Consider the following 144,179-nt stretch of genomic DNA (forward strand, 5'->3'; position numbering starts at 1 on the left):
GCATGGGGAGTGGTCTCTCTTTCGCATGTGTTGGACTCCCAAGGTGTCATGTTGTCCTATCAGGCACTACAAACGCAGTTTGGGCTTTCTCCCACGACTTTTTTGCGTACCTCCAGCAGTGCCATTATATATCCTCGCTGCAGAATCTCAATCTTACTGATGCCTTTGTAGAGCACCTTGAGGAGTTTTTTTTTAAAGTGGACAAGCATATGTGGTTATGGATATCACACCTTCATAAATCTCTAGTTAGACTTAAACCCAAGGGTTCTTGCACTTTGCTCCATTTGAAGTGGAAGGCAGAACTGCCAAATCTAATTGATGTCCCTTTTCCACATTCCTTTAAATGCATACTCATAGCCTCTTCTCCCTCCAAGACCCTCAAGAAACACCCACAAGCCTCCCTAAACTCATTTGAGACTACTGCTCCTTCCGAAATAGACTCTCTTCTAAAGAAAATGAAACCCTCATCTCACTCATTTGACACCATCCCCACCAAACACCTCCTCTCCATCCCTAACACTATTTCACAACCCTTAACTCACATTATAAATCGATCAATTACCCTGGGACATAAGAACATAAGACATGTCCCCACCTCACTAAAACAAGCCTTGGTCAAACCTATTATAAAGAAGAGGGGGTTGCTCTCACTGGTGGGGAAAAATGCTTGAAAATGTGATAGCTCAGCTGACTGTACCATGTTTTTGATGTTTGGCATACTTCAGAGTCATGTATGTCAACTTGAATTGTTGTTTTAAATAGTTTTAAATAGTTTTGTTTGTTTTAAATAGTTTTAAATAGTTTTAAATATAAATATCACAAATACCAACAGAGGACACTACATTTTCTTGTGTACACAAATGTTCGGTATAACTAAATAGGTTATCCCATATATTAGTGATAACTTTATGTTTATTGATACCGTTTTTAATTTTCTCAATTTTCTAAGTTTTTCAATTTTTTGAATTTTTCATTGCATTTTAATTCATTTCCATTTTAATGCAGTATACTCTTTTTAAATCTCATTAATAATGCTTGTCCAAAGCATTGTAAAAAGCTCTCTCTTACACGGTCTCCATCTCTAAGGTTATCGTTTACTTAGCTTAAGTTTCAGAGATCTTCTTCTCTTATATGAGCCTTCTGCTCCAGTCTCATTAAAATAGAAGGTATTTGTGATATTATTAAGCGAGGACCATTTGGGCTTTGTTAGTTTTTGGTGTGACCTTAAATATAAATATACCTGACTAATGATTGTTAAAGGACCTGTCCTCCAGAACCTTTTCCAAACCTTTTTTTTTTTTTTTTTTTTTTAAATAGTTACTACTAGCTGTGACCATATCCTCTGGCAATAAATTCCGCTGCTTAATTGTCTGTTGACTAAAGAAATGCTTTCTTACATTTGTTTTAACTCTGCTACCAGCCAGTTTCATGATGTGTTTCCCAGTCCTAGTATTATCTGAAAGGGTAAATAAATGTATCCTATTAACCTATTCTACACCATTCATTATTTTATAAACCTTTATCATATCCCCCCTCTCAGTTGCCTCTTCTCCATGCCAAACATCTCTAAACTATTTAGCCTTTTTTTCTTTTAGGGAGCTGCTCCATTTCCTTTACCATTTTTGTTGCCCTTCCCTGTACCATTTCTAGTCCAGCTATATCTGAGATGTGAGGACCAAACTTGCAGACATTACTTACTTATGTGTTCTCACCATGGATCTATGTGGAAGTAGTATATTTGCTAGGTTTTGGGTTTTTTTCTGAATAATTCTTATTTTCTACCATTCTATTTGCTTTATTAACTGCTGCCACACGCTGAGCTGAGGATTTCAACATATTGTCCACAATGACTCCTTTTCCCGGGTAGTGACTCCTAAAATGAAACCCAGCATTTTGTACCTAGAGCAGGGTTTCTTGGCCTTATTCATTTCGTGGCATATTTTCGTTTGCTCAATCCTTATGCTGCACCAAACCAAATTTTGCACAATTCTCATTCCCTCCCTCGTTTCACCACCATACCAGCAGGAGGAGAGTAGAACATTTTACCTGTGTGTTAGGTGGATGATAGAATACTCCCAGGCCATGCATGGTATTTCTTTTGTAAATTTGAATTGTTAAAAATGTTTTGATAAAACTATAGCAGATACTATTCCAAAAGATATTTGAACCATATGTTTTGGGCAACAGGAAGTACTGGAAAATTATGCCTACACAGGAAGGACAATATAGATGGTATTTGAACCAGTGTCTCTAAATGTTATCAAGTCAACTGAATTTAGGGTTAAACCCAAACAACATTTACTAAATATTGTTTAAAACTTCTAAATATATTTAAAACTAATAACATGAAAATACAAGTCACGGTGAACTTTAAATTGTGGGGTTGATTTTCAAAGCCACTTCTATGCATAAAATCTTGTTTTATGTGCGTAAATTGTGCTTTGAAAATCAACTGGGGGTTTTGAAGGTAAAACTAAGCACAAAACCTGATTTTGCACATACTTTTTCCACACTTGCAAGAGGTATTCTGGTGGGCAAGGCAGGGCTGGAACAGGGTCAGAATGTGCCCACATTCTTTTGATTTTCAAAAATACGCACATATGTACATATAGAAAGTTAAACCTGCTTCAGACAGGATGTAACTTTCTTGCATGTATGTCTACATGTGCATAAGTCTGCTTTGAAAATTTGGGCTAAAGTCTGTGGGTACTTTAGCTCTACAAGAAATGTTTGAAAATTACCCTCTATCAGGGCAATTATCAAAAGCTATTTGCCCAGATAAGTACTGATTTACCTGGATAAAAAGGGCCGTTTGGAATTGCCCACCCTTAACCCAACTAAAAGTACATGCTGAGTTCCACAATCCATGTAATTTTAGCTGTATTAGGAGGAAACATTCCCAGGAACGTTTAGATGGAGGAAGAAAATAATGTGCATAAATTGCATTTTCAAATCTATGTGTGCTATTTTCCATTGAAAAAGTACCTGCAAAAAAGCAGGTGCAAATGTCCAGAGGTTTCAAAGTGAAAGTAAGCAGGTAATTCCACTCTGAAAACTGGTGCAAAGATACTGTAGGTACAAAGTATCCGTGGACTTTGCAGCTATGCAGATAGTTTGAAAACCACCCCATAAACATCAATTTGCACTCTCATGCATTGTTTTAACAGAAAGATAAAACCCTATATAGCAATCAGTTCAGCCAGGAGCTTTTGTTTACACTGAATTTCTTTGCATCAGATTTTACCCAATCTTGCAAAAATAAAGTTCAAAAGTTAAATGGACTATTACTAGTGTATCTTTTCCATGTTGTAAATTATCCATATTCTCTACAAGAGTCACTACTGAACTACATTATATTTTATACTACACTTTATTCTATTTGTAGTCAATTCTCACCCTATTACAACAGCGCGTCTTAAAATGTTAAGCCCAGGAAGTGATACTGGTCTTTAATTCTATGTTAAATGCATGTGGCTGTGGCTAAATATATCCCAGAAACTGTAATCAATTGCAGCTTCATCGTCGTCGTCAGCAGTTACATTCATCCAGTTGTTTGATCCAGTTTATCCCCTCTTACACAAATACCTTGTTCTTGCGTCACTGGGCCTTCTTGTGTTATTTAATTTGTTATCCTTTAAATGTGTCTTTCTGATGGATGTGGGTAGAGGAGGCTGGAAAAGACAGCAGCTGTCGCACTAAAAATACTTAAAGCACTGAATGAAATGTAAGTGTACTGTGTGTCCGTGCCACCACCTCTCAATGTCTCATCCCAGTGATGCACGCTGAATATTAACCATCTGGTTTAGGGTCTCATTTCGACTGGTTTTATGGGATCAGGTGGAGGCCACACAAGATCTGAAATAAAGAGATGAAAAATAAATGAAAGAAAAGGTGTCATTGCAATAAGTAAGTTAAAATATTAGTTGGTCTACTTGATCAATCAGGGTTTTGTTTTTTTTAATGCTGTGCTATTTATATAGACCACGTTAGTCCTGGTTTGCTGTAGATGACCATGCAAACGTGGTTTTAAACCACTGCAAAATAAAGAGAGTGCCCCCATAGTGGTCCCTGCTATTCTTTTAAAAAAAAAAAAGGTGATACAAGGTAATTTAATTTGTATTTATTTGACAAGCTCTCTGCTTGTAGATCTGTGCTCAGGAGTGCAATAACTGAGGCATATGGGGCAGGCTCCGTCAGTCCTGATTTTGTCCTGTTGCATTTGGTCATGCAATCCTGTTTTTGTTAGGCAAATTAGAACTGCAAGTCCATACTTGCTATGGGACTCCCTCAGCCTGTTTCTTATGATATGGACCCACCTGGAAAACCTAGCATGTTGTGGAATCATCATTCCATAACGCACAGAGACAAACGCTACCTCCATCATCGCTCTCCAACTGGCAAATTGGGCAGTTCAGAAAAAGCAAAATTTATATTTAAACCTTTTTTGCCTCAGGCATAAAATTATCCTAATGCTAAAGAGTTCTTTCTACAAAATTCCTCATCTCTTATCAGTAAACAGATCCAACCATTGTAATACTCCCAGAATTTTTCCTGATTTCAAATTACATGAAATACTGAGAGAAAGAGGTAATAATTGGTTTGCTGGGTCTAGCTATGAGTCCTTCCATCCTTTCATTTGAAAGGACTGGATTAGACACATTCCATTTTATTATTTCTTGTGAATTTACGAAAAAGGATCAGGGCATGCACTGCAAAACACCAAGAAAGTGCACTAAAATCAGTACATGCAAAGTAAGTACTTTTGTATGATTGGTATGGGAATTCCACTGTTTAACTGGACAGATATCAATAACTACTTTTGTATGCATAGATTATTCTGAATATGCTGGTATTCCCTCAAAACATATATTGGAAATATCTGTTATGCAATACTCTCTTTCCACGAGCCTGGAATCTAAATTTGACTGTTTCCTACTTTCAGTTAAAAATATTGTGCTTCCTTCCATCCTAGTGCCAACACTTCTCATGTTGATTGTAAACAGTTGGTTTCTTTGTGTGTCTAGTAATACCCTCTCTTCCATGTACCAACTGCCATATTCCCACTTGACAAACACAAGGCAAGCTCTGCAGGACCCAGTTCATGCACATGCATATAAACTAACATAATCAGCAGTCATAATAATCGTATTACATTCCTTTAATATTTAGAGTGGTGGCTCCCAATCTTATCCTCAGAGACCCATAACTAGTTGGGTTTTCTAGCTATCCACAATGAATAGGCATGATGTATATGTGCATGCACTGCCTCCATTGTATGCAAATTTATCTCACTATGGATAGCCAGAAAACCTGATTGGCTGTGGGGTCTCTGCGGACTTGTTCTCTGAGAAACAGGAGTTCTTTGTATCAGATGCACATGTTCAACTTCTCACCGGCAGGTAAAAAATTATACACGTGACACTCGATGCAAAAGTCTGGGAGGCCTCTCTCTTGCAGCTGGACTACTGCCTTTATCTCAAATTTGTTCAGTTCCTAGTTAAGTTTTAGGTTGCTATGGGAGTTGGAATGTGTCTAATTAGCGTCCTTTAAATGTATTAGTGTATTCACTATATGTCTGATAGTGGCCTACAGGGGAATGATCAAACTCTCAATAAGGTGTGGGAAATTCGTGAAGTGAAGTTAAAAGGCTGTTTTTTGGTTTTTTTTGTGTGTGTGAAAATGGAACCTGCCTAGAAATTAAAAGATGAGCTAGGGGTGGTTGGGATAGGGGTGGGATGGTTGCCTTACTGACTGACTATTTAAAAATAAACTTCTGCTTATTAGCTGCCTTACTATTTAAAAATAAACATACTAACTTCTGTTTATTAGCTGCCTTACTAACTATTAAAAGCACAAACACACTAAATAACATACCCCAATAGTTTACTTCTCACCAATACTTAAAAAAAAAATTTCCCAAGCAAAGGCAATCCTCTCCTCTCAGTGCTCCCACTGGATTGTGGTACATCGCTCCTAGCAATATCCCCTGTGACAGGGCCCAGAACCACACCTGCACTGTCTCGTGACAGAGGAGTAACGATCCTGTGCCTCCTTGTTTGTTGATATACCACATTGCGACTTGGTTGTCTGTCCGAATCAGGTCCTCCTCGTGTGACAACCGGTCTCGGAAGGCCCAGAGGGTGTAATGGATCGCCTAAAGCTCTAAAACGTTTATCTGATAGTGGGCTTCTTCAGCAGTCCAGAAATCCTGCGTGTGGAGGCCATTCACTTGGGCTCCCCAGCTCTGAGGAGAGGCATCGGTGTGAAAACCACTTGAGACGAGGCAGCCTGGAAGGGAATTCCCCACTCCAAATTAGAGGGGTTTTCCCACCAGGACAAAAATGCCCTCAGAGATTCCATTACAGAGAGACAGGTCTCAAGGTCCTGGGAGGTCTATTGCCACTGCGACCACAAGTTCCACTGTGCCCTTCGCATGCACAAGCAGGCGAGTGGGATATCATGGACTGAAGCCGCCATGTGGCCCAACAAATGGAGAAGAAGGCTGGCACTCACATGCTGGATGCTGCGCATGAAGGTTGCCAACAAGGCAAATGCAAGAGCCCGATCGCGGGGCAGAAATGCTTTTGCCTGTGCCATGTCCAGCCTGGCTCCTATAAAGTCCAACTGGAGAGACTGGCAGAGGTGAGCCTTTGGGTAGTTCATAACAAACCCCAAGGGTTGCAGTGTCTGTATGATCAGGGCTAAAGCGTTCAGCGCCCCTATGCATGAGTCGCTCTTGATCAAACAGTTGTCCAGGTATGGGAAGACATGCACCTCATATGGTGCTGAGGTACACAGCCACCACCGCTAGGCATTTGGTGAAAACGCAAGGGGCAGAGGCCAACCCAAAAGCCAGCACTTTATACTGGTAGTGAGCCTTCCCTCCATGAAGCAGAGGTATTTTCTGTGGCCGGGGAAGATAGCTATATGAGCATAAGCTTCCTTGAGATCAAGGGAGCAGAGACAGTCTCCTCTTTTGAGGAGGGGAATCAGATTGCCCAGAGAAACCATCTTGAACATTTCTTTTAAGAGAAATGTGTTCAATGCCCTGAGGTCAAGAATGGACCGCAAACCTCCATTTCTCTTCGGTATGAGGAAATACCTCAAATAGAGCCCTCAGCCCTGCTGAGGGCAAGGAACAAGCTCTACAGCTCCTGCTGTGAGAAGGGCCGAGAGTTCTGTCCGAAGTATGACCAGCTGGGCGGTAAAACCCCATGATGGACATGGGAGAGAGTTCTGTGGAAGCCGTCTGAAATTGAGCCAGTACACCTAGCGGACTATGGTAAGGACCCATTGGTCCAAAGTGATGGTTCTCCAGTGCTGGGCGAAGCCAATAAGCCTGCCTCCTACTGGGGGATCCGGTGCCAGGGATACATTTTGCTGACTCGTGGTACCTTGTTGCCAATCAAAAACCCGTAGCCGGGTCTTGCTGGGGCAGTTGCTAGGGCCTAGGTGTCTGCTGTTGACGGGAGCAGCCTCAGAAGCTAGTTTGTGGCATGCAAGTCCGAGAGGCAGGGGAATAATATTTCCGCTGCCTGTAAAAGGATTCCTGGAGCTTGGCCTGGAAGATTTCCTGGCAGAGGAAGGAGGGTCTGAAGCGCTGGCGGAGAGCTGTTGGAGGGTTTCATGGTGGTCCTTCACTTGGACCTTGTCCTCCAAAAGGTTGCCACTTGTGCATGGCAGGTCGGCCAGCTTCTCCTGCACCTCTGGACAGAGGACGGATGCCTGGAGCCAGGCCATTCTATGGGCACGATGCCCTCGGCGGCTTCTCAGGCCGCTGTCTCAAACACATCGAAGGTGGATCTCAACTCGTGTTGCCAGCCTCTAGTCCCGGCAGGACAATGGCAGAGAGCAACTCCTATTGCAAGCTCTCTGCAAGATCCTGGACCTGCTTCCACAGATTTCAGTTGTATTGGGTCATATACAACTGGTAGGCGGCGATACGGGTGATGAGCATAGCACCCTGAAAGACCTTTCTACCCAGAGCATCTAGCTCCCTATGTTCTCGCCTCAGAGGGGCAGAAGCATGGGTGCGGGAGTGTTTGGCCTTCTTAAGGGCAGACTCCATGACCACCGACTGATGAGGGAGGTGACGCCTCTCGAATCCCAAGGCCTGATGTATCAAATAGGTGGCGTCCGCCTTCCTATTGACTGGAGATATGGAGATCAGATGTTCCCACATCTGAAGGAAAACATCCTTAAAGATGTCATGGATGGGAACTGCCATGATTTCCTTAGGAGCGTTGACAAATTAGAGTACTTCCAACATCTTATATCAAACCATCCTCCTCCGTCAGGAGTTGGAAGGGAATAGCTTCGGTCATTGTCCTGACAAACCCCACAAAGGAGAGGTCCTCTGGAGGGGACCGACAATTTTCCTCCAGTGGGGAAGGCTCGGAGGGGGGGTCGTCCGAGAATTCAGACGAAGATTCTGAGGAATCATCCCCCTATGGGTCATAAGGGCCTTCTTCTTCATTAAGGCCATCGCGGGGCTTGCGCGGGTGAGGCCTGTGGAGACCCTAGCCCTGGGCTCTGAAGGTTTCGAAGGCACCAAGGGCACCGCGGGAATCGACGGTCCCCCCCCCATACACATGCAGCAGGATCTAGCCAGAAGAAGGGCCATCGACCCCCTATACTCATCCCTACTCTACTGAGAAGAACAATTTGCCCCTAAGAGTTCCCGGCTGCAGGATTAAATCCTCTACCAACTGCTGGAGACAGACATTTTTGGTTGCTGATCCCATTCTTTGGAATGCTTTGCCTCAGGAGCTACCGCTGATGGATTGCATTACGACATTTAAGAGCATGGCAAAGACATTTTTATTTAGGCAAGCATTCCCATGTTCAGAATAGGCAGATGTACTTCACTATAACGGTGGTCTTTCGTTTGTTGTCCTCATTTATGCTTGTATGGTCTAATAATTGATTTAAAATTGTATTGACCTGTATGCTGCCTAGAGCTTTGGCATAGGTGCATATAAATAAGTAAATAAAACAAATAAATAAATAAATAAAAGACTAGAATGCTGCAGGGGAACTCCTGCATGTGCAGGAGTTCCCATGCATTGCCCAATAAGGGGTGGCAGCCTGGGAACTCCTGCACATGCTCAGAAAGACTGCTCTGTCTTTCTGAGCTTTGAGAAAGCTTTTATGCACTGGCAGCACTGACGTTATCCACTTAGGTGGCTGTTTGTTCCTGCTTATCCATGGAGAATTTAATTTCCTGCCCCATCAACTGGCAAAATTTTGCCTTGATAGAGAGGGCAGGATATGTTCCAGGAACATGGCCTAAATTTATCTGATTAGCACTGAAAACCAGCATTATCCAGACAAATTTAGCTGGGGAAATCTAGTCAGAGAAATCACTGCCCTAAAGTTACCCAAGGAAGTCCCACTGAATATTCTGGCTAAAGTAAACTGGGCAACTTTAGCCGGGAAACTTCCCAGTCACTGAACCACTCAAAATTGACCTCCAAGAGTGTTGCCACTGCATGTTATCATAGTAAGCGATGCCCATCTTGCCATGCTGCAAATGAAGGTTGCTCCAGTGTAATCCAACATTGAGAGATTGCATTGAAAGTACAATACACAGTAATTACTGTGTAATATGGATCTTTCTAAGCAGGCAAGTCTACGCTAATTATAAAATGCATCTCATTGTTTTAGTTGATTAACTGCTACAGTCTAACATTAGTCAGAGTCTTGGTGATGTCATACTATGCATGCACAGATGATGGTGGATGAGGGTGAAGGTCATGCAGGAGTCAGCATGCACATCACAAGAAACATTTTACTGTACCTTTGTTCCCCAAAAGAAACTTACACACTTGATGTGTTGTCACTCCCAAACACATGTCCTTTAAGTAAAATACACCAAATGTAATACATTCATTTCTCAGTTCTTTCTCTTTTCAAACTATTCCTTCTCATTTCTCTGTCCTTCCTCATGTTATCGTCAGTTCTGTTTGCTGAGAGCTAGTCTACTTTTAACACCACAGTAAGCTTCCTACAAGTCCTACTTTCACCAATAATGCATCCATAGTAGAGCTGTTCAGCTTTCTACTCCATATGCCAACACTTTTTAAATATACTTTTAATGAATTTAATGTTTCTGAAAGTGTCAGATCGACAGCGTTACAAAATGAAGTCCTCCATCTATTTACAGAGTAAGAGCAATGGACAGAAGCCCAGCCCCACCCCTTCACATATCTCAGCTTCTGTTCTAGAGAACCCATTTCCAGGTGTGAGAGGGGAGTTCAGTTCCCAAGGTCATTCAATCCATGGCCTCCCTGCTGAGACTATAGACTAGGATTCAGATTGTAATTGGATTAGGGGATCTGGATGTCTATGCACCAGCAAAAGGACTGAGAACAGCAACCCATTTCACACAGCTCAGTGACCATCTGGCAATTCATGACAATAATTTTCAGTCACCACTGACCCTTGCTCCTCACCACAATCCATGTCAGATTCATGACTCCCTGATACCTGTGAAAGCAGACATCTCCATTCCCCCTCCAAACAATTTTGGACTGTCCATCTCTTCAACTGCTAGACCATTTAACCTACTACAGCTATTGGTCTGGTAGTGCAATCAAAGTTTTGTTAGTCTGTACTGTGTGGTCTCTACAACTTCTGTAGATGATAAATTCAGTTTTAATAATACTTGGAATGGATCAAGAACACTTAAAATAAGTATTCAATGATTGCCCTTCAAAAGGCTCTGTATGCATCTGTCCAACATCTAGGAGCTGAAAGGGAAGAAAAGATCTGAATACCTTGAATAAAATCTTGAGGAATGACAGCAGGCATGAGAGATAACAAAGGGGCCGATGCAATATATTGCGCTCAGCCTAACACACAGCTCAACGCGCGTTTGGACAAACGTTTTGAACACACAGAAACATAGAAATGACAGCAGAACAAGACCAATTGGTCCATCTAGTCTGCCTATCAAGTTTATGGTAGTATCTGCCCTGCCATGCAGATTACCCCCATTCTTATCAATTTCCCAAACTGTAAATGTCAGGGCCCTCGTTGGTTACTTTCTGAATCCAATTCCCTATTACCTCCTGCTGTTGAAGCAGAGAGCAAATGTTGAAGTTGCATCAAACGTATCAGGCTTATTGGTTAAGGGTAGTAACTGCTGCACAAACAAGTTACCCCCATGCTTATTTGTTTCCCCACACTGTAAAAGTCGGGGCCCTCAGTTGCTAGCTGAATCCCATTCCCCTTTTCCCCTGCCATTGAAACAGAGCAATGATGGAGTTGCATTAACAGTATATAGGTTTATTGGTTAAGGGTAGTAACCGCTGCACCAGCAAGTTATCCCCATGCACTCTTTTCTTCATTTCCATCTTCTAGTTTTTAGGGATCCACAGTATTTATCCCATGCCCCTTTGAATTCTTTCACTATTTACGTCTTCACCGCCTCCTCCAAAAGGGCATGCCAGGCATTCACCATCCTCTCTGTGAAGAAATATTTCCTGATATTGGTTCTGAGTTGTCCTCCGTGAAGTTTCATTTTGTTATCCCTAGTTCTACTGGTTTCTTTCCAATGGAAAAGGTTTGACGATTGTGCACCACCACCAGCCTAACAACAAAAGAACCTAAAAAAAAATTTGGACAAACAAAATGGAACACATTCGATCCAGTATCTAAACATGAAATAAACCAAATCATAACAAAAATCAAACCTGCAACCCATCCACTGGACCCAATCCCTGCAAGTACCCTAAAAACAGTACACAGCGCAATCACTCAGAGAATAAAACAATAATAAACCAATCGCTATCAGAAGGCTGGGTCCCTGCAAAGGCTAAGCAAGTTGTGATAAAACCAAACATAAAAGATAAAACTGGTAAAATTGATGATTGTGAAAATTATCGATCAATATCCAACCTGCCCTTCATTGCTAAAATCCTAGAAAAAGCAGTATTATCACAATTAGAGAACCATCTAGAAGACAATAACATACTATACCCAAACCAATTTGGTTTCAGAAAAAAAATCGCTCAACAGAGACCCTACTCATTTCACTATCAGACCCTGTTCTGCAGGGGTTTGACAAAAATGTATCCTATATACTGGTACTAATTGATCTAACAGCAGCTTTCTACACAGTTGACCATACCCTACTGTGCCACCAACAGAAAAATCGGAATCGGTTCTCCTCTTTCCTAGAAGATAGAACATTCCAAGTCAAAATGGGAAATCACATTTTTGACACCATCACAATAGATACGGTGTCCCCTAGGGTTCAGCACTCTCAGCCACACTATTCAACATTTATTTGCTACCCTTATGTACACTGCTAGCAAATCTTCGACTCAACGTCTTCCTTTATGCAGATGACATACAATTCTATATCTCTTTTGACAAAACACTGGAAAAAACTGTGTCAACCCTGTCAATCATCATGAAGACAATACATCAAAAACTCTCAACTAAAATTAACGCTTAATCCAAAAAAAACCAAAATTGTGTGGCTATGAAGAGATAGCAGAGTTGCTTACCTGTAACAGGTGTTCTCCCAGGACAGCAGGATGTTAGTCCTCACATATGGATGACATCATCAGGATGCAGCCCAATCATGGAACACTTCTTGTCAAAGTTTCTAGAACTTTGACTGGCACACTGAGCATGCCAGCATGCCACTAACCCTGCATCCAAGTAGGGGTCCCCCCTCAGTCTGGTTTGTAGTAAAACATACGAGCGAAAAAAAACAATAATAAAATGTAAGTGAACCTAACTCCTCGGGGTGGTGGATGGGTTTCGTGTGGACTAACATCCTGCTGTCCTGGGAGAACACCTGTTACAGGTAAGCAACTCTGCTTTCTCCCAGGACAAGCAGAATGGTAGTCCTCACATATGGGTGAATAGCGAGCTACAGGATGCCCGAGTAAATATACCAAAAGCACCCAACGACGTGCAACAAGCACAACAACAGGGGTGGTTTTGGGTAGTAGGGCATCCTGAGTTTCACAGTGGGTTGCAGGAAGGAAGTTGGGTTGTTAAACTGGAAACAAATTATGCAGGACAGACTGGCCAAAGATGGAATCCTGTCTGCCAGCCTTGTTGAGACAATAATGAGCTGCAAAAGTGTGGAGGGAACTCCATTTGGCAGGTCTGCAGATGTCAGCAAGAGGTACAGAACGGAGGTGCGCTACTGACATTGCCATGGCTCTTACTGAATGCACTTTTACCCGTTCCTGTAGTGGAAGACCTGCTTGTTGGTAGCAGAAAGAAATGCAGTCCGCCAGCCAGGTGGACAGGGTCTGTTTGCCCACCGGAGCTCCCAATCTGGTTTTATCGAAGGAGACAAACAGTTGGGTGGACTTCTTATGGGCTGCAATTGGGTCCAAATATAAGGTGAGCGCACGTTTACAGTCCAAGGAATGCAAAGCCCGCTCACCTGGTTGTGAGTGAGGCCTTGGAAAAAAGGTAGGAAGTATTATGGACTGATTTAAGTGGAAATCAGAAACTACCATGGACAAACAAAATGGAACACATTCGATCCAGTATCTAAACATGAAATAAACAAAATCATAACAAAAATCAAACCTGCAACCCATCCACTGGACTCACTGGACCCAATCCCTGCAAGTACCCTAAAAACAGTTCACAGCACAGGGAGGAGGAATAGCCTAGTGGTTAGACCAGTGGGCTATGAACCAGGAGACCAGGGTTTGGGTCCCACTGTCACTCCTTGTGACTTTGAGCAAGTCACTTTACCCTCTATTTCCTCAGGTACAAAAACTTAGATTGTAAGCCCTCTGGGGATAGGGAAAATACTTTCAGTACCTGAATGTAAACCAATGTGAATTGTCATTTCAAATGTCGGTGTATAAAAAAAAAAAAACCTTTGGTAGAAATTTAGGGTGAGTGCGGAGTACCACACGATCCTGAAGAAATTTGGTATCCGGTGGGTATATTACCAGTGCTTATAGCTCACTGACTCTGCGAGCTGATGTTATAGCAACTAGAAAGATCACTTTCCAATGAGATGTCACAGCTCACAGGAGTGCAGGGGCTAGAACTGAGGTCTGATGAGCAGTGCTAGCACAACATTAAGGGCTGATGCTGGAACCGGAGGGATGCAATGGAGGCTTCAGTTGTAGCAAATCTCTCATAAAGCACCCAGCAAAGGGTTGTGTTGACATTGGAGCCTCTGTGCCTTTGTGGTAAGCGGCTATGGTGCTGATATGCACTCGGATGAAGTTTGCAGACAGGACTCCGAAAGATGCCAGAGGTAGTCCAGGAACCTTGTTGTGGGACAGGAAAAGGATCTAATTCCTTCATTTGTACCTCAAGGAAAATATCTTCCTTTTGGAATGATAAGATTTCCTAGTAGAAGGCTTTTGTGAAGCTACAACAGACAGAGAGTGGAGGGTCGGATGACGCAATGATCCGTTGTTCTGTGTTATCAGAGTTGGATCTGCGCCCAGGCGAATTGGTTGTCAGATTGAGAGGTCGCGTATTTATTTATTGCTTTTATATACTGAAGTTCATCAGGGATAGCACATCAGTTCACAAAAACCGAGAAACTGTGCCAGATGGTGCGTTTGACAATTAACAGTTAACAGAGTAACGATACACTGCGGTTAGGATGCAGTTGACAAGTAACTTAATAAAACTGGTGCATATAAAACTGCTGAGATAATAAATGTCTCTTTGCCTATAACGTAGATATGAAAGAGAACGAAGAAATTGTCTTTTGGGTAAATTATGTACATAGGCTATTGGGTCTTTTGGGTAAATTATGTACATAGGCTATTGGGCATAGGCGTAGGATGGGAAACCAAACCTGTTGTGGCCAGTGAGGGGCTATGAGGATTATTAAGCCCCGGTCCTGCCATAACTTCACGAGAGTCTTGCTGATGAGCAGAAGAGGAGGGTAGGCATTTAGAAGACCCGTTGACCATGAGTGGGCGAAGGCATCCCGTGGTGGTGTCTTGTGGCTGCGGAATAGAGAGTAGGAATTGTCTACTTTGCAATTGTGAATCGACACAAAGAGGTCTATGTGCGGTCTTCCCCACTGGTGGAATATCTCTTCTGCTACAGTGGGATTTAGGGACCATTCGTGGGGATGAAAGGTCCGGCTGAGATTGTCCGCCATCACATTGTCCACCCCTGCCAGGTAGGTTGCTCTCAGTAGCATGAAGTGGGAGAAAGCCCAGGCCCAGATCTGCGCTGCCTCTTGGCATAGCAGGTAAGAGCCTATGCCCCCTTGTTTGTTGAGGTACCACATCGCTACTTGGTTGTCCGTTTGAATCAGGATTGCTTTGTTGGATAGACAGTCCTGGAAAGCAAATAGGGTGTATTGGATTGCTCTGAGCTCCAGAAAGTTTATCTGGTGCTTTGATTCTGCTGCGGTCCAGGTTCCCTGGGTTTGCATGTTGTTTACATGGGCTCCCCAACCGAGGTGGTTAGTGTAATCTGAGGTTCTGGAGATTGAAAGGGTAGTCCTATTAGAAGATTGGACTCCTGGATCCACCATGCTAGTGAGAGATGAAGTTCCTTGGTGATGTGGACAATGTGGGACATATGTTGAGATGACTGGGATCACTAGGTTTTTAAGGCCACTCTCATGGCTAAACGAGCCATTGGGGTGACGTGAACTGTGGACACCATGTGACCTAGCAAGGTTAATAGATGACGAGCTGTTGTGGTTATTTATTTATTTATTTTTAATTTTTATATACCGATGTTCCTGTAAAGAATACATATCGCACCGGTTTACAAGGAACTGAACAGTCGCCTCCAGGGCGGAAATACATTAAAACAGTCGCCTCAAGGCAGAATACATTAACACAAGTATACAGGAAAACTATTAAAAGAGAACTTTCATAAACTCAATTAAATGTAACTGTGAACCATAAATCAGGAACCATAAATCAGGAACATATGTACAGATGTAGGTATATCGTCTGTCGCTTCACCAGATTTTAGCTCTCAGGGAAAGCTTGAGTGAATAGCCAAGTCTTTAGCTTCTTTTTGAATGTCGGAAGGCATGGTTCTTGGCGGAGGTCCGGTGGGAGCAGGTTCCAAAGATGGGGACCTGCAGTGGACAGAGCTCGTTTCCTCAATGAGGTTTTTGTTGGCTGGGTGTGAAGCATGTTCTGGTATGCACTTCTGATCGGTCTATTGGAGACGTGTTGCTGTAGTTGGAAGGATAGGTTGAGGGGGGAGATGTTGTGAAGAGCCTTGTGAATCATCATGAGGGATTTAAATTGTATCCTAAATTTTATGGGCAGCCAGTGAAGATTTTGGAGGATAGGGGTGATGTGATCCCATTTTTTGGTGTTAGTGAGAATTCTGGCTGTCGCGTTCTGGACCATCTGAAGTGGTTTGATGGTGTTGGCTGGCAGGCCCAGGAGGAGTGAGTTGCAATAGTCCAGTTTAGGGAGGATGATAGATTGTAGTACCAAGCGGAAGTCTTGGAAGTGTAGAAGAGGTTTTAATTTTTTTAAGACTTGCAATTTGAAGAAGCAGTCTTTGGTAGTATTGTTTATGAACTTGGTGAAATTGAGTTGGTTGTCCAGCGAGTTTGTATTGTCTTGGCCAAGGTGGATAATGTGTGTGCTCAATCCCTTGAGAGAAACGCTTTGGTCTGCCTGGTGTCTAAATCTGCCCCGATAAAGGGGGTGAGATTGGACTTGGGATAGTTTATTAGAAACCCCAAGGATTGTAGTAGCTGAAGAGTGAGATGAAAGAAGTGGAGAATTACTTCCTTGGATGGACCTTTGAGTAACCAATCATCTAGATAGGGGTAGACGTGGATGCTTTGTTGTCGTAGGTAAGTGGCTACTACTGCTAGGCATTTTGTGAACACAAATGGTGCTGATGCTAGGCCGAAAGGCAGCACTCGGTATTGGTAATGTCGGTGACCGACTGAGAATCTTAGGTACTTTCGATGTGGAGGGATAATTGCTATATGAGCATATGCCTCCTGAAGATATAGAGAGCAAAGCCAATCTCCCCTTTGGAGGAGAGGGAGCATAAAGCCTAGGGTTACCATCCTGAACTTTTCCTTGAGTAGATATTTGTTTAGGGCACGTAGATCCAATATAGGTTGATTGCCGCCTGACATTTTTGGAATTAGAAAATAACGGGAGTAGAACCCCTTCCCTCGCTGAACCGTGGGAACCGGTTCTACAGCATTGGAGCGGAGGAGGGTTAGAAGTTCCTCCTCGAGAATGGGAGAGTGGTTGGTTGTTCTCCACGCAGGATGAGGTGGGGAGTCTGGTGGAAGCGTAAGGAAGTTTAGATGGTAACCTTTGGTTACTACAGAAAGGACCCACTGGTCTGTTGTGATTGTGTGCCATATGTTTGCAAAGTGGGACAAGCGGTCTCCTACAGGAAAATTTGTTTGAGGTTGGCTGTTGCTCTCTAGAAGGGAGTCAAAAACCTGACGCAGGACCCGTCTGCGGAGCTGGTTGGGTCTTGGGAGGTCTGTGTTGGCAAGGTTGTTGCGTTTGTGCCTATTCTCGCCCTCGCTTCACCCTCTCTACCTTGTTGGCGACTCCCTTCGGCTCTGATGGACAGATGCAGCCGTGGCTTCTCCCTGCCTCTTGGTCCCAGTGTCCATGGGCTGGCTTGACGCTACGGATCCACCATGTTCCTGATGATGTAAGGGCGTGCGCATGCGCTCCAGACTTTGTACCAGCAAGGGCGTGAACCTCGGGGGCGTCCCCTCATAGTGACATCATCCATTTTCACTTTAAAAGGTCTTTGTTTGCTAACCTCAAACGAGTTAGCAAGGAACTCCAACCGGACTTGCTTCGGCAGTCCACGCTACTTGCAACAATGATCCGAGTCAGCAAGGGGAAACCTTTCTCCACTGCTCGGCCTTTTCAAACTTACCAGGAGTACCTGCTCCTCGGGAGCTCTGCTCTCTTTATTCTTGTTTTCAGATTGTTGGACGGGATCCGGTACTCGCTCCTCGAGGGCCTACGTTCCTGAAGTCTCAGAAGACTCCTATTGCCTGGAGGCAATCGCAGATGTGAACACGGTGAGTCCTATTACAGACAGGAACCGGTACTCGCTCCACGAGGGCCATTGTTCCTGATCGCTAAGGCTCCCTTCAGTCTAAGACATTATCGCAGGCACGGAGATCGTGAGTTACCATTTGCAGACTGCAGATAGGAATCGGTACTTGCTCCACGAGGGCCTATGTTCCTAATTCCTTTCTCATACTCTCTTCTTCCTCAGAAGATATCCCATACCTATATCTTATGGATTGTTATTACAGATTCACAGACAGGAACCGGTACTCGCTCCACGAGGGCCTATGTTCCTAAATCTCTTCTAACCTCTCTTCTATCCAGAAGCCATTCCATACACAGTTATTGTGAGTTTTATTTCAGACTGCTTACAGAAACCAGCATTCACCTGCGGCTCCTGTTCCTGAATACTGAGGACTCTCTGTTACATATAGAAGACACTACAGAGATCTTCAATTGTGAGTGTATCATCTACCACTGGTTATGCTCTGCATACCCTGTCTACTCACTACCTATAGTCTCTCCTTACAGCTCAGCAACTCAGAGATCATTATTCCAGTATCAGAGGGACTTCAGCCCTGCCGGGCATATCAACTCGCTACTGCCACCTCTGGTGGTTCTACTTCCAGTCTAATAAAGAGCTATCTGTGTTTGTCTCAATACTCCAGCCTAGCCGGTGGGCCCTCTCAGGATCTCCACTTGAGGGCGCTGTCATCTGCCATCGGCCCAGAGATTCACTATTCTACTAAGTGTTATTCCTACACTAAAAAGAGCAGTATTATAATCTGCCACTCTATAGGAACCAACCCACATCAGACCATTACTCCTCTCTCTGCGGAAGCTGATCCATATCACATAGCTATCTCCCCGTGGCGATCATACAGGTTGCTCGTTCATCTTTCTACAGGAATAAGCATAACAGTTGCTACTCCTTCCCTCTGGAAGAGTAGAGCACTAACAGATTGCTACTCCTTAGCAAGAACCGTAACAGTGTGCTACTTTGCCCCCTGGTGGGGGATCGCTAACAGATTAACTCCTTCTTCAATGGGAGTATCCAGCATCCAGAGTCATTGCAGATTACTAACTCCTCCCCCTTGGGGAACTGGTCTTCATCAGATTGCTAACTCCGCCCTCCTGGCAGGGTGAGCGTCAACAGATTGCTAACTCCTCCCCTCTGGGGAGCCGGTCTACAACTAACGTTGACCTTTCTGATAGGGTCTGGCTGGACGAGATCAAGGTGGGGGAGGATAATACCTATGGGTTTTGTAGGTTAGCCTCCTGGGATCCCTTCTGCTTTTTTGTGGTGGATAAAAAATCAGAAGGAACAGTAGAAAGTTGCCGCAAAGTCTCATGATGGTCCTTGAGTTGCACAACTGTTTCTTATATTTTCTCCCCAAATAAGTTGTTCGCTGTGCAAGGGAGGTCTGACAATCTTTCTTGGACTTCTTGGCGCAAGTCTGATGCTTTTAACCAAGCCCAACATCTGGCACTTATGCCTGCTGCTGAAACTCTTGAGGCGGTGTCAAAGATGTTGTAGGCAGCTCTCACCTCATGTTTCCCAGCGTCAAGGCCTTTCTGGAGTATGGAAGTTAGACCCTCTTGAAATTCTTCTGGTAGAGTGTCTGAGAAATCTTGTACTTGTTTCCACAGGTTTCTAATGTACTGGGTCATGTTTAGCTGGTAGGCTGCTATATGTGTCATCAACATAGACCCTTGAAATACTTTTCGTCCAAAGGCGTCCAGGGATTTCTCTATCTGCTTTCTTCTGAGCAGATTCTACCACTACAGAGTGGTGGGGAAGCTGGTTTTTCTGGAAACCTGGAGCTGATTGGACTAGGAAAGTAGCATCAGTTTTTCTATTTACCAGTGGAACTGTAGCTGGGTGTTCCCAGATACGATGCATTAAGTCAAGGAGGACATGAACCAGGATTGCTATGACTTCTTTTGGGGCATCCACGAACTGGAGAACCTCCAACATCCTGTGTCTGGCATTCTCTTCAGTTTGCAGCTTAAAGGGAATGGTTTCAGATATTTCCTTTATAAAGCTTGCAAATGAAAGATCTTCTGGAGGGGAGCGCCGTCTCTCCTCAGGAGGTGAAGGTTCTGATGGGATGTCCTAAGAATCCTGGGAGTCAGAGGAATCATCAGTCCAAGGATCATAAGGCTGGACTCCTGCACCTTACAGTCCTTCTGATGGTGGAAGAAGTCCTAATCCAGCCAGTTCCAGAGGTGGCACCGAAGGAACCGATGGAGGAGGCACCGAGGTCAGTGGAGGACCGATGGTATTGGTGCTTTGGATGGATGTCTGGGTGGTAAAACACCAGACAGACCCAGGATCTGGTTCGCCATCAACGGGGCCCGGTCTTCATCGTCCGATGAGAGAGGAATCGGTGTCAAAGGCAGAGGAGGAACCGGTGGCATCGAGGGAATCGAGGGCCTAGAAGGCACGGGCACCGGTTCAGTAATGGAGCCAGCATAGTAGGCATCAGGTCGAACCTCGGCATGGGCGTCAGTGGTGACTAGAATCCTTTGATTGCTTGGAGAACTGCCTCTTGAACCATCTGGTTCAATTCTTCCTGGAAAGCTGGTGTAGGTAACACCGTTTCCGGGGTTGGAAGCTCCAGAGGCATCGCTGGAGGGTCCACAGTATGTGGAATCTCGGCTCCCGGCATCATTGTTGGTGGGGATCACCTCGGTGTCCCAGTTCCAGAGGAGGATGGGGGCTCCTCTCCCCAGGACTTCTTTGTCGGTGGTTCCATTGACACCGATGCCGAGTCGCTGCGAGCACCGGAGGAAGTATCTTTCTGATGCTGATGCTTCTCTCGGTGCTCGGCATGGTCTTTTTCCAGTGCCAAAGATGAAGAAGTTGATGCTTTTGAACGGGAAGAACCTGGCGATTGGAGGTCGCCGGTACCTCGATGGTGCTGAGAGGTGGAAGGAGACAAAGTCGATGACAAGGACGTCTTCCAAGCCAGTGTAATTTTAGCTGGAGTTGATGGGGTGGAACGCTTAGATTGGAACAGTTCCATTTTTTCTAAGCAGGCCCGGCGGCCCTTCGGTGTCATTTGGGCGCAGCTGGTACATATTTGAATGTCATGGGAAGGCCCCAAACATAAAATGCATACATCATGCGGGTCCATAATGGACATGGTCCTCGGACATTCGGGGCACTTCCTGAAGCCAGTCGCCATTTTTTGAAAAATAAACCCGGCGCGCGGTCGGTGGACGTCGGGCACCGGTGAGGATACCAACTGATATCGACCGCAAACAAGCGGGTAAAAACTTACCGACACTAACAAAAGTCGATGTTCGACGAGGGGGAACCCCTGATAGGGTAATTTTTTAGGAAAAGTTTGAAAAGTTCTGTGAGGAAAGTTGTGAGGAAAAATCTCACAGGGCTCCTGATAACCACGAGGCAACTGCTGAGCGGAAAAAAAGAGACTGAGGGGGGACCACTACTGGATGCAGGGTTGGTGGCATGCTGGGCATGCTCAGTGTGCCAGTCAAAGTTCTAGAAACTTTGACAAGAAGTGTTCCACGACTGGGTTCCATCCTGATGATGTCACCCATATGTGAGGACTACCATCCTGCTTGTCCTGGGAGAAACAATGATAATCAAACCGCCAACAATAGACCTGGGAATTCTTAACATCACTCCCTCAGACCAAGTTAGAGACCTAGGAATACAAATCGATGAGAACTTCACAATAAAAAAACATATAAATAAATTAATGAAAACAGGATACTCCAAGCTAAGAATATTACATCGGCTGAAACCACTACTAACAATTCAGAAATTCTGCACTGTATTACAAACACTAATATTTTCAAACTTAGATTACTGCAACTCACTTTTACTAGGACTTCCTGCCAGATTACTAAAACCAGTACCACTATAATTACTACAAAATGCTTGTGCGAGACTCTTACTAGGAACAAGAAAATTTGATCACATCACCCTTTCACTAATAGCACTGCACTGGCTTCCTGTACAATCCAGAATTCGTTACAAAGTATTAACTCTAATCTTTAATTTCATCATCAACATTAATCGAAGCTTATTAGGAGTGACACTTCAACCATACACGCCAAAGAGAGCACTAAGATTACAAAATAAAGGATTGCTAATGGTATCCACAACACGGAACACACACCTAACACAAATAAGAGACTGAATGTTTTCCATAGCAGGCCTTAAATTGTGAAACTCCCTTCCAGAGTCATTACGTCTGATAACAGAAAGAAAGAGTTTCAAAAGTGAACTGAAAACATAGCTCTTTACAAATGCTTATGACTTAACATAAAACACCAATAAGCTGATAAATTCACTGTCAGGACCAGAGATATTATTAGTATAACGAGCAATTAATAGAGTATAGCGCTATATAAAGCATAAAGTAAGGAGAATTAGAATTTGTACACAATGTTATGTTGACCTATGAAACGAATGAATGAATATGACCTAGAATCCATTAACTGATATATTTTGGCCCAATATGTGAATGCTAACCAAAATTGTGAAAACTGAACAAAGATATGATTATTGATGTGTAAACCCTTGTGATCTTCTTTTGGAATGACGGTATATAAAACACCTAAATAAATAAATAAATAAATAAATATCAGAAGGTTTGTATATCTTCCCTGCACCTCCTCCTTATCCATAACTATGACCATATGAAGAACATCTCATCTACTTCAATACCAACATAAAAGGACTTATCATAGAAGGAAACGCTAGAATAACTCCCGATGCAATAATGGGATTAGCATGTCCAAAACGCAAGTCCAAACAAGTGCATAGCTGATAGTGCTGATCACATGTAAAATGCCATGTAGATGAGGCTATTAGCTATTATCTCTGATGCAGTAAATCTCCGCTCGGCTAACACTCCCTTTTTAACGCGGCATATTTAACGTCAGCCCGGAACTGGCATTAAGTCTTACAGCAATTCAAGGATGCATTATTTTTAATTGTGTTTTGTTTCTGGCCAGCCTTGTTGTATTGGCCAATTGTCTGGCTCAATTTAAATGCTCCTGCATATTCTCAATACCATGCAGCAATGCTGGCCCATATTTTTTTTTTTTTGTCGCGATGATATGACTGCCACGTGGAGAAATGAAAGAGGAATGAACTGGAAGCGTACGCAAGACCACACGATCATGAAAACAGAACTCCAGATGTGTTTTGCTTATTGCGGAATGAGGAAACAGTCATATAGCAACAGCTCCCCTGGGCACCCACGCTAGCAATGCACAATTTCTCTAGTGCGTCCTTTTTAGCATGGCAGCTCATCTACATATTGCATCGGGCGCCCAGGGGCTTTGGATGAGTGGACATTAGGGAAATGGGCGCTCAACACAAGCCCCCGTTTTACCGCATGCTTTTATTGCATGGGCCCCAAAGTGAACAGGCTGGGGGTACTGCAAATCTCAATCAGAGGAAAAGGCACAAGATCATCAGTAACAGGAAAGAAGCAGAAAACAGCATGTGAAAATGCAACCTCATCATTTTAAACATTAGACAACAGTTCCCTCTAGCGATGGCTCTCCAGAAAGCAGTTTGGCTGTTTTTAATGGTTACAGCATTTACATAATAAACAGTGCCACCAGAAAGAAGTAACGCAAACTGGATTTCCTTATCCATGACCAAATGAAGAACATCTCATCTACTTCAATACCAACATAAAAGGACTTAACATAGACTTGGGGTTTTTAACTCACTACCTGGTGCGAAGGTGGCGGACCTCACGCGTCACCTAGATAGGATTTTAGACAGTGCTGGGGAGGAGCCGGCTGTCGTGGTACACGTGGGCACCAACAACATAGGAAAATGTGGGAGGGAGGTTCTGGAAGCCAAATTTAGGCTCTTAGGTAGAAAGATTAAATCCAGAACCTCCAGGGTAGCATTCTCTGAAATGCTCCCTGTTCCACGCGCAGGTCACCAGAGGCAGGCAGAGCTCCGGAGTCTCAATGCGTGGATGAGACGATGGTGCAAGGAAGAGGGATTCAGTTTTGTTAGGAACTGGGGAACCTTTTGGGGAAGGGGGAGTCTCTTCCGAAGGGATGGGCTCCACCTTAACCAGGGTGGAACCAGACTGCTGGCGCTAACCTTTAAAAAGGAGATAGAACAGCTTTTAAACTAGAACAAAGGGGAAAGCCGACAGTCGCTCAGCAGCGCATGGTTCGGAGAGAGGTATCTTTAAAGGATACTAATGATGCATTAGAATTAGGGCATCCCGACAGTGAGGTTCCAATAATTAGAAAAGTAGTCCAAGTGCCTGTAACTAAAAACTCACCTGAGCTAAAAAATTCTAACTTATCCCTATCAATTAAAAAGCAGAATAAAAATACAAACAAAAAACAAACTTTGAAATGTTTGTATGCTAATGCCAGAAGTCTAAGACGTAAGATGGGAGAATTAGAATGTATAGCAGTAAATGATGACATAGACTTAATTGGCATCTCAGAGACATGGTGGAAAGAGGATAACCAATGGGACAGTGCTATACCAGGGTACAAATTATATCGCAATGACAGAGAGGAGCACTCGGGAGGAGGTGTGGTGCTTTATGTCCGGGATGGCATAGAGTCCAACAGGATAAACATCCTGCATGAGACTAAATACAAAATTGAATCTTTATGGGTAGAAATCCCTTGTGTGTCAGGGAAGACTACAGTGATAGGGGTATACTACCGTCCACCTGGTCAAGATGGTGAGATGGACAGTGAAATGCTAAGAGAAATTAGGGAAGCTAACCAAATTGGTAGTGCAGTAATAATGGGAGACTTCAATTACCCCAAATGTAGAAGGAGCGAACCCTTGCACATAAGCAAGTATCACGCAACAACACTGGTGCAAGATCAAGATTTAATCACCACAATTTCTATGGTGGTTATTAACAATTCCAATAATGGAAAGACTCAATTTTTATAGTGGCAACTCCATGCGTTCAACGAAACAGAATTTGAACAGGTCCCCCGACACGGTCCCGTGTTTCGCTGGGCTGCTTCGGGAGGGACCAGGGGTATATTTTAATCTAAGACATAAAACAAATATCAGTGAGTATAAACAATGGTGAAGAAAGGCTACACAGTACCGACCTTTACAAATGTACATACCTTTATGAAAATACCCGGAGCGCGCAAGCTCACACAGGTGTAGGGCATTTAAACACAGAAAAGGCGCGAACGTGACAGCTCTCGCGAGAGCTGTCAACTTACAGCTGGTCTCTGCGGATCCGCACAGTGGATACCCATCTAATAAAACAGGTACCACTCAATTTCTTTATTGAGGCCAGAGGGGGCTACCGTGTCTAGAATAAAGATCCATCTCTGCTCCCTCCTGCCTAGGATCTCGGGGTAGTTGCCTCCCCGGGGAGGGCGGCGCACAACCTCGATCACCAGGAAGGAGAGATCAGAGATGGTATGTTCGCATTCAAGCCAGTGGGACACCAGGGGTTCATCAAGTCTGTGTAAACGAATGTTAGAACAATGTTCGATTATTCGAGTTTTTAACATGCGTGTGGTTTTTCCCACGTAGAGCAACGGGCATGGGCACTTCACAAAGTATATCACCCCTTTAGTGAGACAGTCCGAGGAAGAGCGAAGTTTGAACACCCGCCCCGTAAGTGGATGTATGAATTCTGACATATTGGCTGTGTGGCTGCACATAGTGCAATGACCACAAGGACCATGTATTCCTAAATTGTCAGATGTGTCAATGAATGGGTAAGTATGCACTAGCCTGTCTCGTAGATTTCTGCCACGCTTAAAAGTAAAACGAAGCGGGCCACGTAACACGTGTCGGGGGACCTGTTCAAATTCTGTTTCGTTGAACGCATGGAGTTGCCACTATAAAAATTGAGTCTTTCCATTATTGGAATTGTTAATAACCACCATAGAAATTGTGGTGATTAAATCTTGATCTTGCACCAGTGTTGTTGCGTGAGACTTCAATTACCCCAATATAGACTGGGTAAATGTATCATCGGGTCACACTAGAGAGATAACGTTCCTGGATGGAATAAATGATAGCTTTATGGAGCAATTGGTTCAGGAACCGACGAGAGAGGGAGCAATTTTAGATCTAATTCTCAGTGGAGCACAGGACTTGGTGAGAGAGGTAACGGTGGTGGGGCCGCTTGGCAATAGTGACCATAATATGATCAAATTTGATTTAATGACTGGAAAAGGAACAGTGTGCAAATCCAAGGCTCTCGTGCTAAACTTTCAAAAGGGAAACTTTGATAAAATGAGAAAAATTGTTAGAAAAAAACTGAAAGGAGCAGCTACAAAAGTAAAAAATGTCCAAGAGGCGTGGTCATTGTTAAAAAATACCATTCTAGAAGCACAGTCCAGATGTATTCCACACATTAAGAAAGGTGGAAAGAAGGCAAAACGATTACCGGCATGGTTAAAAGGGGAGGTGAAAGAAGCTATTTTAGCCAAAAGATCTTCATTCAAAAATTGGAAGAAGGATCCAACAGAAGAAAATAGGATAAAGCATAAACATTGGCAAGTTAAATGTAAGACATTGATAAGACAGGCTAAGAGAGAATTTGAAAAGAAGTTGGCTGTAGAGGCAAAAACTCACAGTAAAAACTTTTTTAAATATATCCGAAGCAGAAAGCCTGTGAGGGAGTCAGTTGGACCGTTAGATGATCGAGGGGTTAAAGGGGCACTTAGAGAAGATAAGGCCATCGCGGAAAGATTAAATGATTTCTTTGCTTCGGTGTTTACTGAAGAGGATGTTGGGGAGGTACCCGTAATGGAGAAGGTTTTCATGGGTAATGATTCAGATGGACTGAATCAAATCACGGTGAACCTAGAAGATGTGGTAGGCCTGATTGACAAACTGAAGAGTAGTAAATCACCTGGACCGGATGGTATACACCCCAGAGTTCTGAAGGAACAAAAAAATGAAATTTCAGACCTATTAGTAAAAATTTGTAAATTATCATTAAAATCATCCATTGTACCTGAAGACTGGAGGATAGCAAATGTAACCCCAATATTTAAAAAGGGCTCCAGGGGCAATCCGGGAAACTACAGACCGGTTATCCTGCCTTCGGTGCCAGGAAAAATAGTGGAAAGTGTTCTAAACATCAAAATCACAGAACATATAGAAAGACATGGTTTAATGGAACAAAGTCAGCATGGCTTTACCCAGGGCAAGTCTTGCCTCACAAATCTGCTTCACTTTTTTGAAGGAGTTAATAAACATGTGGATAAAGGTGAACCGGTAGATATAGTATACTTGGATTTTCAGAAGGCGTTTGACAAAGTTCCTCATGAGAGGCTTCTAGGAAAAGTAAAAAGTCATGGGATAGGTGGCGATGTCCTTTCGTGGATTGCAAACTGGCTGAAAGACAGGAAACAGAGAGTAGGATTAAATGGGCAATTTTCTCAGTGGAAAGGAGTGGACAGTGGAGTGCCTCAGGGATCTGTATTGGGACCCTTACTGTTCAATATATTTATAAATGATCTGGAAAGAAATACGACGAGTGAGATAATCAAATTTGCAGATGACACAAAATTGTTCAGAGTAGTTAAATCACAAGCAGATTGTGATAAATTGCAGGAAGACCTTGTGAGACTGGAAAATTGGGCATCCAAATGGCAGATGAAATTTAATGTGGATAAGTGCAAGGTGATACATATAGGGAAAAATAACCCATGCTATAATTTCACAATGTTGGGTTCCATATTAGGTGCTACAACCCAAGAAAGAGATCTAGGTGTCATAGTGGATAACACATTGAAATCGTCGGTGCAGTGTGCTGCGGCAGTCAAAAAAGCAAACAGAATGTTGGGAATTATTAGAAAAGGAATGATGAATAAAACGAAAAATGTCATAATGCCTCTGTATCGCTCCATGGTGAGACCGCACCTTGAATACTGTGTACAATTCTGGTCGCCGCATCTCAAAAAAGATATAATTGCGATGGAGAAGGTACAGAGAAGGGCTACCAAAATGATAAGGGGAATGGAAAAACTCCCCTATGAGGAAAGACTAAAGAGGTTAGGACTTTTCAGCTTGGAGAAGAGACGACTGAGGGGGGATATGATAGAGGTGTTTAAAATCATGAGAGGTCTAGAACGGGTAGATGTGAATCGGTTATTTACTCTTTCAGATAGTAGAAAGACTAGGGGGCACTCCATGAAGTTAGCATGGGCACATTTAAAACTAATCGGAGAAATTTGTTTTTTACTCAACGCACAATTAAACTCTGGAATTTGTTGCCAGAGAATGTGGTTAGTGCAGTTAGTATAGCTGTGTTTAAAAAAGGATTGGATAAGTTCTTGGAGGAGAAGTCCATTAGCTGCTATTAAGTTCACTTAGAGAATAGCCACTGCCATTAGCAATGGTTACATGGAATAGACTTAGTTTTTGGGTACTTGCCAGGTTCTTATGGCCTGGATTGGTCACTGTTGGAAACAGGATGCTGGGCTTGATGGACCCTTGGTCTGACCCAGTATGGCATATTCTTATGTTCTTATGTTCTTACCACACATAACTTTGTGCCTCTCACTCTGCTAACACATCAACCTCTTCATTTCCCCCTTTCTATTCACACCAACATTCGGGCTGATACAGTAAGGACGCGTAAGAAACAGTGCGACAGTACCAGGCGCCCGCTCATTTGCCGCGCGCACAATTTGGTTCACAAGCCGCTCGATTCAGTATTCAAATGAGACGCAAATGCAAGCGGCGTCCAAAGTGCATCCATGAAGCGGTAGGCGTGCGCAATCCATTTTACTGTATAGAGCGGTATACAGCGCCTATACAGTATCCCGGGTGCGCTGGTACCTGTCATTGCAAAAGTCATTTGAAATGTCATTCCACCAGGTAAGTGGATGGTTCTTTTCTCGCTGCTTGGACGCCATTCGTGGACCTTCCCGCTGCCTTTGGACGTCCAGCCGGGTGCTCAAGGCAGCAGGAAGGTTCACGAACGGACGCCGCAACCTCGGACGTTCATGGACCTTGAGCACCCGGCTGGACATCCAAAGTCACGGCTTGGACATCCAGCCGGGTGCTCAAGGCAGCGGGAAGGTTCACGAACGGACGCCGCAACCTTGGACGTTCATGGACCTTGAGCACCCGGCTGGACATCTAAAGTTACGGCTTGGACATCCAGCCGGGTGCTCAAGGCAGCGGGAAGGTCCACAAATGGACGCCGCGACCTCGGACGTCCGAGCCTGATCTCTGCTCTAACAATCCCTGTTCCATGCACAGGTGTTCCTGACCTCTGCTCTAACAATCCCTGTTCTGCTCTAACTCCTAGCTTATATCCAGCTGTGTCTGACCCCTGCTCTAACAATCCCTGTTCTGCTCTAACTCCTAGCTTATATCCAGCAGTGTCTTACCCCTGCTCTAACAATCCCTGTTCTGCTCTAACTCCTAGCTTATATCCAGCTGTGTCTGACCCCTGCTCTAACAATCCCTGTTCTGCTCTAACTCCTAGCTTATATCCAGCTATGTCTGACCCCTGCTCTATGGCGCTGTCCGGTACGAAGCTGACCGAACACCACACTAACGCCAGGGTCAGGGAAGGTGGTAAATTTGCAGGTTAAAGACGCGGCAAATAAGCTGGTTAAAAAGGTGATAATCGGAGATCACGTGATGTGATGAGCGAAGGAGGTCGGGTTTAGGAGAGCTCCGGGTGCTTCGCTCTGAATTTGTACTTACCTCAACAATTCAGCTGCACAAAATTCCTCAAAATGAATCGGGGACCATAAAGGTACATGTCCATCACGAATTATATGAACCGTTCCTCACCCGGCATGCCAATAAGAGCTGGAAGGAAGGAGAGAGAACAAACGAAAACGGGAGAACCTAAAATGGCGGCGAGTGAAGCTCCGTCGGATCCTCTGGCCCTAACATCAACGGCAGCAGAGAATTTCAAGGCGATTTTAATGGAAACCTTAGACCTCAAATTAGCATCCATATCAACACAAATATCGGACGTACGTATGGCATTAGACGACATAAACCCGAGATTTGAAAGGCTGGAAGGGAGAGTCGGCCTATTGGAAGACGACAATTTATCCCTCACGAATAAAATACTGACATTGGAGAAACAAGTTGAGTCACACGCTAACAAAATTGACGACCTAGAAAACAGGGCGAGGCGGTCCAACATCCGGCTGATGGGACTACCAGAATCGCTATCCGAAACTAATCTAGGCAGCTTTCTTGAATCCTGGCTCCCCGATGCATTGCATGTGCCAGAAATCTCCCCAGCCTTCCACGTGGAAAGAGCGCACAGGCTGGGACAACGTAAGGAAGGAGACAGTCGTCCGAGACTCGTCATCGCAAAAATCTTAAACTTCTCTCACAAGCAAACACTTCTGCAGGCATATCGGAAAATACCAGATCTTGCTTATGAGGGAAAAAAAATAAGAATTTTTCAAGACTATTCGGCTAAGGTATCCAGCCTAAGGAGAAGCTTCTCCCCCATCTGTTCCGAATTATTTGATAAACAAGTCCGTTTTACCCTTCAATTCCCGGCGCGGCTAAAAATTTGGCACGACAATCAAACCTCTGTCTTCGACGAGCCAGAAGCAGCAAGGAAATTTTTGGCCTCGAATGTGCGGTAACTGGGTAAAGGAGACAGAAATCGCCGGCCATCTTGTTTGTCTTTTGGATATGTGAATGGCGCAGCAATTTCTCGTCGATACTTCTTTCCCCCGTCTAAACAGTGGAGAGTCAGCGGTAAAGAACATGCATATAAGGTTTACTTCTTGTTTACTTTACTATTATATGTTATGGTGATATTCTATCGTAGACAATGTGATTATATTTCATAGCTGGAGGACAGTTAATGTTTTGGACAGTCTCAGGACGCAGCAGTTAATTCGACCACCAACAACACCAAGCACGGCAGAATCTTCGAAGTAGAAGGAAGACACAAGTCATTATCATTTTAGAACTCTTGGAAAGTTATTTCTGGCTGTGCGGCTTCTGCCTATCGTGCATAGACTATGATACATATTGTTATTTTATACGGCATGGTGTCCTTTTTTTTTAGGGGTTTTTTTTTCCTTTCTTTCTTTATTCTATCTGTTTAGTAACTACCCTCTCCGTTTATTTGTCTGGTTAACTTTTGAGTTCTCCAGCAGAGTAAGTCCCATATAACTGCCCAGAAATGCGAGAGGGGAAACAGAACAGAAGGTTAAACGGAAAGACATAGAACCCTCATCCAGTGGTAATAAATCTATCATTATTTAGATGGCTAAGAAAGTAGGGGTTTAACACAGGGAGAGAGGACGGTATTATGCCATTGGGTTTCTAGGAGAATAATTAATGTTGGCAGTATTAAACAATATAATTAGGGACCATGCCCTGATATAGCTGTCTTATATAGTATTATCCTTTGATTATTTAACAATTTAATTATGCACTTGTTGATATTGCTGTCTATTTTATCTGTTGGTAAAATTCTTTATGTAATGTTAGTCTCCGCTGTGCGGCATGTTGAGAAGACACGAATGCTTGACTCATAGCTGCATAAGGAAGGGAGAGCGAAGCACCTGAACACATTATAACGTGATCTCTACCCCAGACTAGGGGAGTAAAACGTAAAGGTTTTTCCTCTTTAGGGAGGCTAAGAGGAGGGTGGGAAGGGATGGGGGGACAGGGAAAGAGGGAGGGGGAACTAAAGAGGGTTAGGGGATGTACGGGAGGGATCAGATGGGAGGGGGAGGGGGAAACGGATGAAAGATGTATGTGTGTGATGCAAAACTGTCAAAAAAGGGTATTTAGGTGTCAGGCAAATTATGGACAGAACAGGAGAAAAGAGATAATAACATCTGAGTTAGACTGTGGCATAGGGCTTATGGAAATGTTTCAGATAACAGAAAATATATCTAAGCGGTTTGGGTTGGGAGGCGATGCTTCCGGGACAACATGGTCCACCCCAAGGTTGCGGTTTGAATATGTAACTCGGTACCTAAGTACTTTTTTCTGCACCTCATATATGGTTTTTAATGTAAATGGCAAGTGACCTTAGGATTCTCTCGTGGAATGTGAATGGGCTGAGGTCACCAGTTAAGAGATATAAAGTCCTGAAGCAACTTAAAGCTTGTCACCCTACGATTGCCTGTATACAGGAGACTCATTTGAATGCGCTGGAAAGCCAAAAATTAAAACGGGATTGGATTGGATCTTGCCACTACACTCCAGCAGCAGGGAAAAAAGGGGGGGTAGCCATATTAGTCCACAAGGACGCCTCCTTTTCCACATCTAATATCTTGCATGACCTCGAAGGACGTATGGTAATGGTAGTGGGTACTCTTAACGGCAGGGAAATTACAATATGTTGTTTATACGCGCCTAATGCATATTCACATGCTTTTTACACATACATCCTCTCACAATTAGTAGCTCACGTTAAGGGATATGTAGTGGTTGCGGGAGATTTCAACTTTCCTGCTGACCCAATGGTAGACAAAGCTCCTCCGGGACCAGCTGCTGTGAATCGGGAAGGGAAGGGGGTCCCTTTTCTATGTTCTGAGTTCTCCCTATTAGATTCCTGGCGCACTCTGCATCCGACAGAGAAAGACTTTACCCACATATCTAGAGCACATGTCTCCTTATCCAGAATAGATTATATATTAATCCCCAGAGATGGGTTTCATGCACTCACTAAAGCAGTCATAGGTACTCAAGGTATTTCAGATCATACCATCATATGGGTAGAGCTAAGATTCCAAAAATGGGAGCCGGAAGAAAGGTTTTGGCGTTTCCCAAGTTATTTACGCACAGATAAGACTTTTCAGGCATTTCTCCGGAAGAAATGGGAGGAATATGATACTTATAACTCTCAACATTCTTCTGATCCTCAATTATATTGGGAGGCTGCTAAGACAGTACTCAGAGGGAAAATTATATCGTATGTAGCTTCCCGTAAGAAGAGACTAAATCTCCAGATATTAACTTTGGAAGAAAAGCTGGGAAAGCTCAAGCAAGAACTTGCAGCACATCCCTCACCACATCACCAAAAAGAATACTTTAGCGTTCTAAGAGATCTGAACTGTGTTCTACATCAGAGGGCCCATAAAGCTTTTCAAGTGGCAGATAGGAATTTCTTTAAGTATGGGAACAAAGCGGGGAAACATATGGCCAATCTAATACGAGTACATAAAGGAAAAACTTTTATCTCCTCAATGAGAGCCACTTCGGGGCAGATAGTCTCTTCAAGGAAAGAGATTTGTGAGGTCTTTCACATTTTTTATGAAGAACTATATACGGATGATGTAACAGGGGGAGCAAAAGAGGAGGAAGATTTCTTTAAGAACCTAGCTATTCCTACTCTATCCACTACCCAACTTTCCTTTTTGAACAGACCTATCATTCCTCTAGAAGTTCTTACGGCTATTTCTACTAGCAAAGTAGGGAAGGCTCCCAGACCCGATGGTTTCTCATTTGACTTTTATAAAATATTACAAAATCAGCTGATCCCCAACTTAACGAACTTTTTCAATGAGGCAGTCCAAAAGCAATCGCTCCCTACTCAATTTAATTTGGCATACATTACAGTCCTTCCCAAGCCAGGGAAAGATCCTTTGGCGCCTAGCTCATACAGGCCCATATCACTGCTTAATTGCGATCTCAAACTTTTAGCCAAAGTATTAGCAGATAGACTCAGCACTATAGTACCACAGCTCATTTCAGAGCACCAGGTGGGATTTGTCAGGAACAGGCCGGCATGTGCTAATATTATTAAACTTATATCGGCAATGTCTCTGTCTCTATCACAAAATACTAGTGCGCTGGCGATAGGATTTGACTCGGAGAAGGCGTTCGATAGAGTCTCCTGGCCTTATCTATTTTCAGTTCTACAAAGGTATGGGATGGAAGGTAACTTTCTGAGATATATTCATATGCTTTACACACATCCCATTTCCCATATAGTAGCGAATGGTTTCAAATCAGAGGGTTTACATATCAATAGAGGGGTGCGTCAAGGTTGCCCTCTTTCCCCACTACTATACATTTTGGCCATTGATCCCCTCCTTCGGAAAATAGCCAGTTCGCCAGAAATCAAAGGTTATGGTGAGGAACCTCATACATTTAAAATCGCGGCCTTTGCAGATGATATTCTAATCTATCTCACGAATCCCCAAAAATCGTTAAAACCCTTGTTAGCTCTCCAAGAGGAGTATGGAAGATTTGCAGGATTGCGCATAAACAAAGATAAATCCAAGGCCCTAGATGTAGGGGGGCGGGTAAAACTGACTTGGCAGGGACCATTCCCCTTGAAGTGGGTGTCTACTGCAATGAAGTATCTAGGTGTCAAGATACCCCCAGATACCATTGACTTCTACAAAATCAATATAGACCCCCTATTACAGGATACAGCGCACAAACTTCAGAAATGGCAGGGTTTGCCGCTTTCTATAACAGGCAGAATACATATACTTAAAATGTTAATCCTGCCAAGATGGCTATACATATTGCAGATGTCATTCTTATGGGTTAATAGAAAGGACTGCAGGGCGGTACATGCCATATTTAGGAAATTCATTTGGAATGGACGCGGGGCTCGCATCTCGCTTCAGGTATTAATGCAATCTCAGGCAAAAGGAGGATTGGGTTGTCCAAACATCCGCTGGTATAATCTGACATGTCTTCTGAGACATATCACGGACATAGTGGGTAACCTCTCTTATTATACACCCCAGAATCTTCTAAAGGTCTGGTGGGGGTTAAGGTCCTTAAATCCTTTGCTCCAGGTTTCGAGAGCTTCCCTTTCACCTCTAGTTGGATCGCAACCCCTGATACAGGCCTGTCGGAAGGCATGGGCTTTTCTTTGTTCGCGGGTGCAGCTGCCTATCCAACCCAATGCATTTCTGTCAATCTGCAATCATGATCTCTTTCCACCAGCGGCTTCGAAGTCAGTATTTCACAGATGGAAAAGCAAAGGGCTGGTATGGATATACCAGTGTTTCTCTAAAGAGACGGGGGATCCTTATACATTTTCTGAATTACAACAATTATATATGCTTTCCTCCACGGACCATTTTGCTTATACACAGCTGTGGAATTTTCTGCAAGTACATGGAAAATATATGAATATCAGCCAATCATTTTGGTCATTACACAGTATAGTGCTAGCTAGTAATTTTAGAAAACCCATGATCGCTACATATAGTAAAGTATTACATAATACTATTGCGCAAGACCCAACTGAGAAGGTATTCTCAAAGTGGCAACAATGGGCGGTCTTTCAACTGACGGATCAGGAATATAGACGCTGCTTTGTAGAGTTACCTGAGTGGTCTGAAAACATATTATATAGAGAACTACAATTCAAGTTTTTAAGGCAGTTCTACTTGGCAGCAGATGTGGCACACAAAGCTGGCATAACAGTCTCATCAGAGTGTCTTAAATGTAAAGGCGATGTAGGATCACAACTTTTGGACATGTGATCACAACTTTTGGACATGTGAAGTGATCAAAAGCTTTTGGGAACAACTTATCACTATGTGTAATAAGTTACTATTAGCACAATTACCTATGGACCCTATGTTGTGGCTCTTTGGTATAAGTAAGACACCTGCTAGCAATATAAATAAATATGGTTTAAAGTTTATACAAAAGATGAGCATGACGGGGAAAAAATCCATACTAGCGTGTTGGGTGTCCACAGAGGGTCCAAGATATGAGCTCTGGTTTAAATTGTTGATCCGATTATATACATTGGAATACACAAGCAGTCAAGAGTCTTCAGAAAAAAGAAGGATGGAGATGAATAAAACTTGGAAACCCTTGGCTGAATATTTGACACCCAAGACATTCTAGAGGGTGTTGACGCAGATAGATTGGCGTAGTACTATATTTCACTGTATTTCACTGTGTTTTTACTGAGTAACTTGGTATAGGAGCTATTAACTCTCACTGTAGCTTCTCTTTTCTATTATTCTACCACTCTATTACTCTATTACTCATGAGTATGTAGAGCTCTACAATGCCGACCTTTATACCTGCTTATAAGTCATCAATGACACACACAAAAGAATATTAGCGCACCTAGGGGTAGTGGGAAAGGGGGGGGGGGAAGTGGGTAAGAGATGGGGAATTAGGGAAGAATGGGGGGCATATATAAATCATTTTTGCATACAATGATATAGTTAGGTCAGTTGTAAAGTTAACGAATGATATGATATAGTTCAACAAGCTGTTACAAATTGGTTCTGGTGTATTTCAATGCTTATATATTAGCTTTGTCTGTTAGTAACTGATCATAGTTTTAACACATGTTAGCGTCAATCTTCGGTATTGGCTAAACAATATCTATTTTGCTATTTGAGATTGTGTATATGCATATCTGGTACTCGCAAATATCTGAATATTGCCACTCTTAAAAACAATAAATATAATTTAAAAAAAAAAAAAGGCGATAATCTGGGCGCACGTTACTGTATCGGAGGAATAGCTAAATCGATCATTAACATATCATATACATGCGGCGGGCGGAGACGGATACGCGTCCATTTCGGCAAGCGGTAAGGACGCATAAAACCGGATACTGATTCGCGGGTTAGCCTTACGCATCCAAAATGTGCGTCCAAAGTGGGTTAAAAACAGGGTAACCGCGGCCGCGCTTTACTGTATCGGCCCGATTGTAATGTAATCTATAATTCAGTCGTATGTTCAGGCAACCTTACCTTTTGCTCAGACCTAATCATTCTGTTTTGATCTGAGGAAGGGGGGATGTTAGCTCCCAAAAGCTATAAAGAAATGTATTAAGGTAGTCTAATTTAAAAAAGCTATCACCTTACTTTTTTTTTGTTTATTGATTTTTGTTTCAGAGCAGTTAATTAACAAAAGCAGTGAGCTAAACTTAATATAGTAATGCTCATAACAAAAATGCAAGCAGCTGTAGTTACATAGAAGATACTACAAAATTCAATGCAGAAATTACTGTTGGTATTACTGCAAATGAGTATGCAATGGAAAGTAGAAACTAATTAAGTATCATACAGCGGCTTCTGCTAATCAGTTTATCCTGAGCCATATTCCAACATCTCAGAAAGCGAAGATATGGTTAGAATATCCAGACCAGGATTCTGTACTTCTTTAGCCAAAGTAGAAACTAATTAAGTATCATACAGCGGCTTCTGCTAATCAGTTTATCCTGAGCCATATTCCAACATCTCAGAAAGCGAAGATATGGTTAGAATATCCAGACCAGGATTCTGTACTTCTTTAGCCAAAGTATAGGTCATGAAGGCTAAGAAAATCACCAGAGCTCTTAGCTAGCTAAAGAAGGCATGCAAGAAAGCTGGAGCTTTTTTGTTTGTTTCCCTCATCTGGCCTGCTATTACAGCAGATCAAAAAAATACAAATACTGGATACAGTATCATCTTTCCTCTCAATAAGATAAAGGTAAAGGGTTCTGTTCACAACCCTGGCGTATCAGAACCAGTTCCAGGTATGAGGAGCCTAGACTAGAAACTAGAATAGATCTGACTGTATAAGAAATAAAAAAGTACATGAGAGGTCAAAATATATAAGAATGTGACCAAAAAGCCAAAAAAGATCAATAAATTCAAAACATTTCCAAAAAATCTTTCAAATAATACACTATTCATATAAAAAAATACTAGGGATTGTGCCCCTGCTCGCTTCACTCGCCAACTCTGCTGGGGAGATCTCCACTCTAGACCCCAAGTTCCTGCCAATGCATAAAATGCAAGAAATGGCTGGCTGGGGCTACTGACTAATAATGTATTGGTGACCCTAATGAAACGAAGGGCAAAGAGAGAGCTACTGAGTTTGACCCTGACCCCCTCTGTTTTTTTTCTGACTGAGCATGCCTGTAAGTTAAGGGAAACCCCCATAAAAAGAGGAGTTTAGAATTGATTCCCAAGTTCAAAGAGCAAATTTTATGACCAAGACGTGCATATTTGTTATAGAACATATAAGTGTATGGGTGATCTGTATTTGTAAGGGACTCAGTGGGGATAGTATGGTGGGGTGTGGGTTGATAGACCTATGGGGGGAAGTGGGTGTGTGTGGGGATAAGTGAGGGGTATGTGTGGTGCAGGGATGGGGGCACTGTTTCACCCTTGCCCGCTCTACTTTGTCCTGCTCCCCCCCCCTCCCTCACCTCGTGTGGGGTGGTAGTGTTAGTGAAGTGAAAGTATGATGGGGATAGGAGTGGTGTGGAGGATGTGTATGTTAGGGGTGGGGGATGGAGGGGTTGTATTGGGGGTGTGGGGGCTGGGATTTGTGCATCAACACTTCCCCCTTCCTTTCCCTCCCTATATATGTGTGAGGGAGGATAGTGATAGGGAGGAGTGGTGTAGGATGTGCATTAGAGAGTATAAAGGAGAGAGGCGGTAGGTGTGCATGTGGTAGAGGGTATTCTGGGGCTAGGGTATGTGTGTGCACGCTTTGCTCCAGTGCTTTCCACTTTGTGCACCCTCCCCCTCTCTACTTCCTCCCCTCTCCTCCTATTGTGTGTGTGTGTGTGTGTATGTGTATGGAGTTGGTGACTGAATGGCGGTGATGTAGATAGGGGGATACAGAGAGTAGTGGAACTTATGTGCGGAACAGGTGGGTGTGGGAGGATGTGTGTATGTAGAGGATGAGTTTGTGAGTGTGTGTGTGGGGGCAATGGTGGTGTCGGGGATGTGAAGAGAGGGATGAAAGGCTGTGTGTGTGTGTGTGTGTGTATGTGTATGGAGTTGATGACTGAATGGCGGCGGTGATGTAGATAGGGGATAGAGAGAGTAGTGGAACTTATGTGCGGAACTGGTGGGTGTGGGAGGATGTGTGTATGTAGAGGATGAGTTTGTGAGTGTGTGTGTGGAGGCAATGGTGGTGTCGGGGATGTGAAGAGAGGGATGAAAGGCTGTGTGTGTGTGGTGTGTGTGTGTGTGTGTGTGTGTGTATATATGTGTCCTATTTCCCCGTTGCACTCTTCAACTGTGCCTCTCCATGTTCTCTCCTCTCCCCTCTCACTCCTTTAATCACCTCTTTTCAGAACTTCCTATCCTCTCCTGTGAAACTCCTCTAACTCATGCCCATCCCCTTCCTACCTTCACCTCTGGCCTCACCTTTCTGCTGCTGCTGGGGCCTGGTAAACCCCAGCAGCCTTTCAGCTGCTGGCTTCCCAACTGCTGCCACCGCCGTGCTGATTCCACTGGCTCTGTCCCCATGCTGCCTGAGGTCTCCTGCATTGGCTTCAGTGGCATGCTGTCCCATCCATTTGTTCCAGATGAGCTGTGATACTCAATTTTGTGTGAGATTGTGGGAGTGGAAAAGAAAATTGGCTCTTACCTGATAATTTTCATTCCTGTAGTACCACGGATCAGTCCAGACCATGGGTTATGCCTCCCTTCCAGCAGGTGGAGACAGAGAAAAACTTGAAAGGTACCCTCACTTAACCTGGTGTGCCTCCTGCATCCCTTCAGTATATATAATATCCAAGCATAATAATTCTAGCAATGAATCAAGCAATAACAGAACTGTAAGAACGAATGTATAAACATGGAACCTGTAGTGTTCTTTCTTAGTATGCTGCAATAACATAACTGGAATATGCACGCGCAGACTCTTGAAATATAGATCTCCATGCTACCCACTCCGCAATCTGGGGCGGGTGTCTGGACTGATCCGTGGTACTACAGGAATGAAAATTATCAGGTAAGAACAAATTTTCTTTTCCTTGTACATACCCGGATCAGTCCAGACTATGGGATGTACCAAAGCTTCCCTAAACTGGTTGGGACCTCACGAGTCCAGCGCGCAGTATGCCACTGACAAAATCCCCGGGAGCCTGAACGTCCAAGCAGTAGTGGTGAGCAAATGTGTGGAGTGTCTTCCAAGTAGCAGCTCTGCAAATTTCCTGAGGTGATACCAATGGCATTCGGCCCACGAAGCTGCTTGAAAGCAAATAGAATAGGCCTTCATGCCGCTAGCATCGCCAGATTTTGCTCCACCCAAGCCATGAGCAGCTCTGCCTCGTTGACCATGGTTTGACTTCTGGTGCTTCCTTGATGGTTGATGTAGGCCACCGTTGTCACACTGTCGGATAGTACGTGAACCGCCTGATGGCATAACTGGGGAAGAAAGTGTTGCAAGGCCAAACGAACCACCCTGGTCTCCAGGTGATTGATCGACCATCTGGACTTCTCCGGGGACCAGCTGCCCTGTACTGAAAGATACTGGCAAACAGCTCCCCAGCCGGAGAGACTGGCATTTGTGGTCACCACTATCCAGTTCGGGACTTCTAAATCCATCCCTCGAGACAGGTTGTGTGGGCAAAGCCACCACCCAAGACCGAACCTGGCGTGATCGGTGAGTGGCAGCGGGAATTGGAAATTCTCTGATTTGGGATCCCACCGGGAAAGTAATGCTCATTGTAACGGTCTCATATGAACAAACGCTCCAGAGTAGATGCCATCGAGCCGAGAACCTGAAGATAGTCCCAGGTCTTGGGCAGTGGAAGAGCCAACAAGCGACGAACTTGCCCCATCAGCTTATGCATTCAGTCCATCGGGAGAATAACTTTCCCGACTGTAGTGTCGAATCAGACTCCCAGAAACTCCAATGTTTGAGAATGGACAAAGCTGCTCTTGGCTTGATTGATTACCCAGCCGAGGGATTCCAAGAGAGCGGTCACCTTGTGGATCGCTTCCACACAACAATCCCTCGACTTCACCCTGATGAGCCAATCGTCCAGGTAGGGATGGATGAAAAGGTCTTGTCTCCGGAGGGACGCTGCCACAACCACCATGACCTTGGTGAACGTACCAAGGTCATGGTGGTTGCGACCGAATGGCAGAGCGCAGAATTGATAATGCATTCCCAGGACCATAAAGCAAAGGAACTTTTGCTGATCCTCGTGAATGGTAATGTGCAAATATGCCTCCATCAGATCCAGAGAGGCCAGGAATTCTCCCTTGCGTACTGCCAGGATGACGGAACGCAGAGTCTCCATGTGAAAATGCGGCAACTAGAGAGACTTGTTTACGTTTTTGAGATCCAAAATTGGACAGAAGGAACCCTCCTTCTTTGGGACTAAATGGAGTACCTCTCTATCCTCCAGTGTTCTGGAGGAACCAGTTTTAAAGCACTGAGAACCAGGAGACATTCGAGAGTCTGACGAACAATCTACCGTTTGACCTGGGGACCGCATGAGGATATTGTAGAAATCTCTGAGAGGTCGAGCAAATTCCAAAGCGTAGCCTCATTCTATTATGCTTAGCACCCACTGATCTGAAGTAATCCTGGCCCATGCCTCATAAAACCGGGACAGGCGACCCCCAATCCGAGGAATCGAGGGATGGGCCGGCTCCATCCCATTGTGTAGTCTTGGAGGCGAGAGAGAAGGAAGAACCACCCTCCCGAGAGGTCCTTCAGCCTTGAAAGGACGAGGACTAAGCTTGGTTTCTGGCCAACGGTTGTCACTGTCCGGCCACTTGTGGCCTGCTCTGCCGAAACCTACGTGGTCCTCAAAAACGAGAGCGGGATGATGGAAATCCTCTGGAGGGTTTCGGTCTGTCCTCTGGTATCTTGTGATCTTTGTTCTCCCCCAGGGACTTTATCAACTGCTCCAAATCACCGAATAGAAACCCACCTTTAAATGGAATAGCCCCAAGCCGAGCCTTGGAGGAAACATCCGCTGACCAGTTTCAGAGCCACAAAAGCCGCCTTGCCGACACTGCCGATGACATGGTGCGAGAGGAAGTGCAGAGCAGGTCATACAGTGCATCCGCTCCATATGCCACCTCAGCTTCCAAATGTTCCGCCTGCTCTGATTCTCCCGAAGGAAGATCTCTAGATGTCAACAATTGCTGGACCCAGCGCAGGCTTGCACGCAGCATGTAACTGCTACACACCGCCGCCCGGATACCTAGGGCCGACACCTCAAAGATGTGCTTAAGCAGTACTTCCAGCTTGCGATCCTGAAGACCTTTGACAGCCGCCGAACCTGCGACTGGAATAGAGGTCCACTTGACAATAGCTGAAACTGACACGCCCACCTTAGGGGACCGCAGGAGCTCCAGAGACTCATCTAGTAACGGATACAGCTTATCCATGGCCTGACCAATCCACAAACCAGCATCTGGAGCGTCCCACTCCCTGGTCATTAGCTGCTGAAGCATGGGATGGAAAGGAAAGGCTCGGGTCGGCGTTCTCAATCCTGCCAGGACTGGGTCCACAGAGTCCTGCAGCGGAGCCTGCAGGGGGGGCTTCACTCCAAACTCAGAAAGAACTGAAGGAATGAGAGATTCTAATTCCTCTCTCTGGAACAGATGGACCACTTTAGTGTCATCACCATCCAAAGAGGTCTGCTTCCCCTGGTCATCTTCTGATCCCGCACCCGCTGAGGGGAAAGGAGAGGTCACTGCAGCTGTAGCCGCACTGTCCGGAATCTCCAGAACGGCTGCTCCTCCTGAAGCCAAGGAGCCTTTCAACTTCACGACCTGTAGAGAAGAGGGCATCTCGGTACGCTTAACTACCTTGGGGGACGGTCCCTGCGCAGGTCTCTCCGGCAAAGCACCACCTTGCGGAGACCTGGCAGCTATAAAGGCTTTATGCATGAGGAGGACAAAATCTAAGGAAAAAGATTTAGAATCTCCAACATCCCCTCTTGGGATATCAGAATCCTCCTGGAAAAAATCCTGGTCCTGATCAAAAGTATCATCAGGACTGGCAGGGACCGGTGACAGCACTGGAGGAAGCTCGCCTGTTCCCATAGCCCTTGCCTGAGCCTCAGCAAAGGTGTTCAAGATGGCTACCGTCCCTGCACTGAGGGGAAACAGGTGAGCCCAAGGATCCCGTGGAGCAGACCTTTTTGGAGCCCCCCGGGGCTTAGCTGATGCTGCAGACTCTGAAAAAGAGTTGCCTTTCCCTCCAGGAAGGCAGCGGGAGCAAATACCGGCCCGGGAAAGCCATGTGGATGATTCCCCACATGCCACACACAAAGATGGCTGCGGCATCGTGGTGAGGCCCTGGCAGTTAATCTCTATGAAAGAGCTGTAACATGGTCTGGCACGGTTCCACCCTCGGAGGAATGTACCCATCTTCATGAGAATAAGGATCTGCCTCATCATCAGTGCCATCTGGGTTCTTGTCAGGAATACCCACAGGGAACCAAGGCATGCTCCGGCGCTTGACCATAGGACTGGAAGAAGGAGGGGCCACCAGCTGAGGGTCCAACCTGACAGGATTGGGCAAAGCTGAGGACTGAGCCTGAAGAAAACCTTGTACATCCTGAAAAAAACTCCACCCAAGAAAAAGCAGCTGGATCCAGTCCAAACCCAGAAGGAACTGGAGCGGGACCCATTGAACTTCAATCGCCAGCAGATGAGCCAGTCAAGGGAGTACCAAGGTCTGGCTTACGATCAGACAGCACTGAAACCAAATATTCATAAGGATGGAAGGATCCAGGCTTAGCGAAATCCTAGGAAGGCAACTCTTCTGGAGTATCCAGAAACCACTGACACATGTTAGAAAACAAGTCAGGCTGAGAATCCCTTATATGACAGGCAACACAAAGAGGAAGGCACTTATGCTTCTTGTTCACCGGATCCATTAGCAGCGGTGAATGTGCGTCCAAATGGCTCTCGCTCAAAAATGTATGCACGCAAAAGTTAGGAGCTGCAAAGGTAAGCACCGCCAAACCACACACACAACTAGTGTATGAAGGCTTAAGCGTATTACCACGCTAAAAACTTGTGCGCGCAATGGCGCACCCAAAACTGAGTGCACAACACATGCACAAAGCCGACACAATGCGCACGCTAATGTCCTGTAGAGGGACTAAAGCATGCATAGAAGCGCGTGAAAATGCCACCATGGCCTAACACACAGCGAGCAGGCAAAAAGCCTAACTGCGAGGCCTAGACCACCAGGGCCACTCAACCCGCCAGGCTGCCCAGTTCCCCTAGCCTCATCGGAACGGTACGCTGAGCACGAAGACTGGAGGAAGTTCTAAAAACCCCTCTAACCTTCTCTGATTTGGAAGGTAAAACTTCTTTTTTTTTTTAAACTTACCTTAGCTCAGCGCTTACCAGCTGAGTACAGAGATGGTCTCCGGCTACGGGGGGGGGGGAAGAGGGCATCTGACGTCACCATTGTGCTTGGCCTTCTGCATCCACTGCCTTTAAGCTGTACAATCGGCTAAGTCCACACCGGGACGAAGGCACATATCTGAGGAACCACGGAAATTACCTCAGGAATTCTCAACTGGGGGAGGGACCACTTGATATCACCGCAGGAGAGTGGTGTTTTTCTCCATTAAATTTAAAATTCTCCTTCCAAAAACTGAAGCAAACTCTATAGGGAGATGCACATCTACCATCTGCTGGAGATGGAAAATACAGGCAGGCTGGGGTCACTGCAGGAGTATATATTTTGTAACATCAGCTTGCTCAGTCTCCATCTTTGGCAGGGGAGCATAACCCACTGGTCCTGAGTCCATCTGTCTACACGCTAGGAAATCTACATTTTTTATGGTTGCCCAGTTCCATATAGTTCCTTGAAAAGCTGGTAGGGGGTTCTTCCTCCCTGCTTGTTTATACAGAACATGAATAATTAATTGTCTGTATTTGAAGCATTTTGTTTGTTATCCAAGTTTCGAATATCCTTACAACATTGAATATATATCTGAGTTCTAGTAGATTGACATGAAGCATGACTTCCTCTTGCAACCATTCTCCCTATGTACAGATTCTGTTGAGATGCGCCCTCCCATCCATGATGGGATGCAACTGTTGTTAATATATTCTGTATAGTGGGTGAGTGAAAACTTTAACCATGGGGAAAGCTTGTCTTCTTTGTCCAGCATGTCAATGAATCTTTTACTTCTTTGTTTAGCTGGATTTTGCAGCCTAGCGGTTGAATAGTCTGATTCCACCTCTTTTTTTAGGTGACATTGCGTTTGTCTCATTTTCAGTTATAGTACTGACATCATGTGCACTGTTGATGCAGTGTGTCCCAGTAGTCTCATGTATTTTCTGGTTGTTATTCGTTTCTTTGATTACACGTCTTATGCTATGCTGATTAACTTGTTTGCGCTTTTGCCTTGGTCATTTCTAGTTGTGTTCCTATGAACTATAAAGAACAGTGCCTCAACTATAAATCCCCCCTGTAATTAACAACTAGCAACCATATGGGGAAAATAAACTAATAGATACCAAGCTCTGGTGTCCGGTACTGTATTATGGAAAATTACCATTACTCGGTTACAACTCACATTGTACAACAGTACCGTTTTTACTTTATGTGATGTTGAATCAGAATTGCTAACATTTCTATTTTTTATTTTTTATGCAATTAAAATGTTCAATGTCTCTGTGTTAATCATTTCTCAAATTGCCATAGCTCCCCTGGTGAAAACTTAACATAAAACTTCATCTAATCTAAAGATATTAAACTTATCTCATAAACTGCCTCAGGCAGTAGTTATTCTCAACAGCAGCTTCTTGGTTTAAATGATCACTCCAAGTAATAAACCATGCCCATGCTCTACACTGCCAGTGTCTCGACACTTATCGTCTGCTTCAAGGGCTGGAGAGCTAAGTGCAGACAAAAATAAACACTATTAATATTGATTGCCATTTTGCTCAGACCCTAAAAAATCATGCGGACTTGCTCGTTTTGGTAGCAGCGGTAAAAGAACAAAACAGCAAAATATGATCCATATACTAATTAGGAAAGAAGGAATGTGGACTCTGCTACCAATACGCTACATCCACTCTTTCTTCTCGCGACAATTCTCCCCAGCACAATGGAATTACACCATCGGCAACAAAGAGCTCCTAGCCATCAAAATGGCCTTTGAGGAATGGCGTCCATGGTTGGAAATCTGGTGTTGGGCCCCCTCCATCTCCATGGACCATAAAAATTTGGAATATTTACATCGGACCCAACGCCTTAATCCACGACAAGCACGTTGGGCCCTTTGTTTTCACACAGTTCGATTTCATGCTCCGCTATCGGCCTGCCTGTAAAAACCTGCATGCAGATGCCCTCTCTCTCTCTTTTGACATCGATGATACACCGGAACACCTTCGACATATCATCGAACCTACCAGCATTCTCCTGGCTGCCACGATGCCTATACCACTAGGAAAGACCTTGGTTCCTCTCCGACTTCGGAACAAAATCCTCCACTGGGCCTACGATTCTCGGATCACTGGTCACCCCAGCCAATCAATGACCCTGGCACTCCTCCAGAGATACTACTGGTGGCCCACCTTGAAAAAGGATGCCCGAACCTATGTCGAATCCTGCCATACCTGTGCCCAACAGAAGAGCCCTACTGGGCGACCTTGGGGACTGATGCACCCGCTGCCGGCCCCAAGAGAACCCTGGACCCACATTTTAACTGACTTTATCGTCGAACTTCCTCCATCTAAGGGTACACCACCATCTGGGTGATAGTGGATCGATTTTCTAAAGTGGCACACTTTGTCGACTTACCTCCTCTTCCTTCTGCACCTCAGCTAGCTAGGCTGCTCATCCACCATGTCTTCCGGTTACACGGTCTTCCCAAGTATATTCTATCCGATCGGGGATCTCAATTTACTGCTAGATACTGGAGGTCTCTATGCCGAAAGTTCGACATCACTCTCGAGTTCATCACTGCCTATCACCCCTAAACCATCGGATTGGCAGAAAGAACAAATCAAATCTCAAGCAGTCCCTGAGATCATATGTCAACATCAAGCAAGATGACTGGGCGGAATTGCTCCCTTGGGCGGAGTTCGCCCTCAACTCCCATTCACCGTCCGCAACTGGATCATCCCCTTTCCAACTAGTTTACGGCAAACAGCCGCTTCAACCCTTACCCTTGCCTATCGCTGTGCCCTCTCCCGTGGCCCAGTTAACGGCAAGAGAACTTCATCAACTATGGACCCTCACTCAACAACTACTGGATAAGGCAGGACAGACCGCCAAAAAATTCACGGATGCCCATTGCAGGCCTAGCCCGCAATTCAATCCAGGCGAAAAAGTGTGGCTTAGCACACGCTACATTCAACTGAAGCTCCCTTCCAGGCGCCTAGCTCCCCTCTACATTGGACCCTTTGTAGTGCTACATCGTCTTGGTCCAGTCTCCTATCAGCTCCGACTGCTCCTCAAACCCTTGGTATTGTCCTGGCTGCCTAGCAAACCACTGGAACTTCAACCCCTCTCTTCCCACGAGGACCTTACATATCAGGTCCATGATGTCCTGGATGTGAGGAAATGGGGTCGACGCTGGGAGTACCTCCTCTCCTGGGAGGGTTTCAGGCCCGAGGAAAGTAGCTGGGAGCCTATCCCCAATATCTTGGACAAGGACCTCCTCGCTCAGTTCCATGCGACTCACCCGTTCAAACCGAAACCCCCGGGGAGGTGCCATAAAATGAGGGGGTACGGTTAGATGCGCCGGACATGGAAGGCCATGGTCGGCCACCCCTTACCGCTTCTGCAGGCGTCGGGAGTACAGCGAGGAGATGGTCCCACCGTGTGCCACCAACCTCGGTCTCTCCCGCAGCCACTGCTGTAAAGGAACTGCCTCTTACGGCAGCCTCCGGCTCTGTCTTCACGGCTCAATGCCACTGGCTGACGCCGCCAACAGCCCTTCCAGGTCGTGCCCTCCCTAGGCGCATGGCTGTGCCTCCTGGATAATTTTAAAGGACCAGCACCAATTGAAGCAGCCCAGCTTCTTGAATGATGTCAGGAGCCTGGAACTATTTATTGGAGCCTCCTCTTCATGTTCCTCGACTTGGCAACGAGTCTGCTTCACTTTGGTGAGGTCTTCTGTGCTTCGTTGGTGCCGTGGTTCCTGTTCCTGCCTTCCGAGTCCTGTTCCTGCTCCAGTTCCCATCCTCAGGTCCCTTCGGACGGATCTTCTGGCTTCTGACCTCAGACTGGCTTTCAGTGATTCTTCTGGCTTTGGACCTCGTACTGGCTTTCGGTGACCCTTCAGGCTTCTGACCTCAGTCTGGCTTTCGGTGATTCTTCTGGCTTCAGACTGGCTTTTGGTGATTCTTCTGACTTCGGACCTCGGCTGGCTATCGGCAATCGTCTGGCTCCTGATCTTGGACTGACTTCGGACTATTCTTCCGGCTGCTGTTCTACTGTCTTCACAGGGGCCCACCTAAGACCAACCGGCCCCCGCACCCGAGTGCCCAACCTGCGGGGAACGGGGTTGGCATTGACGAAGCTCCAGCCAGCCCCTGCAACACCTGGCCTCGCCTTCCGATGGAGGGACCTGCGGGGGTTCGCCCTCTCAGGTAGCGCCAACTCCACCTCGAACAAGGGGTCCACATTCTCGCCAGTAGCACAACATCAAGGCCACTCCCCATTCTACGGGAATAGTTGTCCGTTTGGTAACAGCACACACAAGCGCATCCACCTTCGGAAAACGTAATTGCTCTCTCGCAACTGGATCCAGGGGGTACAGTCCTTCCAAGAATTGACCCCCTTTAAAATGAGCTTCTGGGGCAACCCATTCAAGATCAATTACTTCTTGCATGGCCTCCATGACAGGGAAGAATTACGCAAGAAATCAAAATGGGATTTTTCCTTGGCTCAGACATGGATTCAGCCCCAGGTACTCCCAGCATCTTCAATGCTTTCTGCCAGGATCCTTTCTCAGTCTCTGTCCTCCTCCACTGCAGGGCTCGTGCGGTCGGCACAGCTCAGTTGGGGCAAGAGCCCGCTCACCCCTCCCTTCTGTGAGCCAGCAGTGAACAGTGAACCGGGAAATTAAGAGAAAAAAAGGGACAAGAGGGCTCAGAAACCTGCAAAATAAAGAGAAGCAGCAGGACCACGTGGTGAGTGATACTGCTCCCACCCCCAGCCCAGCACTGTTTTCAGGCGTTTAAATTACAGACGCTTCCCTGGGCGTCCCTCTTTCTGCCAGGATCCTTTCTCAGTCTCTGTCCTCCTCCACTGCAGGGGCTCGTGCGGTCGGCACAGCTCAGTCGGGCCAAGAGCCCGCTCACCCCTCCCTTCTGTGAGCCAGCAGTGAACAGTGAACCGGGAAATTAAGAGAAAAAAAGGGACAAGAGGGCTCAGAAACCTGCAAAATAAAGAGAAGCAGCAGGACCACGTGGTGAGTGATACTGCTCCCACCCCCAACCCAGCCGTCTAACCCAGCACTGTTTTCAGGCCCTTAAATTGCAGACGCTCCCCAGGGCGTCGCGCACCCGAAGGAGCGCGACCTAAGGGGCTTGCCCCTTAGCGCGCCCCTTGGAGCGTCCCAGAGCAAGAGCCATTACCCACCCTTATCCATCCATCCAGCGATCACACATCCATCCATCCAGTCTCCAGAAGCATTCATCCAGTCCCCAGAGGCACTCATCCAGCGGCACTCATCCAGTCTCCAGCGGCACTCATCCAGTCCCCAGAGGCACTCATCCAGCGGCACTCATCCAGTCTCCAGCGGCACTCATCCAGTCTCCAGCAGCACTCATCCAGTCCCCAGAGGCACTCATCCAGCAGCACTCATCCAGTCTCATCCAGCACTCATCCAGTCTCATCCAGAGGCACTCATCCAGTCTCCTGCAGCACTCATCCAGTCTCCAGCAGCACTCATCCAGTCCCCAGAGGCACTCATCCAGCAGCACTCATCCAGTCTCATCCAGCACTCATCCAGTCTCATCCAGAGGCACTCATCCAGTCTCCTGCAGCACTCATCCAGTCTCCAGCAGCACTCATCCAGTCCCCAGAGGCACTCATCCAGCAGCACTCATCCAGTCTCATCCAGCACTCATCCAGTCTCATCCAGAGGCACTCATCCAGCAGCACTCATCCAGTCCCCAGAGGCACTCATCCAGCAGCACTCATCCAGTCTCCTGCAGCACTCATCCAGTCTCCTGCAGCACTCATCCAGTCTCCAGAGGCACTCAACCAGTCCCCAGAGGCACTCATCCAGCAGCACTCATCCAGTCTCCTGCAGCACTAATCCAGTCCCCAGAGGCACTCATCCAGCAGCACTCATCCAGTCTCCTGCGGCACTCATCCAGTCTCCTGCGGCACTCAACCAGTCTCCAGAGGCACTCAACCGGTCTCCAGAGGCACTCATCCAGTCTCCTGCAGCACTCATCCAGTCCCCAGAGGCACTCATCCAGCAGCATTCATCCAATCTCCTGCAGCACTCATCCAGTCTCCAGAGGCACGCATCCAATCTCTAGCAGCACTCATCCAGGCTACAGAAGCACACATCCAGTCTCTAGCAGCACATCCAAGCTCCAGTAGCACTCATCCAGCACCGATCCAACCTGAACAATAATGTACTACCGACCACGCATCTACAAATCACTCATCCCAATCATGATTTCCCCCACTACACAGTTACTAGGCCTCACCCTATTCACCATAATCCTATTCAACGCCCAATCTCTCACCAACAAAACTCTTATACTCAACGACATACTGCAGGACACAACCCCAGACGTTTGCGCCATAACAGAAACATGGCTCAAATCCACGGACATCACACTCATTAACCAATTACCAACGCAGACTTACGATTTCTTCTCCATCCCAAGACAAAAAAAAAGAGGAGGGGGTATCTTCCTAGCTGCAAAAAAATCCTTAAGGTTCTCACACCACCCCATCAGTACAGTAACTAAACTAGAACTAGGATTGTTCAAATCAGAACAACTCCAAATCCTGCTAGTCTACGCCCCTCCAGGCTTACTAGAGTCAGACTCCTCTCCTATCATCGAAACCATAACTCTGCATCTCAATCTTGACTCCCCTGCTATAATCCTGGGTGACTTCAATTTACATGTTGACAAAGTTCCCCTCTCTACAAACTGTGAAGCCCTCCTCACCGCACTGTCAGCGATGGGATTCAGACAACAAATCAATAAACCCACCCACAAAGCAGGCCACACGCTCGATCTACTCTTTACAAACACTGGTATTTCTCTTACAAAACAACCAAATTGCAAAAAAGTCCCATGGTCAGATCACTCTCTAATCTCCACCAGCTTTTCCTTACCTCGATCAGACTCCAAACTCAACTCAAGACCCTCTTTCCTATACAGAAAACCTTGCAACTCGGAACATCTAGGTAAAGCTCTAACCTCGGATCTACCACTCATTGAAGTATCTACCCCTAACGCTGCCCTCCAATCCTGGTCCAAAATAACAAAATCTATAGCAAACACTCTCTGCCCACTGACAACCAAAACAAGGTCTGCTAATACATCCAAACGACATCCCTGGTATAATGATGAACTACGAAAACTCAAACAATTACTTCGGCAAAAAGAAAGAAAATGGCGCAAAGCCCCTTCACCAGCCTCACTCTCTGATTACAAACAATCACTCCATCTTTACAAAAGTACCACGTTGAAAATCAAAAGAGACTACTATGCCCGAAAGGTTCATCATCTCAGCTTTGACTCAAAAGCTCTATTCGCCTTCGTTTCCAGCCTCACTAAACCTATCACTCCAGATATACCACCCGAACAAGCCCAGACTAAAGCAGACGAATTGGCTCTTCATTTTAACAAAAAAATATCGGATCTCCTTAATCAGCTGATTCCAAACACTACGTCTCCAGATAACACATATCTTCCCCAAAATAAAGACATCCAGCTTAATGCCTTTGAACCCATCACAATCACAGAGATACAAAATGTATTAAAAAGAATGAAACCGTCATCACACCCATTTGATCAAATCCCTACCAAAATGCTTCTTCTTATCCCGGACACAATAGCAAAAACCCTAGCAGATATTATAAACTGCTCCTTATCACATGGCATCTACCCAGATGACCTAAAAACTGCCTCAATCAAGCCACTGCTAAAAAAACCAAATCTAAATGCATGTGATCCCAACAACTTCCGCCCTATTTCCAACCTACCATTTATAGCTAAAATCATGGAAAAACTGGTAAACACCCAACTATCCAACTACCTAGAGGACCACAGTATTCTGTCCCCAAACCAAAATGGTTTTCGCAAAGCCGCAAGCACCAAAACGCTACTAATTTCACTCATGGACTACCTACTCTCTGGTATTGATAAAGGCCAAGCATATTTACTAATCCTCCTTGACTTCTCGGCGGCCTTTGACACCGTCAACCACACCCTTCTTCTAAAACAGCTGGCAAACATTGGTTTAACAGGTGCCACACTAAACTGGTTCAAAACATTTCTAGAAAACAGAGGATACAGAGTCAAAATTCATAATAAAGAATCCCAATAGCACCCTTCTAATAGAGGAGTGCCGCAAGGATCATCACTTTCACCCACCCTTTTCAATGTCTACCTGCTACCACTCTGCCAACTACTTACAAAATTAAGCCTGAAACATTTCCTTTTTGCAGACGACGTACAGATCGTAATCCCTATAAAAGAATCAATCTCAAAAACAATGGAATACTGGGACAGTTGCCTATTAGAAATTAAACTTCTCCTCAACAGTCTAAACCTTGTACTCAATGCTTCGAAAACAGAATTCCTGCTCATATCACCGGAAAACAATAACACACTTCCTAAACCACCCACACTCCTTCAAACAACCCACGTAAGAGACTTAGGAGCCATCCTAGACAATCGTCTCAACCTCAAAACATTCATTAACCAAACCACCAAAGATTGCTTCTACAAATTACATATCCTGAAAAGAATAAAACCGCTGTTTCACACTCAGGACTTCAGAACAATCTTGCAAGCAATAATCTTTTCCAAACTAGATTATTGCAACTCATTACTATTAGGCCTCCCAGCTTCTTACACCAAACCTTTACAAATGGTTCAGAACTCTGCAGCCAGAGTCCTTACAAATTCCAGGAAAATTGACCACATTTCACCTATTCTCAAAAACCTCCATTGGCTTCCGATCCACTATAGAATCATGTACAAAACCATTAACATCATTTACAAAACTATCAACCAACACACGCAACTCGACCTACAAATACCACTTAAAAAATTCACCTCCGCCAGGCCTATCAGGGAACACTACAAAGAGTCACTCCAAATTCCAAAGGCCAAAACCTACCAACATAAATCCTTGAGTCTCAGAGCCTTCTCATCAGCAGGTCCAGCTCTCTGGAACTCGATCCCACCTGATTTGAGACAAGAGCCATGCTCTTTAACATTTAGGAAAAGACTAAAAACTTGGCTTTTCAAAAAAGCATTTCCAAGCCTTGAATAAAACCTCCTCTCACTAGCACTAACTCGTATGCAATAATGGAATGTAAACACGAATCAACCAACCTCAAACCCTCTCTCACTAATTCCTGCTGAATATTTATCATACTATTACCATTCACAACTGTGTCATATTTATTCATTTGATTACCTATGTACCGTTTCATAGTCTTATTTTTTCACTTCCTATTCTAATGTATCAATAGGCTGAAATGTAAATATTGTGCTGTTCAATTTCTCCCCTTCCATCCCAAGTTTATTTTCCTTGTTTTTTGTAACTTTCCCTCTCCCTTTTTCTGATTCACTGTATTTAAAGTTCAAGGTTCTTATTGAAAATATTGTTTTTTACGTTACGTTATGCTTTACACTCCTTGTTATTTGTAAACCGGGTTGATGTGATGCCTATCATGAAACTCGGTATAACAAAAACAATAAATAAATAAATAAATAAATAAATAAATAAATGTCTGAGAAACCAGAGCCGGTAACTCATTTCTATGAAAGAACCTCAACATAGTTCTATAGGGCTCCAATCTCAGAGGAAGTTCCCCATCCTCCAGGGAGTAAGGATCAGTCTCATCATCCATGCCATCTGGGTCCTTATGGGGAAGACCTGCTACAGGCATACCCCGACACTTACCCACAGCACCTGGAGTGCGGGATTTCATTGTTTCCGACCCCGACCAGAAGATTTGCCGGGGATGGGGACTACACCTGAAGGAAGGAGTGCAGTCCTTGAAAAAATTCTATCCAAAACAAGGCAAAAGGATCCATGCCAAAACCAGGCAGCAACTGTCCTTTCCCCACTGAACTACCTTCCCTGCTGATGAACTAGATAGGGGAGCTCCAAAATCAGGCGACCCTACTGACAACTCTTTTTACATTCCCGCATCAGGCTGGGAAGAACCAGATTTAGTAAAATCAGAAGGAGGTAATTCTCCCTGAGCCTCCAAACAGTGCTGACAAATTTGAGGGAACGCCAGTTTGAGATGCCTGAATAATACAAGTAACACATAACGCAAGGCGCTTAGCTTTCTTCTCAATGGGCGCCATCAGTCTGTCAGTACACAATAGTGCACCCAAAAAAAATTAGGCGCTCTCAAATAAGGCACACAACAATCTGCCTATATAATTGCCCAAACTGATCTCTCCCAGTATGCTCAGATAATGCGCACAAAAAAACATGCATGCATAAAAAAGGCACACGCATGCGGGCATAAATGGGTGCTGTAGTAGGTGCTCCTATGCGCCTAACTAGGCGTTCAATGGGCTGCCCAGTTGGGCACACAAGGACAACCCGACAGAACTGAAGAGGGCAGTCTGCAGCACACAAAAATAAGCAAAAACGCTGCCACGGCCTATCACACAGCGAACCAGACGAGCCTTGGTGCGGGGTATAGCTATAAGGGCTGCTCATCCTGCCAGGCTGCCCTGTCTCCAGAACTCCACTGGAGGCAGGAAATGGCCGTCGGATAGCATGCTGAGCATGGAGACCAGGAAGGGGGAGGAGGAATCCCTAACACAACTTCCCTTCTCTTTAACTTTTTTTTTTTTTTACCTGAGCTCAGCCCGTTCCAGCTGAGTACAAGATTGGCTGCGGGGGAAGAGGGCATAGACCTTCACTGACACGCTTGGCTTCTTGCACCTGCCTGCCTTTCAGTTGCTTTTTTTACAGCTAAGTCCATGCCAGTTTGAAAAACCAGCTACTAGAACAAGGCACTCATTTGAGGGACAACGGAAATCATTTCACGAATTCTCAACTGAGGGAGGGTCCATAAGTTATCACCACAGGAGAGTGGGGCAAATTAATTTCCTGATTCTTTTCTCCTTCTAAAATTTAAAGCAATCCCCAGGATGGAGATGCATGTCCACTATCTGCTGAAGACGGAGAATATGGCGGCCTGATGTCACTGCAAGGGGTATATATACTGTGATGTCAGCTTTTCTCCGTCTCCATCTGCTGGTAGAGGTGCATAGCCCACTGGTTTTGGATTCACCTGCTGTATGCTAAGAAACAGACTTATTTATGAACACATCATATTTAATCATATATTCAGGAAGGTCACTAAAGTAAGCCAGGAAGTGGAAAGGTTATTCAAGTAAAGATACTCGATAACTTTACTCGGACATTCTGCAGAACATACCCAGTTACACATTACGCTGAATATACCTGGCTAAATTCAAAGTTATCCTGACAAAGTTATTTGGATAACTTTTTTAGACTTGGTCTCTGGCACGACAAAACTTACCCAGATAGCACTATCAGCATTAACTGGCTAAAGTTAAGCTATGTCCCTAAAATGTCTCATCACTGCCTCTTTTTTATCTGGTTAAATTTCAGTAATGGGTTATATGGAAAAATGTAAATGGATAGCAGGAGGAAATTTTTGAAACCAAATATGAACCTCTATGTTTTTGGCTGATTATATAATAACCTGATCAAGGAATGTTCTCTGAATTCTATTTTTCTTCAAATATGTAAAATGCAAAGCCGAAAAATGTGGTATAATGCAAAACTCCATAGCTTGCAAAACTCACTTAATCAAAATTCAGGTTATCTCCAATTTTTCTAGAAAAGTTAGAAACATAGAAACATAGAAATGACGGCAGAAGAAGACCAAACGGCCCATCCAGTCTGCCCAGCAAGCTACGCACTTTATCCATTTTTATTTCCCTTTTTCTCTCTCCCACATGTTACTATTGGCTTCCAGTACCCTCCAGCCCTAATTCCCCTCCACCCCACCACCAATTTAGAGAGCAGCGCCGTATCTGCATCCAAGTGACATCGAGCTCAATTAGGGGTAGCAACTGCTGTAACAAGCAGGCCACACCCTTGCCCCATACTCTTACCCACCCCTGTTATTATTTTTTGTTTGTTTTTTTTATTATTTTTTTTTGGAGATAGCAGCCCTCCATCCTTCCGCTCCGTGAAGGTGGAACAATAACTACTGACCACTGGCATCCCACTCCGTGAATGCCTCTGTGGCTACTGCCACTCCGTGCAGTGTTTGAATGCCTCTGTGGCTACTGTCGCTCCATGCAGGGTTTTGCTGCCTCCACTTTATTCACACCCTCTAGACTTGATGGATCCACAGTGTTTATCCCACGCCCCTTTGAAGTCCTTCACAGTTTTGGACTTCACCACTTCCTCCGGAAGGGCGTTCCAAGCATCCACCACCCTTTCTGTGAAGAAATACTTCCTGACATTGGTTCTTAGTCTTCCTCCCTGGAGCCTCAGCTCATGACCTCTGGTTCTGCTGATTTTTTTCTGGCGGAAAAGGTTTGTCGTTGTCTTTGGATCGTTAACGTTTTTCAAGTATCTGAAGGTCTGAATCATATCACCCCTGCTCCTCCTTTCCTCCAGGGTGTACATATTCAGATTCTTCAATCTCTCCTCGTATGACATCCGATGAAGACCCTCCACCTTTCTGGTCGCCCTTCTCTGTACCGCTTCCATCTTGTCTCTGTCTCTTTGTAGATACGGTCTCCAGAACTGAACACAGTACTCCAGGTGAGGCCTCACCAAGGACCTGTACAAGTGGATAATCACTTCCCTTTTCTTACTCGATATTCCTCTCTCTATGCAGCCCAGCATTCTTCTGGCTTTTGCTATCACCTTGTCGCATTGTTTCGCAGACTTCATATCATTAGACACTATAACCCCTAGGTCTCTGTCCTGCTCCGTGCACATCAGCCTTTCCCCCCCCATCGAATACAGTTCATTCGGATTTCCATTCCCCATATGCATTACTTTGTACTTCTTGGCATTGAATCTCAGCTGCCATATCTTCGACCACTCTTCCAGTTTCCTTAAATCCCGTCTCATTCTCTCCACTCCTTCCGGCATGTCCACTCTGTTGCAGATCTTAGTGTCATCCGCAAAAAGACAAATCTTACCTTCTATCCCTTCCGCAATGTCGCTCACAAAGATATTGAACAGGACCGGTCCCAACACCGATCCTTGCGGTACAACTCTTAACACCTCTCTCTCTTCAGAGAAAGTTCCATTTACCATCACACATTGTCTTCTGTCCATCAACCAGTTTGCAATCCAGTCACCAACTTAGCACTCACTCCTAAGCTTCTCGTTTTATTCACCAGTCTCCTGTGCGGAACCGTATCAAAAGCTTTGCTGAAATCTAAGTAGATAACATCGAGTGCTCTTCCTTGATCCAATTCCTTGGTTACCCAATCAAAAAAGTCAATCAGATTTGTCTGACAGGATCTTCCCCTGGTGAATCCATGCTGCCTCTGGTCCAGCAATTCTCCCGACTGTAGATAGTTCACTATTCTCTCTTTTAACAGTGACTCCATTACTTTTCCCACCACCGAAGTGAGGCTAACCGGTCTGTAGTTACCAGCCTCTTCTCTGTTCCCACTCTTGTGAAGCGGGACCATGGAAGACATGGTGAAAGTTCTTGCCAGTCTAAAATGTTAATGGGTCCAATCCAGGACGAATGCACAGCAAAAGGGAGAGAACCTCAGGAAATCATAGATTAATATTTCACATTAAAAAGTCATATACAATGGTCATTTTCTAGAAAATGGAACCAGACTGGGGCCAGCTGGAATGCAGAAAAGGAAGAAAGTTCTAAAACGTTCCAGGTCAGCAAACTGGTGTGACCTGGCAGAAAATCACCACTGATCATCTACAACTGTAGTAGGTGCAGAGGATGTCAGCATGTTGCCAAAAAAAAGAAAAGCCAAAAAAAACAGAGACACCTGATCTAGCTTCTTCACAGTGTACTTAGGAAAGGATGATCAGATAGCTCTAATTCAAAAGAGACAGGTCAAGGCAGTTCTGATTTTACCCCAGTTAGAAGGGGAAAAGGGCATAATGGGACTCTATTAAAGCATATGGTTCACAATATATTTAATTCTTCTTAAAAGAACATCTTCATTCCCAGTAGTTCTTTCTCTTCCTATAACAATTTCTCTATCTCTCCTTCAGCCACCTCTTCTTTCCTCTCGCAGTCTTGATGGCTGTCTTCCCCACTCACTGCAGCCCACCCCTCCAGTCACTGCTGCTGTCCTTCCTTTTGTGTGTTCCCATGGCTTTTCCTTCTCCTAAACCTAAAAGTGAAGACTGTCTATCCTTGAAAGAGTAAATGACCCTCTAAGCCATCACCCTTGGACCCTTAGCTTCATAGGGGAACAGTATACCTGAATCCATGATGATGTTTAAAGGAGAATCATAAGCTTGCAGGAATAACTCAGGTGTCAAAAGCTCGTCACATTCCATGAGGTGGCAGATGGCTGTCTGAGGAATAATTAATTCTGGAACCTTTTCAGAGATGGAATCTGAGATGCTTATGTCAACCTGAAGGTCGAAAAACATAGGTAAGAATATCACATTCATACGATTACAGTTTCACACAAGATAAGAAAAGAAATACAAGCAGAAGTTGAATTGTGCACCCAAGCAAAAAGCATTATATTACCATGGTCTTGCCTCTAGCTTACCTTAGCGTAAAAGCATCATGTTGCAATTCTGGCCACTGCATGACCTTTCCTCCACCAGAGGAGGCCAGAGAGCTGGCTCCGAACTATTCTCCAGCATTTTCTGGCTCCTGTCCTCAGCCTGTGCTTCAGCCTCCATACCAGCAGGGGATCTCCAGGAGCTCTCCCCCCTGGCTATCCTAACCCCCCTTGCCTGCCTGCACCACACCCAAAGTTCTGCCCTACTCAATCCAGTCTGTCCTTCCCCTCAACGCTTCGGCATTGAGTCCTTCTTGGCTCCCTGCTCTCGCCACCTCTGCCTTGCGGCTTTCTCAAGCCATTCCTAGCTTTTTCTCGTGGCCTCCAGGACTTCTGACTCCAGCGTTGCTTTGCCCTATCTCCTGGCCTCCGGGCTTTCTGACCCCAGCTTGCCTCTTTCTTACCTTGTGGCCATTCAGCCTTCTGTTCCAAACCTTGCTCTGTGGCCTTAGGGCCTTCTTGTTCCTTCCTTGCATCCTATCCTAGGCCTCTCCTGACCCCCAGCCTAGCCCTGAGACTCCCAGATCTCTATTATAATAGGTCTCTCTCTGTTTCCTCTCCTGGCCTAGCCCTGAGACTCCCAGGTCTCTTCTATTATACTAGGCCTCTCTCTGTTTCCTGACCTGGCCTAGGCCTGAGACTCCCTAGGTCTCTTTCTTGCCTTGCCTATGCAGCCTTCGGGCTTTCTTGTTCCATGTTCTGTGTAGTCTTTGTCCTGGTTTGACCTGTCTTGTCCTAGTCTGTCTTGCCCTTGTTCCTGTTTCTAGATTCCCACTTCCATGCTTGCTTGCACTCAGTTCCTGTCTGTTCCAGCGTTCCAGTTCCACGCATACCTGTATTCACTCTACTCTTATCTGCACCCAGATCCTGTCTGTTCCTGCTGTTCCAGCCCACGCTTACCTGCACTCAGATCCTGTCTGTTCCAGCATTCCAGTTTCATGTATACCTGCATTCACTCCACTCTTACCTACACCCAGATCTAGTTTATTCCTGCTGTTCCAACCCACGCTTACCTGCACTCAGATCCTGTCTGTTCTAGCATTCCAGTACCACATATACCTGCATTCATTCCACTCTTCCCTGCACTTAGATCCAGTCTGCTCCTGCTGTTATAGTCCACTCTTACCAGCACTCAGTTCCAGTCTGTTCCTGTGGTTACCTGCACTCTGCTTCAGAGCTCCATGATGGCTAGCATCTCGCTCAAGAGCTCCATTCCAGCCTCACCGGATCACCCATGCTTTGCCTCCAGCCTTCCCACACTGCCTCACTCCAGGAGGTGGTGTCTACAATACCCCCTCTACAGCTGCCCTTCACAACACATTACAAGCTATCAGGTCTGATCCTAGTGGAGTGTAAGGCCAGGGGCAATTCAGCAGAAGCAAGTCCTCAAGTCTGAAGAGAGGGAATTGGGGGGGGGGGGGGTGTTGAACTGTATCTCCAAGCCTGGCACTGATATTTCTGATGTGCAGGCCGCTGCAACTCCCAGCCCTCCAGAGGAAGTGATGCCTCAATTTGCCCATGTAAAATTTCAAAAGAACATAGAGCAAGATGCAATATTCAACTTCTTTCAAGTGAAAATGTTACAATTAAATATCACCGTTAAATACCACTGTTTATACTTCTCCTCTGCAATTCTACTCACTCTTTTGCCAATAAGACTGCTCTCCAGGATTCAGATGAATCATTAGTATCATTTTTAACTGACACAAGGTTAGTGGTGGCTTTAGAATATGGTGCCAATAGGTGGAGATCCAGGGGTGGGAGATTTTGCCCCAGAAATCAGATGGCAGCAAGAGAGACATTTGAAGCCCCTTAGAAGCTTAATTTAAAAGACCTATAAGCAAGTTGGACATTTTCAACTTCAATTTTACTTTGCCCTATCCATGAAACGACAATGAAAGTTGTATTATGGATCTTTTTAAGATTCTTTAGAAGAATCAGATACATAATTACATGTTAAAATGCAGATAAAGAGCCACTTCATTGCAAACTCTTCACTTCCCAAAAAAGGTTTGGTGGAATAATTTAGGGCCCCCTAAAGTGTGAGGCTACCTCCTGACTGCCATTGTAAAGGGTGTTTTACTTTTGAAATGCTGAAGTATATATGCTGGATTTTTTTTTTTAAAGGGGTAGTCACATTTTTTTTCGAAGATATAGGTATCTTGTTGTGGTTTATCTATTTCAAATTTCCTATTAACTGTGCAGCAACAGTGCATTTGGCATAATTTCCCTGCAAACTCCTATTTTAATATCTTTGAATATCTTGTTGCAAGGCTTTTGGGTAAGAGTTATGTTTCAGTCCTGTGATGGAGTTCATGCACATGTGTGCAAGCACTGGTTTTGTCTAGTTTGACATTTCATTATCACTTTGAAAAAGATACGTTGATTTATCACCATCACTATCACAAGTGGAAAATGAATCATTAAAATGATCATTTCTGCCAAACTCACTGTGAAATTACATGATTAGCAACATAAATTGGAGAGATGCATCTTGGGGTACATCCTGGCATTCACAGAGAGAAAAAGGCAAAATGGCTGTGAACATGCTGATCTTAGGGCTTGGAAGTAAAGTGAATTTACAAAAAAAACCCAAATTTCCACTTGTTGTGCTCCACTGCTCGCGGGTCCCAACCGCGAGCAGTCTCATCCCACCATCCGGGCCAACGTCGCCGGTCCCCTGCTTGTTGGGGCCTATGCCGCCATGGACTGCTGCTGCCGCTCCCACGCAGCCTGAGATGCCGCCGTCTTCACAGCTGACCCGGCTTGGATGCCGCCAATGCCTGTCTTGCAGCAGGCCCGCCCCACTGCAGGCTCCTGCATTTAAGCGGCTGGAGCCACTCGCGAGTCTGTCCATCTTCGCGGCAGAAGAGCCGCCGCTGCTGCCACTTGCCGGCTGGATGCCGGTCCTGCTCTTCCCAAGGCAGGGGAAGCCGCCACTGACCGCACCTTTGTGGCAGGAATGCTGCCGACGCCTGCTCCTGCCTGTTCCTGGGCCTCTAGGTGTGCATTCGAGCCTCTTCACAATATTTAAAGAGCCAGTGGCGGGAAAAGCCCTGTGGCCCGATCGCATGACGTCATCACTCTGTGTTTCATCCAGCCCTATAAAAGGGCTCATGTTGTTCTCCTCGGGGCCTTCAAACTGGATCCCCATGGTTGTCCATGCTTCTCTTCTCCGGTCAATGTCCTCCGTGGTCTCCTCGTGTCTAGATGGCTCTTTGTTTGATGTTAGATGTTCCTCGTCTCCTTTGTCTGATATTCCTGGTCTTGTTCCTCGTCGGAGCTCCTTCGTCGCCTGTTCCATGTCCTGATGTTCCTGATGTTCCATGTTCCTGATGTTCCAGTCCTGGTCCTGATGTTCCCTTCTCCGGCTCTTCATCCTGCTTCCAGGTTCCCTGCATGTCCACCTTTCCTTCTGTGCCACTGTCGTGGTCCGTGACCAGCCCATGGGGGACTGTGTAGGGCGCTTCGTGGCACAAGGCCTGTCTTCACATCTGCAGCACAAGTCTCTGGAAGGTCCTTGTTTTTAATGCCGAGGTCTGTTCCTGAATCCTATTCCCGGTCTTTGGAGTACCTTGTTCCTGCTTCCGTCCATGCCCTAGACTCAAGCCAGAATCTGCTCCGCTTTAGCGTGGTCCGCGACCAGCCACAGGCGGCTGTGTAGGGCGCACTGCGGTGCAGTACTACTCACCCTGTATTAGTGCCTGAATCCTGAATCCTCGTCTGAGTCGTCCAAGTATCCTCGAGTCCTCGTCTGAGTCTTCCAAGTTCCCGAATCCTCATCTGAGTCTTCCAAGTTCCTCAAAACCTCGCCTGAGTCTTCCAAGTTCCTGAGTTCCTTGTTTCATCTTGTTCCCACCCTCAGCCTCCGTCTGGCCTCTCGCTCTCGTCGTTCCCAAGCGGCAGGTCCAGAAGGGCTACCGAGTGGCCAGAGGGCTACTCTTGAGACCAGTATTGAGTTGCTGGGTCTCACCTGTGCGTGTAGGTCCAGTGGAGGTCAGAGCCTGCCTTGCTCCAGTTCCTCGATGTTCCATGTATTGATGATGGTCCAGCCTTGTTCCTGCTCCAGCCCGTGCCTGAACATTCTCACCTCCCATGGTTTGTGTCTTGGAGCTCCTCCCTGAGCCATGCCATGACCCAAGGGCTCACAGTCCCTCATGAGCAAGTGATCGTACCTCTGCGCTCGCAACACCACTAAAGAAGGTTTCACAGTATGCAAAATCTGTGCAGATGGTACTTTTCCTTTAATTTGGGCCAGGGCTGGGTTTAGGCACAGGGAGCACAGGCACATACCTTGGGTGCCAAATTCTGAAGATTCCCAAAAAAAAACTAGGACTCCCTTTGCTGCCATCTGATTTCTGGGGGCAAGATCTCCCATACCTGGTCCTCCACCTACTGGCACCATATTCTTAAATCCAGCCTTGATTTGGGGTGCTTATTTATGTATATTTTATGTAATGTATTTTATTCTATTGCAATCACTTTGGGCGATCCTTTGGATTTGACTAAGTGGCATATGAATGTAAATTTAATGTAATGTAATATCTATGTAATTGCATGCAGAAATTATTAGTGGGCCCCTGGCTTACCGTGGGCTGCAGAAGCATATGCATTCCAAGTTTGAGTAATTTGGTGATACATTCGTTGATGATGCGTTCTGTAGACTCCTCGTGAAAGGGCACTTTCTTGTTAGGGATATCTAGCAGCTTACAGCTCCACTGCTGGAAGAGCCTGTTGGGAATATTATGTGACATCACCAGAATTCTGGGCTCCAGAACCAGGGCCCTGAAATGTGTCAGGTAAACAAGAATTAAAAGTGGAGTTTTATTGTCGCTGGTTAAAAGTAAACAAAATAATCATCCTCTAATCACCAAACTAAAATTCACGATTGTTTGGGAAATTGACAGAACGAGAACAGTGTTATTTTCACTATATTTCTATTCCAGTGCTGTGTTCTAAAAACTGTCAGGTTCTTCTGGTACACAACTTTTCTAAGGAGTATTAATAGTGACTTGAGCAGACTCCCTGCCTATATCCACAGACACCTGTCAGTTTTCAGCAGATAGGAAAATTGGCTCTTACCTGCTAATTCATTCCAATAATACCACAGATCAGTCCAGACAAGTGGGTTTTGCCTCCCTACCAGCAGGTGGAGTTAGAGAAACAAAACTTTGAGGCACTGCTACATAACTGAGAGTGCCACCTACAGTCCCTCGGTATTGACCTGTACCCAAGCCAAGATGTAACATCAAAACCCCTTTCTCAGGCTAACATGGAAAACTATAGGGTTGGAAACCCCCCACAAACTGGAGCCCAAAACACTCCCAAAACCTAATCTGAAAAACCCAAACCATGATCAACAACAACTGCCCAAATATCCTAAAAGGCAAACCAACTTGAACCACCAGCTGGCAAAAAACAGAGGGGCCAATGGAGTAAGTTGCGCTGAAGCTGCCGCAGGTTTGTACGCGCATTTTCCCGTGAAAAGTCCTATACGAGGATGTAATAAGGGTTTTGTGCATGGGAAAAAAGCGCGTATGAATGTGCTTACAGACCCGCAGTTTTTCCTGAGCAAATGCATGCTAACGGCATGCAAAGGAGGCAATTAGCTAATCATAGGCAATGCAGGGAGTTGCACTAATACTAGTGCGGGTTTTTTACTGCCATGATCAGGGCACGACTTAAGTGTCGGCGCCAACTCGGAGGGGCCTATGACGGCGTGCGAGCATCCTGAAAACCATCTAGCTGAGCGCCTATCTTGGCGTCCGAGTGGCCAGCTTAGCTAGGCGCTTTTCTGGGCGCCCAATCATATAGATTCGCGACCAAGCGCCTAGCTCAGCACCTGAGCAGCAAGATTATCTAGGCGCTTTTCTGGGCGCCCAATCATATAGATTCGCGACCAAGCGCCTAGCTCAGCACCTGAGCAGCAAGATTAGCTAGGCGCCTTTCTGGGCACCCGAAAGTATAGCTTCGCGACCAACTAAGTGCCTAGCTTAGTGCCTGAACAGCAACATTTGCTAGGTACCTTTCTGGGCTCCAGAGAGTCCATATTCTCTCCCGGCTGAGTGCCTATGTTGGCCCCTGAGCATCCAGATTGGTGCCCAGCTGAGCACTTATCTTACTATGCCAGTGTAAATTCGCATCAATGAAAATATTTGCCATGTTTTCTGCAGCACAGTTATTGGAAATCTTAAAAATACTTTCCAGGGTCATACTTTCACTTAATAGGGAGATCCGTTCACTCGCTCTCTTTTATGTGTGAATTTTGAGCTCTGATTCGGCCGCTTATTACATAGGCCCTTACCACCCTTAGGTAAGCGCATTATTCCGTACTTGTGCGGATTTCTGCAAGCAAATCATCTGCATAATTTATTTTTTTTTACATCCCGCGGAAGCGGCAGCTTCAGCCGTGCACGGTGATCAAAACCCGCACTGTTTTGCCATGGGTGTTATCACATCGGCCCCATAGTCTTTTGGCAGTGACAGGATGGGTCTCTGGACTGATGTGTAGTATTACAGGAACGAAAATTAGCAGGTAAGAACCAATTTTCCTTTCCTGAACATACCCAGATCAGTCCAAACAAATAGGATGTACCAAAGCACCCCTAGACTGGGTAGGTACCTGAAAGACCCGCACGCAGAACACTCTCACCAAAGAACGCTTCTTCATGCGCCCTCACATGTGAAGAACAGGTCCCTGCTGCAACAGATTCCTGTGTACGAGAAACCAAACGGGGGAGTCTACCAAGAGCCATCGCAGATCCACATACCATGGTCTCCTGAGCCAAAATGGTGCCACCAAAAGCACCATCCCTCTGTGACCCTCGACCCTCCAATGATTTCGATAAAAGAGCGAGAGGTGCCCCCCCCCCCCCCCCCATCTCCTGTTCCCTGGGGTGGATCGGCAAACATTCATTGGGCAGCTCAGGAGGTTCCACTACCTGAGCTGTCTGGGACAAAAGGACTGAGACCTACCAAAAGATTGCTCCTCTGTAGGGTCGTAAACGCTTGGAACCCCTAGTACGACCCTTCCTGCCAAAATTGCATGGTGTCTGCTTCTTATCCTCTGGCAACCGAGGAACCGGGAATTCACCCCACTTACTGGCCATTTTTCAACTCGCTCCCAAACAAGAGCAAGCCTTTAAAGAGCCATTTCGTAAGATTAGCCTTGGAGGTCGCATTGGCTGACCAATTTCTCAGCCGTAACTGACACCTGGCTACTGTTACCGAAGCCACCCTCTGGCTAAGTTGCGGACTAAATTGCAGCCTGCATATGCTAAAAAGGCAGCGGCTGATCCCATAACTGCCCTGGAATTCACTCCAGAGTCATCGACCTCCTGAGAGAGAAGTAAACAAGAGTGAGCCACCAGGGAACAACAAGAAGCTATCTGCAAGGTCATTGCCACTGCTTCAAATGCCTGCTGAAGGATGGCCTCAATCCTCCTATTGTGCACATCCTTCAAGGCCACTCCTCCCTCCATGGGGAACAGCTGTCTGCTTAGAGACAGCACAGACAAGTGCATCCTCTTCCAGAAAATGCAGATGCTCTCTCACCACTAGGATCCAGGGGTACAGGCCTTCCAAGGTCCGACCCCCTTTGAAATCTGCCTCCGGGGCGTCTTACTCAAGATCAATCAGTTCTTGAATGGCCTCCATAACAGGGAAAAACAAGAGGCTTTAGGCAAGAAACCAAAATGGGAATTTTTTTTTTTTTGGCTCAGACTTGGAATCTGCCCCAGGTACTCCCAGCATCTTCAGCATCTGGGAAATCAGTGCAAGTAGTTCATCTTTATGAAAGAACTGCAACATAGTCGTATATGGTTCCAGACCCGGAGGAATTTCCCCATCCTTCTTCTTCTCTAAAATGTGAAGCAATCCCCAGTAGGGAATGCACGTCCACTATCTGCTGAAGATGGAGAATACTGGCAGGCTGATGTCACTGCAGGAGTATATATATACTGTGACATCAGTTTGCTCCGTCTCCATCTGCTGGTAGAGGTGCATAACCCACTGTCCTGACTCCATCTGTCTGAGTGCTAGGAAACTTGGATTCTCCCTGCTACTCTCTCATTTCCAGGAGGGAAGAGGAGAGGGGAAACTCTTGCCCTAAGACCTCTTCCTATGGATGCTGTCATCTTAAATCCAGCCCTGTTGGTAAGTATTCCAGCAATTATTAGCTGCACTTTAATAGTGAATGAATAGAAAAGGAAGCCCTCTCACCTGTCTTTTTGCTTCTTCATTTTCTTCAGATCCCGCAAGACAGAATAAAGGACATCACTAGATGACTAAAATAAGAGGATATGAACTTTTATGGTTCTCTTTCAAATTATGCATCAAATTCAGACATGTCAAGCAGTTATTTTAAATGAGGAAGGAAAAAAACCCAAAGAAAAAATAAAGATGCCCATCTTCCTAGTCTTACCACTGTTCAATCACTTAAAAATGTCTTATCTTCAGGGTATCTGCATATACAGGGGGTATGCAAAAAAGGCCCCAGTATTATGCACGTTAAGTGGCTCTTTGAAAACAGCCCTGGTGTGTATGCAGGTAAAAGTACGCACAGAACTCAATTTCGCACACACTTTTACATGTAATGGGCCTGATTTTAAAAGCATTTACATGCTTAAAATTGGGTTTTACACATGTAAATGCACTTTACTTACCAACAGGTTCTCACCGATCTGCATGGCATGCTCTCCCTTTTGGTGTAACTCAAGGCTCTGCCCTATCTGATGTTTTGTTCAACATCTATCTTACTCCTCTTTGTCTCCTTTTGGCCAGCCTTGGGGTACACTACAGACTATATGCCAATGATATCCAGTTTTTTCTCCCCCTTAAAACCAATTGGGATCAATCTGTAAAATTTGCATCAATCTGTCTTTCTGAAATTCAACAATGGCTTTGTTCCAATAAACTCTCACTAAACCATGATGAAAGCAGGATTCTTGCTCTTTATAGGCTCCCAGTCAGTTTTTTAACTTCTCATATTCAGGCCACAGGTTAGGAAAATGGACGTTTGTTAATTGAGCGTCCCTTTTCCTAACCTGACCGACAGCACCCTTTTTTTTTTTTCCGGGACATTCGAGTTTTTTAGTTCCTCTGACTTAATATTGCCTTGATATTAAGTCGGAGGAAGTACAGAAAAGCAGTATTTTCTGCTTTTCTGTACACTTTAGGGGCTCCTCCAAAATTAACGCCTGCTCAGGGCAGGCGTTAATTTTGGCGAGTAAAAGTGTGGTGTCGGGCACATTTCTTTTTTGCATCAGGGGGAATAGATAATAGCCTCATCAAAATGCATCAGCACGTGATGAGTGCAATTACCTACGTGTGCGATTGGACGCGCGTTTTGACGCGCTAACCCCCATTTTGTATTGGGGGTTATGGATGCGCGTCCAATTGTGGGTTCAGCCGTGCGTTGCAGCCAGCAGATGGTATTGTAGCAGACTGATTGTGATTAATAATTGTCAGTTAACAATTTCCAATTCAGTAAGCAATCTTGCCATCACTATTGTCCAACCCGCGGAACCGAATAGCGCCCTCAACATGCAAATGCATGTTGATGGCCCTATTAGTTATTCCCACGCGATTCAGAAAGTAAAATGTGCAGCCAAGCCGCACATTTTATTTTAAGAAATTAGTGCCTACCCAAAGGTAGGCGCTTGTTTCTGCCGGCACCGGGAAAGTGGCAATATTAAGTCAGAGGTCCCAAAGGGTAAAAAAAGTAATAAAAAAAAAAGAAAACAAAATTTTTAAATGGGCCGGCGGCTGTCGGGTCGAAAACTGGAAGTTCAATTTTGCCGGCGTCCAGCTTCCAAGCCCGTGGCTGTCAGCGGGCTTGAGAACCGACGCCGGCAAAATTGAGCATCGGCTGTCAAAGCCGCTGACAGCCGCCGCTCCGGGCTAAAAGGAGGCACTAGGGACGCGCTAGTGTCCTTAGTGCCTCCTTTTGCCCGTTTCTACCGCTGGGCCTCATTTAAATAGAGAATCGCGTACACAGGCAAGTGGCCTGTGCACGCGCCGGGAGAGCGGGCGTTCATCCGCTCTCCCGCGGACTTTACTGAATCGGCCTGAAACTGCAGTACTTGATTATTTTCAGCTATTTTACAGAACATTGGAAACACTTTCTATAAAATGGTGATCATGTGCCTTACCTCCAGAATATGAACAGCATAGGACGGATAGAGAAGCAAGAGTCCTGTCACTCCTTCTCCTTGGTAATAACGCTGCAAACTAACAAACAGATGCTCCCAATGTTCTGCAAAAACACCCAAAACAAAGGAACATTATTTTCTTAGATATTCCTGATATTGTTGAACACAGTGGGCATGTAAGCTTATGTCGTGTGACTAAAGTGTGATGTAGTTAGTGCACTTTAATTGATGCTCTAAATTGCGCTAACATCAGCCATTATCACACACATGTGGTATTTATCATACATACTAATGGCTAATGTTAACAACGTGCAAATGAAGCAGATGGTAAAATGCACATGTACTTTACATACAGAGGTATCACAAAAATAGAATTACACCTCTCTAAGGTATATTTTTGTGTATTCATGCACTTGGGAAGCAGTTTGCATGTGTACTTTTTTGCTTCATTAATAAATAATGAGCTATTTTACATACTTTTTCATCTCATTAGCTCATTAGCATAGATTTCATGTTAAAACTGTTGCAAGCCAATTTATGCACATTAAAAGTGCTGTTATTACACATGAAACTAGCTTAAGTGCACTAAAAGTGCTTTTATTGCTTGTTAGCGCTTACAGTAGCATCAACACAATTTAGTACATTCTCCCCTTAAAGGATAAAAGCACTCCACAATTCTCTTCTGGCCTCAAGGTCTAAGTCTAACCTGTGATCCTCAGTAAAATGAGTTTGGTAGGTTTCATCTGAGGCAGGATCTCTGTTTGAGCTCAAACTAAAGCACATTTCTTAGGCAGTGGAAGTTGACAATAGAGGTGTTTCACTGCGAAGTCCTGCCCCTTCGACAGGGCTGGCGCAACGCACTGTGCAAGCCGTGCATTTGCACAGGGCGGCGGTCTGGTTCATCAGTGGCCAAATTGAGCGGAGACTGCGGAGCCATCCGGAGAACTCCACCCTGCGGACAGCTGAAGTAGAGAAAAAAAAGCTGCGGGATGCTTGACAAACCCCTGCCTGATCTGATGTAGGGAGAAAAAAAGCACATCCTATGCGCAAGCCAGCAGCAGGAGCAGTGATGTCATCTCCTGCTGTGCAGGGTCAGTCTCACGAGAAGAGCATGAGATCTCACAGCTCCTACCGCGAGACTGGCTCTGCAACAGTAGGAGATGATGTTACTCAAATACAACCGTACTCCTGCTGCCGGCTTGTGCGGGGTGAGGGAGAATAATAAACCGTGCTAGGGAGTCCCTGCATTTGGAGTGGGAGGAGGAAGAGACTGGGAGTGACTGGGTGAGAAGGTGGGGGAAGAGCATAGGGAAGAGGGAGGAAGAAAGTGATGAAAGCATAGAAAGGGGAGAAAAGAGCAAAGGATAGAGGGAAGGAAGGGGGGAAAAGCTGAGGTAATGAGGAAATAAGGTGAGAAAGGGGAATCATCAGATAATAAGGGGTGAGAAGGAGAAAAATCTCTAGAGGGACAGAAATGGGGGAAGAACTGAGGTAGTGTGAGAAGGGGACAGAGGGAAGAGCCTCTGGCAGGAGAGAAGGTGAAAAGTGGGGGAAGGAAGAAAGACAGTGAGGGCCATGGGAGGAAGAGCTGAGGCGGTGAGGTAAGGAGTTGAGAAGTAAAGGAAAGAGCTGAAGTAGTGAGGCCACGGTCTGCCTGGTGGATCCCATCCATTCGCCAATGACCTAAGTAGAGAAGAGGCTTTGGACTGCCGGCAGACCACATCCCACCGGCAGCTCAAGTGGAGTGGAGGCCACCTTGTGATCCCAACCCGATAGAGGCCAAAGTGAGGAGATGGGCCCAGAGCTCCCAGGGGAGCAATTAGAAGAAAAGGTAAAGCCCGTGTGTGTGAGGCAGCATATGTGGGTGTGTTCACACAGGGCAGCATAAAAGCTAGCACCGGCCCTTCCTTTTGAAGACCATCCTCTTTAAAAAAATGTTACAAACCCCCTCCCCCAGGTTCCAACCTCTCTGTAGTTCAGTAGGGTCCCTGGAAGGCCCCTAGAATCCCAGGGACCTATTTTAAGGTAAGAGTGGGTCCACAGTGTGATTAGGAGGGGATGGGGGGACGGGACGGAGCAGTAGACTATCAGGGACTTATTCTAAAGAAGGAAGAGGTCTGGGGTTGGGATGCCTTTTAGGTGGACATTGGAATAGGGTGGGGGGGGGATAACATTTTGAAAGAGGAGGAGTTTGGGAAAGAGGACAGGATGTCACCACATAACTTTTGCTTTTTTTTTTTTTTACTTTTGCCCCTGCTGGGCTGCCTCTAGAGGTGGTGGGGTGGATGGGGCTCTACCCAGACCCAGGGTTGTCTTTTCCATATTGGAGGGGTCGCTTTAGGACTGTGGCTAACCCTTTACATTTCATGCAGGGAGCCTTGGGACATTCTTTAATGTCCTGATGCTCCACCTGACAAGTTAGCTAGGACTCCTGAGCCGTAGCTAACCTTTTGGCAAATAACATGGCTTGTGTTATTTTTGGCAAGCCATGTTATTTGATTTGCATGAAATTAGATATAGATTAACTGCTCTGCAAGCATTTGAAAACTGTATGCATGCAAAGCAGCTCATTTCAATATAGGGCGGGTTTTTGCCAAAATATTGCCGCAATAAGGGTATATTGTGTGATAACCAGCATTTTTGTGTGAAGCTCCACTCTGTGACACTCTCCATTTACAGATGCCACCTTTTCCTTGGCACCAAAAAGAAGTTATGATAAAAAAGAATTAAGTCTCAACAAACAATTTTAGGTCACACCTTTTCATTGGATTAACTTCAGTAACTAGCTTTCAACAGTTATCTTCTCTTTATCAGGCCAGGGAAGAAAAAGCACAGATACATTGCGTTTAAATAGTTTTAGCTTGCTTTCCTTCTCCATGAACCTATGAAGAGAGGGTATTTCATGAAAGCTATGCAAAGATGTATGAGTTAGCCCAATAAAAAAAAGTCTTACCTACAACTTGTTTGCTGTCCCTTAATTTTATATATCCACGTAGACTAACATATCAACCACGATACTTTGCTCAAGATTTAAAAAAAAAAAAAAAAAAGCTAGTTTATCTTGGATAGTTTGGGAGTTGTATTTCGAAGTCATTTACCATAGCTGAAGATTTTCCTCCTCTGCCCATATAAAGGTATGTGTAGGCTTTTATGGTATGCATACTTTTAACTGCACAGCAAAGAAGCATTCCTCAAGGGTGAAAAATTAGGGATGTGAATCGTTTTTCAACGATTAAAATTATCGTCCGATAATGTTTATATCGTCTTAAATCGTTATAGAACACGATACAATAGAAATTCTAACGATTTATCGTTAAAAATCGTTAAATCGTGTTAGTGCGCACTAACTCGAGTTAGTGCGCACTAACTCCCCGTTAGTGCGCACTAACTCGATTTAGTGCGCACTAACTGAAAATGATACAAATAAACACTTTCCAGGTCACTGAAGGTCAGTTAGGAATGAATATGTGTTCCTATTGGCTGGCTGCCCTCTTATCTATTGATGTTACCAAGGTTACCACTGAGGTGATGGTTGGGGGGATGGGAAATGGAACTGGAAACTAACGAACACCAACAGAAAATGAAACAAAGTGTTCACACTTCCCAGGTCAGTAAAGGTCACTTAGGAATGAATATGTATGTATGTATTCCTATTGGCTGGCTGTGCTCTTATCTATTGATGGTACCAATATGGTTGGGGGGATGTGAAATGGAAACAGTTGGAAGCTTGACAAAAAAAGTAATGTAATGATCAGCACTCACCTGACTAGAACTTGTTTGTTTATTATTTTTGTTAGCAGGCACCTGAAATGCTAGTGCATGTTGAATTTGCCAATCACTGTGCATTTTAGAAAGGTGGTCCTGGCTGGAACTGTACACAGTTCAAATATATGTAATTGATTGTTGGTAAGTGTATTTTTTAAGTAGCCACACTGGCACCAGTATGTTTACTTTTCCTCCTACTTAACTCACTAGCTCAGCTTTGTAAGAAGGGCTTCTCTGCTTGTGTGTTGTTTTTGTTTGGTGTGAGGAGAGCAGAAACATCAGATCTTTATTCAATCTACTACAGTCATCTCTTACAGTGCCCTATCCCTATTAATACCAGGAGTGTTGTGATCTTCCTGCACACAGTGCCCTAACCCTGATACCAGTCTGAGACAGCTCCCTCCCTGCATTACTAGTGAGAGGCTGGCTTCACAGACAGGGGGGGAGCTGCCTGACCCTCACTCCTGACTTCCCCCATGTCCCAGCTAGTGAATGGTGTGTGGGTGAGGGGGGGGGGGGGAGGATGGTGAAGTCTGAGACAGCTCCCTCCCTGCATTACTAGTGAGAGGCTGGCTTCACAGACAGGGGGGAGCTGCCTGACCCTCACTCCTGACTTCCCCCATGTCCCAGCTAGTGAATGGTGTGTGGGTGAGGGGGGGGGGGGAGGATGGTGAAGTCTGAGACAGCTCCCTCCCTGCATTTCTAGTGAGAGGCTGGCTTCACAGACAGGGGGGGAGCTGCCTGACCCTCACTCCTGACTTCCCCCATGTCCCAGCTAGTGAATGGTGTGTGGGTGAGGGGGGGGGGGGTGGATGGTGAAGTCTGAGACAGCTCCCTCCCTGCATTACTAGTGAGAGGCTGGCTTCACAGACAGGGGGGAGCTGCCTGACCCTCACTCCTGACTTCCCCCATGTCCCAGCTAGTGAATGGTGTGTGGGTGAGGGGGGGGGGTGGATGGTGAAGTCTGAGACAGCTCCCTCCCTGCATTACTAGTGAGAGGCTGGCTTCACAGACAGGGGGGAGCTGCCTGACCCTCACTCCTGACTTCCCCCATGTCCCAGCTAGTGAATGGTGTGTGGGTGAGGGGGGGGGGAGGATGGTGAAGTCTGAGACAGCTCCCTCCCTGCATTACTAGTGAGAGGCTGGCTTCACAGACAGGGGGGAGCTGCCTGACCCTCACTCCTGACTTCCCCCATGTCCCAGCTAGTGAATGGTGTGTGGGTGAGGGGGGGGGGGAGGATGGTGAAGTCTGAGACAGCTCCCTCCCTGCATTACTAGTGAGAGGCTGGCTTCACAGACAGGGGGGAGCTGCCTGACCCTCACTCCTGACTTCCCCCATGTCCCAGCTAGTGAATGGTGTGTGGGTGAGGGGGGGGGGGGAGGATGGTGAAGTCTGAGACAGCTCCCTCCCTGCATTACTAGTGAGAGGCTGGCTTCACAGACAGGGGGGAGCTGCCTGACCCTCACTCCTGACTTCCCCCATGTCCCAGCTAGTGAATGGTGTGTGGGTGAGGGGGGGGGGGGAGGATGGTGAAGTCTGAGACAGCTCCCTCCCTGCATTACTAGTGAGAGGCTGGCTTCACAGACAGGGGGGAGCTGCCTGACCCTCACTCCTCCGGGGTATTGTGATCTTCCTGCACACAGTGCCCTATCCCTGATACCAGGGGTGTTGTGATCTTCCTGCATGCAGTGCCCTATCCCTATTAATACCAGGAGTGTTGTGATCTTCCTGCATGCAGTGCCCTATCCCTATTAATACCAGGAGTGTTGTGATCTTCCTGCATGCAGTGCCCTATCCCTGATACCGGGATGTGTGCAAGAAGATCACAACACCCCCGGTATCAGGAATAGGGCACTGTGTGCAGGAAGATCACAACACCCCCAGTATCAGGAATAGGGCACTGTGTGCAGGAAGATCACAACACCCCTGGTATTAGGGATAGGGCACTGTGTGCAGGAAGATCACAACACTCCTGGTATTAATAGGGATAGGGCACTGTGTGCAGGAAGATCACAATACCCCTGGTATCAGGGTTAGGGCACAAGTTCTAGTCACATTGACTGATCACATTACTTGTTTTGTCAAGCTACCAACTGTTTCCATTTCCCATCCCCCATATACTGTCAGTAGGAAACTTGGTAACATGAATAAATAAGAGGGCAGCCAATAGGAATACATATTCATTCCTAAACTGACCTTAACTGACCTGAAAAGTGTCAAATTGTATCATTTTCAGTTAGTGCGCACTAACTCCCAGTTAGTGCGCACTAACTCCCAGTTAGTGCGCACTAACTCCCGTTAGTGCGCACTAACTCGAGTTAGTGCGCACTAATCGGAAAAAAAACGATTTTTAACGATTTTTTAACTAAAAAATCGTGCCTAAGACGATTTTCTTGCCCTGCCACACGATTTCTATCGTTAAGACGATATGGAAAACGATTCACATCCCTATGAAAAATAGCATGTGCACATATTTCCACAAGTATGCACATTATTTTTCTGCCTCTTGACTGCCCGCAAAAAAGAGCAGGGGCTAAGAAAGCAGGTGCTTTCAACACACACACACATCATTCTAATTTTCAAAGAGAAAATACCTGTGTACTTTCTTATGGAAAATCAGCATCGGCAGACAGATGAATCCAGAACCAGTGGGTTATGCACCTCTGTCAACAGATGGAGATGGAACAGAGCAAAGCTGACATCACAGTATATATACCCCTGCAGTGACATCAGCCTGCCAGTATTCTCTGCGCAAAAGCCAACTGTGGACAAACTAACAAAACTTGAATAACACCAGATAACCATTCCAGTACTCAGTCAACAGGAAACACTGAGCTCAGACAAAGAATGTATTAACACTAGTCTAGGGATGGGATTAACACCAGTAACCCTTGGACCAGGTAGCCATGCGGGAGGTTCAGAGCACAATTAATCAGCAGCCAAGGGCGAAAAGCTGGATTCATCTGTCTATCCTAAGGAAAAGGAAATTATCAGGTAAGTAGTAATGTCTCATTTCTTAGCATCTAGACAGATAAATTCAGAACCAGTGGGATGTACTCTAGCTACACCTGAACAGGGCAGGAGGCTGCCCGTGGTCCAGTCAAAACTGCACATGCAAAGGCTGCGTCCTCTCAGGCCTGCACATCCAGAAGATAATACCTGGAAAAGGTGTGCAAAGAGGACTTCATCGCAGCTCAGCAAATGTCGACAGGAGATAACCATCTAACCTCCACCCATGACACTGCCTGAGCCCTAGTAGAATGAGCCCTAAACCTGACTAGTCAATGGTTGCTCAGCATCCACATACACGGCCGAGACTTCCTCCTTAATCCAGCGAGCTATTGTAGCCCGCAAAACTGGCTCACCCTGTTTACCTCCACTGTGGAGGATGAACAGGTGATCTGTCTTCCTGAGAGGTTTAGAAACCTCCAGATACCTCCATGTCTCTTAACATCTAAGGGTCGCAACAGGCGATATTCCTCTGTATCTCTCTCTCTATCCAGAGATAGCAGGGAAATGGACTGATTCAAGTGAAAATCCGAGACTACTTTTGGCAAAAAGGAAGGAACAGTATGCAACTGTATTGACCTTGGAGTCACTCAAAGGAAAGGCTCCTAGCAAGACAAGACCTGGAGCTTGAATATTCAATGCACAGAACAAATCACCATAAGAAATACCGTTTTCAAAGTCAGTAACTGGAAGGGCACTGGTAACCGCAAGGGAGGAGGAACATGTTTCACTACTTTCAAGAAACAAGCCACATCTGTATGAGCCAACAAGGGTCTACCATTCACATGACCCCTGAAACAGGCAAGAGCCGCTAAATGTACCTTTAATGAATTAAGGGCCAATCCTTTATTCAAACTATCTTGCAAAAATTCCAAAATGAGCGGGACCTGAACCGAGCGAGGAAGAATCCCTCAATCTTCACACCAAGCCTCAAACACTCACCAAACCCGCATTAGGCTAAGGAAGTGGAGAGTTTTCTAGCTTGTACCAAGGTGGCAATCACCGCAGTAAAATATCCACACTTCAGCAAGCGATCCTTCTCAAGGGCCATACCATAAGACAAAATCAAGTTGGATCTTCGTGAAGAACAGGCCTCTGCCGCAATAAATCCCTGTGTGCTGGAAACCAGAGTGGGGGATTCTACCAGGAGTCTTTGCAGATCTGCATACCATGGTCTCCTAGGCCAGTCTGATGTCATCAGAAGCACCTTCCATCTGTGACTCTTGACCCTCTGAACCATTCTGCCCAACATGGGCCATGGGGGAAAGGCATACAGCAGCTTGTCCTCCGGCCATTCCTGTATGTTAGCATCGATTCCCAAAGACTTTGGATCTCTCCTGCGACTGAAGAATCGAGGAACTTTCGCATGGCGAAAAGTCATCAGCAGATTCAGAAATGGAAGACCCCAGTGATCCAGACTCTTGCTGCTGATAAAGTCTGCTCTTACATTGTCTTTTCCTGCAAATGCGAAGCTGAGATCCCCTGAAGATGCACTTCTGCCCATTCCTTAAGTAGGTCTATTTCCTGTGACACTTGCTGGCTCTTGGTTCTTCCCTGCTGATTCATATAGGCTACTGTCTTTGCATTGTCCGACATTATCCGGACCACTCAACCCTGCAACCTGTCACCGAACTGCAAGCATGCCAATCTGGACCGCCTGGGCTTCCAGTTGATTGATGTTCCAAAGAAACTCTTCTGCACTGACACTGAGCTCCCCAGGCTTGGAAGCTTGCATCTGTCATGAGTACTAGCCAGTATGGTGAACTTAGGGAGACCTCCTTCCTTAGATGATCCACTTTTAACCACCACTGCAGTTGAGTGCAAATTTCCACCAGCAGGTAGAGCCAAATTGATTAGTCGTGAGACTGTGGGCTCCAACAAGACAGCAGAGTGCACTGAAGAGGACGCATATGCACCCTCACCCACGGCACCACCTCCAGGGTTGCCGCAATCAGTCCAAGCACCTTCAGATAGGACCACACTGTTGGACGATTTGTGTTCGTCAATAGATGCACCTGCACCATCAGCTTCTGAATACGGCTCTCTAGCAGGAACACCCTGCCCTATTCTGTGTCAAACCGAACACTGAGATACTCTAGCGACTGAGAGGGCCGGAGATTGCTCTAGGTCAGGTTCACAACCCAACCTAACTCCTGCAACAAGGAGATCACCTTGTGTGAGATCCAGAGGCTCTCTTCCAAACTCTTGGCTCGAATCAGCCAGTCATCCAACTTCAGATGTACCAGGATCCCATCCTTTCTAAACTCCGTCACCACCACTACCATGACCTTGGAAAAAGTTCTGGGTGTGGATGCCAAACCAAAAGGAAGCACTCAAAACTGATAATGACACCCCAAAACCGCAAAACACAGAAATCGTTGATGCTCTTGTCAGATGGGAATATGCAGGTATGCCTCAGACAAATCCAGAGACATCAGGATCTCCCTTGACTGTACTGCCATTATCACTGAGAACAAGGTTTCCTTGTGAAAATGAGTCACACACAAATGATGGTTGACTCCTTTGAGATTCGGGATGGGACGAAACGTGCCCTCCTTCTTGGGCACAACAAAATAAATGGAATATCCGCCCATTCTTGAAATGTGGGAACTGGAACTACAGCCCCCAGGCTGGACAATGTACACTCCACTGGCTGTCTTTTCTGTGGAGAGTGCATGGAAGCAACATGAACACGTCCTGAGGAACACAGCAAAACTCCAGCGCATAGCCCTCTCATATCACCTCTAGAACCCACTGGTCTGTAGTGATCTTGATCCACTTCTGATAAAAAAGAGAGAGACAACATCCTATCTCCTGTTCCCGAAAGTGGGTCTGCACACCTTCATTGGGAGACTTGGGGTCCTCCACTATCCGAGCCTGCTCCCCATCTGGGCTGCCTGGGATGAAAGTTCACTGAGATTTGCCAAAAGGTCAAGTCCTCTGAAAAGCTGCTCCTCTATAGAGACTAAAATGTCTGAACCCCCTAGTACAATCTCTGGAGCTGAAGGTATGTGGCACTTGTTTCTTATCCTCTAGCAATCGAGGAACTGGGGACTCACCCCACTTATTGGCCATTTTCTCCAACTCCCAAACAATAGCAAGCCTTTAAAGGGTAAAGGTTAGATTTTGAGGTTCAATTGGCTGATGCCTAGCTGCTGATGCCTAGCTGCAACTACCGAAGCCACCCCTCTGGCCGAAGTGCAGACCAAATCGCAGCCCACATCTGCCAAAAAGGCGGCTGTTGGTTCCATCACTGCTCTGGAATTTACTCCAGACTCATCAACCTCCTGAGAGAGCAGCAAACAAGAGTGAGCCACCAGGGAACAAAAAGAAGCTATCTGCAAGTCATTGCCATTGCCTCAAAGGTCTGCTTAAGGATAGCCTCAATTCTTCTATCTTAGGCATCCTTCAAAGCCAATCCCCCTTCAACGGAAATAGTCATCCATTTGGTAACGGCACAGATAAGTGCATCCACCTTTGGAAAACGCAATAACTCTCTCGCAATTGGATCCAGGGGATACAGTCCATCCAAGACTAGTCCCCATTTAAAGTTGCTTCGAGGGCGTCCCATTCAAGATCAATTAATTCTTGAATAGCCTCTAAAACAGGAAAGAAACATGAAACTTTATGCAAGGAAACCAGAATGGGATTTTTTTTGGCTCAAGACATGGATTCAGCCCCAGGTACTCCCAGCATTTTCAATATCTGGGAAATGAGATCTGATAACTCATCTCTATGAAAGAATCGCAACATAGTTCTATAAAATTCCAATCCCGGAGGAATCTCCCCATCCTCCAAGGATTAAGAATCGGTCTCATCATCCATGCCATCTGGATCCCTATCGGTAAAACCAGCTCCAGGCATACTCCAATGCTTATCCGCAGCACCAAGCATACAGGATTTCACTGCCTGTGACAGGATAAGGTTGGCCAGGGCAGAGAACTGTGCCTGAAGAAAAGACTGCAGTCCTTGAAAAACATCCAGCCAAAAAAGGCTGAAGGATCCATGCCAAGACCCGGGAGCAAGTATCCTGAGCCCACTGAACTATCTTCCCCTGCTGACGGACCACTTAGGGGAGCCCCAAGATCAAGCGACTCTTCTAGCAGCTTTTTCTATTCCTGCACCAGGCTGGGAAGAGCCGGGCTTAGTAAAATCAAAGGGGGGTAATTCCCCCTAAGCCTCCAAACAGCGCTAACACAAGTTAGAAGGAAAGCTAGGCTGAGATGCCTGAATATGACACGCCACGCACAGGACAAGGCACTTAGCTTTCATTGTTATAGGCACCATCAAATATGGTACACAACACTGTGCAGAAATAAGCACGCAACTTGAGCTCCAGCAGGATGCTCAAAGAATGTGCGTAAAAATACGTGTGTGTGTTATGCGTGTAAAAATAGCATGTGTGTGCACTCACAAATGGATGCCCTGGTTGGCATTCCTATGCTCATAACTAGGCATCAAACTAGGTGCCCTGCTAGGCACTTAACTAGGCGCACAACTAAAATGCACAACAGGCCGCACAATCAGGCGCAGAAGCCATCATCCAAAGGAACTGAAAAGGGCAGTATACGGTGCACAAAAAAGAATGTGAAGGCGCTGCCGTGGCCTACCACATGGCAAACCAGGAGTGGGGCCTAGCCACAAGGGCTGCTCAACTTGCCAGGCTGCCCCCCCCCCCCTCCCCGACCCCTGAACAACACTGGAGGCGGAAATGCCCATTGGATCATTCGCCAAGCACAGAGAACCGGGGGGCGGGGAGGAGGAATCATACTCAACTCCCCTTTTAAGCTCACCCCATCCCAGCTGAGTACAAGCACGGTCTCCGGCTGCAGCGGGAAAGGGTATGTACTTTCACCACCGCGCTTGGCTTCCTGCACGTGCTTTTCGGCAGTTTTTTGTTGTTTTTTTTTACAGCTAAGTCCATGCCAGCTCAAAAGCCTGCTTCCAGACCAAGGTACTCATCTGAGGGACCATGGAGATCATCTCAGGAATTCTCAACTGAGGGAGGAACCTTAAGGTATCACCACGGGACATGGGGCAAATTAATTTCTTTCTTATTTTCTCCTAAACTTTAAAGCAATCCCCAGTAGGGAGATGCACATCCACCATCTGCTGGAGACAGAAAATACTGGGGAGCTGTCACTGCAGGGGTATATATACTGTGATGTCAGCTTTGTTCCATCTCCATCTGCTGGTAGAGGTGCAAAACCCACTGGTTCTGGATTCATCTGTCTAGACTCTAAGAAAGTGACCCCTAAATTATTACAAAGCAGAATGTCTTATGTTTCAATATAAAATCTTTCTACAATATAAAAATATACTTTAAAAAATTAACTTGATACCATTGAAAATGGCAGGTTTCAATCTGATCCTCATGACCCATCCAGCCAATCTGGTTTTCAGCTTGAAATTCAAAATAGCCAGGTGGAGGATTTAACTAAGAATCACTGATAAAAAGCAATGGGCAAACTCCAAAGGATTACATTCACATACAAGACACTCTGATTCTGATCTGCCATGTCACATGCTAAAGGGGCAGATTTTAAAAGCCTTACACGTGCAGGGGGTTACGCACGCCGAGCCTATTTTGCATAGGCCCGGCAACACGTGCAAGCCCCGGGACGAGTGTATGTCCCGGGGCTTGAAAAAAGGGGCAGGGTAGGGGCGGTCCGGGGTGGGGGCGTGGCCTGAGGCCTTTGTAGGGCCACTTGGCCGGCACGCACAACTTCTAAAATAAAGGTCGGGGGGGGGGGGGGTTTAGGCAGGGGAAGGTGGGGGGGGGGGGGGGCGGAGGGAACAGGGAAAGCCATCAGGGCTCCCCTAGGGCTCGGCGCACACAAGGTGTACAAGTGTGTACCCCCTTGCGTGCGCCAACCCCAGATTTTATAACATGTGCGCGGCTGTGCGTGCATGTTATAAAATTGGGTGTAGACTTGTGCGCGCCGGGTTGTGAGCACAAATGTACGCCTGCGCGTAGGTACTAAAATCTGGCCCTAAATGTATGAACCAGCTATGTTTGGCATGAATGCAAATTATAGTATCGCCTTAATGTATCTAAGAGCAAAATCTATTTTCACATAGGAGAGCAGGATTTTTACCTGATAAATTCCTTTTGTCTTCCAAATTAGGGGAGATTTTTGCCAGAAAGATTAATCTGTGAAGAAGAGATTTCTACACAAAACAGAACAAGAAGTCAGTCCATGGCAAGACAAATTCCAGGCAAACAGAATAAATGACTAACATACAGGTCAATACAGTAAAGTGCGGCCGCGGTTACCCTGCTTCTAACCCGCCTTCTACTCACAATTTGGCCGCTTCGCTCGACGAAGCATACGCCGTGACGTCATGCGCTTCGCTGGCTAGAGCGCTCAAATTGACGGGCGCTCAAGCCAATGAAAGCACATGAACGCGCGTGCGTGACGTCACGGCGTACGTCACGCACGCCCGTCCATGTGCTTTCATTGGCTTGAGCGCCCGTGCACTATGGGCGTGTGTTCGTCCGTCTTCGCCGGTGGGGGCCGCTGGAAGCCGCTTTCGCCACCGGCTGCCCCCGCCGGCTGCCCCCTCCGGAGGACGGCAGAGAAGGCTGAAAGGGCTGAAAAAGAAACAAAAAGTAAGTTGGTTACACTTATTCACATATTTTACATGTCGAGTCACTTCGGGAGGAGGGGATTTTAGGTTTTACATATTTTACATGTCCAGTCACTTTGGGAGGAAGGAATTTTAGGTTTTCTTTTGGGGGAAAGTTTGCCGTCTACCCTTACCCCTGCCTCTAACGCAGGGGTAGGGGTAGGCGGTAAATTAGCAGGTTAAACGCGCGGCTAAACTGCAGGTTAAAAAGGTGATAGTCGGGGTGCACGTTACTGAATGGGGGGAATAGCTAATCCGATCGTTTACATCTCATATACATGCCGCGGGCGGAAGGGGTTACTAGTTGATTTAAAGAGGCGGTAAGAATGGGTTAAAGGGGATAGTGAATCGCGGGTTGGACTAACGCGGCCAAATTGTGAGTAGAAGGCAGGTTAGAAGCAGGGTAACCGCGGCCGCACTTTACTGTATTGACCTGCAAGATACTCTATTAGTGAAACACAGCAGAAACACCAAGTTCAAAAATATTAATTTTAAATAACATTAGAGGATCAGTGCTCTTCAGATTCTTCAAAACATCAATCTATCAAAATATCTGGCTCTATTATTTCCTCTCAACTATATTCTTGGGTTTCCTTTTGGGGATTTTTGGCTGATAGATTTATTGGAATATAACATGGCAGTAAAAGAGGACTGGAAGGCTCTTCTGCATACTGCTCCCAGCATCCCCCAGGAGAGGAGTCCAGAGGTCACCGCAAGCGATCCAGGGATTGAATTCCACAGCCCCAGCTTCCAGAGACCTCGCACCCTTTGCAGTAGAAGAGGACTGGAAGCTCAAACCCTTCAATTCTTTGAGTGACGATCAAGTTAATGGTGGTTAAAGAGGATTGGTTCTATGTCGGGCTCACAGATTGAATTATACTCAAGCACTGCACGGAATTCAAGAATACGGGTAGTACCTTTCATTTTTTATGAGCAACAAAAAATCCCCAAAAAAGTGAAAAATAAATCCAAGCGCTTGTGGGACCCATGATTTTATATGACCGATATAGCGGTAGAAACATCATACTTGGCTAAGTTACTGCTCTATGTTATGAGGGTCCCTTCCTACTATTGAAATGTCTTTAAGGTGCTTTCTCACATATGGGCACTCTGGGGCAATATGCAGCCCCACAGCCACAGCAGTCGGAGCAGCACAGCTACAGATGATAGCCCTAATACCTTTATGGCACAAGAAAACTCTAGAGCTAGTGGAGGGCAAGTGGCAGCTAGTGCTGCAATGCTTAGCATTTAAATGCTAAACAGGGTGGGGGATGAAGTTGAACTGCATATATGTCAAAAGGGACACTGAAGAGCCACAGTAACAGTGGGTCAAAGGTTAGCTGGCATGAATGGAAACATTGTATAAACAGGAGTGCTATCACATTGACTTGTCTGCCATATTTAAATGTTCAGTAATTAATTGTATTGATTTTTCAAGGCTAGCAAACAGCATGTCAAACCACAGTATTCAAAAGGCCAGGTTGACGGTCCCCCAACACGGGCCGTGTCGGGAAGGACCTGGAGTCAGCATGAGTTCTTGCAGAAGCATGTCAGTCCCACTCTCCAGACACACACACACAACAGTCTTATAAATATAGTGCCATCCACTGAAAGGTTCCCTCAAAGAATTCCAGCAAAACCTTGGATCAGACAGGACAAACAACCTTAAGGGCAAGGACAACAATTTCCCTATTAGCCCTGCACACTCTCTGCCACTACTACTAACAAATTGCCTTTTCCACTCACTAGGAAAAGCCAGCACATTAAATGTCAGGTCAGAAAAGACAATGGAAGTTTGAATTTGATGCGTTAAATAGCAGGTGTAAAACATTCACACATTCTTGATATCGTGCATGCATACATTTATTATAAAATAGCAAAGTATACACAAACATTCAAACCATGCCCTGACATGCGCTAAACACATCCACTTTGCTCATACATACTTTCCTGCACAAACACATTTTACCTGTTTTTAAAATCTCTTGTAAATACATAACATCAAACATATGCATGTACAAGGTGTTTTACACGCGAAACCCCTTTAAAAATATGCTTCCACAGTGCATGTGGCTCTAGCTAGGTTAAAAATAAGCATTCCTAAGGTATGTTTAGGTCAGGGGAGGTAAATGGCATGCACACACACACGTTTTCCAGATGTATATGCACTATTTTACCCCTCCTGAGCTGTCCACACAAATAGCAGGTGCAAAAGTCTTCTAGAGTGTATGCTTTACACAAGCAGAAAGAAATAGCCACAGGTGAACACAGTAAAAGTACCCGCATGCAGCTACACAGGTTATGTGAAAATTGCCCCTAAATGCTAAAAAAAAGATCCTGAATCCAATCCATAGCATTGGTTTTAAGTACAGCAGGACATAAATACATGCAAACGTAAGGCTTGGCAAAACCAAATGAAACATGGACAAACTGATGGTACAAGAGCAAATGTATAAAAATGAAAACAAAAATAAAGAGGAATATATGAGATAAGGGGGAGAAATTTTGCTTTGAGTTTGTTATCTAAGAGATATAAGTAAAACAGGAGGTAGGAGTAGCCTAGGGGTTGGAATAGCAGTCTATGAGCCAGGAGACCAGGGTTCAAGCCCCATTGTTCCTTTTGACCTTGCACAAGTCACTTTACCTTCCATTGTCTCAGGTATAAACTTAGATTATAAATCCTCTGGGGATAGGGAAAATTGTACAGTACCTGAATATAATCCACTTTGAAGTGCTAGAAAAAGTGTGAAAAGCAGAATATAAAAATCTAAATAAATAATTACTCAAATTGGCACAAAGACTGCAGGCATTTTTTATCTGTGGTACAATAGTATGATTTAGATAAGAGCATGATTGATGTTTAATGAGAAAGTGTCACTTGCCTAACAATCAAGGGTTGAGTGGGTGGGAAAGACAGACACTAGAATTAACTATCTCCTGCTTGCTTATTACCTCAGACACACACAAACTCTAAAGAATATATCCCATTATTTCACCTTTCTCCAGGAAAGGAATGCAGTCAGCACCGATCTTTCAAAATGGGGGCATGATGAAGGACCTGCTGTGTCAGTGCCGTATCTTTACCTTTTTGTTCATGGGGGACTTTTGTTTATTAGATAATGAATGCAGCCCATTGAATTGTGATCGCATATGCTCAACTGCTGGAATCTGCTCATAGTACACTCTGCATATTTTACATCACCCACCTATTACATACTTGTTTATTTATATTATCTTTTAGATAGCACAAGTCGGCATTTCCTAATGCTTTTCAGCCCCTGAAGCAGTGTCCTCGAAACATGGTTCCATGTTGGGCTCACAGACTGAATTATACTCAAGCACTGCAGAGAATTCAAGTATACGGATAGTACCCTTTCAATGTTATCAGCAACAAAAAATGGAAAAAAAAGTGGAAAAAAAGTGAAAAAAAAAACCCCAGTGCTTGTGGTACCCATGATTATATATGACTGATATAGTGGTAGAAACGTCATACCAGGCTAAATAACCGCTCGGGGTTATGAAGGTACCTTCATTCTGTTGAAATGTCTTTTGTCTCAAAACTTTAAATTGCATATCTATCATCCAGGAGTTTTTCTTGTAATTGATTGTTTGATACACTTTTGGATGTTGACTTTTTTTGTATGATTATTCAGAAAGCATCTTAACACATGAAACCAGCTGTGCAAAGCTGCTTGCAGAGTGATAGAGCCTGTACCTAGTTCATGTCCTTTTGCATGTGCATCCTGATTACCCCCTAGTTCTTTCAAGGCACTTAACTTCCAGGGGTAGGAAGCTCCACAATTAAACTCTCGCTGCAGGCCCTGCCAGGCCTAGCTCATGGTCCAGGCTTTGCAGCAGACCCTGCTGATGGGGGAACAGCAAATCCTCATTCTGAACTATCAGGGAGGCCATTCTGGCCATGTCCTGGGCTGAAAAGTTTGGTTTCCTTGCTGGGGGGGGCATTTCGGTATGAACCCACCTCAGCAAAACCAGCAGTGAGTGTGCATGTGCGAGAGTACCTGAATACTAAGACCCCAAGCATGCTCTAAATATTGCGTGTACTGAAAAGTATGCATGTACTTTGGGAAGTGAAGATACATGTATTATCAAACCTGCACAAACTGCTCCACGCAAGTTCTAAAATAGTTGATCGAATCTGCGTGGAACCCTATAGACATGGATATGGGGTTGCGCAGATAGGTTTGAAAGTTAGGCTTTGTGGAAGTCTGCACATGCTTTTAGCTGGGTGGAGGAGGGCAATTTATCCAGGTAAATGGCTTGAAAAATTTCCATCTATTGTTTAACTAGAAGTATAAGGGGCAAGTGTCACTAAGCCAGCTAGTAGCAGGTTGTGCAGCCATTTCTGTATTTATTTAATATCATTTATATTCTGCCAACCCATGATGAGATCTCAGCGGAGTACAAGAGCATTACAAACATACATTAATCATAAAATAATGAACATAATCCACATCCAATAATTAAACAGCAGCATAAATATAAAAAAATCAGAGGAGTAATAAAAAATCATAAGACATAAGCAATAAAACAAGAACATTAAACAAAAATTGGGACATATAATAAAATGTAAATACATAAAAATCAATCAGGCAAGGCCTGGTCAAAAAATATGGTTTTACTTTGTTCCGAAAAGTCATGTAACAAGTCATAGCTCTAAGATCAGTTGGCAAGGTACTCCATAAATTGGAGCAACCACAGAGAAAGCTCTAGCTCTAGTTTTAAAGATTTAAATGAAGAAACAACCAGAGCACATATACCAGTAGACTATAATTAATGGGCAAGAGTATAAATAGTAAGGGCAGAATGCAAATGAATAGCAAGAGTGTTAACAAGAGCCTTAAAGGTTAAGGAAACAATGTTAAATTGTATTGTCCAAGATACAGGTAGCCAAAGTAATAGGTGTAAACTGGGAGAAATATGATCAAAATGTGAGCATCCTGTTGTCAACCTAGCAGCTGACCCATTAGAACTATGTATAACGCTGTCAGAGCATTCCCCACTCATCTTCTCAGATAAGTGATTAAGAGGTCATAGTCAATCTGCGTAAATGCATTAGTTTATGCACTATTCTAAATTAAGGATTTCTACAGTCATTGTCTTACTTCCTGAAGCAGAAAGCATTGGCTGTCGAAACATTGCAGTGTTGACTTTGGAATGTTGACAACCTGCAAGACCTGCAAGACCTTGGTGTGAGGGAGTGTACAGAAAAGTGAGGGTGTGAGGGAGTGTACAGAAAACTTTAAAGGAATGGGCACAACTGTCTCATCTGGTCTTCCTTAAGGCTGAGACCCATAGGGAATCCTGGGTGGAGCCCTTCACCGGAGTATAAGACCTCTGGGCCTAGAAAGGTTAAGCTAGATACGACTGAATACCCCGACCAGCCAAGATGTGGTTGAGGTGGGAGTACTCCCTTGACTACCCTACCTCATGATCATTGGATGGGACTGTCCAGTGTCCACACTTCAAGTATCTCTGGAACCAGTTTACAACAGGTTCGTCCAGCCACAACTATGAAGAGTTGAGACTTTCCAGAACTCTTTCCATTGGAAGACCCTGATCATTTTCATAAAGACTTTAAGACTCCTAAGTACCAGAGACAACACAGAAAGGACAAATATACCCTTGCTGCTAATTTAGAGGCAGACGGGGAGAAGGGTTCAGAGTTGGAAAGAGAACAACCACCCACACAGAATGTCATATCTGGCCCCTTGGAGTGGAAACCGGGGGTAATCTGGGGAACTTTAGGAGGGCTCAGAGGGAGGATGAATCCTCTAAGTGGGCCCAGTAGCATATAAAAAGGGTGATGGAAAGATAGTCCCAGGAGTGCAGCTTACAGACCCGGTTCCTCCCTATTTTGTGATAAAAGGGGATTTACTTTCCAGAGTCACAGAGGGAAGTGTGGAAGGGGACATGATACAACAACTCCTGGTTCCCAGACATTATCGTCAGTTAGGATACAGTTCCCTTCTAGGGAGTTACCTGGGGGAGGAAAAGACCAGGGAAACGATACTGGCATAATTCTATAGGCCGGGCCTACATAAACAGGTCCAGTTGTAATGCCGGTCCTGCCCTACCTGCTAGTTCACAAAGCCTCTCATACCAATGGCTATAATAGAGACCCCTTTTGAAAGAGTGAGCATGGATCTTGTGGGGCCACTAGAGACATTGACTCAATCAAGGAAATAAATTAATTCTCGTCATCCTAGATTATGTCACTAGATATATTGAAGCAGTGCACCACTACAGAATATGAAGACACCGATGGTGGTGCCCACCCTAAGGAGGTTTTTTCACGACATGGGCTGCTCAAGGAGATCCTGTTAGATCAGGGTACCCCTTTCATCTCCAAGGTAATGAAACAACTTTGCACCTTGCTCAAGGTAAAAACTCTGCGTACCTCGGTATATCACCCACAGATTGATGGCTTGGTCGAGTGCTTCAATGAGACGCTCAAAACAAATGCTGAGGAAATCTGTGGATGAAGACTGCAAAAACTGGAACACATTACTATCCTACATGCTGTTTGCAATCCGTGAAGGACCACAGAGATCAATGGGCTTTTCCCCTTTTGAGTTACTATATGGGAAGAGACCGAGAGGAATCCTGGACATAGCTCATGAGATTTGGGAGGATGAAGCAAACCTCGGGCATAACCTCGTGGACTGCATGCTCTGAGTGCAAGATCACCTAAAAAAAGACTGGTGAGGTGAAGAAAAGCTTAAGAATTGCCAAGCCCGAGTTTACAATTGTCCCACGGTCCAACAAGTATTCCAATTGGGCAACCGTGTCCTTGTCCTCCTCCCATCATCAAAAAGCAAGCTGTTAGCCTGTTGGCAAGGACCCTGTGAAGTTTTGGATAAAACCAGGCCTGTGGATTACAAAATAGTTCAGCAAGATAAATGAAAGAAAACTCAAATCTACCACTTAAACCTCCTGAGGAGTGCAGAGTGGTGCAAGAAAGAGAGTTTGGTCCAGAAGTCAGACCTGAAGCTCATGTTCCTTTCGGAGTACAGCTGTCCACTACATAGACAACTGACTTAAAGATGGTGGTAGAGAAAAAAACAAAGAGATCTTCTCAAACCTGCCCGGTAGTATCCACCTGGTGTAACATGATATCATTATGTCTCTTGGAGTTGTGGCACAGCAATGACCCTATTGGATTCCCAAAGCCAGGCACCATATCATCGAGACCGAAGTGAAGGAGATGCTCCACCTCAGGTTAATAGAGGAATCTAATAGTGATTGGTCCCCACTCATAGTACTGGTGCCAAAGCCAGATGGGAGCATAAGGTTCTGTATCAACTTTAAAATGGTCAACGAGGCCTATCTGATGCCATGAGTGGATGAACTGATTGAGCGTCTGGGATTGGACCAATTCATTGCTACCCTTGATCTTACCAAAGGGTACTGGCAGGTGCGTTCTCAGCACCTGGTGGACTTTTACAGTTCATTGTACTCCCTTTTGGCCTTTATTGAGCTCCCCACAACATTGGTCAACCACCTGCTCAGCCCACATCAAGGGTACGCAGTCACCTATTTGGATGACATCGTGGTCTGCAGCCCTGACTGGAAGACACATCTTAGCCAACTCCAGGTGATGCTAACCTGTCTGAAGAAAGCAGGGCTAACAGCTAACCCTAAGAAGTACTTTCTGGGAGGGTAAGAGGGCCTGGGGAAGGGCAAGATCCATCCACGCACCAGGAAGATCAAGGCAATCACATGAATGCCAGTTCTGCAAACAAAAGCAAAAGTGATGGCATTCCTAGGCCTTATGGGATACTAAAGAATGTTTATTCCCAGCTACTCAGAGAAGGCGGAGCCTCTCACAAGGCTGTTGGTAAAGAAAGTACCAGAGAAGGTCCAGTGGTCAGAGGAAGCAGAAAAGACCTTCAGGGCCCGGGAAGAGACAATATGTTCTGAACCTGTCCTAATAAGCCTGGACTTCACCGAATCCTTCATGGTGCAGACCAATGCCTCAGAAGTCGACTTGGGAGCCATATTAGTCCAAGAGAGGGATGGCCAAGAACATTCAGTAGCATACTTTAGATGGAAGTTGATGCCACGAGAAAGGCGCTTCTCAACAGTGGAAAAAGAGGCCTTGGTAGTCAAAAGGGCCTTAGAGGCCTTGTGCTATTACCTACTGGGACAGCAGTTGGCACTCATAATGGACCACCAACCACTCCTATGGATGAATAGGAAAAAGAAGTCCAACGCAAGAGTGATGAGATGGTTCCTGGCCCAACAGCCCTTCAACTATAAGATCCAACATAGGACAGGAAGGGAGAATGCCAAAGCAGATTTCCTGTCAAGAGAGGTGTCCTCTGTACAAGGGGACACCTCTCTTGACAGGCAAGGCTGAGCTGAGGGGGGAGGGTATGTGAGGGAGTGTACAGAAAACTCCCTCAGATTACCTTAAAGGACTGGGCACAGCTATGTTGCCCGGTCCTCCTTAAAGTTGAGACCCATAGGGAATCATGGGTGAAGGGAGGAACCCTTTACCAGAGTATAAGACCTCAGGGCCTAGAAGGGTTGAGCGGGCCCTGGGGAATAAACAGAGACAAATTGTATGAGAAGTTCTGCTACATTTAAGGTTTGAGAGTGACAGTAAGTTAAAGACCTGCTTTGTTTATTTATTTTTTTATTATTATTATTATTTAAGGCTTTTCTTTACCGACATTCATCAGAGACATCATGCCGGTTTACAATGCAAAAACGGGGGGAAATAGAAAGAGAAAATCAGTTACAAAATAATATGGATCCGCAAAATGGGAGAAGAGAATGTGCAAAGGATAGCGAGATGGTGCTAGATGCATAGAGAGGCATAGATACATACAGAGGAGATCATAAATAACTAAAAACCTAGGACAGCATTTTACAGTAGCAGTAGAGTTATGACAGTATTTACATTTTACAGTCGCAGTAGAGTTATGACAGTATAATCAATATAACAATATAATAGTAGATAACTATTTACAAATCTTGTGTCAAAGTCTTAATTGGCATAGGGGCGAGGCGGGTGAGGGTTAGATAGGTTGTAAGGGGCAGGAGAATCTAGGGTGTGCAGGTGAGGTTATGTAGAAATGATCCAACGGACATTAAGTTGCGAGTGATTAGGGGTAGGCTTCTTTGAATAACCATGTTTTGAGGTTTTGTTTTTTTTTTTTAATTTCTGTGCGCATTGTTCCAGTCTGAGTTTTGGAGGCATGGAGTTCCAGGGACCAGCAATGGATATGGCCCGCTCTTTGGTGGACTTGAGGTGCAACAGTTTCAGAGAGGGAGTATGAAGGGTACCTTTATGATCTGGTCGGTCTATTGGATGTGTGGAAGTGGATCGTATCTTTCAACCAGTGCATGTTCTGGTTGTGGAGTGTTTTATGTATAATGGTGAGTGTTTTATAGGTTATGCGATGGTGGATGGGGAGCCAATGGAGATCTTTGAGGATCGGGGTGATATGGTTGAGTTTAGGATTGGGACTTGCCTGAAGTCAAGGTGAGCTGCCTACATTGTTTGTTTTACTTTGCACTGCACTATGTTAACTGTGAAAGATCTGAACTCCAAGGCTAGCTATCTATTTTGTTTGTTTTGCTGTGCACTTTTCTCAATTTCACTGTAAATAAACAGCACTTAAGGAACAGCCAGAGTCTGCCTCTTTTTTCCTCTGGCATTTCCCAAGCCGCTACCGCTCTAGTTACCACCCTTGGATTGTTGACAACCTGCAAGTCAAAGTTTTAGAGTCACCGTAATCAAGACAGGATTTAATTGTCTGGGCTTAACATCCAGATCTCTTGCAGATAAGTTCTCCATATATCTACATGCATTATATTATTTTATTTGCATAAAATAATAATTTTAAAAAAACTTTATCAATTTGAGCCATCCTCAATTTAAATGACTGATGATTACACTGCTCACGCCATACTGGAAATCAGTCATTGAATCATTTTATTGCAGTCTGCTGGTGCCAATATGATGGTCATTTGAAACTAGCTATAAATATATTAATTTTGATATTGATCTGCTGTGCATAAACTTTATAGAAATTTGTTTGTTTTTGGTCAAACTAGCAGCATTCTGTATCAACTGAAAGATAAGGTAGCAGGGAGGTCCAAATAAAGAGCATTACTGCATAACTTCGGCAAATTAAAAAAAAAACAACTAACAAGGTAGATTCTTTTTTGAAAATTTGCTAAAGTTACATGGATCCAAAAGTACCTGCGTACTCCTTCATTCTATATCTGTAGCTGGAATTATGCAGGGAACACTCTGAATATATAATTGAAAATTCTATCAATAAGTGCAGTTTTCTCCCCCAGCCTAAACATATCCCCCCAGTATTGCCTTTTTTTTTTTTTTTTTTTTACATGCGTAGTGGCCATCTAGTTATGTCTGGTTTAAAGTCACTTTTAGATGAATCTGTGATGGAGGCTCGTATCTGAGTGTCCCGTCTGATGGATCTGGTGTGCTAAAGAGGTGTTACCTTCCAGCTTGGAAAGGGAGGGAAGACAGCTACTGCTATTGCTGCAGCCCATAATGGCCAAAGGAGCAGCACTGAAAGCATGTGTTGTCCATGGATGCCATTTGAGTTGCAGGAGTTTAATGGGGGTTTAAAAGGAGAAATAAAATAAATCAGTTGAAATCCTTCTTCTATGTGTACAGCATTAAAGCTTTATAAACCCTCAGGAGAAAAGAAATGTAAATAACCTGGATTTTTTTTACAAGAGGTGGTGCACCAGGAACTCTAATCCTTTCCTGAAGCTGCATATGCCAAAAGCGTGGCTGAACTTGTTGCAGCTGCATTCTCCAAGTGGCTTAATTGTTGAAACTTCATGATTTGGAAATGGTCCCAGCAGATGGTTAGAGGGAATTTAGATGCCCAGTGCCCAAAATCAAGTTCCAAGATTAGAGAGAAAATATTTTTTTGTTAGGAAGTCATTTTATCCTTATGAGGGCATATAGCACTACACGCTCACAGAGTTAACTTTCTGAGTCAACTGAGGAGATGTGCACTTTTCTAAATAGTATGTGAAGGGATTGTTAAGGTGATTGTATACTGTGAACCAATCCACAATATACAAGCATTAGAAAATATGTTTCATATAATAAAGTGCACTTAGCATATTTTGGTATCCTAGCTTGTTGGTTTAACTCAGATCCTTCATGTTTATTTAACAATACTTTAATATATAGCATTTTTAAGAATACAGTAGATTTCTCTCATCAGAACAATCTTTAAATGCAAACTTTTCTTAGAAGCTGAATTTTTTGACAGCTGAAATTAAGTTCAGTAGAAGCAGCACGCTGAGACTTCAGTATGATTTTTCTCCTATGTCACTTCAAAAGGAATTTATAGAACTGGAACCCACATGCTCTTGTCACTATAACGGAAGACAGATGTGCAGTGTAAAAGGAACAGAATATTAATTTGAAGCTGAAATACAGAACAGCAGAAAAAATTGGGAGCAGACTAAAAGATGGTTACCATGAGTTTCAGGCAGCCATTGTAAACCAAAGTCTGTGCTGTAGTGCACATTTCTGATTATTTTAATACAAAGAGGGTCATTTTCAAAGGAATATCTGAGGGGAAAGTCGTGCCTAACCCATAGAAATGGCCCTCTAGGAAATTGTGTGACTATATGCACATAAAATAATGCACAAATGCACTGTATGGGGCAGATTTTGAAAACTTGCGCGAGCGTGTACTTTTGTTCGCGCAGCAGGCGCGAACAAAAGTACGCTGGATTTTATAAGATACGCGCGTAGGTTGGGCCCAACCGGACCCAACCGGAACCCAACCGGACCCAACCGGAACTTTTGGCCAGCTTGGGGGGGCCTCCTGACCCCCACAAGACTTGCCAAAAGTCCAGCGGGGGTCCGGGAGCGGAGGCGCGGAGGAGCACGTGATGCCGGCGTCACACCGCTCCGGCGTCACGTGCTCCTCCGCTCCGGCGTCACGTGCTCCTCCGCTCCGGGACCCCCGTTGGACCCAACCGGAACTTTTGGCCAGCTTGGGGGGGTCAGGAGGTCCCCCCAAGCTGGCCAAAAGTTCTGGTTGGGTCCAACGGGGGTCCCGGAGCGACCTCCTGCCACATGACCTACCTGTCACATGGTAGGAGCACAAGATGGCGCCGGTGACCATGTGACAGGGGCTGACCAATGGCACGGCAGCCCCTGTGACACAGGCTATCGGCGCCATGAGGAAATCACAAAGGAGTGCAGGGATGGCTTCCTGACTCCCCGCTGGACCACCAGGGAGTTTTGGTAAGTCTTGGGGGGGGGGATTAAGGAGGGTGGGGGGTTTAAATTTTTATTTAGGGAACTGGGCAACGTATGGACAGATCCACAACTTATGGATTTCTCCATACGTCCATATTGAACGGAATCGACCCTCACCTACATCGTATCAACGACTCAAGGTAAACTTTTTGTCTGCACATCTCTATTCAATGGCCAATTGCCGAGTGGTGGCCCCAAGGCCCTTCTCATTTCCTTACCGGCATCTTCCTGCTTCATATACAGCCCCCAGCATTACAATAATCTTCCAGGACTTGATCGCCGCCGCCACAGGGATCCCATCATGCGCGGGCCAGGAAGTACCCTTCTGCCCCCCCAACAGGATGGGTTCCCCCCATACCTATGCCTATGGCTCCTGCATTAACCAGTAAATAGTCTCTGAAAAGCTTGCAGAAACAAATCATTTCCCATATTTGACAAATGCAATCTATCTGGAGCATACATTTCTGCACAATTTGCATCAACCCACACATGTCCCAGATGATATCCACCCAAGTGTTGAATGGCCTTGAATTGAATTGAATTGGTGCGGTATCTTTCCCCACCATCCAACGCCCAAAATTTTCCGCCAAGGCATAATTTCAGACCAGCAGAATTTGAAGACAGCCATGTTGAGACAACGCGGCTCAAGTCGTCCCTGATTGCGTTCAGCAGCGCAAGGCAAACACTGCTTCAAAATCATTGCCACCAAATTGTATACCTGAAGAGACTAAGCGGAACGGAAGGGGGCTTGCTCCTTGCGAGCCCAGGACAGGCGTCATGACCGCTATCACCAGAGTAGTCCTAGGCAGGCCGCCATACAACAGGCCCCACCGGAGCCCTTCTGAAATGTACCCGGCCATCAATCCGTCGAAGCCCAATCCCCGGGTCTGACATTCATCATTCGATATCTCCGATTCTGCCTAAGTGGGACTTCTCAGTTTCTCTCCACCCAGTCGGGACTTCTCAGCTTTTCTCTGCCCTAGTGGGACTTCTCAGCTTCATTCCGCCCTAGCAGGATTTCTCAGAATTTCTCTGAAGGCCTCACTCAGTTGGACTAAGGGCCCTCCAGAGCCCCTCACAGACATGTGCGGCCGTCAATCCGTCAAGGCCCAAACCCTGGACCTGACATTAGTGCCCATGGCCCAAGCGCCGAGAGGTGGCCCCCCTCAACATTGTCCAAATGATGACCGCGGCAGCAAATTAAAACAATATATATCAGTTCCTTTATTAAGAAATGTGGCTATAGGCACAAAATGAGAGACAACTCCCTGTTTCTATGAATTGCTTTCAATACATACTCTGGGGTAGATTTTATAAATGTACGCACGGGCGTACTTTTGTTTGTGCACCAGGCGCGAACAAAAGTATGCTGGATTTTATAAGATATGCGCGCGTAGCCGCGCATATTTTATAAAATCTGGGGTCGGCGCGCGCAAGGGGGTGCACATTTGTGCAACCTGCGCCCGCCGAGCCCAGCGTGCGCTGCCTGTTCCCTCCGAGGCCGCTCCAAAATTGGAGCGGCCTCGGAGGGAACTTTCCTTCCGCCTCCCCTCACCTTCCCCTCCCTTCCCCTACCTAACCCACCCCCCCGGCCCTATCTAACCACCCCCTACCTTTGTTGGCAGATTTACGCCTGCGGAAAGCAGGCGTAAATCTGCACGCGCCAGCGGGCTGCTGGCGTGCCATCACCCGACCCGGGGGCTGGTCCAGAGGCCTCGACTACGCCCCCTGGGCCGGTGCCACGCCCCCGGGCCCGCCCCCAAAACGCCCCTCCATGCAAGCCCCGGGACTTGCGCGCGTCCCGCAGCTTGCGCAAGCCACCGAGCCTATGCAAAATAGGCTCGGCACACGCAGGGGGAGTTTGGGGTAGGTTTTCAGGGGATACGCACATATCGTACGCATGTATCCCTTTGAAAATCTACCCCTATAGGTATGTGCAGTGCACAGGACATTTTCATATAATCTCTAATTACAATGCCTTCAATCTGGTTTTCATTAACTTTGCTTATAAAATGACTCTTATTTAATACAGTTTTAGCCAATACAAACTTCACTTAATAATCTCAGTCTTTCAACAAATTCATGAGGCTGGATCGCCATCTTTAGAAACATTTTGAGCATTACCCTTGAAAAAGGACTAGCAAAAACCACCAGCAGTCCGAAACACAGACCCGTGTCGGGTTACCAGTCCTAGCCGGGAGATGAAGGACCGTCATGAATTTGTTGAAAGACTGGGATTATTAAGTTAAGTACTTTTTGCATTTTAATAGCATATAAAATCTTCAAAAAAAAGGAATTTTGTGGGACTTTCCATATGTATGACCTATGATTAAGCATAAGGCAGAGTTTAAAAAGCGCAAGCTAATACGATGATGCCTAGTATGATGGTCATGTGACAGCATTGTGGAGTGATCGTCTAAATCTATTTATTATATATAGATGAATGTTGATATAATCACTTTGGTTAATTACGTTGACCAACAAATCTAATCACGCAACAGTTTAATTTCACCTACTGATTCTAATTGCAGTCTTCAAGTTGAAAACCATCTTTCATTCAGGTATGAATGAGGCCATCGACTGATACACTTTAAATTAAGCCCTCTACTTGTGATTGGTTAAAATATGTTAAATATGTTACATGTTCTTGATTGGTCCATCTTAGCTTACCCTTCTGGACTGGTCAATTTCATAATAAAATGTTAAAGAGTGGCTGGTCTAAGCACATGCCATTTAGTGAAGATGGGATATAGTAAGTGGAACTCCGGAATGCCGGTTTGTGTTTGGACTCAATAAGTTGAAATATGTAGGCTTCAAATGTGAGTTTGAAATAGTCTGTGAATTTAGTAGATGAATATTTTAGTAACAGGAATCTTTTTTAATCCTTTAGAAAAATATTCAAAACCCCTGATGAAGAATCGAAATGCGTAATGCATCGGGCGCTTTATTTTGGTCTAACACCTGGAGGCTTCCACACTTATTTTCTGTCTCTTTCTGTAAGGAAACTGGACATTTCTGTTAGCGGTTTGAAGATAAGTGATTGTTTCCCATATAGTTTTTATTAGTAAAATTAAAAAAAAACCAAGCACATGGAAAAATTTAAAAAATTCACTTGCATGGAGTTTTGAGATCTATAATTATCAATAAAGGGAGAAAGTCTATCACACTAAATGTTCTTATGTCTATTTATGGATTAGTCATTTGGCGAATAACTGTACTCCAATTTATGATGGTCTCATAGGTTGAAGCTATTTACCTTTGGTTTTTGTTCTTTATTTCTATGCCTTTTATTGAACCTAGGTCCTGCCAACTGTTACAAGGTTTTACATCAGATATGAATGCCTCAAAAAGGGCAGAGTTTATACCCAAAAGCTTATCTAATAACATGTATCTACTGGTCCAATAAAAAGTACCAAACAACCAAATTTGTCTAATTAAATGAGGAGTCAATATGGCTATTAATCCCTTGCTGGATGAATGCAGGTTGCAATGTAAACACTCTAGGAAAGTTTGACTGTCCATAAATTTTATTTTACTTTTCAAACTCTGACAAACTGCCTGTCGATTCCATTTCACTTTAGACAGTAAAATCTCTGCCATGTCTTTTAACTCTATTTTAATCATCTCTTTTCAAATTCAGACTAACCAGGTCATCCTTGGTATTCAGAATCATCCTCTTGTGCAGTATGTGCTGAAACAAGGTCCTTCGAACTTTGGTCGATGATAAGGTTCTCCGATTTTTGGACTTTCCCCTAATGGTATCCAACTTGGACATTTTCTTTCGTTATATTACTATGTTTAAAAAAAAAATCAAACAGCCACTTTCTCCACCTACAGGATCTCGGATACAGTTCTGCAGAAACCTCTACGCACAATGAATAAATTTGGACCACTGATCGAAGAGAATGGAAAATCTGAAGCAGCGAGTATCTCACAACAGAGAAAAAATATTGGACTGGAAAGGTTCAGTTTACAAAAGCTTTCTGTGTCTTAGCAGCAGAATCTAGGAAGTGCAAGCTACTGAGGCTTATTTCATCTGTTTCATTTGCATTGTTTGTTGACATTTTCCATTTTCTGTTGCTGGTTTTGCTGAAGGCACTGTTGCTTAGGAGACACAGTATACGTTGTATTCTTCTTGGAGTCTCAGTAACATTTTACGAGATACGGAGTGCTCTCTTTGCTTTGGGAAAGCTGTACAAGTTTCTCAGGAGGAAAGGCACTGCGCCCAGCTCAGCACTGTGCAGCAGGATGGTAAGGGCAACACATTACAGAGCTGACTCGGCAGCACCCAACTTCTTTTTCTCCTATATATTGTTCACCAGAATTTTATTTTTCTGATGCATTATCAAATGTGATTTTTTTTAATGCATGTTTACAGGAAAAATGGACCGGAAGATGTGATTAACCGAAGAACAGGTTGTATAATCAGGCCTACCAGTTCCTGCCCCTGTAGAAAGAACCTAATTGGAATTAAGAAAAAATAATTCAAACCTGTTTTATAATGTACTACAAACCTGCTGTCCTAGACCTTTAGTTAATATGTATTAGAAAATCACAGTAGATTCATATTAATCCCTGGTGTGTTGATATACAGTATGAATGTTACTTTTGTAAACATTTGTGATTTTCATTTGGAACGATGGCATATAAAATGTCTAAATAAATAAATCATGGGAAGAATAATTTGGTGGTTTGCTTACATGTAATGCAGACAGACCTAGGTCATATTTCATCAAACACATTCTCCCACATTTTGAATCTCAGCTTTGTAAGTTAAAACAATTTATTACTTTGCTTGTCTACATAGTGCTTCTGGCCAAAAGAATACTGAAATATGGACACACTTATCCACAATGCTCTTCAGAGAAATATATGGGAGACCATGTCCCATGACACCGTGGTAAGTGCTCTATGCATTGAGACACTTCTTTTAAAGCTACAGAAACTTCACGAAATGCTTTGAAAACTGTATTTGGATATAGATAAATTTAAATAATGTTATAATACCCCTGTTCCTTGTAAACCGATATGATATGAAATTTTTTTCATGAATGTCGGTATATAAAAGACTTAAATAAATAAATTTAATGTATTTTCACTGCTTATAACTATGCAATTGAGAGTAACAAAATCTGTTTTATCAGCTAATAAATTCTATGAGCTATGTAATGGGGTCATTTATCAAAGGCTTATCGCACGCAATACAGCTGTATCGCACGTGAAAAGGCCCTTTTCGTATGCGATAGCATGCAAATTAGGAGGAGGTGAGGAGGCGGGGCAGGGAGGGGGCGGAGTCGGCAATGTCTTCGCTGCCGGTGATAACGTTACCAACGTTATCGTCTGCAGTAGCGCGCCAAATAGCTCCACCTTTCACGGTGTCGCTATTCGGTGCGAAAGCCAGCAGCCGGCACACCGCGGTGGTGCTCACAAAACTAGGTCCAGGACATTTTCATATAATCTCTAATTACAATGCCTTCAATCTGGTTTTCATTAACTTTGCTTATTAAAATGACTTGGTTATGGTTGCCTTCTTATCTAAAAAGGGAAAGATTAGTTCTCAGACTTGTATCTGATTACCTTATTATTACATTGCATTGATTATTTGGTTTTTCATATTTTTAGTTTTACAGGGCAGTCATCATTTTTCAAGAGCCATATTTATCAAGATGCTATGTGTGCTTTTTTATTTTTCTGCATGAGTTGTTGTTTCGCGTCCCGGCTGCGACCGGCCCTACTCACCTCGCTCTCCCGTCCACGAGCTCCGGGCTCTCCTCCTCCGCAGCCGCAGCCAGTTCGCGGCATTCCCGGCTCCCCCGCTCTCAGTCTCCCGTGCAGGCCTCACAGCGGAGCTCCCGTTGGGGCTCTTTGTCCTCTGCGTCCTCGGCCCCGCCCCTAGGCATGCGCGCGGCTGGCCTGCAGCCCTTTAAAGGGCCAAGCGCGGGAAAACCCTGGGAGGCGATGCTAATGACATCACGAAGACTCCATATATAAGGCAGGGCTCAAACCCATGAACCCTGCCTTAGCATGGTTAAAGACTCCCATAGTTATGTGGACTCTTGTCCCCATCTGTGCACAGCAAAAACCTCCGATGGGTCATCCATGGGGACTCCTCCAACCTCTTCCGGCTCCCACCGAACCCTGGTCAAGCATCTCTACTGACTTCATCGTCGAGCTATCCCCATCAAAGGGCAACACGGTCATTTGGGTCATTATCGACCGCTTATCAAAGATGACACATTTTGTTCCACTACCAAGTCTCCCCTCAGCTCCTGAACTGGCAAAACTCTTCCTAAACAACGTATTCCGCTTACATGGGTTACTCAAAGAGATTGTTTCTGATCATGGGCCGCAACTCGCCGCCAAGTACTGGCAGTCACTTTGCAAAACGTTTGATATTACTCTGAATCTGACGTCAGCCTACCACCCTCAAGCAAATGAACAAGCCAAGAGGACAAACCGCTCCCTGAAAACATTACTAAGATCTTATGTCAATGATCAACAGGATAACTGGGCTGACGTCTTGCCCTGGGCCAAGTTATCCCACAATACTCATGTCGCCTCTGCTACTGATGCCTCACCCTTCTCTGTGGTCTTTGGTCACCAGCCACGCCTGCCTCTACCAGTGCCGCTCTCTGTTCCCTCGCCTGCAGCCCAGTCTACTGCACAGACAATACGGCGAATATGGAATCAAGTCAAGGAAAGACTGACCCAGGCGGCCGAGCAGGCCAAACATTTCACGGACTCTCATCATCGCACCGCACCCCTGTTCCAGCCCGGCCAGAAAGTTTGGCTGAGCACTAAACACACCAGGCTATGCCTTCCGTCACAACGACTGGCTCCTAGGTTCATCGGACAATTTCCGGTCATCTGGCGCATAGGAGCGGTCACATATCAACTACAGCTTCCCACTGTAGTTTCACGTGTCCCTATTAAAGCCATTAATCCTGTCTTGGCCTTCCCAAAGGCCTCCTGCACCTACACAGCATGATACTGAACCCGAGAACACCTTACAAGTAAAGGAGGTATTGGACGTCAAATGACGGAGAGGCTATTGGGAATACCTTCTGTCATGGGAGGGTTTCGGACCGGAGGAGAACTCGTGGGAGCCCTCCCACCACATCTATGACAAGGACCTCCTGTCGGAATTCCATCGGGTTCACCCTGACAAGCCGAGGCTGGTAAGGGAGAGGCCTAGAAAGGGGGGGGGGGGGTACTGCTGCGCATCCTGGCCGTGTCCGCTCCGCGGCTGGCCCTGCTCACCTCGCTCTCCCATCCATGAGCTCCTGGCTCTCCTCCTCCACAGCTGCAGCCAGTTCGCTGCGTTCCTGGCTCCCCTGCTCTCAGTCTCCCGTGCAGGCTCCGTGTCCTCAGCCTTGCCCTTAGGCATGCGCGCGGCTGGCCTGCAGCCCTCTAAAGGGCTAAGCGTGGGAAAACCCCAGGAGGTGCTCGCTGATGACATCATGAAGACTCCATATATAAGGCAGGGCTCAAACCCATGATCCATGCCTTGGCAAGCGGGTCGTACATTCCGGTGTTATCTAGTTTGCCTGTTCCAGTGTCTCCTGTTCCAGCATCTCCTGCTCCTTTGTTTCTCCATTCCTGGTAGTACCCTTTGGACTGATCTCACGGTACTGACCTCTGCCTGTTCACTGACCTCGTCTGACTGCTGCTCAGATCTTGACCTCTGCCTGTTCACCAACCTCGACTGACCGCTACCTGGAACTTGACCTCTGCCTGACCTGACTACTCCCGGATTGACTAAAGGTACTGACCCCTGCTTCGGCTGACCATTCTGGACTGATACTCTGGCCTTGATCCTCGCTATCCACTCGGAAACTCTATTCTGGCCTTCTGTGACCTCTGGACATCCTTGCTTGGACATCGACCGCGCACCCTTGTTCGTGGTGGGCACGCCCCTGCGCTTCCACTATAGGAGACCCTGTGAGGCGTACCTAAGACCAGGCGGCCCGGGTACCCAAGGGCTCAACCTGTGGAAACCCCGGGTTGCTATTGGCGAAGCAGCTAGCCTCTGTCTCCTCCTGTGCGCCGCCTCCTGGTGGCAGTCTAAACACTGGGGTCATCTGAAAACCTATTTTTAATTCAGACAAAAAAAATCAGTGCACATAATATCACTATAGCAGCTAATAAGGCATAATACAGTGTCATGGATTTTTCCAGAACTCTTAAGTTTCTAATATATGAAGGAGTAGCTAAGGCTGGGCCAAGCCATGCTTTACTGGCTTGAGCATAGATAAATAAGGGACTGAGATAAGAGATTAGTTTTCAGATTAAAAATAGTAAACTAAATTAAATTATCACACCTTTCCTGGTTAGTGAGACACTTCAAAGCAGATCACAGTGTGGGTAACCCAGCTGGCAAGTATTAAAGATAATTTACAGTGTAGAGATAGGATAGTTTGCTACATAATATTTTCAGTTTACATAACATTGTTCAGTTGTTCAAATTATCATATTTTTACAGACAGTTTACCTCTTAGTTACTTATCCTTGAATGTCATAGTTTAGAGAGAATGTAAGCTCTTAATTATTTGATCCCCTAAGTCAGAGGTATTCACTTCCAGTCCTTGAGGTCTGCAAATGGGTTGGGTTTTCGGCATATCCTATATTCATGAGACAGATTTGCATGTACACTGTCTCAACTGTATGTATATCTACTGCATGCATATTCATTAGGGATATCCTGAAGACCTGACCTCTTTGTGGCTTTCAAGAACCAGAATTGAATAACATGTTCCTAAGTACAGAATCATATATTTTCAGTTGGTACAGATCAGCTGGCCAATTTAAGTATCAATTATCCCCATGGAAAAAGCTGCATTTTTAAATGGGCAGAGATCACATGGCCATGCAGAAAGCTATCTGGAGAATATGTTGTGGTAGTAGTGGGGGAAGGGAGAAGAGGTTTATAGATAACTTGGAATCTGATCATATATAGGTACCCCCAGGTTGTAATACACGATGGGTCTGATTCACAAAGGCAGGCTTTTATTCCAAGGGGAGGTCCATGTTCATAAGCCATTTACCCAGGTAAATACCAATGTATCCAAGTTACTTGGCTGTCTGAAAGTTGCCCAGTCCTTACAGCTAAAGGTATGTGTGGGGATCAACAACGTTTAACTAGCTAAAAGATAGATGGCCCTGGAGCATGCAGGCAGGGTTTTCTTTCTGGAAGAAAAGATAGCCGTACTCACATGCAGGATGCATTTTTTTTTTTTTAAGGGACAACAGGACAAATCAAGCAAGTAGAGGAAAAAGGTGCTGGTACTTACTGAGTAACCTGCTATTTTCAAGAGAAAAAGTGTACCTGCAGAAAAAAAACAAGTGCATATTTCTGCTGGTATTTTTTTCTGAGACCAATTTTCAAAGGGAAAGTATGCGTGCACGTTCCCTTTGAAAACTGGAGCAAAGGTGGCTGGTAATATAACCCATGGGGGTTTGCTTTGTGTGCCCAGTTTTGAAAATTGCTCTTTCTGTGTCTATGGGGAAAACAATCAGGCCGTATGTCAAAAAACTTATAACTGATAAACTGTAAATGTAAGCAAGAAAAAAAAATCTATAAAATGGCTGAAACATCTGACAAGTGTACAATTTGATATTTGTTTGCAGTGTCTCTGCCTTTTAATATTGTCTAAAATGAGATATTTTCCTCAAAATAAAAAAAACCAAAACTCTTCCAAATGTCCTATAAAAATGTGATAGGCAGTACAATTGATATGATTGATTCATAGACAAAGCTATAATTTTTATAGTACCACTAAACCAACGAGGTGCTGCTGCACATGTCCACCTTTGGCTCTTCTCAGTACTCCTGTGGTGTTTGCATAAAAGGGCCATTGCAATATTATTCACGGAAAGCGGGCGCCAACTTTTCAGCGCCCGCTTTCTTAACACACGCATGGCGCTCGCATGGCGCTCGCATGGGGGGCGCCATGCAATACGCAAATTAGGGGGTCGCGCTAGCTAACGCGACCCTGCGGTTACCGGCAGTCAGCCGGTTATGAAAACTGATGCTGAGTCTTCAATGCGGCCGGCAGAGATTTTTTTTTTTTACTTTCAAAAAAATACAGAAAAGCAGTTTTTTCTGCTTTTCTGTACTTTTTTTTCCAGTGCGATCAGCTATTGACGCCTGCTCCAGGCAGGCGTCAATAGCTGAGTGATAAATGTGCATCTGAGATGCACATTTAATTTTTTGCATGCGGAGTGAATGAGTAATAGCCTCATTCTCATGCATTTTTGCATGTGATGAGCGCTAACTCCGGCTGAGCGCACTGTATTGCATCGGCCCCAGTGACAGTAAGGTAAGAACTCAGGCTCAGGCGGCCATCCTGGGATTCATGTGTTCTGCTTTTCTGGGGTGAGTGGGCCTGCGCTTAGAAAATAATCAGTAGCATCACCATGTGCTTTCGATTTAAACTTCAGCCAGGTTACACTGAAAAGAGAGTAAGAGGGTGGAAGGGATAGGGAGGGCCTGACAAGGAGGAGAGATGAGAGGCAGTCAGAAGAAAGGATAGGCAAGCAAGGATGGAGCGGTAAGGATTGAATGGGTGAGAAGGGACAGCATAGTATAAAGTGTAAGACTATACGGGGGATAAGAAGGGAGACTAAGAATGGATGGGAGGAGGACAACAAGAAGGGATAGGAGGAGGAGATAAACAGGAATGAGAGGTGGGAGGAAGGAAAGCAAAAATGGGCAAGTAAGGATGGAGGGAGAGGAGGAGAAAAAGGGAGGGGTAAGTCTTGATGGAAGGAGTAAGAAAAAGATGGCAGAAGGTAGAGAATAAGAAGGGAGGGGTAAGAATCTATGCAGGGAATGGGAGGGGCCGGGGAACACCTCTTACAAACCTTTCGGATCTCTTTCAGCTTCTCATGCATCAGCCCGTACAGGGAGAGCCTGTCCTCATAAGCGAAGTCGCCAAAGCGAAAGCGCACGCCCTTCCTTCGCCCGGCTGCAGCCGCCATGGCTGCAGGTGGATCCCGACCGCTGCCTAGCAACGCAGCATCGCTGCCTGGCAACGAGGCCAAGGCTCACCGGCTGGCTAGGGGGGGGAGGGGGATGCCAGCAGAAAGAAGGCGGCGCCTCACTGCTGCCGCGCTGCGGTCTGTTCCCAGTACCGGCGGTGCCTGCACTTCACTCCTGCCGCCTTGCGTGCCGTGTGACCTCAGACATGCACAGCGTATCCCTGGACATGGAGGGATTGTACCGTCTCCCTCTCCACCTACCCGACACACGCACAGCGTGCCCCAGTCACGTACTGCGTCACCTCACAGGAACTGTATGTAACCCATATGGGTTAAATAAAAAAACATTTAATTCCCTGGATCTCAGGCTGGGAGGTTGGTGCAGTGGGAAACGTGAGAAAGAGTCCTGGCGCGTGACCAGGGGAAAGCAAAGGAGGGAAAAGAAATTAAAGACGAACAGTTCTAAAAAGAGGAAAGAGGGAATGAAAGGGGAAAGTTCAGGAATGTCTGAATGAAGGTTCTGTCTGGATGTGGCTGTCGCAGGCTCACTCAGCTTGGGACGGCTGCCATCAGAATTCCAGGTGTGTGACAGTTAAACAGTGAGTAGGCGGGCAGCCTTGAGAGAGAGAGGTCGTGTATGTGAAGATCCTTTCTCACAAAGGCATTTTTGTGAGGTTTTTTTTTTTATGACAGTCTGAGAGCGTGGGGATGGAGGTGTGTGAGAGTTTTAGTTAACGTAGGGCCTTATTTTCTACACATATCGCACGCGGTAAGGGACGTTTCGCACGTGATACCAAAATGGGGGCAGAGTCGGCCCCGGAAGAGGAGGAGTCGGAGCGTCACCGGGGCCGACTCCGCAAAGCCGCCGCGGACGACGAAAAGGTAAGGACCTTTTCGCGTCCTATTTCGCTCCCAATAGCTACACCTCCTATGGTGGCGCTATTGGGTGCGAAACCGGCAGCGATCGCACCGCGACGGTGCGATCGCTGCTGGCTAGCGCAGGCCCGCCCCACATTTCGGCCCCCTGCCCCTCATTTCCTAAAGTATCGCAGGCCTGCGATACTTTAGGAAATGAGGGGCAGGGGGCCGAAATGTGGGGCGGGCCTGCGCTAGCCAGCAGCGATACTGGCTAGCGATACTTTAGGAGTATCGCAGGCCTGCGATACTCCTAAAGTATCGCAGGCCTGCGATACTTTAGAAAATGAGGCCCTTAGAGAGCCCTGTGGGAGTTTGGCTCTAGCATGTGGACGTGATAGGGACTCAAAAAAAAAAAAGAATTTTATTGAAGTTTGTCAGTTTTAAAATGACAGTGGTCTAGTTAATGTAACATAACTTCCTCTCTGAAACCGGTTGAACTTAAACCTGGCTGATAGGAAGACAGAGCCACTGTTAAGCTGCTGTTACCGCCTGAAATTTAAAGGAACCCTTTCGGAGTCTAAGGATCCTATATTGATTTAAAGGGAATTTCTTAAGCTTTAAGAAATATTGTGAAAGCCGAGGCACAGGTTAAAAATTGTTAGGGTAACAGAATGGGTTAGACGCCAAATAATAGTTCAATATCTGAGCTTTATTAGAATGGAGATGTGATCTTTGCATGTGTGCCCGACTCAGACTGAGTTTCTCCCCACACAGGGGCTGCCTCAGGGGCTAAAACATATAAAAAACAATTATAACTAAACATACAAGACAAATAACAGAAAATAATTTAAAATCATAATTACATAACAAAAGGTAACACATAGAATCTAAAGACATATCAGAACTGCTTAAAATGAATTGACAATGCCAGAATGGAAAAATGAAAAATAAATAAATAAATAAGAGATACAGTACAATATATGGTTTATCTGTGTATAAAGGGACTTATTTATTTATTTATTATTTTTGTTATACCGAGTTTCATGACAGATATCACATCAACCCGGTTTACAATTAACAATGTGTGTAAAGCATAGCGTAACGTATATTCCCAATAAACTGTGAAACTTTAAATACAGTGTATCAATACCGTGTGTGAGAAAGTTACAATAAAACAGGGAAAATTAACTTGGAGCTGGAATAGGGGGAAAAATTGAACAATGCAATATATACATTTCTTCCAATTAATGAAATAGTATAGTAGAGTAAATAAATAAGCCTATGTGGATACATGTGATGGTACATAAATAAGAGACGGTAAAATAAGTGATCAAGGGAATAAATAAGACACAGTAGTGCATGGAAAGATATGTGTATGAATTTGTGTTCATAAAATTTATTCACAAGGTACCTGGAGTCTGGTGGTCTGTAGATAATGCATAAGACGCGCGTAAGTCCCGGGGCTTCCTACAAGGGGCGGGAGGGAGCGTGTCCGGGGGCAGGGGGCAGTCCGGGGCGAGTTCGGGGGCATGGCGACGGTTCGGGGGTGGGCCGGGAGGGAGGTTCCGAGTCCCCCGGCACTGCGGCCTGTGCCGAGGGATGCCGGGGCAGTGCGCGCAAGTTACGCCTACTTCAAGCAGGCGTAACTTGCCCAACAAAGGTAGGGGGGGGGGATTTAGGTAGGGCTGGGGTAGATAGGGGAAGGGAGGGGAAGGTGGGGGGACGCGGAAGGAAAGTTCCCTCCGAGGCCGCTCCAATTTCGGAGCGGCCTCGAGGGAACGGAGGCAGGCTGAGCGGCTCGGCGCACGTAGGCTGCCGATTTTGCGCAGCCTTGCGCGCGCCGACCCCGGATTTTATAAGATACGCACGGCTACATGCATATCTTATAAAATCTGGTGTACTTTTGTTCGCGCCGATGGCGCGAACAAAAGTACGCACACATGTATGTTTTTAAAATCTACCTCTATTTGAATAAGAATTATACTTCTTAAGTTAAATGTAATTCTTATTCAAATATAGTTTGTATTACGGTACATTTTAATTTATCAATATCTTATGCATTATCTACAGAGACTGTGTCTTATTTATTTTTTCATTTTCCATTCTGGCATTGTCAATTCATTTTAAGCAGTTCTGATATGTCTTTAGATTCTATGTGTTAACTTTTGTTATGTAATTATGATTTTAAATTATTTTCTGTTATTTGTCTTAGTTATAATTGTTATTTATATGTTTTAGCCCCTGAGGCAGCCCCTGTGTGGGGCGAAACTCGGCCTGAGTCGGGCACACATACAAAGATCACATCTCCATTCTAATAAAGCTCAGATATTGGACTATTATTTGACGTCTAACCCATTCTGTTACCCTAAAGGCTTTCATAGACAGCCTACCCTCCTGCTTTGTCGGTACAGGTTAAAAATTGGCCAGTTCTGAGCTGTAGACAGAGGGCCATATTTATTGCCTAAGTGCCTATAACTAAAGCTTTGAATTATTACCTTCCAAAGAGGTTCAGTATATGTGCACAAGTAAACTATGCTGATGCATAAAGACCCCCTATAATCTATTTACATTTTTTAGAGATTGTCTGGTTAAGGATTTAGTTAGAGGGCTTATAATTATCCATTTATTTGTATTAGTTAGGTAGGGTTTATGTAAAAAAAAAATAGAATAGTTTCTTTTAATTAGTTGTTTTAGATAGTTAGTAGGTGTCTGAGGAAGACCTGCAGTGGAGAAAACTGGAGTCTTTGAAAAAAAGAAGAAGAAGCGAAATCTGTTCAATTGGTGTTCAATTGGTGAGCTCACTAAAACAAAGACAATAAAAGAATTTTTGTAGGAAAAGGCGAATGGACCAGAAAGAGTGTTAGAGGTTATGTATAAAAACTGAGAAATGTATGAAAGGAAAGAAAGAGAGATAAAAAAAAAACAAATTAGAGACAGAACAAGAAAAAAATTTACTTACCTGATGTTTTCATCAGATCTACACGGAATTTAATGAACCTATTTTTAGAAATAAAATTATAATAAAAAGGAAGGATACAAAGTTAAAGGATAGAGAAAGTGAATTTTGTATTTATATTTATCTGACATATGTTGTTGGGATATTTTCAGAATGTTATGTAACAAACTAAAAAAAAACCAAAACCCAATAAAGAAGTTATTTGCTCTAACTCTACCAGTTCGAGTCTGAGTGTTTTCTCCCTAAGTATATTAAGATAGTGTACATTTACCTAGTGATCAAAAAGAAGTGTAAAATTTCAACTTTTGGTTTCTAATTCTTTATTCTTGTAAACCTCTAGCCCCACTGCTAACAAACACCCCTTATATTCGAAGGCCAGGTTAGCGACTACTCTAGCGGGGACATGGGGTGTGAGTGTTCCCAGGGGGGCGGGGCTTACATGTACCCCCAAACACAGGGCACACCTCTGACACATGCACTGCACCCCCCATGTGCACACAGTACCCCACACATGATCTGTATCCCCGGATACGCGACGCCTCCAGACATGACCTGTACTCCCAGAAACGCAGTTTACCCTCATGTAATATGGGCTCGTCCAGCTTTTTAATGTACCCGGGCTGCTCTTCCACTTTGTCTGTCAGCTTTTATTGCTACGCTTTACGGCAAGCCTTGTTGTAGGCATATCTTGAATTATAAAATCATATATGCTAATGATATAAAGCTTGGAAACTGCAATCCAATGATTAGAGTCCACTACAGACTTCCCCTTCAGTTATCTTGGGTGCTCTTCCATGCAGAATTTCTGTACGGTAATTTTGTCAAGAAAAAAATATGTATATGAAAACCTACTACCTCTTTAAACATTTATTTTATTCCTTCTGTGTTAAAATGCATTTTAAAATATGTGGATTGTGTGATTTCATTTCCAGGCCACTAGGTGGCAGATCATCTTTAACAGTGGTCCCTAACCTGGAGTCTGTAAAACCATCCCTAAGGTGGGGGGGGGTCCTCAAAAGGTATACCAGAACGTTTAGCTAGGGAGAAAATGAGCAGGTTGCTGCTGCCACAGGTCAGGAGTACGAGAATGGGGCCTATCACAGGCCTAAAAACCTCACCCCACATTGCTGCAGACCAGGAGGAGGAAAGACAACAAGAGGTTGTTCACACGGATTAGAAACCTCAAACCACACTGCCACATATTTAGCGGCATTGTGGAAGAGAGAGAGAGAGAGAGAGACTGATTGCAGCCTTCCAAGAATTATAAACACCAGTGCTGCACTTCATGAGGACATCAGGAAGAGAGGGACCGATTGCAGCTGTCAGAACCTTTGCAGTCTCTGTATTACCCATCACTGCCAGTGGCCTGCCATAGGGGCCGATGTAATAAGCTGAGGTAGACCTGCCGTTTTCCCGTGTTAATTTCAGGCACGTATGTACCGTAATAACGCGGTTAGCATGGAAAAAAACCCCCGCACAAACCCGTTCAAAAAAACACAGCTGGTTTAGCATGAATCCATGTTAATGCTGTGCAAATGAGGCAATTATCTATTCATGGGCAATGTAGAGAGCTGTGCTGGCATTACTGTGGGTTTTTTAAGGAAGATTTTTCAGCGCTTGGGTCAGGGCAGCAGTTAAGCACAAGCGCCTTTCTGGAGGTCGAAAAATTAAGCAGAAGAAGCCAGAAGAGGGGGGTCGGAAAGGGAAGACACGTCAGAAATGCTGAATGCTTTTGTAGCCCTCCCCAAATCCCTGCTGCATTTCCCCCTGCTCACCAGCATCCACCATTATAGCTCCCATGCGGTCGGTGACAGATCATGAAGGGGTTAGCCATTGCTCTACCCACCTTCAGCCCCACTCCTGGACCACTAAGTCACTACTGTCTTATAAAAGGGGAAGGCTTTCAACCGAGAACGGGTCGCCATATTAATGCAGGTTTCAATCACGAGTGACCACATTAATGCGGATTTCTGCAAGGTTTATTGTATAGGGCCTTCAGCGTGCATTTTGTTTTAGTGCGCATATCTGCGCGGATATTCGTTTTGTGCAGATTTTCTGCACGTATTCTCATTTGCATGCCGCCCCCTTATTACATCCCGCAGAGGCACCTGCTTTTGCTGCACATGCTAACAAAAAAAAAAAGCACACTGAAAAATAGCACCAATTTCACCACGGGTCTTATTACATAGCCCCATAGCTCAAAGGAAGAAAGAAGGAAATTGGACTGGGGTTGACAGTATAAGGGGAAAGAGAGAGCGAAGAAGGAATGAGGAATGAAAGAAGAAAAGGAGGTTAAAGAAGGAGACAAGAATCCATGATTGACCTGGTTAAGGGGAGTGAGAGAGGATGGCAGCGTATCAGGGGAGAGAACGAGAGGACCCCCAGGAACCATACTGGACAGAGGTAGAGAGACAGGGAGGGACAGAGGGCCACCATGGTCCAGAAAGGAAGAAAGGAAAGATGACCACCAGGGATCAAGGAGAGAGGACAAGACATTAAATATAAAATCATTTAAAGGGATACATAGACCTGGAGATCTCATTAGCATTCTTCCCATTGAAAAGCAGGCTGATTTGCTTTTTCAAAAATCTAAATTATTTAGGGATATTGTTTTTTTATCTGTGTTTGTAAGACTCAAAAAAGAAAATAATAAAGCATAAAAGAAAAGCAGGAAAAAAGGGAGTACATTTTCAGGGAATGTAAGTTTTCTGAAATTTTTGCTGTGGGTAATCACCTGTTTACCGATGTGAAAAAGCCATTTGAAAATGGCTACTCCCTGCCACAGAGGTAAAAGTTCTTGTATGAACATCATGCATACTTTTGCCTGTAGGGGAAAAAAGGAGCAGGGCTAGGTTTGGGGAGAGAAAGTACATGCGGGGATTTAATTTTGAAATGCTGGTACATACTTTCACATATGTACTTTGCACCTGCTTCAAAGCAAAGGAAACCTACGCAGCAACAAAAGGACTGGCTTTCCCCTGCTGGCCTGACTTTTCAAGAGAAAACGCCACCGGCAGTTTCAATTTGAAAGTTAGATTGCAGGTCTGCAGATACTGGTGCTGATTTTCTGTCAGGTCACACCAAGTTGCCAGCCTGGAACATTTTTGAACTTGCTTCCTTTTCCCCATTGCAGGTGGAATGGCTTCAACCTTCAATTATGAGGGCAATTTTTAAATAGCTTTGGAAACTGCCCTCCCTATGTATTCAGTTTAGATTAAACTTTTATGCATGCATAGGAATGATTCTGGAGTGCATATCATTATTTCTTTTGTTATGGCGTGCAAAAATTAAAGAGAAGTGTATGGGAGTCCATGAAACTTGCTGAAGCTGAAAAGGGGTCCGTGTTCCCTGAAAGGTTGGGAAGCCCTGACATAAGGTGTTTCTACAGTTCTTTATTGTAAATGCCTAAGACATTTGTTACACGCATCAGCTTTAGAGAAGCCTGCATCCCAGTTCTCAAGTGACTATTATTGGGCAAACTAGTCCCTCATCCTAAACACAATTTCAAGATGCAAGGTGGTGAGTAGTAGGGATGTGTTGGGAAAAAGAATTTGGTTTCGTTTTTTAAATTTCATTATTGGGGTGTTTTATTTACACAAATTTGGTTTTGTTTAATATTTATTTCATTTTCTTTATTTATTTTTTCTTTATTTTTAATTTTTATATACCGGAATTCCTGTATACAATACAAATCAGTCCGGTTTACATGAAACGAAAAGATAGCCCTGGTCTGGGAAGTCAGACCGGGGTTTTTTACAAAGAACATTGAACAATAATATATAATACATTGAACAATAACATATAATACAATCCTTGAACATTGAACAATAACAATAAATACTTAAATTAAGCCATTTAGCATGTTAAACTTAAATTAAACTTAAATCTAAATTGAATTTTAATTTTGGAAAATATTGTGTATTATTAACTGTAATACAAAATATTCCCAAGTTCAGTCAGGATAAGGCGCTTAGTTAAATTCTGGAGATTGGAACGCTTGCCTGAAAAGCCAGGTTTTTAACTTTTTTTTAACTCTGGTAGACTGGGTTCGAGGCGTAGGTCTGGGGGGAGAGCGTTCCAATGATGTGGTCCTGCAGTTGAGAGTGCTCTTTTTCTTAGTAATGATGTTGCTGGAGGGGCGAACAATGTGCCTCTGTAGGCGCTTCTGATGGGTCTGGAGGATAAGTGTGGATGAAGTTGAGTTTGGAGTGAAATCGGTGCGATGTTGTGTATTGATTTATGAATAATGGTGAGGGTTTTAAAAAGGATTCTCTGTTTGATGGGTAGCCAGTGGAGGTTGCTCAGAATGGGGGAAATATGTTCTCTTTTATTGGTGTTTGTTAGGATTCTGGCAGCGGCGTTTTGTACCATCTGTAGAGGCTTAATACTGTTGGCAGGGAGGCCAAGTAGAATTGCGTTGCAATAGTCGAGTTTTGAAAAAATAATGGATTGTAGGACGAGGCGAAAGTCGTTGAAGTGAAGGAGTGGTTTTAACTTTTTGAGGACTTGTAATTTATAGAAACAGTCCTTGGTGGTGGTATTTATAATTTTTTTTAAGTTAAGTTGACTGTCGAGCCATGCACCTAGATCCCTGATGTCTGAGGGGAGATAAATGTTTAAAGAGGATAGTTGCGAGAGGCTGGGTGAGTAGATACGTGGGTCTAGTGAGATAAGTAGCATCTCTGTTTTGCTGGAGTTTAAAATCAAGTTAAGGTTGGAGAGGAGTTGTTTAATTGGTTGTAAACAATCCTCCCAGAAGGAGAAGGTTTTTTGAATAGATTCTGTGATGGGTATGAGGATCTGGATATCGTCTGCATAGAGGTAGTGCTTAAGCTTGAGATTTGATAGCAGATGGCAGAGGGGGAGGAGGTATATGTTGAACAAGGTGGGTGAGAGAGATGAACCTTGTGGTACGCCTTGGTCTGATAGGATGGGTTCAGATTCCTTATTGTTTACTCTGACCTTGTAGAACCTGTTTGATAGGAACGATTTAAACCAACTGAAAGCAGTGCCTTTAATTCCTATGTTTGATAGTTGGTCTAATAGTAGTGAGTGGTTTACCGTGTCGAAAGCTGAGGATAAATCTAGAAGAACCAGTAGGTATGATTGTTTTTTCTCCAGATTCAGAAGCAGGGTATCCGTGAGAGAAAGCAGTAGGGACTCTGTGCTTAATGATTTCCGAAAACCATATTGTGCAGGAGAGAGAATGTTGTGCTCCTCGAGATATTCGGAAAGTTGTTTATTGACAGCTTTTTCCATCAGTTTGGAAATCAATGGTAAGTTCGCAATGGGTCTGAAGTTTGCTGGGTCAGTGGGTGATGCGTTTGGTTTTTTCAGTAGTGGTTTAAGAATTGCTAGTTTTAACTGATTGGGAACCGTACCTTGGGCTAATGAGGTATTAATGATTTCAGCAATGGGTTTTGCTACGGTGTTTGGGATGGAGATGAGCAAGTTGGTTGGTAGAGGGTCTGAGGGATGTGCAGCTGGTTTGATTTTTTTGAGTATGTTTTCGATCTCCATGGCGGATGTGGGTTCAAATGCCTCTAGTCTGGCATTCTGAGTGATTTGGTATGTACTCGGAGGTGTTAGTGGGGCATTGTGGGTTGTAAGAGGTAGAGTAAGGTTGGAAATTTTTGTCTTAAAATAAGTGGCCAGTTCATTGGCCTTGTTGAGTGCTTGTTGGTCTGGAATGGAAGGGGGAGTTGGTTTGGTAAGAGATGAGACGTAAGAAAATAGAGCTTTCGAATCAAAGATGAAATTGTGAATTTTTTTTGCATAGAAGTCCTTCTTTGCTTTGTGGATGGCATTTCTGTAGGTGTTGAGTGTGTTTTTGTAGTCCAGTCTTGCTGTATGTGAGGGGTTGTTTCTCCAGCTTTGTTCTTTATTTCGTAGTTTTTGTTTCAGGGATTTGAGTTCCGGAGTGAACCAGGGTTTTCTGTTGTCTCGTGCTGGTTGTATTATTTTGGAGGAGATTGGGCAGAGTTGATCTGCTATTTTGTTCGTGAGTTTGATCCATGAGGTAGTGGCTGAGTTGGCGTCTGAGAGGTCTAATTGGCTGAGTTCTTTGGAGCATTGTTCGTTAAGAAGTTCAAGTGAGCATGGTTTCCTGAACTGAATAGTGGTTTTGTTGATGTTTGGAGGTGGTGTGTTTTTCATTTTGATGGTCGTGTTGATGATCTGGTGGTCTGACCAGGGTACTGGTGTACAGGAGGGATTAGAGTAGGCGGATAAGCTGTCGTTGATAAAGATGTGGTCTAATGTGTGACCTGCCTTGTGAGTGGGACCGCTGATTATTTGTGTGAATCCTAGGTGACTGAGGGAGGTTAGGAATGTTTCACAGTTTGAGGATTGAGGGGAGGAGTCGACGTGTAAGTTGAAGTCTCCTAAGATGATGGACGGTTTGTCTGAGTTGAGGTGTTTGGCTATCAGCTCTATTAGAGGAGAGGGGTTAGTGTTTAGGGTTCCTGGTGTAGCGTAGATGAGGAATATTTGAAGTTGTTCAGATTTGAATGTGGAGCATTCCAGTTTTGTAGTGGAGTATGATTGTTGTAAGGTTAGGCCAAGTTGTTTTTTTGCAGCAAGTAGGATTCCTCCTCCTTTTTTTTGGGTCAGGGTATTGAGAAGATGTCAAAGGTTTGTGTTGGTAGTTGGTTTGTTAGTGTTATGTCTGAAGGCTTTAACCAAGTTTCTGTTATTGCACATACGTCTGGGTTGTTATCAATGAGGTAATCATTGAGTAGGTGCATTTTTTTGGAAAGAGACTGTGCATTGAATAGGGTTAAAGTAAAAAGTGAGAGGCCTAGTAGTTGCGTGATGGGAGATGTCATGATGGAGATTAGTCTTTGTTGTCTGGGTATGTGGATTGGGTCTGGTGGGGTGTTATTTCTGGGTTTTCTCTTGATTGTGGGAATAGGATGGAGGTGCATCTTTGAATGGAAGCTTGATATGTCCTCCGCGTGTATGCTGGTGTCCTGATAGGTTGTCTGTGTGTGGAGTTGTCCTTGGAATTGTTTGAGTCCGGCGCTGTTGAGTGGATGCTGGAGTCCCGATAGGTTGTCTGAGTCAGGCGTTGTTGAGTTGTCTGAGTCAAGCGTTGTTGAGTGGGTGCTGGAGTCCTGGTAGTTTGTCTGTGTGTGGAGTTGTCTAAGACAGGTGTTGTTGAGTGGATGCTGATTTCCCAGAGAATTGTCTTAGTCTGTGGTAATTGTCTTAGTCTGTGGTTGTCTGTTTCGTCAGTTGTGGAGTGGGTACATTTCTGATGTGTAAGAAGGTGCGAACCATGTGACCCGTCAGGTGTGGGTGAGTGTAGAAAAGGGTCCTGGCGAGAGTCAAACCCCGGAGTGTCTAGCAACGGTTGCGTGCTCTTTTTCTCTGCGGTTCCACTTTCTGGGTTGACTTGCGTGCAAGGCCGGAGATCAGTCTGCCCTAAAAGGGACTTAGGTCGTTTACTACTAAGTGCGTAGACTCTGGGCCAGGGGCACTGAAGGGGGCGAGCTAAAGGATTTTGTTTCCTTTGCACGGCACCGAGGACGGTGAGTGGGCTCTTGCCCTGATTGGGCTGCGCCGATCGCGCGAGCCCCGTCTAAGGAGGGTATATGCTAGTGTGAGTTTGATTGTCGTTGTCGGGTTCTGCTCCGCTCTTCGGGTCCGCACGAAGGGGTGCACAAAGGGGCAGGCCCTGTACGAAAATGAAATAAACATGAAAAAAAATACCCCAAAATTTTTTTAAAAAGAAAAGTGGCCTCTCAAGGTCTTCCCTCTCCTTCGCCCATCCCTCCCGCCTAGAAAAATACCGGTACCAAGATCCTCCCCAGCCCGAGGGGAATCTGCTGATGAGACCTAGGCCCAGGCCAAAGCCTTAGTCTTGCGCAGGCCTAGGCTGAAGATCACTGCAACCTTGGTCTAAGCCTTACACAGAGGCAAGGTTTGGAGGCCTGGCCTGTAGGCTGGGTCCCAATGCCTGGGCCTCGGTCAGTGCCATACACCAAGATGATGCCCCTCTGCTGAGGAAGGCACCAGAGTTAATTTTCTCCACCAGGCCCATGCCTTGGCCTAGCCTGAGGCCCAGGTGTCGGGATCTAGCCTTGGGCTTGTCCCACAGCATCTGATCCCTGACGGATAAGGTAAGTGGCAGCCAGGAAGTTTCCCAGCCCCGGCAACATTTTTGGAGCTTGGGCCTTTGCTCAGGTGTCGGCCAAGGCCCCGGCATCGGGCCTGGGCCTAGGCTGAGACCCCGGTGTCGCACTTGGGCATGGACTGTGGCCTATGCCTAGGCGAGGCCTGACCTCAGATTTAGGCTTAGGCCTGATGGATGACTTTTATTTTTGTTTGGTTTTCAGAACAAAACGTGAAAACCAATGAAATTTCATCCGATTTTCAATTGTTTCATTTTGAAAATGAAATAATTTCATTGTCAATTCCTATTTTGTTTCTAACAAATGCACATCCCTATTGAGTAGTAATCCTTCACAGTAGCAATGCCACCTGTTAAACAGACACATCACACTTGTATTAATCAAGCCAGACACACCAACTCATCATTCCACGTCAGACAATAGATCAAAAAAGCAGATATATTTTATTTACATGTTTTTTTTATATATATATATAAAGATATGTAAAACATAACATGAGTGAAATTTCAACAAAAATACAAAAAGATCAATATAAGAATGTATTATTGCATAGACCTTTAGTTTAAAAGCCTTTTGTCCTTGCAGTACCAAAATACGTTACCTTTTAAAAATGTCTCTCAAATATGTTTTCATAAAATTATCTGGTTTACATAATAAATACTCTTATTCATTTGTTAAATCCATTTCTGCTATACTTTCTAAACATCATATTGTCCTCTCTTTAGCTTTTTAAATTTCTTTTTAAAATGTTGCCTTTGTGCTCCATTATAATAAGGCGTGGAGTGCAAGGAAATGCAGTGTGCTGTCTGTAGACGTTCTTGGATAGAGAACAGACTCTGCTACCATATGCACATTGCTGCCATGTGATGCTATACACTTTATATGGAAAAACAAAAAAAAGCATAGCACAGGAGAATACACACACACACACACACACATATATGCAAACTGTTCCTTTCAACACACACACATGTTCTTTCTTTTACTCTTGGCTTCTACCTTAATATGAAGTATTATCTATCAGAAAGCAGCTGGGACACAAATTGTTCTCTGAATGGTTGCTTCAGAATCTGCTGCTTTCTGATCGGCCTTGCAGCTGGAGACAAGGGTAGATGCTATTTCTCAGCAAGTCCTCTGTTGCCCAAATTCTACTGCTGCTTTTCCTCTCCCCTTAAAATAAAGTCCACAGCACTACTGTATACACTCACTGATGGAAACAAGCAAAAATCAAACACTGTGTCATGGGCCCTCCAATCCCAGAGAATAGGGGCGGCAATGTTAATCTCTTTACAATGGCTACAGCTGCCTGGAGACAAGAAAATACACTTCATGGAGGGATGGGGGAAGAGTGTGTAGGGAGTGGAGAACAGATCTAAACTTGACCTTTATGGCCTGACTTCTCTTCCGTATTGGCGAAGGTCATCAAAAGTTGCTGTCAAGTCCAACCGAGCACCGTTTTTTGCTTCCTAGGAAACAAAATACCCATATGGAGCCAATACAGTCAGCGCACTGGCCAACCTGTAAATAACCAGACTGGCCAGTATCCCGAGCTGAAATGGCACTAAGGGAAAATGCTCTTTAAATTCACGTACAAGACTTTATTCTGACAAGTAGATATTACACAGCTATTTCCCATCTTCTGGGGGCAGTTTGCTTCCTAGAAGATTACTTTTGGAAGGCAGTTTACCAAGTCGTTTATGTAGGTAAGCAGCGATGTATTGGTGTAAACTGACTGGCAATTGCTCCCTCAATCTGGCTAAAAATCTGCACATTTTCTACAACACATAAACATTTAGCTGCCCAGGGGAGGTGTTCCCAGGGAGGGGGGGGGGGTGGGGGAGGTATTGGAAAATAATGCCATGTAAATTGTATTTTCAAATCTATGCATGTCAGTTTCCTTACAAAATCTATCTGCACCAAAAGCAGGTACAAAATCTGTGGCTACTCTATGCCCACAACAAGCGCGAAGGGAACATATTCAAGCTCTTTTTCTTTAAAAAGTAATGCAAAGTCTGCAGGTGAAAAGTACCCACAGACTTTACAGCAAAGCGGACAGAGTGAAATTTGAACTCCTCCTAAATGGTTCAACGACAGCCGGGTTCGAGCGAATTAGCGATGCAGCCAGTTTTCATGGCCTGGGTTCTGCCGAAGCCCATCTGGCTGGGACACGATCGCCTTTTTGCATTTGAGGGCACGGCACAGGAGTCAGCCAGCAGCTACTGGGGGGGCAAACAGTGAGCAAAAAATGTGATGCTGGGCAGGTCGGGTCACTCGTATCGTCAACACGTGCCCTATGTGTGCATGTGAGCCAAGTAAAATTTGCAAAACTGCTTCCTGTGCAGTCCTTGTAATTCTAGAAAGCCCACAGTACTGTTTGTTATCTTGCACTTCAGACTCACATCTTTCCTTTGTCAGCCAAGTGGATGCCTCCAGTTCTTGGTGCATCAGGCACTAAGAACACCTCATTTACAAGGGATGCAGAATCCAAGAGGCCGAAAAAATAGAAAATAAAATCAATGATTTTGACTGTCAAATGCAGGAAAATGGGCATTTTCCATCTTCTCCCTTATTAGGTTTCTAAAATCCCCTCTATCCATTCATGCATTTATATGAAATGCTTTAATGGCATCATGTGGTGTGCTTGTATGTACTACTCTACAGTACAACATGGTTTTAGGTGTAATGAGGCCATATGCAGCTGAGAGATGCTTGCATACAAGGGTGAAAGGACACAAGGATGGCCAGGTTTGTTTTCTCCACCCTACCTACCCCTGATCCCCGTTTTCTGCCTCCACCTCCCTAATCCCGATCTGCCAAAACAGAATGAAGTCTAATATTTGGTTTCTTCAGATTTGGTTTTTCAACTCCCACTGTAAAGTATTTTGGACTGTAACTCTACAGTTTAAACAACGAAAATGATTCTACAGGTGGTGCGGCTAGACCAGAGGAAAAAGGAGAGTCAAGACTCAAAAACACAGATTATGATGGCAAAGAAAGACCATAAGGCTCATCTAGTCTGTCCATATTCACTTCCTGCTGCAATTCACACAGCCCACCTGACTTCTGGCTTATCCTCTCTGTATGACACTCGGCAAATCACTAATCCTCCCTCTGCCTCAGTTTATCCTTCGAATAATCATCATTTCTTCTCGTTATCTTCCTTCTTTAAGTTATCCTGCAGTCTGAATCTTAGACGTTTGCTCCCATGCCATACACCCACACAGGTGGCTGCATGCATGCTTGCTTTTTGACAAATAAAAAAATTACAAAGTGCACTGAAAACCCACTTAGAATGAAGGCGCTCTATAAATATATATATATATTATGATTAGCGCATATATTCTAATTTACAACATTCTGGAATGGAAACGATTAGCAAGAATCATGGCTAGGTTCAGTAGCGACAGACCAACATCATCAGCTGTTTTGAAAGATGTCAGCAGCAGACTTGATATAGGATGTATGAAGGATATAGTTAATTTGGATTTTGCTAAAGCTTTTGAGATGGTATCCTGGGACATACAGATTTTGTCATTATGGAAGATTAGAGTTTAGAGATGCCATTTGTGAACAAGCAAGGAACAGACTGAAGGGGCAGCACTAAAAGGTCATAGTTAATAGCATATATTTCAACTGAAATAAGAAAAGTAGGGTTTAACACAGAGTCAGTCTCTGCACATCTCCAACTGTATATTTTTATCCATTATTTTGATGATGGAATGAGCAGTAATATTACAATTTTTGCAGATCACATCAACTGGTGTCACACTATAAATACTCTATAGCCGTGGTTCTCAACCGGTGTGTCGCGACAAAACACGCAGGTGTGTCGCCACACTTCCCGGTCCCCCGCTGACCCAGCTGCTCCCCTGGTCCTCCTCTGCCCGGGCTTAAAATGCTGTCAGCCCAGGCGGAACGCAGCAGAACAGCTGGAGTCAGCGGCACCGGCATGGCTTCTTCTTCCTGCCCCCTCCCCCCCCGCGTCCCGGAAGAGGAAGTGGTGAGCAGCGGGTGCGTGCACGGGAAGAAGAGACCATGCTAGTGTGGTCAGCGTCGGCCCAAAGAACAGAGGAGAGGCGTGGCCGGAGGAATGAGCAGCGCAGTGCGCAGAAAAATGAAGAAGAACGTCAACCCCCGCGGCCGATGGGACGCCTCCTCCGCGAGGGCTGAAAATGAAGGAGGTTAGGGTTGGGGACGAGGCTGCTGCTGCCGCTAGTTCCGAGGAGGGAGAGTGAATGAGCAAGCAAGCATGTGTGTTTGAGATCCTATGTGTGTGAGTGAGATAGCATGTATGTGAATGATTGAGTCTGCATATGTGATTGAGAGCCTGCCTGTGAGAGAGAGAGCATGAATGCAAGTTTACGATTGGGAACCTGTATGTGTAAGTTTGTGATTGAAAACCTGTTTGTGTGAAAGAGTATGTGTGTATGATTGAGATCCTTTGTGTGTGAGAGAGATCATGTGTATGTATGTTTAAGAGCCTGTGTGTATAAGTAAGAGAGAGAGAGCATGTGTGTCTGTGTGTGATTGAAAGCTGGTTTAGGTGAGGAAGCATCTGAGTATGTGATTGAGAGCCTGTGTGTAAATGAGAGAAAGAGCGAGAGCATGTTTGTAAGCATGTGAATGAGAGTCTGTGTGTGAGAGAAAAAGACAGCATGTATGTGTGTGATTGAAAGCCTGTGTGTGTAAGCATGAAAAGATAGACAGCATGTGTGTAAATGTGTAATTAAGAGCCTATATAAGTGAGAGAAAAAGCATGTGTATATGTGAGTGACTGAGAGCATGTGTGTATAGGTGTGTAATTGAGAGCCAGTGTGAGAGAGCGCTGGTATGTGACTGAGAGAGAGGAGAAAGTTCCAAGCAAATCACCCCTCCTCCTGCTAATTCAAAACAATCTCAGGAGACCTGGATATCAAACGTTCCCAGGTATGCAGAGGAAAAAAAAAATTGTATCCTTATTTTCATTACTTGGTCTTTGTGTCTGCTATTTTGAAATATTTTATTGGTATCTAGAATTTTTTATATGAGTTTTTAATTATTGGATATTTCACTCATCAGCTGTTTCAAAATAATCTGTTCTTTTTGTTAGTATGGTTTTACTGCTACTGATTTTATATTTCTTGATTTGTTTTATAAGGATGGGTGATGTTTTTTTTTTCCTTTGTTGCACTGCATACAGAGACTCTGACTTGTTGCAGTTTCCAATTCAGTTTTTTCTGCATGCTTCTAGTTATGCGTTTTGGTCTCTTTATTCTTTGTTAGGTGAGGGTCAGCACATGTGATTTAGGTGAGCTTTTCTGCTGGCGTGTAGTTTCTGTGTAGGGCTCTATAGCAGCCTGACTTGGTCCGTTTTCCTAATAGGAGATGTATTGGTGTCTTAAGGCTTGGTGTAATATTTTCAGTGTTGCCTTTTCTTAGGTAAGGTGGTTACTGTTTAAGTGCTAGAAATTGGTGCTGTTTTGGTATGGAATGTTTACTATTTATGCAGTTTCTGTTCAGACAGAATATGTATCTTTTCCTTGTCATTTTAAACAATAAAAATAATTACCGGAACTTTACTTTTTATTTCCGCTGTGAATTGTGATGAGCAGTGTGTCACACATGTGAGCGTAGCCTGTCAGGTGTGTCACGATGGGTAAAAGGTTGAGAACCACTGCTCTATAGAACCTATGGACATTGCAGAAGTACACAGATATCCTAGGCAAAAGGGTACAGACCCCTAGATTCAGATAAAACTCATGATATGAGAGAGAGACTCTTTATAAAGTCTTCATACTAGTTACCTATTTCTATCCCTATAGGAGGGCCAGCTAGTAACTTGAGGTGAGGTTTTGTTGGTGTTGTAGGATTTTGAGGCCAGTTTTACATGCAGAATGAGATGTATGAACAGCACAGTAGACCTCAGTGAAGATCTGATGTCATTTGGAGTGAGGAAATTCTGACTAAGATGAGATTACTTCAATGTTCTCTCACCCTAGCTTGATAGCACCCTGGTAGAGAGTCCATCAAGCTAGAGCGAGAGAATATTGTAGAAATCTATCTCTCTCTCCCCACTCCACTCCCTCTCTCTCCCCATGCCTAAAACAGAATTTGCAATATTTATGGCAAATCGCGTTACGGCTGTTTTGGGCATATCACACAGCTTAAATCCCGCAAAAAAAGGTGAAGTTATTTCCAGTGTTAAAAGCTTGCCATATATTTCATTACTTTATCGCACGGTGCAATAATGCCCCTCATTTTCATTAATCCCGCCCAAACCTTTCCCCAATCCCACCCTTTTGAATACATTTTCCAGATTTGCATTCGCGCCGCACACTGCGATAACTATTGCGCGCGGCAACGCCATAATGCACTTTGATGAATGACCCTGAGAAGTAGCAGCTACGATTTAATGTGGACCAGTGTAGGGTAATGCATATGGGACACAAATACAGACAGCTGCAACATGCTTTGAAAGGGGCAAAATTGTTAACATTAACCAGAAAAAAAGACCTGGACAAATTAACTGATGACAAACTGGGAGCAGAAGAAACCAAAGATAGATGCAGATTTGCACAGTGATCCCCCTTCCCCTCCCCGCCCCCCAGCCAAACGAAAAAGGAGTCCAGTCCAAGGGATCAAACCCAGCTCTCCCACATGTCATGACCATGGATCATGGCTTTTTGGCACACAGTCTCAGGAAGAGTATCCAACATATCTGACAAAGTACAGAACTACTAAGCCAATAAAGAGGATAGAAAAAAAGCTAACATATGCTGACATTAGCCGAGCTGAGAATATATTTCTTAGAGAAAAAGAAAAATGAAGGGAGAATTAATTACATCATACAAAGATATCAAGGGACCCTGTAGTAATCTTACAGGCAATATTCTGACCGAAGAAACAACAAAACAAATGAGGTATTCTCTCAGGTTCAGGGGATTTCACAAACCTCAGAGGAAGGGAATCTTCATTCAAAGAATGGGGAATCTAGGAAATATTTTGCCATCAGAGACTGTGTCCCATGGTTTAATGGGACAAAGCCAGCACAGATTTACCCAAGGGAAATCTTGCTCGCAAATCTACATTTTTATGAAGGGGTGAATAAGCATGTGGACAAAGGTGAACCGGTAGATGTGGTGTATTTGGATTTTCAGAAGGCATTCGATAAAGTCCCTCACAAGAGGCTTCCAAGAAAACTAAAAAATCATGGGATAGGAGGCAATGTCCTTTCGTGGATTACAAGCTGGTTAAAAGACAGGAAACAGAGAGTAGGATTAAATGGGCAGTTTTCACAGTGGAAAAAGGTAAACAGCGGCATGCCTTAGGGATCTGTACTAGGACTGGTGCTTCTTAATATATTAATATATGATCTGGAAAGGGGCATGACGAGTGAGGTGTTTAAATCCGCGGATGTCACAAAATTATGCAGAGTAGTTAAATCTCAAGTGGATTGTGATAAATTGCAGGAGGAGCTTGTGAGACTTGAAGTTGGGCTTTCTAATGGCAGATGAAATTTAATGTAGACAAGTGCAAGGTGATGCATATAGGGAAAAATAACCCATGCTGTGGTTACTCAATGTTAGGTTAAAAACTAGGAGTTACCGGAGACCAAGATAGTCACGCTCTAGGGTGTACGCAGGAATGCTCTCTCCGATTCCTGTTGGAATTAAATCTACTTTTCCCCTAATATTAATGATGCTGCACACTAAGGGCCGGATTTTCAAAAGGTTGCGCGCGTAAATCTGTAACCGGTTCTGCACGCGCCGGGCCTATTTTCAAAAGGCACGTCGGTGCGTGTAAAGCCCCAGGACGCGTGTAAGTCCTGGGGCTTGCAAAAAGGGGTGGGGCATGGGCGGTCCGGGACGGGTCAGCAGCTCCTGGCACAGCAGCCACTTGCGGCTGTGTCAGAGATCGCGTGCCGGCAATTGACCGGCATGCACAACTTGCGCCTGCCCAGAAGAACAAATTTATATTTCAGGACCCCGCCCACTTGGAATCCTTTCTGGTGGATAAGAATAATATAAATATTTGAGGTATAAAAATGGCTGCAAAAAAAAAAAAGTATCTCCTGATTTTGTAAGTTGATTATTTACATTTTTCCTGGTTATTTGCTTTCGTAGAATCCTCCCATTTAGGGGACTAGAAATTTTGATGTATTAGACGGAAGATAAATGTATTTCCTTTATAAATACCTGACATGCAAAATTTTTTCTTTTTCGATTTTTCACAATATAATTTGTTTAAAATCTCAATAAAATATATATATATATAAAAATGATATAGTTGCAATGGAGAAGGTAGAGAAGGGCAACCAAAATGATAAAGGGGATGGAACAGCTCCCCTATGAGAAAAGGCTGAAGGGGTTAGAGCTTTTCAGCTTGGAGAAGAGACGGCTGAAGGGGGAAATGATAGAGGTCTTTAAGATCATGAGAGGTCTTGAACAAGTAGATGTGAATTGGTTATTCACACTTTCGAATAATAGCAGGACTAGGGGGCATTCCATGAAGTTAGCAAGTAGCACATTTAAGACTAATTGGAGAAAATTCTTTTTCACTCAACGCACAATAAAGCTCTGGAATTTTTTGCCAGAGGATGTGGTTAGTGCAGTTAGTGTAGCTGGGTTCAAAAAAGGTTTGGATAAGTTCTTGGAGAAGTCCATTAACGGCTATTAATCAAGTTTACTTAGGGCATAGCCACTGCTATTAATTGCATCAGTAACATGGGATCTTTTTAGTGTTTGGGTAATTGCCAGGTTCTTTTGGCCTGGTTTGGCCTCTGTTGGAAACAGGATGCTGGGCTTGATGGACCCTTGGTCTGACCCAGCATGGCAATTTCTTTTGTTCTTATTAATACAGCAAATGGGATTACCTTAAAATAATCATTGACCCCCAAATTGTATTAGTCTCCAAAAACGATTCAAAGATTGGAGTAATAAAATAAAATGTGCACAAATCCCTACATACTACAAAGAATAAAGAAAAGCCCTCAAAAACTCATAATGGAGATCATCTAATCTAATGCTTATATGAATAACCAGTAAAATAGGAAGTTTATCAAGAGAGTCTGTTGCATACTCTTCTACCCCTATCTTCCTCACCATCTCCTTACATCCTGATCCACATCTATTCAACTGTTCCTATCTTGCCCTTCTCGTTCCATGGTTTCACTTTGGTTCAGCACCATGCTCAGCTCCTGTGACAGCCATATAGTCAGCCACAGAACTCAGACTCAAAATTTATAGTGCTTTTCAAATTTTGGAAATATTCCAAAAACTACCACTTTTTATTTTAGGATTAAGAAGAGATGAACTCCATAACATGAAATTAAGGTATTTAAAACGTGATTGAGAGTTCCATACACCATCAAGGCTTTGGAGGTGAGATACACTTGTTAATGAAACACTAATATAACTATTAGTACCACAGAAAGGAGACTATGATACTTTACTAGTATTTTGGGAAGTGAAATGGTCCTATTGATGACAGGTTACTCTAGCTAGTTTTCTTGTAGGCCCAGGTCTTCGCTGTTGGTTCATTAAAATATCCCCTGGAGACAGACATTTGGCCTGATCCATAGTTGTGTCAGGGTAATGTATGAGTTTTTGGAAGAGGGTGCTTTTTTTTATTTATATTTATTTGAAAATTTAAACTTTATTGGATTTTTTAAATTTTTAGTTGTTTTTGGAGATAAATAAAAATTAAGGTCAACGATTCTTTGTTCATGTTCCCATTCTGAAAATTAAGGCACTAGCTGCATATGATGTTTTGAAATTTACTTTAGACTTGGTAAGTCTTGCTCTTTGAGTGGTATTTTGATTCACTGTGATTCTTTTAGGTCCCTTCATATTACCTGATTTCTTCCATCAAACTGTATTTCTGTACAAATACACAAGCCTATGCCTAGGGTGGCAAAAACCTGGGGGCAAACAGGCAGAGCCAAAGATTTGCTACCTTCCGCTGCTCTGAAAGCATGGTCAAGAACAGAGTCCCCTCTTCCAATTCAGCAAATCCCCTCCTTTTGCAGACCATGAGGACCAAAGAGTGATGCTACCAGCTCCCACCAATGTGGCTAATGGGGGCTTAAGAGTGAAGCTACTGTGCCAACCCCTGCCAATGTGGTTCAGAGGGGCCAAAGACTGCAGCCACTGGTGCTGTCCCCTCCCATGATGTGGCCCATGAGAGATGAAGACCTGCTGCTTTGCTCCCACACTGCTTCTAGTTCCCAGTAAACATCACGAGTTCAGAGACCTTAGATCTTGCTGTTTAACCTTCCTGGAAGGGGAAGAGATGGAAAGAGAAGGGGGAGTGCAATGGCATCAACAGTGCCTAGGGGCAGCAAAAAACCTAAATCCATCACTGATGTTACCAGGGGAGTTCAAGAACTCAAGTAAAATATCCCAATGTTTTTGACAATATCTGGAGTCCCAGGATTAGAAGCCATTGGGCTTGTTCAATAAAGATGTTTCCATAGGGACAGAAAGCAGAGTTGCTTACCTGTAACAGGTGTTCTCCCAGGACAGCAGGATGTTAGTCCTCACATGTGGGTGACATCATCAGGATGGAGCCCAATCACAGAATACTTTTGTCAAAGTTTCTAGAACTTTCACTGGCACACTGAGCATGCCCAGCATGCCACCAACCCTGCATCAGTAGGGGTCCCCCTTCAGTCTCATCTGTAGCAAAAAGTATGAGCGAAAAATAAAATAAAGCGTAAGCGAACCCAACTCCGCGGGGTGGCAGTCAGGTTTCGTGAGGACTAACATCCTGCTGTCCTGGGAGAACACCTGTTACAGGTAAGCAACTCTGCTTTCTCCCAGGACAAGCAGGATGGTAGTCCTCACATGTGGGTGATTAGCAAGCTATAGGATGCCCAAATATAATGATGCCAAAACACCTAACGACGTGCAACAGGCACAACAAATGTGGTAGTTTTGGTTAACCGGGAAGCCTGATCATCTCCCTTAGTTGCAGGAAGGAAGTTGGGTTATTTAGATTGGAAACAAATTACGCAGGACCGACTGGCCGAAGATGGAATCCTGTCTGCCAGCCTTGTCGAGACAGTAATGAGCTGCAAATATATGGAGAGAACTCCATGTGGCAGCTCTGCAGATGTCAGCAAGAGGTTCGGAACGGAAGTGTGCCACTGACGTTGTCATTGCCCTTACCGAATGCGCTTTTACGCGTTCCTGTAGAGGAAGTCCTGCTTGTTGATAGCGAAAAGAAATGAAATCCGCTAGCCAGGTGGATAGAGTCTGTTTGCCTACTGGAGTACCCAATTTGGTATTATCGAAAGAGACAAATAATTGGGTGGACTTCCTATGAGCTGCAGTGCGATCTAAATAAAAGGCAAGAGCACACTTACAGTTCAAGGAATGGAGAGCTCGCTCACCTGGCTGTGAGTGAGGTCTTGGGAAAAAGGTAGGAAGGGTTATGGATTGATTTAAGTGGAAATCCGACACTACTTTTGGAAGGAATTTAGGGTGAGTGCGGAGTACCACACAATCGTGAAGAAACCTGGTATACGGTGGGTATGTTACCAGTGATTGTAGCTCACTGACTTTGCGGGCTGACATTATGGCCACTAGAAAGGATCACCTTCCAAGTGAGATGCCGAAGCTCGCAGGAATGTAAGGGTTCGAAAGGATGTTTCATGAGTCGTGCCAGGACAACATTAAGAGCCCATGCTGGAACTGGAGGACACAGTGGAGGCTTAAGTTGTAGCAGCCTCTCATGAAGCGAGCTACGAATGGTTGCGTCAAAATTGAGGTATTCCCTATGCTCTTGTGGTAAGCGGCTATCATGCTAATGTGTACGTGTATGGAGGAGGTTTGTAGACCAGACTCCGAGAGATACCAAAGATAGTCCAGGAACCTTGTTGTGGGACAGGAAAAAGGATCTATTTCTTGTGTAGTGCACCAGAAGGAGAATCTCTTCCATTTTGAACGATAAGATCTCCTGGTAGAAGGCTTTCAAGAAGCTACGATGACTTGGGACACATTGTCAGAAAGGTTTAAAGAATGGAGAATCAACCTTTCAACATCCAAGCTGTCAGGGACAGTGAGTGGAGGTTGGGATGACTCAACAGGCCATTGTTCTGTGTTATCAGAGTTGGATCTGAGCCCAGACGAATTGGATGCTAGACTGATAGGTCACGCAAGGTGGAGAACCAAGCCTGACACGGCCAGTGGGGGGCTATAAGAATCATAGTGCCCATGTCCTGACGTAACTTCACGAGAGTCTTGCTGATGAGTGGAATTGGAGGGTAGGCGTAAAGGAGACCCATTGCCCACGAGTGGGCGAAGGCATCTCATGGAGGTGTATCTCTGCTGCGGTGCAGAGAGTAGAAATTGATCACTTTGCGGTTGTGTATTGACTCAAAGAGGTCCGCATGAAGGTGGCCCCACTGGTGAAATATCCGGTTTGCTACCGTGGGATTTAGGGACCATTCGTGGGGATGAAAGGTCCGGTTGAGGTTGTCCGCCATCACATTGTCCACACCTGCCAGGTAGGTCACTCTCAACAGCATGGAATGGGAGAGGGCCCAGGCCCAGATCTGCGCTGCCTTGGCATAGCAGATAAGAACCCGTGTCCTTGTTTGTTCAGGTACCACACTGCTACCTGATTGTTTGGATCAGGATTACTTTGTTGGAGAGTCAATCCCAAAACAAGAAGAGGGCACATTGGATTGCTCAAAGCTCCAGAAAGTTTATCTGGTGCTTTGCTTCCGCTGTGGTCCAGGTTCCCTGGGTTTGGAGGTTGTTGACATGGGCTTCCCAACCTAGGGTGGATGCATCTGTTGTCAAGGTAATTTGAGGTTGTGGATGTTGGAAGGGCAGTCCTATCAGTAGATTGGACTCCTGTATCCACTAAGCCAGAGAGAGGTGAAGCTGACTGGTAAAGTGGATAACATGGGACATATTTTGACTTGATTGGGACCATTGGGACTTGTCCATTGTGTTATTCTTGTAAACTGGATTGATTTGTATTGCATACAGGAATTCCGGTATATAAAAATTAAAAAATAAATAAAAATAAAATAAAATTCTCATGGCCAGTCGAGCCATGGGAGTTACATGAACTGTGGATGCCATGTGACCCAGCAAAGTTAATAGATGACGAGCTGTAGTGGTTTGGCGAGATTGCACTGACTTGGCTTGACATTTTGATAACGTGCGTGCTCTGTCTCTTGGGAGAAACACTTTTGCCTGGATGGTGCTCCTATGAATGATATTGGGGCAGATTTTGAAAGGGTTACACGCGTAACCCCGAAAACCTGCCCCTGCGTGTGCCGAACCTATCTTGTATAGGCTTGGCGGCGCACGCAAGCCCCGGGATGCGTGTATGTCCCGGGGCTTGCAAAAAGGGGCGGGGCGTGGGCGGAGCCTCCAGGCACAGCAGCCATTTGCCGCTGTGCCCGGGATCGCGGGCTGGCCGTTGGCCGGTGCGTGTAAACTATGCCTGCCGGGAGGCAGGTGCAACTTCTCCAACAAAGGTAAGGGAGGGGTTTTAGGTAGGGCTAGGGGGCAGGTTAGGTAGGGGAAGGTGGGGGGAGGCGGAAGGAAAGCTCCCTCCGAGGCCGCTCCAATTTCGGAGCGGCCTTGGAGGGAACGGAGGAAGGCTGTGCGGCTCGGTGCGCGCAAGTTGCACAATTGTGCACCCCCTTGCACACGCCGACCCTGGATTTTATAACATGCGCGCGGCTGCGTGCGCATGTTATAAAATCGGGTGTAGATTTGTTTGCGCCGGGTTGTGTGAACAAATCTATGCCCATGCGCAGGTTTTAAGATCTGCCCCACTGTGCGTGATGGAGTCATAAACTACCCCATATTCGGGGTAGTTTATTAGAAACCCCAGTGATTGGAGTAGGTTGATGGTGAAATGGAGCAATTGAAGTGCTACATTTTGAGACTGACCTCTGATGAGCCAATTGGCTAGATAGGGATAAAGATGGATATTGTTTTGTTGCAAATGTGCTGCTACAACTGCCAGGCATTTTGTAAATACCCGAGGTGCTGATGCAAGGCCGAATGGTAGCACTCGGTATTGAAAATGATTGCGGCCTACTGTGAATCTGAGGTATTTCTGATGAGGAGGATATATGGCAATGTGGGCATAAGCCTCCTGAAGATCTAAAGAGCAGAGCCAATCTCCCTGTTGTAGTAGTTGGTGCAAGGTGCCCAGGGTTACCATTCTGAACTATTTTTGTAGATGTTTGTTTAGGGCGCGTAGGTCCAAGATAGGACGAATGCTGCCTGATTTTTTTGGAATTAGAAAATACAGAGATTAGAACCCTTAACCCACTGCTGTCGAGGTACTGGTTCCACAGCATTGGATTACAGAAGGGTCGAGAGCTCTGCCTCGAGAAGCGGAGAGTAACTGTTTAGATTTGATACCGGACGTGGTAAAGCGTTTGGTGGTATAGTGAAGAAGTTTAGATGGTATCCCTGGTTGACCACAGTTAGTACCCATTGGTCTGTTGTGATATTGTGCCATAGATTGGCAGAATGGCACAACTGGCCTCCCATTGGAATGGTAATGGCAGGTGAGGGTTGACTGCTGCTCTCTAGCAGAGAGTCAAAACCCTGATGCTGGACCAGTCTGTGGGGCTAGTTGGGTTTTCGGGGCTCTGGCCTGACGAGGTTGACCTCTTTGCGGAGGTCTAGGCTGTTGAGTATGGGATTGAGGTGGATAATACCTTCGTGGTTTGTAAGAAAACCGTCTAGGATCACATCTGAAAGACCGCTTGGTAGTGGATGGGAAGTCAGCAGGAAGAGCAGACAGCTGACGCAAGGTGTCGTGGTGGTCTTCTAATTGTGCAACTGTTTCTTGGATCGTGGCGCCAAATAAGTTGTCCCCTGCACATGGAAGTTCTGCAAAACCTTTCTTGGACTTCTTGCCGTAAGTCAGAGGATTGAGCCATGCCCAGCGTCTGCACTTATACCATCTACAGATACCCTGGAGGCAGTATCGAAGATATCATACGCTGCTCTCACTTCATGCTTACCAGCATCAAGTCCTTTAAGAAGGATGTTGTTGAGTCCTTCTTGATATTCGTCTGGCAGAGACTCAGAGTACTCCTGGACCTTTTTCCAGAGATTTCTGGAATATTGAGTCATATAGAGCTGGTATGCTGCTATGCGTGCTATGAGCATGGAGCCATGGAAGACTCTTCATCCGAAGGCATCTAAAGATTTTTTCTCCTTACCTGGAGGTGCCGAAGAATGAGGCTAGGATCATTTGGACTTCTTTTGAGCAGATTCCACGACCACAGATTGGTGGAGCAGTTGTGTTTTTTGAAACCCCAGAGCTGACTGGACTAGGTAAGTGGCATCAGCTTTTCTATTTACCAGTGGAACTGTGCCAGGGTGTTCCCAGGTGCTTTGAAGCAAATCCAGAAGCACCTCGTGAACTGGCACTGCCATGACCTCTTGAGGGGCATCAACAAATTTCAATACCTCCAGCATCTTGTGCCTGGCATCCTCTTCTGTTTGCAAATTAAAGGGAATGGTCTCAGACATTTCCTTAATGAAATTTGCAAATGTTAGGTTTTCAGGCGGGGAGCGAAGGCGTTTCTCTGGGGGTGAAGGCTCTGAGAGGAGTTCATCTGAGTCCTGAGAGTCTGAAGAATCATCCCCCCAGGGATCATAAGGTGCATCATCAGCACCTCGAGGATCTTCAGGTCGAGGTATAGATCCAAACCCAGCTGGATCTGGAGGTGGCACTGATGGGAAGCAAGGTGTTTTTGAAGGATGCTGGGGCGGTAACAAGCCCAATGGTCCTGGAGTCGGATCCTGCATCAGCAGATTCAGTTTCTCATCTGAGGACAATGGAATTGGCATCGGTGTCGGAGGTTTAGTAGGTGCCGATGGCACGGAAGGAAGCAGCGCCGCTGGCAATGCACCGATCAATGTGTCCAGTCGGTCAAGAAGTGGATCCAGTATGGTAGGCATCGGTTCAGGTGTCAGCATGGGGGCCGGTGCCGGCAGAGACTGGAACCCTCAAAGAGCTTGGAGAACCACCTCTTGGACTATCCTGTCCAATTCCGCCCTAGAAGCTGGCATCGGTGGCACAGCTATCGGGGGTGGAGGTTCAGAGGGCGTTGCTGGAGGGTCCACATGTATTAGTGGAGTCTCGGCTCCCAGCACTGGTATCGGTGGGGAACGCCTCTGTGTCCCAGGTCCAGAAGGGGATGGGGCCCCTTCTCCCTGGGACTTCTTGGCCGGTGATTCTATCAGTGCCAATGTCAATGGCCTACCGGCGACAGCCTTGGAGGAAGTGCTCTGTCGATGGCGATGCTTTTCCCGATGTTCAGTCCGTTGCTTCTCCAGCACCGATGAGGATGAAGTCGATGCCTTGGAGCAGGAAGATGATGGTGACAGAAGATCACAGGTGACTTTCTGGTGCTGAGTCTTAGGAGGCGATGGAGTCGATGAAGCTGAAGGCTTCCGACTCGATGCAGCTTTGGCTGAGACAGGTGGAGAAACTTTAAAGAGGAGTTCCATCTTCTCCAACCGAGCCCTGTGGCCTTTTGGTGTCATTTGGGCACAGGAAGTGCACTGTTGGACATTGTGAACGGGGCCTAAACAGAGAACGGACACATCGTGCAGGTTGTAATGGACATTGTTCTTGGGCACTCGGGGCACTTATGGAACCCGGTGGCCATGATGTTAGAAAAAATATGGGCGGCGCAGTCGGTGGCTGTCGGGCCCCGATGAAAAACGCTGCCGGGAACTGACCACAAAAGACGGGGAAACTTACTGGCATCAACGGAGGTCAGTAGTCGAAGGGGGACCCCAAGATGGGGGAATTTTAATGGATTTTCAAATTTAGTTTCCGTGAGGAAAAAGTTGTGAGAAACTCACAGAGCTCCAGAATCCACAAGGCTACTGCTGTGTGGAAAAAAAAGAGACTGAAGGGGGACCCCTGCTGGATGCAGGGTTGGTGGATGCTGGGCATGCTCAGTGTGCCAGTCAAAGTTCTAGAAACTTTGACAAAAGTGTTCTGTGATTGGGCTCCATCCTGATGATGTCACCCACATGTGAGGACTACCATCCTGCTTGTCCTGGGAGAAAGGGAATTTTATAAAATTGTATTGATTTTTATTATTTAGAATGTTGTAATATGCTTCAAATGCTAGACAGGTAAGAAATGCATGTACCAAATAAATTGGATGTGGAGAGGAGAAAAGGTCCTTTTTACATATACCCATTGTTGGGAGAGGAAGTTACACTGCTACTGCCCAGGCTATACTTATAGACAGGGCAATTTTAAAAGCCATTTATCAGAGTAAACAGCAATTTATAAAGGCAAATGGGCTGTCTGAAAGCTGTCCTGCCTCAACCTGGCTAAAAATATGCGTGACGTTTCACAGCACATGTGCTTTTAGCTACATTTGTGGGAGGCATTACTGGAAGCATGTTTGGGGGGGGGGGGGGGAGAGGGAATCAGAAAACAATACAAGTAGATTGTATTTTCAGATCTTCATTCATTACTTTCCATAAAAATTCTATCCACACAAAAAGCAGGAACAACAATCTGCAGGTATTTTATACCTTGTGGCAAGTTTCAAAGTGACAGGACATGCATATGTTCCCTTTAAAATTTAATGCAAAGTCTGGGGGGAGGGGGGGGGCGGGAGTTGGGACATAAAAAGTAACTACGCACTTTGTATCAAAGTGGACAGTTTGAAACTTACCCCCTGTATGTATAAAGAGAAATGACAATGCTGGTTCATTATACATGTTTTACATTTTTTAAAAGCTTAAGATGATTAAAAAAAATATTGTATTTCTTCATTATTTTGGCCCCCCAAAAAATGAGAAGTACATACTATGAAAAAGCTTCTGCTGACAAAAGCTGCATAACACATGCTGCCTCAATGCACCTAGTAAGATACATCTGCTATATAATGTGATCATACTGCAACCAATTTCATTTTTTTAAATAAAAATCTATGCTGAAAACTACGCACTTGATGCCCCAAAATATTGTAATTTTAAAAAAAGCTACTTAAAATGAATAATATAGGTGCAAATATATATATATAGAGAGAAAGAGTTACTACTACTCTTGTAATTTTGAGATACCGAAATTTCACAGCAGCCTCTGTTCTCCTCTGTTGTACTCATGGGACGGGCCTCAAAGGCTGTTAGGCTGGTGGCCAAGATTCTGTTTATATTGAGGCCCATTTTGCATATCACTTCAGCGACCAGGAAAAGTTGGGTCACGATCTGATCTTCTCACGCTAAAGATGTCGCAAGCAAACAAAATGTTCAACATGGTAGGTCTCACCGCTTTATCTTTTAAATGGGAATAATTTTATAACTATTTTAACCTAATAAAAAAAAGACTAGACTTACAATAATGAAAATAACCACCCAGACTGACGGATTAAGGGTCATCTTTTCCCATCACCGCATGCCCTGCCAGCTAGTTATAATCACCTAATTATAAAGCATCCCAAGAAAATCTGTCACTCAATTGATCTCAGACTGCAAAACTTATTCTTTTTCTTATAATTTTGAATGAAACCATTAGCCATGAGAAAAGTTCATTTCCCTGCATATCACATACTTAAAGCATAAGAGCACAGGAGAGGAGAGAACTGAAAAATATTTCAAGGTTTACAAAACCTTTGAAAGTATTTGAAAAATAGATGTTTCACAAAACCTTTCAGATTTTGTAAAATACTTTAGAAGTTTGAAAAAAATAGATTTTTTTTTCTTAAGAAACCATCAGAAGCCATTTCGTCTAACGAAACAGAAATCTACGGTGTGAACAAATAATCATCAGCCACCGCCCTATCATTCCTTACCTCATGTCCTCAATAGCCTATGGCAAATTCATCCAGCCCGCTGAGGCCTGGAACTGACCCTACATGCAAAAAGTGCATCTCAATCAAGCCGAAGGGCGGTCTAGAAAGAAGTGTACAGACGAGCTTGAAGGGTTGTTGTAAAAGATCCCAGGTTTTAGCTACGGACGGAAATAAGACACCACGAACTCGACCACCAAAAAATGCTTTCTTGTTTGTTTTCATAAGAACTCAGATTCAGGAAATCCAAGTGGGTTCTAAATCTATTGAAACAGTGCCTTATACACCAAACCGGACATGAGAACACAGCAGGACAAACAAATAAATTTTGTTGTTTCAACACCGCAATAGTGAAAAATCTGAGGGGTATTTCCTTCCCCATGCGTCTTTTCTGATTTATAATACATAAACCAAGACGTCCCCTTACTACTGTAAGAACAGTATTGCTAGAATTCTTAAGGTGCCAGAACCGTTCCTCGGTTTTCTTGCTGAAAAAATGCATCGGATCACTCTTCTTGCAATCATAAAAGTAATTTGGCGGGAGGCATTAATTTGCTACAGGGTTGTTCTCTGTTGGACTGGAATGTGAACACTGAACTCTGGAAAGAAAATACGATCAATTGGTTATGTTAATGATTTTTGTTGTAGTTGCTTTGTAGAAACCCCAGTTGGTGCTGCCTTTGACAAACAGCGTAACACCATGCGAATGGAATGGTACCATCTGCTTCCCTGTCCAATCCTAAGGACATTACAGGGGAAAGACCAAAATCCCAGTGCTTCTGCAAATATACCTAGTATCCAGAAACCCAGGAGAGTGCCACTGGAAAGCAACTGTGCATCAATAGAACATCAGAATCAAATTATTGCATTGGTTTATGGTAGATTAAGCCTGTGTACTGCTTATGTGTTTCATGTTCCAATGTTACCCTGTAATGTATGGACTGTATCTTTCTATGTTAGAGCACCTAATAAAATATATTTAAAAATCACATAATTTTATTTCATATATAGCTGAAATCTAAACAATGTACTTATATTCAGACCTTGGCATCTTTGGCTCAATTATTTTGACCTGATGAAGGAAGTATAACCCTCACAATGTATTTGGTTAGTCCAGGAAGGTGGTGTCACCTGCAGTGTGTATGCTGACTTTTATTTCTAAGTATTTTAACTGAACTGGTAACCTTATTATTTCAGCCACCTAAAATCAAAATGAATAGGAAGAAAATAGAATGTTTACCAGGGACAATAAAACTCCCAACATATATTTCACCCAAGGGGATTGAATTAGTGCTCAATCCTCTAAAGGAGAGCAAGTCAAACACATTAAAATGAATGAAATACAAAATGATTCTTTAACCAAGTGCAATTGTCGTTTGCAACGGACCTCTTTAGCAGCACCTGTTGATTCTCCTAAATACACATACATCACACATTACATTTTGGCACTGTATCTTAGAAACTGGATTCAGGCACCAATTTTTTTCTGCCCAGGGATGCAGTATGGTATTTCACTCTTTGCAATGTACCATAAGAGGATTTTTCCACAGGCACACTCCCGGTTTGCTGGTGAGAAGCACCTCCATTCTTGTGTAGGGAGGCAGATCTCCTTAGGGACCATTCTGCTTTGCTCTGAATTGTGGAAGAACTCTGAGACTGTTGGATATTCAGCTCTGACCGACTGATTCTGCCCTTGGTCAGGTCTTCCTTGTTCTGATGTGGCAGCATGCCGTTGGCTCTTCCTTCACTTATGACACTCAATGTCCCATTAGAGAGTGACGTTCTGGATGATCCGTTTGGCATTTCTGCTGCAGTGTGTCTCTCAGATTCAGAGGACTTCCTGGAGTCCTTCTTTAGAAAACTGCTTCTAAAAATTGTAAACTTCCCTTCATGGTGTCTTTCCGGATCAGACGTTCTTGGTTTACCACTCCCTCCACTTTTGCTGGAGGTTCTTTGGTCATGATCTCCACTTTTCCCTGATAATCCCTTATCTTTCCCTGACTGGACATTTCCATTAGAGTTCAATTTACTTCCATCACCTTTTGACCGAGTTGGTTCTTCTGCTTTAGTTGGTGACACCATTTTTGTTAGTAGAGACTTAGAAGTTCTTTTCTGAAGGGGCACATCATCCTTTGGTTTACCATTTCTTTTTATGGTATTAGCCTTTTCGGTGGCGGATTGATGATTGTTTCGGCCCTCAGTAAGGTCCACTATCGTAACGCCTTGCAAACTCCCACTGGTCCTCTCGGTCCCACGTGCCTCCTGGTCCTTCCTGGTGGTTGTGGAGGTCAGCATGGGTTCATGTACTGAAGGTCCACTTTCTGCACCGGCAGCGCCAGTCATCAGTGGGATGATGGACTCATTTGTGTATCTAGGCCTCCGCCCAGATTCCAAATACTCCACCAGCTCACCCGAAGCACCCTGAGACCTCTCCTTTGAACCAAAGGACCAGCGTAGGGGCATTGTCTTGGTGAGGCCTGGCCTGGCTTTTGACCCTGTTGAGGCTTTCAGGCTAACGCTCCTCCCTTGGATGCCACGCACGAATGGCCTGGACTCAAAGCCTCCTGGAAGAAAACATGAGAAGGTTTCTATTAATCACAATGGGAGCCACTGTCATACTACGAAGTTTGCAGGTACTTTACTTCCTGTGATCTTTGCATCAGTTTTCAAAGGGAAAGCATGCAGGCACTTTTCCTTGGAAAACTGCACAAGGGAAAAGTACCTGCAGAGATTTTCACCTACCCTTTCCCAACCAGAACAGTGCACACAATTTTGAAACTCCAAAATAAGGTGCATTTTTTCTCCTGCCTGGGAACACCTCTACTGCAATGCAGGTAAAAGTACATTTATTTATTTATTTATTTATTTATTTAACACTTTTTTATACCGACCTTCATAGTAATAACCATATCGGATCGGTTTACATAGAACAAGGTTATAACTGAAGCAAAAACTAAAGTAATTAACAATAGAGCTGAATAAGGCAAAGTTACATTTAACAAGGGGTAAAAACTTGGAAGCTTAAATAGCTGGAAGAAGGTAGAGGCAGGAAGTAATTGTAACATGATACAATAAAGAATATGGGTTAAAGCTTAAGGTGCTTTAACTTGGAGGTGCCAGCGTCCATCGTTCGAGATGGACGCTGGCACCATGCATTGCAGAACAACATGTGTACCTTTATCTGCATACAGGGCGGGCAATTTTCAAAAAACCCATATCCACAGGTCACGCACTGTTTAACCCATGGAAATGGCTTTCAAATTTACCCTAAATGAGATTGATATTCAGTGCAATTTAGCCGGTTAAGTTTAGACTTATCTGGCTAAATGGTACTATTTGAATATTCAGCCCCGTTCAGCAGCTGCCAATTAGCTGGATAACTATTTATCCAGCAAAGTGGTGGATGGGATGGAGGAGTTCCGGGGCGTGGTTACTTATCTGAGTAACTTAGCTGGATAAGCGGCAATATTCACACTTATCCGGCTAAGGGCTGGATTCATCATTTCTCGGAGGGGGGGGGGGCGGGTCTGCAAAAGGCCGCAGCCATTCACACCGCAGTCCAGTGCAAATAGCACAAATTTCATATAAAATGTAGACAGTTAAAAGTTCTTTCATATGAAGAGTTTACCGATATTTTATACTTTCACTCATTACTGTTATAACTCTCCCCCCAGAACAATTGAAGATTTACTATATTTTGTATAGTTTACTATGTACAATAACATTTTGAACTTTCTAAAAAAAATGACAATGCTACTCTATGTGGAAACCGTCCTCTAAATGTTAATGGGGTCCCTATAAAAGTTTGGTCATGCTTATTTTGATGTAAGAATAGCAAAGCAAAGCCGAGCAGGTCTGACACAAAAAGTAGAGTGAGACTTTATCACAGGGCTCTGTTAATGCACTATTAATTTGCAGGGCAAAAGTTGACTACAGCATAGCTGTAAAAAAGCTCCATGAATTTATGAAAAAATAAATATCAATTCATGCAGTTGTTTTAACATCACTTCTGCTTTTCATGATTTTTTAATTTTTGCTTCTATTGGTTTGGATTCTGAAGCCTTGGGCAAATCGTGATGGCTCTGTCAAGGGTGTGATGTGCTTTTCTAGAGGGAGACTTTTGTCCAGTCCTGGTGTTTGTACTTCCATCCCAGTGCACTATGGTATTTGCAGTCTTGCTTATTCCATGTGCTATCGACACTACAAGTAATAAGCTCAGTGCATCAGGAGAGGCCAAATGCCAGGAGCAGAGAGACAGTCACATCACATCCCTGCTACAGTGATTTCAACAGAGCAGCACAGATTGCAGCTGGAGTCTGTGAATACACACTTTTTAAAAAACCTAGGGCAGTGTAATCTGAAGCTAGAAAATTGCAAATTAAACAGGGTTTTAAAACATGCCCACAACCCAAAATACTATTTTACTTGTAGTATAATTAGGCTGTGGACTGTTTCACCTAGTGTAGCTGTCGTATGCAACATGACTGGCTATTTAAAAAAAGAAAATCTGGTATAATTTCAAGAACATGCAGGGTATTAACAGACATGGTGATGTAATAGAGGACTAAGGAGGGCAGGTTGCTATGCCAACTGAAAGACAGTTTAGTCCAAGCAATGTCCGCCTTTTTAAATCTAACAGCTATGTAACTGAAGAAGTGTGTGTGTGTGCATGCTGGGATGGGAGGTACAATTTGAGGAAGCAGAAGGCTACAAAGAAGCGAGGGGACCATGTTGAAGCGTCAAACATTGTAGAAAGGTCAAGTCTTCCTACTACAAGCAAGAACTCCGAGCGAGTGTTACCTTTTTCTCCATTGGGCCCACTGTCGGTGAAAACCGGGGAGTCGGGCATTTTAGGGAGGACGGGGCCGTTTGCGGAACACCTGGAGACAAGGCTTCCTCTCTTGCTAGTCCCACTGAGCCTTATTAGCCAGTGATCGGATAAGGATGAGCTGGTGGAGCCTGCAAAGAAAACTCAGGAAATAAGGGGACCACTCTTTCCAAGCCTCTCCCTCTCCACCTGTATTATTATTTATATTGTAAATCACCATCACTGTGCGCATGTGATGAACAGTCACATAAGCGAAGGAAGGAGGGCACAAGTGAAGAGTTGATTAAAAGAAGCCGCACACAGTGACGGGGAGGGGAGCTCAAGTCCAAGGGATTTGCCCAGTTGTTACTCTGTGACTAAGAGCTGCCAGAGGGCATGAAAGCCATGTGTGCACTGATATCACCTTCTCCCTTCCTCATGTACTGGAAATTCATGGCAGTGCACAAACACCGAGACAAGGACAGAAAAGCCAGTGTTTTTTTTTTAATTTTTTAATTTATTTGATTGATTTCTATTCTCGCTTTTCTGGCACTTCAAAGCGGATTAGGTACTGAAGGGTATTTCCCTGTCCCCAAAGGGCTCATGATCTAAGTTTTTTGTAACTGAGAACTCATTGCTGGAGGGTAGACCACAACGCTGTCACACGCTGCGCAAATTGCGCAAGACGCCTTGCTATGTTGCGCCTCGCATGTCAGCACACTGCTCTGCGCTGGTGAAACACCTGGTTGGTTCTCCGAGCCCATCCTTCCCTCCCATTCCCTTGTACGACTGTGTCTACCGAAAGAGGACAACTTCTCATTTCCCAATCTACTGGAACACTTCTGTCCTTCCCATTTTATGTTATCTCATTTCAGATGATCTCTGCGCTGGAAGGGGGATCACAAGGGTTCCAGGGAATCCCTTTTAATTATTTTATGCAAACAGCGTCTTGCAACTCACTTTATTAAGGTATACAAAATGCTTACAACTATTACAGAACACTATGGCAAAGTTGACTTATGGGCAAAAAAAAGAATGTGACCATGTGACATCTGGGTTTCAGAAGTTGCATTGGCTCTCTATGCCCTAGATGACCAGGTTTAAGATTCTCTGCTTGAACTTTCGTACTCTCCACAGGGGCTCCATCCAGCTCATTTGTCAAACCTTCTAGTTCCTTATGCTCTGAGGAGATCTTTCTGCTCTTCGCGGCAGGAATGGTGGCTACTCTTCCACCTTTGGTTATTAGACTGGAGCTATCCCAACAGACCGCATTTAGCTCCCCATGTTGGAATGCCTTCTCCATTGCCTTTCCATCCGAGTGAAATTACCTCAAGTTTAGGAACATTATAAAGTTGGAGCTTTTCAGTTAGGCCTTCCATAGTTAGATGTTTTGCACAGTTCAGTTTTTAATTCCAATGGGTTAGATACTTTCTTTATAGCTGGGGGCCTGGGCTCTGAGCCTGTGACCTATTGCAGTTTGTGGCTATGCTACTTTGTGTATCTATATGTTATGTTTAAGTTATGTTTTATTTTGAGGACTTTGAATTTTGCTGATTATCAGGTCGATACAGTAACGTTGAGTTAAAGATTCCCCGTCTGTAACGTGCTGGGAGCGCACAATACAGACGAGTAAGGCCATCCAGCGATACAGTCTCCAGTTTCACGCGTCCTTAGCGCTTCCTAAACCCTTTCCTAAACCCTTTCCGCACCCAGTATGTAAATGAACGAAAAAGCTGTATAATGAAGGAATTAGCTATTCCCCTGCGACACTGTAACGGGCGCTGATATTATCTCCTCCGTAACCCGCTGTTCTGCCGCGGCCTTAACCTGCTAGTTTACCGCCTCCCCCTAGTAGGAGTTAGTGTAGTGTAGGGTAGTGTAAAAACATTGCTTACCCGCCCTGGTCCCGTCCGGTCTCCTGCAGCCCCGTCCGGTCCCCTCCTCCCGAAGCAAAAAAAAAAACCAAACGAAAAAGTAGCAAGGCTCGGGCCTGCTACGGTAAGTGTAAAAAGTGTAAAAAGTGTAAAAAACAAAAAACCTGTGTGTTATATAAAAAAATAAAACAATTTTAAATACCTGTCGGAGGGCCGTGGGTCCAGGCGGCCGGTGGGCGGCGGGCAGCCATCAGCAGCATCCGGTAGTCCCTTCTCCCTTCCTCCTGATTTCGCACGGGCATTCATCCAGGCAGAGGGAGCCGACGGCGAACGACCTCCGGCTCCCCCTGCCTGGATGAGCGCCAAAATCGCACGGGCGGGTTGGCAGCGGGGGGGGGGGGGGGGGGGGGGGGGGGGGGGGGGGGCGGCAGCAGGATCCGGGAGCGGCGGGTAGGCAGCAGCGGGGTCCGGGGGGCAGCGGCAGCAGGATCCAGGGGCGGCAGTGGCAGCGAGATCCGGGGGGGCGAGTAGCGGCAGCGTGTTCGATCGGGCAGGTAGGTGGGAAAAAAAGATGGCCGCCTGCACGGCGCCTGCAATTGGCCGCTGAAGACGTGACGTCACACCCCGTGACACCAAACGTCGTGACGTCACGACTTCAGCGGCCAATTGCACGCTTTTCCCGTGCAGGCGGCCATCTTTTTTTTGCCACCTACCTGCCTGCCCGATCGAACACGCTGCCGCTACTCGCTCCCCGGATCTCGCTGCCGCCCCTGGATCCTGCTGCCGCTGCCCCCCCGGACCCCGCTGCTGCCTACCCGCCGCTCCCGGATCCTGCTGCCGCCCCCCCCGCTGCCGACCCGCCCGTGCGATTTTGGGAGAAGGGACTACCGGAAGCCGCTGATGGCTGTCCGCCGCCCACCGGCCGCCTGGACCCACGGCCCTCCGACAGGTATTTAAAATTTTTTTATTTTTTTATATAACACACAGGTTTTTTGTTTTTTACACTTTTTACACTTTTTACACTTCCTGGTGCCTGTCATTTCAAATGTCATTTGAAATGACAGGCGTTAGGGAAGGCGTTAGGGAAGGCATAACCCTTCCCTAACGCTTCACAGCCGCGGCATGCATTTGCATGCGATTAGAAGAGAGAATCAGGTGTTAGGTCAGGAGAACTGTGCGTGCGGGGAGGAAGGGTGCGCCTGACACTGCCGCACTGTTTTTACCGCGGCCTTACTGTATCGAGCCGTATGTATGTTTTACAATGTAAACTGCTTGATTGTAGTCTATAAGCAGTATATTCCATTCCATA

General features: G+C 44.9%; 2 protein-coding genes across 2 annotated transcripts in view; both read right to left on the minus strand.

Moving 5' to 3' along the window:
- Nucleotides 1-1,289: 1,289 nt before the first annotated feature.
- On the minus strand, nucleotides 1,290-98,505 carry LOC115090803 (testis-expressed protein 47-like). Its single transcript, XM_029600317.1, has 7 exons — nucleotides 98,114-98,505; nucleotides 81,641-81,713; nucleotides 68,768-68,871; nucleotides 66,837-66,901; nucleotides 63,206-63,401; nucleotides 58,302-58,458; nucleotides 1,290-3,855 (listed from the first exon to the last, which is right to left on the minus strand). The coding sequence occupies exons 1-7, from the start codon at nucleotides 98,240-98,242 to the stop codon at nucleotides 3,803-3,805; spliced, it is 777 nt and encodes a 258-aa protein (XP_029456177.1). The 5' UTR covers nucleotides 98,243-98,505; the 3' UTR covers nucleotides 1,290-3,802.
- Nucleotides 98,506-134,385: 35,880 nt separating this feature from the next.
- The window catches only part of USP43 (ubiquitin specific peptidase 43), a 629,533-nt gene continuing 619,739 nt past the window's right edge, over nucleotides 134,386-144,179 (minus strand). Inside the window, exons 14-15 of the mRNA XM_029600319.1 lie at nucleotides 140,990-141,148; nucleotides 134,386-138,753 (exon numbers count right to left, since the gene is read on the minus strand). Coding sequence (XP_029456179.1) covers nucleotides 137,645-138,753; nucleotides 140,990-141,148 — 1,268 coding nt within the window. The 3' untranslated portion in view covers nucleotides 134,386-137,644. The remainder of the gene's footprint in view (nucleotides 138,754-140,989; nucleotides 141,149-144,179) is intronic.

This window comes from Rhinatrema bivittatum, chromosome 4 (genome assembly GCF_901001135.1).
Source record: "Rhinatrema bivittatum chromosome 4, aRhiBiv1.1, whole genome shotgun sequence".
NCBI classification, from domain to species: Eukaryota; Metazoa; Chordata; class Amphibia; order Gymnophiona; family Rhinatrematidae; genus Rhinatrema; species Rhinatrema bivittatum.

Coding starts and splice junctions, on each gene's coding strand:
- LOC115090803 (XM_029600317.1), bottom strand. CDS start 98,242: ATGTCCAAGTTGGATACCATTAGGGGAAAGTCCAAAAATCGGAGAACC. Junction 66,902..68,767: donor ATGCTGTTCATATTCTGGAG/GTAAGGCACATG, acceptor CTCTTATTTTAG/TCATCTAGTGATGTCCTTTA. Junction 58,459..63,205: donor ATATGCTTCTGCAGCCCACG/GTAAGCCAGGGG, acceptor TTCGACCTTCAG/GTTGACATAAGCATCTCAGA.